This window comes from Orcinus orca, chromosome 1, assembly GCF_937001465.1.
Source record: "Orcinus orca chromosome 1, mOrcOrc1.1, whole genome shotgun sequence".
NCBI classification, from domain to species: Eukaryota; Metazoa; Chordata; class Mammalia; order Artiodactyla; family Delphinidae; genus Orcinus; species Orcinus orca.
The window spans coordinates 104,172,868-104,287,661 of record NC_064559.1 but is presented as its reverse complement, the minus strand read 5'-3'; the positions used below and the strand labels follow the sequence as shown (position 1 = coordinate 104,287,661).

At 37.8% G+C, this 114,794-nt stretch overlaps 4 protein-coding genes across 9 annotated transcripts in view; all 4 read right to left on the bottom strand.

Annotated features, from left to right (window-relative positions):
• Window positions 1-1,092, bottom strand: part of ENSA (endosulfine alpha) — a 6,933-nt gene extending 5,841 nt beyond the window's left edge. The window contains exon 1 of one of the 3 annotated variants that reach the window (XM_004285157.3): window positions 894-1,092. In XM_004285157.3, coding sequence (XP_004285205.1) covers window positions 894-950 — 57 coding nt within the window. In that variant the 5' untranslated portion in view covers window positions 951-1,092. Of the gene's footprint in view, window positions 1-222; window positions 514-893 lie in introns of those variants that run through there. The other 2 variants (XM_033415654.2, XM_033415653.2) reach the window with 2 other exon arrangements.
• Window positions 1,093-14,573: 13,481 nt separating this feature from the next.
• On the bottom strand, window positions 14,574-52,143 carry GOLPH3L (golgi phosphoprotein 3 like). 2 transcript variants are annotated; one of them, XM_033415506.2, is made up of 6 exons: window positions 52,046-52,143; window positions 49,850-50,044; window positions 30,406-30,471; window positions 28,068-28,199; window positions 26,490-26,604; window positions 14,574-16,804 (listed from the first exon to the last, which is right to left on the bottom strand). In XM_033415506.2, exons 2-6 carry the CDS (start codon window positions 50,030-50,032, stop codon window positions 16,377-16,379), a joined length of 924 nt encoding a protein of 307 aa, XP_033271397.1. In that variant the 5' UTR covers window positions 50,033-50,044; window positions 52,046-52,143; the 3' UTR covers window positions 14,574-16,376. The 2 variants fall into 2 exon arrangements, with proteins under 2 accessions (XP_033271397.1, XP_004285206.1); XM_004285158.3 differs by lacking the exon at window positions 30,406-30,471.
• Window positions 52,144-52,349: 206 nt separating this feature from the next.
• Window positions 52,350-81,758, bottom strand: HORMAD1 (HORMA domain containing 1). 3 transcript variants are annotated; one of them, XM_033415515.2, is made up of 15 exons: window positions 81,632-81,758; window positions 70,105-70,167; window positions 69,256-69,400; window positions 67,814-67,877; window positions 67,343-67,379; window positions 65,137-65,157; window positions 64,844-64,870; window positions 63,216-63,283; window positions 62,190-62,341; window positions 60,495-60,754; window positions 58,941-59,007; window positions 58,787-58,863; window positions 57,972-58,055; window positions 55,638-55,709; window positions 52,350-53,968 (listed from the first exon to the last, which is right to left on the bottom strand). In XM_033415515.2, exons 2-15 carry the CDS (start codon window positions 70,135-70,137, stop codon window positions 53,888-53,890), a joined length of 1,188 nt encoding a protein of 395 aa, XP_033271406.1. In that variant the 5' UTR covers window positions 70,138-70,167; window positions 81,632-81,758; the 3' UTR covers window positions 52,350-53,887. The 3 variants fall into 3 exon arrangements, with proteins under 3 accessions (XP_033271406.1, XP_033271405.1, XP_033271407.1); XM_033415514.2 differs by lacking the exon at window positions 81,632-81,758 and having other exon boundaries at window positions 70,105-70,381; XM_033415516.2 differs by lacking the exons at window positions 69,256-69,400; window positions 81,632-81,758 and having other exon boundaries at window positions 70,105-70,381.
• Window positions 81,759-81,830: 72 nt separating this feature from the next.
• Window positions 81,831-110,626, bottom strand: CTSS (cathepsin S). Its single transcript, XM_004285160.4, has 8 exons — window positions 110,526-110,626; window positions 109,440-109,566; window positions 106,480-106,602; window positions 105,492-105,641; window positions 103,720-103,947; window positions 102,691-102,856; window positions 101,706-101,808; window positions 81,831-82,741 (listed from the first exon to the last, which is right to left on the bottom strand). Exons 1-8 carry the CDS (start codon window positions 110,549-110,551, stop codon window positions 82,642-82,644), a joined length of 1,023 nt encoding a protein of 340 aa, XP_004285208.1. The 5' UTR covers window positions 110,552-110,626; the 3' UTR covers window positions 81,831-82,641.
• Between the last annotated feature and the right edge of the window lie 4,168 nt (window positions 110,627-114,794).

Here is a 114,794-nt window from a genome sequence, read left to right as displayed (position 1 = left end):
CTGCACTTTTCTTTACTGACTTTTTAAAAAAGGACATGAAGCCAATTTGTGGCTCTTTTTAGTGGAATTACATTCCCTTCCCTTGAAAACCTGGCACAGACATAACACCGGGTGTATTTCATGAACCCGAATCCAGTACTAAATGTTATAAGTCAAATACAAACCCCCAAAGAGGGTGGCGTGTTTTCATCACAGAATTGCAGGTTAACTAAGTCCCACTACCTTGGAAGTCTGGGGGGAATATGGTGGCGTCTTTCTTGTCACGACTCTGTCGGCGTCTTTTCTAGGTTTAACCTCCATTATTCTGTTTGGAACTCTAGTCCTCTTCAATTTTGTAAGGTCCTCTTTGAAGGTGGGCAACAGACCATCTCCAGCGGTCAAAACAGGTCTCTTTGAGAAAGTTGCCGCCTTAAACTAGCCATGATAATAATTACTCTTCTCCCTTCCCCCAGTGCTGGTCCTTTTTAAACGTCTTTACCTCTACTTGTATCTTTCTGGGGATTTAGAATGCAAGCCCCAGCCTAGCGGTTGGGTCATTTTACCCCTACTAACCAGTAACACACATCTCATCCCGGGACCACCAACCCCTTTCATTCACCCAGTCTTTCTAAACACCCGCCCCGCGCCCAGGCTCGGCCAATTATAGCACAACTTCGATGAGTTGAGCGGTAGGTCTACTGGCCAATCAAGAAGAGAACCGCATTGATTGACAATCCATCCAGCTAACTAGCGCCAAAGCAGCAATCCGTACTGAAGCTCACCCTGCATGACGCAAGAAGTGGCCAACCCCTGCAGAGCCCGAGACCATGGCGACCAATCCGCACTGGTGGGAGACCGTCTCCCGCCCCATCACGGTCGCCCCCAGCTCGCCCACCGCACCCCCTCCATTTCACCTGCTTCTCCTCGCCAGTCTCCTCCGCAGGGTTCTCGTCCTCTTGTTTCTGGGACATGGCGGGACCGGGACTGTGGAGTGTAGGGGACCCAGGAAGTCACCCGGAGAAGGGAAGGGGGAGGGGAAACGGGACAACCTGCGCTGCTTCTTCAGCTCCTGTCACTAGGGTTGCTCAGTCAAAATGGCGGCTCTTGCCTGTGACGTTGCGGCCGCCCCTTCCTATGGGAGCCAATGGGAGCGGGGTAGATAGGGCAATGACGTAACGACCTACCAATAGTTGCTGGCTAAATGTGGGTTCTATGGAGGCGACGGGCAAGCTGGAAGGCCAACCCGGAAAGAGAGTGACCCACAAGGACCAATTGGAAGCCCTTGGGGGATGTGAGGGGGTGGTAGCTCTGGCATTTTTGCTCCTTTGATGGGGTCAGACTTCCTTCGACTCCACCGCCCCGCGCCCAGGAGGCTTTGCTGAGCTTCAAATTGGAGAGCGAAATGATGGAAACCTTTTATTTCCAGGTGAAGAGGATTAAGCTTTGCGCAGTGTTAGCAGAAAATTATCAATCACCAGAAAATAATTAAGAGGTCAGACACACTATTCCAATGTGTCACTTGGGGTCTGGAATGGAGAGACTGAGTCATCTTGCGGAACACAAATGGCTTACGTTTCATGATTTAACTCATGTACAGTTTTTTACTTGTTCACAGTCATCCCATGGAGACTTGATCACTTTGAAACAGTACAGGTCTAGGTACCTGGTAAACATTTAGTAAATACTTGCTAACGTATCCTGAGTCACAGTTCAACAATATTTTTTGAGCGTCTATTTGAAGACGGTACTGTTTTAGTTTTACAGGGGATACATATGTAGTAAGGCAGTCTCTGCCATAGAAAGTTTAGTGGGCTTGTAAAGTTTAGTGGGCTTGTGGGGAGGGTTTTCACAGTGTGCCAGGTGTACCTTAAATCCTCAAGATTAAATAGACACGTCTTCCTAGAGTGTTAGTCAAAAAGCACTACATTTTTATATTAAAACAGTCTAATACTAATAACACTGAAAAATTCATATTAAATTTTAATTTTCCAGGCAGCCTGTTGTGACAGATAGCCTTGGGGCTGTTCATTTTCCTGTATAATTAGGTACACTTCTAATGGAAAAGTTTGAGAAGCATAGAATACACAGATTATTATCATACGAGGCAAAATCTGGTCAGCATTGAAGTAAAAGTGTTAATAAAGTGGTATAGGGGTTCAAATGAAGGTTCATATTCAGTTTAGGGTCCCCCCCACAAAAATAGACTTTGTGATGGAGGTGGGTATTTGAAATCAGCTTTAAAGAATTTAGGAGTTTGCCAGGTAAAGGTGAAGGAAGGGTATTCTAGGTGATGGGGTCAGCATGAAGGCTAGAAAAATAGAACTGAGTCCAGAACATGGAGGACTCTGAATGCCAGGATAAGGAACTAGTGAATAATTTAGTTATCCAGGGGAGACATTTAAGGGTTTTAGGCCAGAGAGTGGCAGATCAGAACTGTTCATTAGGAAGATTAATCTAGTGGTAATGAATAAAAATCATTCAGAATTCCAAGCAGAAAGATAGTGGGGGTGGACAGTCTAGCCAGGAGTCCACTGCAATACTCTGGGTAGGAGATAATTAGGATTTAAACTAGAAACATGATAGTTTAGAATGGAAAACAGTGAATGTAATTGAGTCTGTGGCAATGTAATCTACTAGATTAGCAGCTGACTGAATATAGGGAATGAGGAGACCATGTGCCTCAAGGTGACTACTTGTAGAAACAAATTCAAGAAGAGGAGTTGATTTGGAAATGGAATTGGAAGCAGACAGAAAATGAGGTGTTCAGTTTTGAAATCATTGACTTTTTAAAAGCCAGTGAGCCATTTGGTGGAGATATCCAGGCAATGAAGACTTAGGTTAAATGACCTCTGAGATCTCCATAGCTGAAATTTTAGCGTTCTAGGAAATATAGATCTGGAGTTTGAAATAAAAGTAGTAGCCAAATATGAATGAAATTTGGACTTCTTCACATAATTATAAGTAAAGTTGTGGAATTAGATGGGATCAACAAAGGAGAAAGAAGAAAAAAAAAAGAAGTCCCAAGACAGAAACCTGGGGAAAAGTTGGCAAGGGACACAGAGACAAATGATCAGAGTGATAAGAAGAGAGAAGTAACAGAGAAGTTAAAGTTGAAGGGGGCAAAAGCTAATTGCAAGTGGTTAAAGAGTGAAGAGGTGGTAGCAATATTTAACAATAAAGCAAAGAAAGGAATGAGGACAATGAACAGAAGAGGAAGCAGCAGAGAACTTTCTTTTTTTGGAGAGTAGGAAAGATTTAAGCAAGTTTTAGAAAAGGGGAAGGGCTAATTGAGAGAAAAACTAAAAATATAATTAACTACTTTAAAGAAGAGATAAATAATTAAAGTCTCATAGAAAACAAACTTACGGTTACCAAAGAGGAAAGAGGGGGGAGGGATAAATTAGGAGTTTGGGACTAACATATACACACTACTATGTACAAAATAGATAACCAACAAGGACCTACTGTATAGCACAGGGAACTATACTCAATAGTTTGTAATAACCTATAAGGGAAAAGAATCTGAAAAAGAATATATATATATATACACACACACACACACACACACACACACACACACACACACACACCACACACACATATGCATAACTGAATCACTGCTGTATACCTGAAACTAACACAACATGGTAAATCAACTATACTTCAATTTAAAAAAAAGTTAAAGTCTCAGAGGAGATCATTAGATCAGGAGAGAGAGAGAGGCAGACAGGTTGGCTTTGGCCACTGAAAAGGAAGAATGGGAAGGGAAATGTACAGAGAGATTCTGAGGTGGCTAAACATTTAGAGAAGTCATATTGAATGGCCTTGCTTTTCTGAGGTTAATCTTTTGAGAATAAAAAGGATGATGCGTGGGATAGAGGATCTAGGAAAAATGGGGTAGAAACTGTGCCATAGAAAATGGCAATGATGCAAAACAGCAAGAAAGATCTACCTGAGATTAGATAAGAGTGAATGTGTAGTAGTCCTAATCAGCATGGCTTTGTGACTTTGGTCAGTAATTCCTGGCTGCCTTGGGATGGAGAAAACAGACAGCCTGAGTTAATTAACCAGGACGAAGGACTGGTAAAGAAGGAACAGTGGAGGGAGGACAATGAGGAAGTCTAGAATGGTTTGCCAGTTTGTTGAAATAGCTGACTGTGGCATCTAGGCTCTTTAGGAAAGACAGAATGAGATTGATGAACTGGGAGGAGTAGAAAAGAGTTGAAGAACTGGTTATGAGACAGATGAAGCTCAGATTTGGTGGGAATGACTGAGAGGCAGATGAATAGGAAGTTGCAGTGAGAGGGAAATTTCAGTTTGTATCTGGGAAGGTGGAGACATTGTAGGTTATGGTGAGCTCTAGCCTATAATAATTATAATTGGTGCCAGATATGGCTATAGTAGTCACTGTTGATACAATCAAGCAAATGTGAAGTCACAAAATTTGAAGTTCCAGAGCATGATAGGGAAGGTGGTTAGGACAGGGTGTCTGTGACCCATATGTTGGAATGAGCTATAGGTCACCAACACGTGTATTTAAGTATATAAGGTACCACACTCTGTGGAAGTAACTATAATATTAGGTAATGTATGACACTTACCAAATGAGTTGTATTTATAAGTGTTTCAAAGATAATTTCTGGCTGAGCTGGTCAAGGAATGTTTTAGATGTTAGAGAACCTAAACTGGGACTATGAGGATGAGTAGGAAAATTGGAGATTAGCAGGAGGGAGGAGGAAAGGAAGACAGTTTAGAGGACCACCCTATCTTATAAAAGTTTAGAGGGTGACTGACCCCTGACTGAGGAGAAAGTATCTATAGCAAGAGTTTCTAGAGGGAGTGAGATCCTGCTAGCCCAGCAAGACTCCTCTTTCATCCAACAAATTTCATTGAGCACTCATTACGTGTTATGTATTGTGCTGGGCATGTTACCGAACAAAACTTGGGTCTGCTGTGCTTGGGATGCACAGCAAAGCCTATATACTGACACTGGGTTGTGATGAAGAAAAGTACAGTGTTTATTGCAGGGCACCACACAGGAGAATGTGTAGTTAGTGTTCAAAGGACCCAAACCTCCCTACCCCCCATGGCTTTCAGAGAAGAGTTTTAATGCCAGTGTGAGGGAGAGGGTCATAGGTTGTGTGATCAGCTCCTACACAATTCTCTAATTGGTGATGGTGAGGTAACATGGTGATGTTTTGTGAATCTCAGTCATCAACCTTCTGGTTCCAACTGGTCTGGGGTCTGTGTGCTGGTGGTCAGCATGCGGTTAACTTTCTCTGCCTGGTGGGGATTTTAATATCTGAAAAAGAACTCAAGGATATGGCTCAGGATATTATCTACAGCCCTTGAGGAGGAACTAAAGGTCCTTGACTTTATGGCTAAACTATTATTTTGTCTTGCTTGACTGATTTCCTTTGTTTCTGCATTTCTCACTTTTCTTGATTAAATTTGCTCTTTGGAACTTGGGGAAGGCCTAGGAGGCTAAAGCTTTTCTATAAACAAGAGGTGAGGGACACAGTGAGATCTGTCCCTGAGAAGGCCCTGCAAGTTCCTGCTCGATTTCAGGCACCATGGATGGATGCAAAGATAAAGGTCAGTCCCTGCCTTCAAGCTGTTCACAGATGACTAAGAAGATAAGAGATGAAGACGGTTTACACCGGCAAAGACTATTAAAAGCAGTTTCTTGGAGGAGATGACATTTAAGGAAGTATAGGAATACTCAAGGTAAAAAAAAAGAGAGTGTGGAGAAGACCTTTTCAAGCAGAAGGAGCCTCATGTGAAAGGACATAGAGCCATAAGAAACTCCATGTTCTGGATCCTTGGTTCTCAGACTCGGTTGATTAGAAGTTCCCAGAGAACTTTATAAAAATACAGATTTCCTCAGCCCTCTTTCACCCCAGTTGAATCAGCATCTCTGGGCTGGGGCCTGGAAATCTATACTTTTAAAAAGCTCCCTAAGGAGAGACTGCAAATAAGGCTGATTTGGAACCCCTGTGGAGCAGCAAGACATGACACTGTTCAGGTTGCTGGGGTCCTGGGGAGACTTGTAAGTCATGCTAAAGTGTTGGGGTTTCATGAAGCCAAAGGGGGAACCTCTGATTTCAAGCAGGGAAATGGTATTGTTAGACTTGGGGTTTGGAAAGATATAACTGTGGTAGTGTTGCAGCAAGAAGAGAAATGAGACTTTTCTGATAAACAAAGAAAACAAGAGGGGACTTTCCTGGTGGTCCAGTGGTTGAGAATCTGCCTTCCAGTGCAGGGGACGCGGGTTCGATCCCTGGCCCAGGAACTAAGATCCCACATGCCGCGGAGCAACTAAGCCTGTGTGCCGCAACTACTGAGCCTGCTTGCTCTGGGGCCTGCGTGCCACAACAAAGAGCCCGTGAGCCGTAACTAAGACCCGATGCAGCCAGATTAATTAATTAATTAATTAAAAAAAAGAAAACAAGGGAACAGTGAACAGGCTAGAGAAGAAACAAACTGGCCTGAGTCAATCACTCCTAGTTTTATTTTAACTGTTACTAATCTATAGTGTCTGTAACTAGATTTGTACTTCATGAAGCTAACCTATCACTCCCTAACACTATGTGAATTACACCCTGCACTCCCCTGTAGCAAATCACTCCTTGTAGCAGTTGCATTTCAGAAAGAAGGTTGCAGGCAGATAACCCAGAGACAAACGGACCCAATTACCGGGCTTGCCTGAGCCAGCTGTGACTGTTTTGAACTAACTCAGGAAGAAGTATACAAGAGCTTCATTACTAGAGCCTTATCACCTACCATAGACTATGAGCCCTGCCTATATAACCTCTCTCAGTTCCCCAGGGAGGGGGGCACAGTTCTTGAGGCACTAGCCTGATCTGTCTTCCCTTTGCATGGCAGAGGAATAAAGCCTTCAAAGCCTTATCCTTCAAAATCTCTATCTCCGTATTTCTGTTCAGCATCGGTGCACAGAGAGCCAAGGTTTTTTGACAACAGTAGCCATGTGGAGATTGGACTGAAATGGAGAGGGAGACTCCAGGATTGCAGTAATCCAGGCAAGACTTGAAAGGCCTGATCAAAGGCAGGGCCATGTGAATGAAGAGAAGCTGAAGAGACAAATGATATTGGATGTAGGGAATGAAGGTGACGGAGAATTAAGGATGAATCCCAAATTGCTGAGTAAATGGTGGTGCCATTTACCAAAAAGCAAATACAGGGAGAAGAGCAGATTGGAGGGGGGAAAGTGAGGAGAGAAGAGGACCTGAACTTCTTGTTTATTCCTAGTCTGTTGGTCTTTTTTCTTGTTTATGTTTGAATTTTTCAGGGGAAGACCTAAATCTTTTCAGAGTATGAGAGATGAGATATCTTGGAATAACACTGTAAAATTCATCAGTGCTTAAGCAAGGTTCTACAGAAGAATGGAATATAAAAAGAATATAAAAAGTGAAACTGGGGACTTCCCTGGTGGTCCACTGGATAAGACTCCATGCTTCCAATGCAGGGGCATGGGTTCCATCCCTCGTCGATCCCTGGTTGGGGAACTAAGATCCCACATGCCGCACAGCGTGGCCAGAAAACTGCAGAAATATCTGGGTTTAAGACACATGCCATTAGCACTCTCTGATGGGCCAGACTTAGAATACCAGGGAATTAACCAAGCTCAATCCTCTCCTTGTCTCTTTTAGAAATGTATACTCTTAGGGCTGGCCTTAAGTGTAGCCTAAGAAAAGTAGCTAAATGATCAGAATAACACAGTGTTAAAGATAATTTTCAAAAAAGTAAAATCATAACTCATACAAATGAGGGAACTAGTAAGATGTTAAACTGGTTCAAAAGAGAATCTGAAGACAGACACATATATAGGCAATTAAGAATGCTGAAATTGCTAATAGATATAAAATTGGCCAATATCTACAGGGCATAAAATATTATGTTTGGAGTTATCTTTTTCACAGGGTGGAAATTGTATCTCACTGGCCAAAATTCATTTGTCTCTCTATGTATAAGAATCATTTGCACTGCCATCAGTTTTCTCAATTTACAAATTGTAAAGTAGTTCAAAGACAATGAAAGCCATAGATCGATTATGCCAAAGACTCCTCTAGACAATACCCAATAATGTTTTTTCCCATTTCAAAGTTTTAAAAATGATTTCCCCCCTGAGAACAGAAAAGCCTCTCATCATAAATATCTCACCTCTGCCGTACACTGCATTGAAGTGGAAGCAGCAGCAGGACACCAATTAGGAGAGATGACAGTGGTTTGGACTAGGAGGTAGTAGCTACAGAGAAGGTTGAAAATGGCTGGATGTGGAGTTTTGAAGGTACAACCAACAGAATCTGCTGTTATGAGAATCCAGGATAACTTCAAAGCTTTTGGCCTGAGCAGCTAGATGAATGATGGCACCATTTACTAATATGGGGAAATATGAAAGGAGGAGGTTTAGGAGAAGAAATATAGATTTTGTTTTGGACACATTATATTCTCTAAAGACATCATTTAAAATATGGTATTTCTTTTTTTTTTTTTTTTTTGCGGTATGCGGGCCTCTCACTGTGTGGCCTCTCCCGTTGCGGAGCACAGGCTCTGGACACGCAAGCTCAGCGGCCATGGCTCACGGGCCCAGCCACTCCGCGGCATGTGGGATCTTCCCGGACCGGGGCACGAACCCATGTCCCCTGCATCGGCAGGCGGACTCTCAACCACTACGCCACCAGGGAAGCCCGGTATTTCTTTTTTTTTAAGAGTTTTTTTTTTTTTTTAATATCCACATTGCTTTATTTATTTATTTTTTGACACACTGGTGAGGAGAGCACTTTTGTTTTGGAGGCATCACACGGACTGTGGAACTTCCCCGACCAGGGATTGAACCCATGCCCCCTGCAGTGGAAGCATGGAGTCTCAACCACTGGACCACCAGGGAAGTCCAAAAATGTGGTATTTCTATACAGTGTAATATTATTTGCCAATAAAAATAAATGAAGCACTGATACATACTACAACATGGATGAACCTTGAAAACATTATGCTAAGTGAAAGAAGCAGTCACAAAAGACACATATTGTATGATTCCATTTATATGAAATGTCCAGAATAGGCAAATCTGCAGAGACAGAAAGTACATTAGTGTTTGCCTAGGACTGAGGGAAATGGGGAATGACTGCTAATGGGTATGTGTTTTTTTCTAGGGTGATGACATGTTCTAAAATTGATTGTGGTGATAGCATGATGTTGTGAATATACTAAAAAACCATTAAATTATTCACTTTAAGTAGGTATGTTATATGGTATGTGCATTTTATATCAATAAAGCTGTTATAAAAATAGTTATCAGGGGCTTCCCTGGTGGCACAGTGGTTGAGAGTCCGCCTGCCGACGCAGGGGACACGGGTTCCTGCCCCGGTCCGGGAAGATCCCACATGCCGCGGAGCGACTGGGCCCGTGAGCCATGGCCACTGAGCCTGCGCGTCCGGGGCCTGTGCTCCGCAATGGGAGAGGCCGCAATAGTAAGAGGCCCAAGTACCGCAAAAAAAAAAAAAAAAAAAAAAAAAAAAAAACTTTTCAAAATATGTAGTTATCAAAACATTATGAAGCTATTTTAATAAAGGATTTTAACCTGCTAAAAATAAAAGGAAAATTAAGTGGTCAAGGGTGCTAATCCTTCTCTGTTAACCACAGGAAACCTGCCTATTCAGACTGTCTATGTCAATGCACCATAACCAACGTAGAACAGTTTGCTAATAGCAAGCAAATAGCTGCTTCTTTTTTTTTTTTTGCGGTACGCGGGCCTCTCACTGTTGTGACCTCTCCCGTTGCGGAGCACAGGCTCCGGACGCGCAGGCTCAGCGGCCATGGCTCACGGGCCCAGCCGCTCCACGGCATGTGGGATCTTCCCGGACCGGGGCACGAACCCGTGTCCCCTGCATCGGCAGGCGGACTCTGAACCACTGCGCCACTAGGGAAGCCCGCAAATAGCTTCTTGATTGCTGGGCTCCCATAAAGCAATCATTCTTAACGTGTGTGTGTGTGTGTGTGTGTGTGTGTGTGTGTGTGTGTGTGTGTGTGTGTGTGTGTGTGTGTGTGTGTGTGTGTGTGTGTGTGTGTGTGAAGGACTGGATTATGATTAGCTTTAGTATACACAGCCACCAGTTTTCCAAAGTATGGAAAATCTGATCTTTGAGAATCTAATACAAGCTGTGTTTCTTCTCTCCTCAAAGTGCATGTATAGACACATGCATACATGCAAAAATATTGTACATATTTTCAGGGTGTAGAGACCCACTGAAGCCCACCAGAGAAGTTGTTTCCATAAATTAAAGCATTGTCACAGGAATTTACAGTGACCTTCATTTATTCAGATTTGTGTTCAGTTATGTGCCCCAAATTTATGATTTGACAATTTAAAAGCTCTGTAGTATGGTTGGTGGGAGTGTAAATTGGTACAACCATACTTGGGAAAACTGGTGGCACTATATACTAAAGCTAAATGTAATTGAAACCCTATAGTCCAACAATTCCACTCCTAGGTACATATATCCAACTGAAATGCATTCTCATGTTCACCAAAACAAGTATTCACAGCAGCTCTATTTATAATTGCTCCAAACTAGAACCACCCAAATGTTCAAAATAAAATAATCAACCGTCACAAAAAATACATATTGGATGATTTCATTTATATAACGTTCAAAAGCAAAACCAATCTATTGTATTAAAAGTCAGGATTGTAGTTAGCTTGAAGGAGGGATATAGTGACTGGGAGAGGGCATGAAGGGGGCTTTTGGCGAGCTGGTAATGTTTTGTTTCTTGACTTGGGTGCTAGTTACATAGGAATGCTCACTATTCATTACTGAGTCATTCATACATTTTTATTTATTTTGATTTAAGCAATTTTCTCTGGTTATGATTCCATAAAAAGTTTTAAAAGGTATCTAAATGTGAAGAGTAAGATGGAGGAGAGAAATGAAAGACTGAATTAGGTCATCTAATTTTTAAAACATGAACATTTTAAAATAAAAAGTGTTTGTTCAGTCTTTTAAATGTTCATAATGTTAAGAATATAGTCAACTATTCTGTTACCTTCTCTAGTCTTCCCCTCTTTGATCATAAACATCTCTTCCTCCCTGCTCTCAAATGATAGGAATCCAATTTAGTTTAATATAAATCAGTTTAAACTAAGTTATCTAAGACCCTTCTGGCCTCCACTTAGGAGTTCAAGAAAGGCTGGGGTGACAGAGCTAGGGGAAAAAGTTTTTTTGAAAAATTATTATTAAGGCTAACCCATAAGTATTTTGAGGTGTTGTATTATGGCTTTAAATGGCCAGAAATCTTTGAAGAAGTACTCATCTTTAGATTGGGAGTGGGATCTCAGCATCTCTGAAATATATGAGAAAAACTTTGGCTTTGAATTTTTTCCCATCAAATCAGGAGAATAACATACATCTATTGGGCTTGCATATGGGGCAGAAACATGGCGATTTGGTCAAGCAGTCCTTCTGATGGGGCAGAAGCCTCTAGATTCCTAGCTGAGTTTCTAAAGTAAGTTCAGATAAAATATGCTATTATTCTTGGGAATGTTCACTTAGTTGAGAAAAACAAAGTGGTGGGCAGAGTACTGATATTCAGGGAACAAAAATCTACACAAAACACATCTATTTGAAGAGTTCTTATGGAGTATTTGTTCCCCACCTTCCACCCAAATTGAATCTACTTTTTTACAATCTGGAATGTAAAGAAAAACTAACAGCAGTGAGTGGGGCTGCTAGAAAAAGATTTCTGCCAGGAAGTGACCCTTGCTTTTCTGACTTGCATTCCGTAGAATTTTATTGCTTTCTGGGAGGGATGGCTCCCTTTCTCACTTATCAATAAGAAGTCATGTCTAGTCTGTCTCTTTCCAAATTATGTACACACCTGGAACTCACTGAGGAGAAAAGGAAGGCAGACCAAGGCCTTGAGAAGAACTGGGGACACAGGAACAAAGATTCATGTACACATGTAATAGGTAATAGGAAAATATAAAAAATCCATTCTACTTAACTTATTTCAGCATTAAAGCAATTATTTTTATTCTTTAGGGAGTAAAACACATTCTTAGAAATTATATGAATATATAATCTGTGCATTTTAGCTGTATGGAAAAGGTAAAGAACATTTAAAACATCTTTCAATTAGAATTCTCTTTATAGTTTTGTTAAAAATTTTTAAAATTAATTTATTTTTGGCTGTGTTGGGTCTTCGTTTCTGTGCGAGGGCTTTCTCTAGTTGGGGCAAACGGGGGCCACTCTTCATTGCGGTGTGCGGGCCTCTCACTATCGCAGCCTCTCTTGTTGCAGAGCACAGGCTCCAGAGGCGCAGGCTCAGTAGTTGTTGCTCACAGGCCTAGTTGCTCCGCGGCATGTGGGATCTTCCAAGACCAGGGCTCGAACCCGTGTCCCCTGCATTGGCAGGCAGATTCTCAACCACTGCGCCACCAGGGAAGCCCAGTTTTGTTAAAATTTGATATCAGAAAACACTCATGCAAGAAGTGAGTACAGTGAAATATTTAAAGTGTTGGGGACTTCCCTGGTGGTCCAGTGGTTAAGATTCTGCTCTCCCAATGCAGGAGGCCTGGGTTCGATCCCTGGTCAGGGAACTAGATTCTGCATGCCGCAACTAAAAATCCCTCATCTGGCATGCTACAATGAACACCCGGCAGAGCCAAATAAATAAATACATATTTAAAAAAATAAAATAGTATTGTAAAACAAAAACAAAAAAGCACCCAGCAATCTAGGATTCTATATCCAGTAAAATTATCCTTCAAAAGCGAAGGATAAATACTTTCTCAGATAAAAACTGAGGGAATTTATGTCCAGCACACTTGCCCTGTAAGAAGTGTTAAAAGAAGTTAAGGGAGAAGGAAAATGATATGCCAGAAAAGTTTTATGTAAGAAAAGCATCAGAGAAGGAATAAATGAAGGTAAACAAAAACAGATAATTTGCTAGTTCCAAAAACCCTTCTTTAGTCTACAACTTGAATATACTCTCTTAGAACAATCTCTTTTGAGAGATAGATATGTGAAAAGCACACACATTCATGAAATTCTAGCACATAACAAATTACTTTGTACATTCTGTATTTTGTTTCCCTAGCCCAGCATAGCCTTGGCTCTTCCTTTTCAACCTGAGAAGATTCTTCAAGATTGAGCTTAAATGAAGGCAGGAGAGAGTAGTGGTTAAAAGCCTGTGTTTGAACTCAAGCTCTGCACAGTGTCCTTAGGCAAGCCTCACTACCTCTCTGAATTTTCTTTAAAATAATCTTCTATGGTTTTTTAGTGTTGAGGACTAAATGAGAAAATATATGAAGTGGTTAGAATAGTACCTCACAAGAAAAGTACTCAATACATGAAAGCCACTATAATAAATAACCTCTTCTAAGTCTTTCCTAGTGTTCCCAGGAAGAATGCTACTTCTTTGTGCTTCTAAAAGTTAAGTTTGGGCTTCCCTGGTGGCGCAGTGGTTGAGAGTCCGCCTGCTGATGCAGGGGACACAGGTTCGTGCCCCGGTCTGGGAAGATCCCACATGCCGTGGAGTGGCTGGGCCCGTGAGCCATGGCCGCTGAGCCTGCGCGTCCGGAGCATGTGCTCCGCAACGGAAGAGGCCACAACAGTGAGAGGCCTGCGTACCGCAAAAAAAAAAAAAAAAAAAAAAAAAAATTAAGTTTCTACTTCCACATGAGCATTTATCACAAAGTATCTTATTTGCCCACTTAAATGTGAGTTCTTGGGGGCCGAAATTGTATCCTACACAATTTTTTATTGTCACACCTAGCAAGTGCCATTTAATTTGTAAGTACTCAATATTTTTTTGGATGAATGAATTATAGGCAATAAAATATAAAGCAGTGTTCCCAAATTTTAACGTGTAAGCTTATTTTAACGTGTAAGACTATGTTTAAAATGCAGCTTCCTAAGCCCCCAACCCCAGAGACTGATTTACTAGGAACCTGTATTTTGGCAAAGTACTCACTCCCACAAAGGTTATTTTGATGCACCACATTTTGAGAAACATTGTTACAAAGGATGACTTATGGGAAAACAATATACTTTTTCTGAAATAAAAATAACAAGTATAAACAATCCTAGTAAATACATTTCTTATTGTCCTTTATGCTGTAGACATTATAAAAGTGAAGAACAAGAAGCCAATTACAAGCTCAATTATCTTTCTTTTCACACATTGTTAACTCTGTTATAGTTAGGTATGTTACCTACACTTGCAACCTAAGACTTTCAGCTCTTCAGTAAGTTCACGTGTCACGTGCAAGTAGTTATTAATAGGATAGAATATACTCATTATTTTCATGGTAATAATGGTGTAATTGGGTAACTTATTTTGCTTGAGATGGAGACACTATTCAGACTTTACATTAGCTGGTGTTCGGGTTAGACTTAACATGCCCTGCCCTCCAGTATATATATGTTACAATTGTAATATTTGTGTATGCCTAATTTTCCACACAGGATGAAACAGAGGCTAGTATCCTAGTGTAAACCGGGAGTGTTACTGGCCTTGTGTGAAAAGTTCTCATTTCCAGTTAAAATAACTGAAGTTGTAAAACTGCACAGAGATACCAGAGACAATAATCTTTATTATACAGAAATGTGAAGGCCATATGCATTAAATGAAAAGGTGTTTTGCAATGAACATTATGCAGATTCAAACTGAAGACATCTTCATCTTATCGAGATACAGTATAAAAATAAACACTGACCAAGAGTTGCTAGAAAGAACTCAACTTCTACTCTCCCAATCAAGCTGAAACTTTCCACAGGAAAACCTGGTTTCAATTCATGCTGAATTGTTTTCATATGGAAAGAAAAAACTAAGTCAGGTAGAGGCAACCAGGGACTGGTTTTTATACTTTTAGAGAGCCAGACTGAAGCTCTACTCAGCTTCACATTTAAGAATTTGTTTCACTTTAAAATTTATATCTCCAGTCACCTAAGTGATACCTAAAAGTGAAAAAAGAAAGTTAATTGAGTTGGGAATTTTGTGGAGCTAGACAGGTTTAGGGGAGAAGATGAAAGTTACAATCATTCATTTAATTACTTCTGATCAGGAAGATTTGATGTCAGGTCTGGATCATCTGTATTAGCCCTTTGATAGCCCGTTTCTCTGTAGCTGTCAAGAGGCAAGATCCATTAAAAGTATCAGCATAACAAATGCTTGACATTAGCACAGTTTGGTGCCTGTCCTCTTTATATTCCCAAATACTGGACTTTATATCAGGATGCTTTTAAGAACAAATTGCCCTTCTAAACAGGATTTTTCTTAATAAGCTTCTGTTTGCATTCACTACTGAATTAAAAAATGTTTTAGCGATTTGGTTAGACAGATGGTTGTGTTGAGACAAGACTAATGACTAGAAGGGTATCTGTGGATTAAATATAGATAAAAGTACCTCCAGAACCCTTAAATATAGACAGAATCTATCAATTTATGTAGGAAGCCAAAATAGGGAACAAGAAGATCTAGAGTTTAGATATATTGTCTGGACTCAGGATGCTGCTTTCTGCAATTGAAATTTACAACTCCCTAAATTCAATCAGAGCAGGGACATTTAAAGTAGTCAGGAGGAATCAGGATAGTCATGTGCTAAAGAGAGGAAATTCTGATGCCACCTCCCTTTGCAAATTGTATTGCTGACTGCTTGAAGAAGGTGGTTGAGAGATACATTTTTTTCATTTAGACTTCTGTTCTAATGAATGATGGAGTAGGATAATGCTGAGAGAGAGTAGAGAATATATTTCTGGTTCTAGGACTGTGAGAACCAGGTAATCACATTTGGAATATTCTCATTAGGTTAGAAAAGGAAAAATGAGAAAACCACTAGCGGGACACGCATTTATATCCCAGAGACCATATGCTCCGAAAATTAGTTTTGTTTCCATTGCCCCTTATTCAAAGAGATGGTTACTTCAACAAGCTACATTACTTAGCAGAGCCTGAGAGACAGACTGAAAACATATATTTAAAATGGAAAATAAAATTTTAAATATATGATAAATGGTTTGCTCTACATCTCATTCACATTCTGTGGCTAGAGAAATCCAAATCTCACTTAGATATTCCTGCTAATGCAAAAGCACACTAGATGGAAGTAAACCAAGAAATGAGAGAAAATATTTATTGGGTGTGTGTTGGTTCACCCAGTTTATTCACCTCTGGAGTGGAAGTATAGGGAAAAATAAAGTCTGCTTATAATAGTCAAGGTCTATACAGGAGCCTTGAAGTTGCTCTCCCCAAATAACGAGTTTGATTCAAGAGAAGGAAAAAACATGATGGAAAACATCTCATCACACAAAGCTTGCTGATGGTGTCTCTGACAGTCACTGGCCAGTAAGGGAAAAGGAGAAACCCACCTGCTGGCTTTAGGATTTATTGAAGGCTGCCAGCACAGCCCAGATCATCTCTGTGGCACTGTGCTTTGTCCCCTCTACCTCAGGGTCCAGTTCCACTAGGTCCTTGGCCCGATTCATTGCCACATCATACTTGTCATCTGTCAGAGAGGAGAAGACATTCTCTAGCACGTCAGAGGAGTGGGCTAGCACCAGTAGTGCTAGTGTTCGCTTGTCCATACGCTGAGGGTCATTTACCCACCGCTCTAGGACACTGTCTTGAAGCTTTTTCACTAGTCGCTGCTTCTCTGTTGTATTGGTCACTGGGTGAGTAGTCATGTCAAATAGGAGGAAATTCTGCTTCTCAGTGGTTAGAATACCCTTCTCTACTAGGTTCTTTGCAATTCTCTCTCTTACATTTCTCAGCTGGTACTGTAATTTGAAAGGGTTCCAGGTCTCACCTATGGGAAAAATAAATAGAAGGCTTGAACAACATTATAAACCAACTAGACCTAAGAAGACATCTATAGAATATTCTACCCTATAACAGTAGAATGTACATTCTTCTTAAGTGCACATGAAACATTCTCCAGGATAGACCATATGCCAGGCCATAAAACAAACCTTAATAAATTTAAAAGGACTGAAAACATACAAAGTATGCTATCCAATCACAATGGAATTAAACTAGAAATTAATAACAGAAGGAAATCTGGGAAATTAAAAAATATGTGGAAATTACACAACACAATCTGAAATAACCAATGAGTCAAAGAAGAAATCACAAGGAAAATTTAAAAAATACTTTTGAGTTGAATGAAAGAAACCCCACAACATACCAAAACTTATGGGATGCAGCTTAAAGCAGTACGAAGAGGGAAATTTATGATCCAAATGCTATATTAGAAAAGGAGATGTCAAATCAATAACCTAACATTCTATCTTAAAAAACTAGAAAAAGAAGATCATACTAAACCCAAAGCAAGCAGGAGAAAGGAAATAATAAAGATTAGAGAGGAAACAGAGAAAATCAAATCAAAACTTGGTTCAATGAAAAGATAAAAAAAAGGACAAACCTAGAGTGACCAAGGAAAAAAGAGAGAAGACTCAAAATTACTAAAATTAGGAATGAAAGAGACATCACTACTGACCTTACAAAAATAAAAAGAATTATAAGGAAATACTATGAAAAACAGGATGCCAACAAATTAGACAACCTAGAAGAATGGACAAATTCTTTGAAATACAGAAATTACCTAAACCAACTCAACAAGAAAGAGAGAGTTTGAATATATAACAAGTAAATAGATTGAATAGTAACTTTAAAACTTCCCACAAAGAAAAGTGTGGTCAAGATGGCTTTACTGGTAATTCTACCAAACATTAATGAAGAATTAATGCCAATCCTTCACAAATGCTTAAAAAAAAAGAAGAGGAAGAGGAGGGAACACTTCCTTAGTCTACACAGTATTACTCTGATAAGGAAATCAGAGTAATTTCTGATTACTCTCACTTAGATATTCCTGCTAATGCAAAAGCACACTAGATGGAAGTAAACCAAGAAATGAGAGAAAATGTTTATTTATTGGGTGTGTGTTGGTTCACCCAGTTTATTCACTGGAGACAGACTTCACAAGAAAACTATAGACCAATACCCCTTATGAATATAGGTACAAAAATGCTCAACAAAATACTAGCAAACAAATCTAGCAACATATAATAAACACTATGTAGGGAATTTCCTGGTGTTCCAGTGGTTAGGACTCTGTGCTTTCACTGCCAAGGGTGTGGGTTCAATCCCTGGTTAGGGAACTAAGATCCTGAAAGCTGTGTGGCGAGGCTGAAGGAAAAAACAAACAAAAAACAAAAAAAATGGGACTTCCCTGGTGGTGCAGTGGTTAAGAATCCGCCTGCCAATGCAGGGGACACAGGTTCATGCCCTGGTCTGGGAAAATCCCACATGCTGTGGAGCAACTAAGCCCGTGTGCCGCAACTACTGAGCCTGCACTCTACAGCCTGCGAGCCACAACTACTGAGCCCGTGTGCCACAACTATTGAAGCCCGTGGGCCTAGAGCCCATGCTCCACAAGAGAAGCCACTGCAATGAGAAGCTCGTGTGCCACAACGAAGAGTAGCCCCCACTCCACAACTAAAGAAAGCCTGTGTGCAGCAATGAAGACCAAATGCAGCCAAAAATAAAATAAATAAAAAAATTAATTAAAAAATTTTTTTAATTTAAAAAAGAAAACAAACAGCAAAATGGCAGAATTGACTGTCTCCTTATCAGTAATTACTTTAAATATAAATGGATTAAACTACTTAATAGTACGAAAAAATTGGCAGAATGGGTTAAAAAACATAATCCAATTATATGCTGTCTATGAGAGATTCACTTTAGATCAAAGGACACAGATAGGCTGAAAGTGAATGGATAGAAAAAGATATTCCATTCAAATAGTAACCAAAAGACAGCAGGGGTGGCTATACTAATTTTGGACAAAATAGATTTAAAATTATGTAAGGTAAGACAGACAGAGAAAGACATTATATATTAATAAAACGTTCAGTACAACAAGAAGATATAACAAGTATAAATATTTACACTCCTAAGAACAGGCTCAAAATATATGAAGCAAAATGGGCAGAACAGTCAGAAGTAGACAGTTTTATAACACCCCATTTTCAATGAGACTTAGATCAAGTAGACTGAAAATAATTAAAAAATAGAAGATTCAACAACATAATAAACTCATTAAGCCTAATAGACATATACAGAACACTCCACCTAACAGCAGAATACACATTCTTCTCAAGTGTACATGGCACATTCTCCAGGACAGACCACTTGTTAGGCCATAAAATAAATCTCAACAGATTTCAAAAGATACATACAAAGTACCTTCTCTGACAACAATGGGATGAAATTAGAAATAAGTAAAAGAAGGAAAATGAAAATTTGCCTATATGTGTAAATTAAACAAGCTTAAACAACCAATGGGTCAAAGAAGAAATTACAAGGGAAATTAGAAAATACTTAGAAATGGATGAAAACACAATGCACTAAAATGTATGGGATATAGTGAAAGCAGTGCTCAGAGGGAAATTTATAGCTGTAAATGCCTAAATTAAAAAAGTAAGTCTCAAATCAATCACCTAACTTTACACTTTAATGGACTAGAAAAAGAAGAGCAAAGTAAACCCAAAGCTAACAGAAGGAATGAAATAAAGATTAGAGAAGAGATGAACAAAAAGAGAGATCAGAAAAACAACAAAGAAGACCAAAGAAACAAAGAGTTGGTTTTTTGAAAAGATCAACAAAATTCACAAACTTTTAGGTAGACTGCCAAAGAAAAAGAGAAAAGATACAAACAACTAAAATGAGAAATTAAAGTGGGGACATTACAACTAACCTTGCAAAGATTAAAAAAAGGATTATAAGAGAATACTATGAATAATGGTAAGCCAATAAATTATATAACCTAGAAGAAATGGACAAAGTCCCTGAAACACTCAAATTATCTAAACTGACTGATGAAGAAATAGAAAATTTCAACAGATTTATAGCAAGTAAAAAGATGAAATCAGGGCTTCCCTGGTGGCGCAGTGGTTGAGAGTCCGCCTGCTGATGCAGGGGACATGGGTTCGTGCCCCAGTCCGGGAAGATCCCACGTGCCATGGAGCGGCTAGGCCCATGAGCCATGGCCGCTGAGCCTGCGTGTCCGAAGCCTGTGCTCCGTAACGGGAGAGGCCACAACAGTGAGAGGCCCACGTACCGCAAAAAAAAAAAAAAAAAAAGATGAAATCAGTAATCAAAAACCTCACCAAAAAGAAAAGTCCTGGACCAGATGGCTTCATCAGTGAATTCTACCTAACAATTAAACAAGAATTAACACAAATCCTTCTCAAAGTCTTCCAAAAAACTGAAGAGGGAACGCCTCCTAACTCATTCTGTGAGGCAAGGATTATCCTGATACTAAAGCCAGATAAAGACATCACAAGAGGACTTCACTGGTGGCACAGTGGTTAGGAATCTGCCTGTCAATGCAGGGGGACATGGGTTTGAGTCCTGGTCTGGGAAGATTCCACATGCGGCGGAGCAACTAAGCCTAGCTCGTGAGCCACAACTACCGAGTCTGTGTGCCACAACTACTGAAGCCTGTGCGCCTAGAGCCTGTGCTCCACAACAAGAGAAGCCACCGCAATGAGAAGCCTGTGAATCGTAATGAAGAGTAGCCCCCACTCGACATAACTAGAGAAAGCCCACGCGCAGCAACAAAGACCCAATGCAGCCAAAAAATAATAATAAATTAATAAATTAAAAAAATACATCACAAGAAAAGAAAGTTACAGACTAATAAGTCCTATGAATATAGATGCAAAATTCTTAATAAAATATTAGCAAACTGAATCCAACAGCATAATAAAATGATTATTCACCTTGATCAAGTAAAATTTATCCCAGGAATGTAACAGAAAATCAAATGGGCTGAGGACCTGAATAGACATTTTTCTAAAGAAGACATACAAATGGCCAAAAGACACATGAAAATGCGCTCAACATCACTAATCATCAAGGAAATGCAAATCAAAACCATAGTGTGATATCATTCCACATTTGTTAAGATGGCTAATATTAAAAAGACCAAGAATAACAACTGTTGGTGAGGATATAGAGAAAAGGGAACCCTTGTGTACTGTTAGTGAACATGTAAATTGGCCCAGTCACTACAGAAAACAGTATAGGACTTCCCTGGTGGTGCAGTGGTTGAGAATCCACCTGCCAATGCAGGGGACATGGTTTAATCCCTGGTCTGGGAAAATCCCACATGCCGCGGAGCACCTAAGCCCGTGCGCCACAACTACTGAGCCTGTGCTCTACAGCCCATGAGCCACAATTACTGAGCCCGCATGCCACAACTACCGAAGCCTGCGCGCCTAGAGCCCATGCTCCACAAGAGAAGCCACTGCAATGAGAAGTCCACGCACTGCAATGAAAAGTAGCCCCCACTCACCGCAACTAGAGAAAGCCCACGTGCAGCAATGAAGACCCAATGTAGCCAAAAAAATAAATAAAATTAAAAAAAATTTTTTTAATTACAAAAAAAGAAAACAGTATAGAGGTTTCTCAAAAACTTAAAATTACAACTACCGTATAATCTAGTAATTCTACTTCTGAGTAGAATTGAAAAGATATATGCACCCCATGTTCACTGCAGCATTATTTATAATAGCCAAGACATGGAAGCAACTTAAATATCAATTACGGATGAATGGATAAAGAAAATGTGGTATATGTATATACACACACCACACACATACATATATGAACACATATACATATAACAGAATATTATTCAACCATGAAAAACAGGAAATCTTGCCATTCATGACAACCTGGATGGACCTTGAGGGCATTATGCTAAGTGAAGTAAGTCAGACAGAGGGACTTCCCTGGTGGTACAGTGGTGAAGACTCCGTGCTCCCAATGCAGGGGGCCTGGGTTCAATCCCTGGTCAGGGAACTAGATCCCACATGCATGCCACAACTAAGAGTTACATGCTGCAACTAAGGAGCCCTTGAGCTGCAACTAAGGAGCCTGCCTGCCGCAACTAATGAGCCTGCGAGCCGCAACTAAGGAGTCCTCCTGCTGCAACTAAGGAGGCTGCGAGCTGCAACTAAGGAGCCTGCCTGCTGCAACAAAGACCCAGCACAACCAAATAAATAAATAAATATTTTTTTAAAAATAAAATAAAATAAAATAAATAAGTGAGGCTGAATGCCCACATAAATCTATAAAAAAAAAAAGTCAGAGAAAGACAAATACTATTATGATCTCACTTGTATGTGGAATGTAAAACAAAAACAAAAAATTCCAAAATCATAGATACAGAGAACAGATTGGTAGTTGCTAGGGGCAGGGAGGGGGAGAATGACAGAATGGGTGAAGGAGATCAAAAGATACAAAATTCTAGTTTTAAAATAAATAAATCCTGGGGATGTAATGTACAGCATGGTGATTATAGTTAATAACACTGTATTATATATTTGAAAGTTCCAAGAAAACAGATCTTAAAAGTTCTCAGGACTTCCCTGGTGGTCCAGTGGTTAAGACTCCATGCTTCCAACACAGGGGGCCCACGTTCGATCCCTGGTTGGAGAACTAGATCCCACATGCCACAACGAAGAGCTCACATGCCACAACTAAAGATCCTACTTGCCACAACTAAAAGGTCCCGTATGCCGCAATGAAGATCCTGCATGCAGCAATGAAGATCCCATGTGCTGCAACTAAGACCCAGTGCAGCCAAAGAAATAAATATTTTTTTTAAAAAGTTCTCACACAAGAAAAAAAAACTACCTATGTGTGATGACGGATACTAACTAGAATTATTGTGGTGATCATTTCATAATATGTACAAATATTGAATCAATATGATGTACACCTGAAATTAATATAATGTTTATGCCAATTTTAACTCAATAAAAAGTCAAACAATGTAATACATCATTTAACAGAATGAAAAAAAACCCCACATGATCATCTAACCTGACTCAGAAAAGCAACTTGAGAAAAACAAACACCATTTCATGATAAAAACTTCTAGGAAACTAGGAGTAAAAGAAAAATTCCTCAACATGATAAAGAGTATTTATGAAAACCTCAAAGCTAATTGTAAAAGATCCCCCAAAGGTCAAGGAACAAGAAAGACAAGGATGCCTGCTTTCACCACTGCTATTCAACAATTTACTGGAAGTTCTGGCCAGAGCTAGTAGACAAGAAAGAAAAAATTAAAGGCATCTAAATTGTAAAGGAAAAACTAAAACTATCTCTGTTTGCAGATAGAAAATCCCCCAAAGTACACAAAAAGCTACTAGAGCTAATAAACACAGCTAAGTTGCAGGGTACAAGATGAACACACAAAAAATCAGTTGTTTCTATATATCAGAAATGAATAATCTGAAAATGAAATTAAGAAAGCAATCTCATTTATAATAGTGTCTAAGAAAATTAAATATTTAGCAATAAGTCTAACCAGGGAGGTGGAAGATTTGTACACTGAAAACTATAAAACACTGCTTAAAGAAATTAAAGAACACATAAATAATGGAAAGACAGACTGAGCTTCTTTTAATGGACAGGAAGACTTAACACTGTTAAAATGGCAATACCACCCGAAGAGATCTACAGGTTCAACACAATCCCTATCAAATTCTAACAGCCTTTTCCACAGAAGTGGAAAAGCTGATCCTCAAATTCATATGGAATTGCAAGGGACCCAGAACAGCCAAAATAACTTGAAAAAGAAGAATAAAGTTAGTGGACTCATACTTTCCCAACTTCAAAACTTACTACCAAGCTACAGTAAGTAAAACAGTATGGTACTGGCATAAGGACAAACATACAGATTAATGCAATAGAATAGAGAGCCCAGAAATAAACCCTCACAGATATGGTCAACTGATTTTTCAACAAGGCTGCCAACACCATTCAAGGGGGAAAGAATAGTATTTTTAACAAATGGTTCTGAGAAACTTCATATCCACATGCAAAAGAATGAAGCTGAACCTTTACCTTATATCATATACAAAAATTAAGTAAAAATGGATCAAAGAACCAAATTTAAGAACTAAAACTATAAAACTCTTAGAATAAAGCACTGGGGAAAATCTTTATGACATTAGATTTGGCAAAGATTTCATGGATATGACACCAAAAGTACAGGCAACAAGTAGATAAGTTGGACTTCATCAAAATTAAGAACTTTTGTACATCAAGAGTTATTATCAATAAAATGAAGAAATAACAGAATGAGAGAAAATATTTGCAAATCATATATCTGATAAGGGATTACTATCTAGAATACAGAAAGAGCTTCTAAAACTCAACAACAACAACAGAAGCCAATTCAAAAATGGGCAAAGTACTTGAATAGACATTTCTCCAAAGAAGATATATAAATGGTCCATGAAAAGATGCTCAACATCATTAATCATTAGGGAAATGCAAATCAAAACCACAGTGAAATACCACTTCACACCTACTAGGATGGCTATAATTAAAAACAAAACAAAACAAAACAAAAATTAGAATATAAAAAGTGCTGATGAGGATGTGGAGAAACTGCAACCTTCACACTTGGCTGGTAAGAATGTAAAAGAGTGCAGCCTCTGTAGAAAACAGTTTGGTGGTTTCTCAAAACATTGAACAATCACATACCCAGTAATTCTACTCCAAGATATACATCCAAAAGAATGGAAAGCAGTGACTTGAACAGATATATGTACAAAAATGTTCCCAGGAGCATTATCCACAATAGCCAAAAGATGGAAACACCCAAGTGTACATCAACAGATGAAATGAACAAAATGTGGTATACACATACAGTAGAATATTATTCAACCATAAAAAGGAATGAGATTTTGATGTATGCTACAAAATGAATGGATCTTGAAAACATGCTTAGTGAAATAAGCCAGACATAGAAGGAGAATATTATATGATTCCACTTATATGAGTTACTTAGTACAGGCAAATTCATAGAGACAGAAAGTAGATGGAATGAGGGGAGGGAGGAAGAGGGGTGTTTGCAATGATGTGAGAGCTTTGAGTGTAGAGAGAAGTGATGGTTATATAACACTGTGCCTGTATTTAATGTCACTGAATTGTACACTTATGATTAAGATAATAAATATGTATATTTTACCACAATAAAAAGTTAACTATATACCCCCCCAAAGTTAAAACATGTCCACACAAAAACTTGTCTATGAATGTTCATAGCAGCACTATTCATAATAGCCAAAAAGTGGAAATAACTCAAATGTCCATCAACTGATGAATAAGTAATTAAAGTTGTATAACCATACAATGAAATATTATTTGGCAATAAAAAGGAGTCAAATTAAAACGGGAAATTCTTGGGACTTCCCTGGTGGTCCGGTGGTTAAGACTCTGCACTTCCATTGCAGGGGGCACAAGTTTGATCCTTGGTTGGGGAACTAAGATTCTGCATGCTATGCAGTGTGGCCAAAAAAAAAAAAGCGGGGGAAATTCTAATAAGATTGGTGGATTGTATCAATTTCAGTATCCTGGTTGTCATATTTTAAAATTTTGAGAAATGTTACCAGTGGGGGATTCTGGACAAAGCATATAAAGGGATCTTTCTGTATTATTTCTTGCAACTGCATGTGAATATACAAATGTCTCAATAAAACCTTCAGTTAAAAAAATTGTTCCAGGTCTTCCCTGGTGGTGCAGTGGTTGAGAGTCCGCCTGCTGATGCAGGGGACACGGGTTCGTGCCCCGGTCTGGGAAGATCCCACATGCCGCGGAGCGGCTGGGCCTGTGAGCCATGGCCACTGAGCCTGCGCGTCTGGAGCCTGTGCTCTGCAACGTGAGAGGCCGTGGCAGTGAGAGGCCCGCAAAAAAAAAAAAAAAAAATTGTTCCAGAAGGTGACACTGGCTGGGATCTCAAAGTGCCCTGTGGAATATTCTCCTAAAATATTATGCCTTAGGCTTGATTATTCATATTAAAGTTTTTGAACTTGCCCTTGAGAAAAAAAGGAATGAAGTGCTAATACATGCCACAACATGGATGAACCTTGAAAATATTATCCTCAGAAGTTAGTCACAAAAAACCATAAGTTGTATGATTTCATTTATATGGAATATCCAGAATAGGCAAATCTACAGAGATAGAACGTAGATTAGTGGTTGCCTGTAGCTGGGCAGGAGGGTTGGAGAAATGTGGGGAAAACTGCTAATGAGTATGGGGTTTATTTTGGGGATGATGAAAATGTTCTAAACTTAGGTTGTGATGATGGTTGCACAATTGTGTGAATATACTAAAATCCATTTAATTGTATACTTTAAATGGGTCATCTGTATGGGATGTGAATTATACATCAACATGGTTGTTAAAAAATTTCTTGTGAGCTTATGAGGTGGAAAGAGGTAAGATGAAGCTCTGGAAAACTTTACGTACTGATTAATCATGTCTTTTTTGTCCCTCATTAGTACAGTTAAACAGTGAACCATATATATCTTACGCAGCACCCTGACCTTCTATACTTCTTCTCCCAACCTTAAGAGTAGGATAAAAATTATAAAATGTGGGATTTTTAAATCATTCTGAGTCATCTTACCAGTGAGTAGCTCTATCCATGTTTGGACAGTTTCTGTGGGTTCAGTTGCTTTGATGTGTTTGAGAGTTTCATCCAGTAAAACATCACCCGTTGGGCTGTCTGACTTTAGTAGTACCTTTCAGAAAAGAAGAAACAAGAGACCCTGGTTGATATACTTCATTCAAATTAAAGTTATTCAATATGCTATACATATATTATTGGTTAAGTCAAAGGAAATGCAAAGCAGCATAACATATTTTCTCTGTCCTCAGAAATTTAAAATCTAGTATGGGGTGATAATAGGGAGATAAAAAAACATTTGAAGTGGGCCCCAATGACAAACTGGATATAAATGATAATGGAGAAAAGATTCAATAACTCTTTGAGCCTGGAAAACCAACTTGTGAAACAATTAGTAAAGATAGGAAAGTCAGGAAAAGTTGATGAAGTTTGGTTTTAACTGATATGGGAAAGCCAAGTTGAAATGTCTGGACAATACTTAACTATGTTCCTGGGGGTGGAAAAAGAAGACAGGCCTAGAAATTTGGGAGTTAATATATCATGGGGGTGATAGATGAAGCTGTAAAAGTAAATGATATCTCCAAAAGTTATACAAAGTGATACAAACTGAGACTTAGATGTTAAGGAATGGAAAAGTAAAGGAAATAGGGTACAGCCAGAGAAGCAAGAAGATGTAATATAACAAAGGTCAAAAACAGATGGGACTTTCCTAGCGGTCCAGTGGTTAAGAATCTACCTTCCAATGCAGGGGATGCAGGTTTGATCCCTGGTCGTGGAACTAAGATCCCACATGCTGTGGGGCAATTAAGCCCGTGCACTGCAACTACTGAGCCCACATGCCACAACTAGAGAGAAGCCCATGCGCCACAACTAGAGAAGCCCGCATGGTGCAATGAGGATCCCGCATGCTGCAACTAAGACCCGATGCAGCCAAATAAAAACAAACAAATAAATAAATAAATAATTTTTTAAAAGAACAGAAAGTTTCAAGTAAGAGGTAGTCAAAAGTGTTGAACACCACATATAGGTTAAAAGAGAAAAATAAATTGAAGCCTGAAAATTAGCTGGTGACACCTAAGAATGTAGTTTCAGTAGACTGCTGAGTATGACAGTGAAGTTGTGAGTGGAAAAAATGAGTAGTAAGAAAATGGAGAGAGCGGTATACCTCATAGGCTAGAGAGAACTTGCAAAATACTTGGAAGGAGGGAAACTGAATGGTTATCTGAGGATGATCAGAGTTAAGTAAAGACTGCACTTGACCCACGTTTGCCTCTTCATATACAATACTCTATTTCATAATATTATAGGTACAGATATATAGAGAAAAATAATCAACACCATCCTAATGTGATTTTTCTGCATAAAAATGGAAGACAAAATCATGAATTTCTTATAACTCTTTTGACCATGGATACTTGGATTTCTTTCCCTGCTACAGGATAATTAAACCTGCTAGACAATGGGACAACTGAATAAGTAATATTTATATTGTCTCACTACTCAAATCTTCCTATTCATCCAAAATGGACTGTTGATATCTGCCCTTTCATAAGAGGATGTTCGCAGAGGACGCTCTACCTTTCTGTCTAGTAGTCGCTTCTTACGCATGGTGGGGGGTTCTAGATAGATTCGACCTCGCATGGCCAGCTCTATCAGGATGCCCCCTCGCAGGCCAGATGATATGCAGTCATTCCAGAAAGATGTGTAACCCTAGGAAAGGGGAAAAGAGAAGAGAAAGAATGTTCTGAAAGGGATATGGACTTGCGGTAAGCACCCAAAGAATGGTCCACTTTGTTGTGTGATTCATTTCACTTCACATTACATGAACTCAAGGCAACGTATAAAATAAATGAAAAAAATCTCTTTAAGTCCCTTAATCTAACCCCCCTACCCCAAAGTATGACTTTCTGTCTAACTTCAAGGTCTTCGTGAATTCCTGTGGTTTGGCTGTTAGTTAACAATTGGCATGCCAAATTTTAATTTTTGAGAAGACTTTTGGTTTCTTTGATATCTGTTTCCATGACACTCTAAATTTCAGAGTGGGATACAAATAGGTCAAGTAGAAAAATGTATAAATCATTTGAGCCTTTTACGCCTCCAAGACATGTATTATTTGCAAGCTATTTTGATGGGTGGTGTAGTCAGCTCTGCCACTGACTAGTTAAATGCCGTGGGTATGTTACTTAGCCTTTCTCAAGTGCAATGTCCTCATCTGTAAAATGGGGGCACTGATATCTATCTTCATAAGTTTATTGTGAGGAATAAGTGAGATATATATAAGAAACCATTTAGTATGGTACCTGGCATATCATAGGCACTTAAATGTTAGTTTCTCTTCCCTAGGAACTATAGGGAATACAAAGGTATATAGTTAATAGCCACTGTCTTAAGGAGCTGAAAATGTAGCTGGAAAGACCATGCAAACTCCAGGAAAATTTTCTGTGATAATATAAAATTTAAATAAAAGCTCAACCGAAAATGGAGTAGAAGAGACAGGCATAAATCACTATAGGAAATTTGGCTTGTTTATTTATTTTTAATTAATCAATCTATTTATTTATTTATTGGTGGCATTGGGTCTTCGTTGCTGCGCGCAGGCTTTCTCTAGTTGCAGCAAGCGGGGGCTGCTCTTCGTTGTGGTGTGTGGGCTTCTTATTGCAGTGGCTTCTCTTGCTGTGAAGCACGGGCTCTAGGCATGTGGGCTTCAGTAGTTGCGGCACGCAGGCTCAGTAGTTGTGGCTTGTGGGCTCTAGAATGCAGACTCAGTAGTTGTGGCTTGCAGGCTCTAGAGTGCAGACTCAGTAGTTGTGGCGCATGGGTTTAGTTGCTCCAAAGCATGTGGAATCTTCCCTGACCAGGGCTCGAACCCGTGTCCCCTGCACTGGCAGGTGGATTCTTAACCGCTGCACCACCAGGGAAGTCCCGGAAGTTTGGTTTAGATGATAGTTTTTCAAATTATAAATCACTTTTGGGCTAGAGTAGTCAGAAACTCTTATGGGACTTGAGCTGGGGTTTGAAGAATAGGTTGAATTTAGCAGAGAAGGTGGATTTTCCAGATGAAGGAAGTCATCCAAATTTTACCTATTCTTCAAAAGGGCGTTCCAAGTAAAAGTGTCAAGGAAGGAGACCTCAAATATGTTTACAGATTTAACTCAAGAATTTAAAGAGAACTCATGAGATCAAGTTGGTTGGGCTAGGCTGTGGAAAGCCTTGATGCTCTGAACTTTTTATTGAAAGGCAATATTAAATTCTGAAGGTTCTGAACAAGGAGCTATGATTAACACAAGGAAGACCCATCAGTGTTATCAGAACTGTTTAACACTCTTTAGCTATCTTTGTGTGTAGCGTTCCCTCTCACTGGAGAGAAGGTGGGTGTGATGTTGGCAGATTCTAGCATGGCTTTAAAGCATCACCAAGACTAAGTCACTAGTAATAACAGTAATGTCTAATATTTATTGAACACTTATTATGCAGTAGATTTGTGCTAAGCTTTTTTGCATGCATTATATGATTACATCTTCACAACAATCTTATAAGGGAGGTTATTACTATTATCCACATTTTAAAGATGAGGAAATTAAGGCTTATGGAGGTTATGTAATATGATAGAGGTCACAAAGCTAAGTGGTGGCAAAGAATTAAAAAACATCTTTTAAAAATTCCAGTTTTCCACTTTATTGATTTGGAAGTTGTACATTCACTTTTCTTTAGGAAGTTATTTTTGAAATTTTAACATGCATGATCATTTAAAATTCATACAAGATCGAATTTATTTTTAAAACAAATCAATATATTAATCACTCTCCTAGTTTGCCAATATTTTATCTTTTTTTTAACCTCACAAATTAGACATCATTATTAGCATCATCGTTATTTTATACAGGTAGCCCTTGTTTAGATTTACTCGGTTGCTTACCAAATTCTTTGCTGACCATTCCTTCATGCATCTCAGACCTCCTTTCTGGTACCATTTTCCTTCCTCCTAAAGTAGAATTTCCTTAAATGAAAGTCTGTTGGAGGCAAACTCTATTTTGTTTATATGAAATGTCTTTATTCTACCATTGTTTTTAAAATACTGCTTCTCTGGACATAAAATTCTAGGTTGATAGTTTTCTCTTTATCACATTGAAGATATTATGCCCTCCTAACTTCCACTGTTACAGTGAGAAATCTATCACTCTTACTGATTGTGGTAGGCGATTTGACTTTTTTCTTTGGTCCTTTAAGGTCTTCTCTCTTGGTGTTTTGCAGTTTGACTACAACAAGACTGTGTGTGAACTTACGCATCCTATTTGGTAACATGCTTCCTGTGTCTGTACGTTCATTTTTTTTTTTTTGCGGTACGCGGGCCTCTCACTGTTGTGGCCTCTCCCGTTGCGGAGCACAGGCTCCGGACGCGCAGGCCTAGCGGCCATGGCTCACCGGCCCAGCCGCTCCGCGGCATGTGGGATCCTCCCGGACCGGGGCACAAACCCGTGTCCCCTGCATCGGCAGGCGGACTCTCAACCACTGCGCCACCAGGGAAGCCCTCTACGTTCATTTTTTACTTCTCAAAAATTCTCAATTCTTATCTCTAAGAATTTTGGCTTTCCTTCATTTCCTTTTTTCTTTCTTTCAATCTTTCTTATTCTAACCTCCATGTCTTTTAATCTCTCCTTTATATTTTCCATTTCCTTTGTCTCTAAATTGATTTCACAAGAGTTAGTTCATATCTGGCTTCCAATTTACTCTCTCCATTTATATTTAATATGTTAAACTATCCCTGAGATTTTGATTTCAACTATTTTTCATCTCTAAAAGTTTTATTTAGTTATTTTTCACATTTGCCTGGTCATTTGTGATCATTTCTTCTTGTTCATTTTGTGATTCTTATATTTCTTTAAAAATATCATAGATACTTCATATTGGTTGATCATTTTAATATCTAAGGTCCTTGAATGACCTATTATTTGTTATTTCTGCTGATTCTTTCTCACGTGTATTTTTCTTTGTATGTTTGATGATATTTGATTAAGAGGTCCATATTTAATTTTTTTTGAATCTACGAGATTCTGGAGGCCTAAATTGAGGATATTTTCCTCTAGAGAGGAAGATCTGCACTTGCTTCTGCTGAGAGTAAGGCATGGTGGACTGGGAGACTGCCACACAACAGGGACCACATTTAAACCTAGCTTCTACATTTTATTTCAACCCAAAAGTTTATTCCTGACCACCTAATTCCTGAATCTCTGTACTGATCTGGTAATTTGCCCCAGAGCAATCTGGTTTTCATGTTTGTTTTTTGCTCAAGTCTAGGATTTTAATTTTGGTGTTTGTTTGGGGGCTCTGAAGATTTCCTTTCCATTCCAAAGGCCCAACAATACATTAAAAATTAAGTCTTACCACTATACTGCCAGAAGTAGAGGTCTTCTAATTCCATTTTTCCCACAGCCAGGATGATCTTTAAGCTCAAAGCTAATCATATAACTCCCTTCCCTTCTGCTTAAAAATCTTTCAAATGCTCCTCCCAGTCAAATCCAAATTTTTTAGTAATAGCTCTTAAATCAGGAGGCTGCTTACTAGTCTCTCTCTGGCTTCTTTCCCCTAGAACACTATGCCCCAGCTTTCTGGAACCATTTTAAGTACTCTTAATGCATCATTTTTGCCTACTGGCCTTTGCACACACAGTTCTCTCTGTCTAGAAGAACCAATACTCTTCTTTACTCAACTCCTCCTTGTTCTTAAGGATTGAGTACAAGGGTCACATCTTCCACGTCACCTTCTCCAACATTATCTTTCCCTCCACTCCATCCTTTGGGTTAGATTCCTCACCTGGGTGTATGTGTGTGTGTGTCTACTTCTCCCCTATCATTTATTATATCACACTGCAACCAACTGCTTGTCCTCAGTAGACTATAAATTCCTTAGGGAGAGAGTATATGACTGATATACAGTATTTCTCAATAAATGTTTTTTGAAAGCATAAATTTATGATTGAGAGTAAATATGTTAACCTGGCAAAAGGTCAGCTTGAATCATAAGCATCCCTAGACATATCCAAATTTCCTGAGGGCCTGATCTTAGACTAAAACCTGGGATTAATTCTCTCCACTGCCCGCCTCGTGGCTACTTCAGGAGTAATACTTGTAACTCCTCTTTAAGGAGGGAGTAAGCCTTTTATTTCCCAATTAATACTTGGTTTATACAAGTTAGCTGCCTCATTAAGGTTAAACTATAACTTTACTTTATAATATATAACATACTTAGGCATAACTTTTATATAATCCTGATGACTTTATGAATCTCAACAGGTGTGCAAACATTTCAGCCAGTATTAAAGCAATTAGAGGAAAGTTTTTCTTGTTTTTTCATTTCTGCCTGACCATATAACTTCTGTTTCAGTAACAGTGATGTCAGATTGTCAACAGAACCATAAATGAGAATCCCTGAGCCCGCGTGCCACAACTACTGAAGCCCGCAGGCCTAGAGCCTGTGCTCTGCAACAAGAGAAGCCACCACAATGAGAAGCCCGCACACTGCTAGGAAGAGTAGCCCCCACCTGCGGCAACTAGAGAAAGCCCGTGCGCAGCAATGAAGACCCAAGGCAGCCAAAAATGAATTAAAAAAAAAAAAAAAGCAGCAATGGAGACCAGGATGTATAAACTGTATGTTTTTCAATAACACCCTTTCCCATAATAGTATCTCATATCATATAAAACTCTTCAAATGTTTTTTAACTTTTTATTGAATCATATGCCATAATAGAAAAAGTATAAAAATACACATGAAGAGTTTTAAAAATGATTATAACTGTAAGTCCATTTTGTTCTAAATACATGGAGCTGTCTTGGTAAATTCTCAAACCATCTATAATAAAGATGCTGTGTTAAAGGGCCACTGCTTTAGTATACAGGATGATCTAGCACATGTATACTGAAATTCACCATTCAGTCATTAGATTTAATTACCAAAGGCTATATACATGAGGGAAAAGAGAAAAAGAAAAATTTTAGGATCTACTAAAAATACCAAAATTGCACAGTACTTCATGACCAACAGAGACTATTGGAGGATTGGCAGAATGAGATCTTTGGATAGTAGATTTTTTGTCTTGATTATAAACGTAATAGATGATTGTCAAAAAAAAAAAAAGATCATATTTTAGAAATGTATAATTTAGAAAGTAAAAGTCTCCTATAATCTTATCACCTCCACATAACAGTTTAGTGGATATCTTCTAGATTTTACATACATAGTCTATTATATATTTGTTAATATTACATACAGAAATAAGATCATATTGAGTGGCAACTTTTCCACTTAGCCATTATTTTGGATATCTTTCCACATCACTAAACACAGAGCTACCTCAATCATTGTTATGACTGCACAGTATTGCATTTTAATTTTTATTTTTTTTAACTTAAATTTTTTTTGCGGTACGCGGGCCTCTCACTGTTGTGGCCTCTCCCGCTGCGGAGCACAGGCTCCGGACGCGCAGGCTCAGCGGCCATGGCTCACGGGCCCAGCCGCTCCGCGGCGTGTGGGATCTTCCCAGACCAGGGCACGAACCTATGTCCCCTGCATCGGCAGGCGGACTCTCTCACTAAGCCACCAGGGAAGCCCAGTACTGCATTTTAGATGCACTATAGTTTTTTGTTTTTGTTAGTAAATTTATTTATTTATTTTTGGCTGCGTTGGGTCTTTGTTGCTGCCTCTGGGCTTTCTCTAGTTGCGGTGAGCGGGGGCTACTCTTCGTTGCAGTGCGTGGGCTTCTCATTGTGGTGGCTTCTCCTGTTGCGGAGCACGGGCTCAAGGCGCATGGACTTCAGCAGTTGTGGCCCGCAGGCTCTAGAGCGCAGACTCAGCAGTTGTGGCGCACGGGCTTAGTTGCTCCATGGTATGTGGGATCTTCCTGGACCATGGCTCGAAACTGTGTCCCCTGCATTGGCAGGCAGATTCTCAAAAACTGCTCCACGAGGGAAGCCCCTAAATGCACTATAGTTTATCTACCCAAGTCCTTACTGATGTATGTATCGGTTGTTTACAATTTTTTGCCATTATAAAAAAATGCTATAAAGAAATTCATTTGTATGTATATTTCTGTTGAATAAATTCCTAGAAGAAATTTTTGAGTCAAAGATTATACACATAGAAATTTTTGATAATGCTATTTTATTCTTGTAAAAGGTTGGACAATAAGATTTCAATAAATTCAGACAGTCAACACTTTGCACTGAATTTCTGCCTAGTGAAGTATTCAAACCTCTTTATAGACACACCTTAAAACAACAATGAAGGTTAAAGATCTTAAAATTGCCTGCTTGGGGTAAAAAGAGGAAAGAAAGCAAAGAAACTTAAAGCATCATTAAAAGGAATTTTTAAAAATATAGTTCGAAAATCCTTATGATAAATTTGAATGAAAAACAGGCAAATACATAATTGTATATTCAGGATTATCATAATTATGTAAAATAATGTCTACAAACCAACCAAAAAAGTGGTTTTCTAATTTTTCCAAATTATCTACACTGAAAAAAAACTCTTTCTCCCCGACCAAATCTGAAGATTCAACATAAAAATTGCTTCACTTTCCATGAGAGAAAGAATTTTACTGTGTCTTCTTGAAGCCTTTTCTATATGCCCAGTTCCAAAGCCCAATGTCTGCATGATGATCTCCAGTGTTATCAAAAATTATACACGAAAAAAAAAGTTTTACAAGCAAAACAAATTTTATTTCATTTTTTTCCTCTAAAAATTCCTTTAAGAAGAGTTAATTTACTATTTTCCTTTGAAGTGCTCTATAAAAAGAGTGGCTTCCAGGATTTGATCTAAATTCCTCTTTTATAAATTAATGTGATTCATTCTAACTCCAATTAATATTTCTATGTCCACAGAGCCAAAAGAGACATTTTATTTATTTATTTTTATTGGAGTATAGTTGCTTTGCAATATTGTATTAGCTTATACTGTTCAGCAAAGTGAATCAGCTATACGTATACATATATCCCCTCTTTTTTTTTGGATTTCCTTCTCATTTAGGTCACCACAGAGCACTGAGTAGAGTTCCCTGTGCTACACTATATGTCAATCCCAATCTCCCAATTCATCCCCCCACCTTCCACCTTGGTATCCATACATTTGTTCTCTAGGTCTGTGTCTCTATTTCTGCTTTGTAAATAAGATCATCTATACCAATTTTTTCAGATTCCAAATACATGCATTAATATATGATATTTGTTTTTCTCTTTCTGCCTTACTTCACTGTGTATGACAGTCACTAGGTCCATCCATGTCAAAAGAGACATTTTAGAAAAGAGATTAAGCATTAATAAAAGCTCACTCTGCTTAATCATAATGGGGAATAAGGAACTGTGACCTGGATGTTATTCTGGTTTAACAGATGATTTCAGCATGATTGGGAAGAATGGATTATAAACCTAGACAAATGGATACAATTTCTCAAGCCGCGAAAGCCAGGAATCCTAATCACTAGGCCATCAGGGAACTCTCCCTGCACCCTTTTTAAAATAAAAACCACTATCAAAAGTTCAGAAAATAAAAACAACATGGAAATGCCTTGTCAGTGAAAAGGAAATACAAAATAAAGGAAAGCAACTGGTAATCTTTGAATATTCCTACATAAGCTTTAAATCTCATTTTGGCCAGTAAAACTGTCCTCAATTTTTTATTCTAAAAAATGTTTAAATGATTGTTAGCACCAAAAACAGTAACAGTAACTTACATGCCTTTCTTTTCCCACAATCTGTTACTTATGAGAAAATGGAATTTTCATTGCTACACACCATCCAAAGAAAGTTGAAAAGGGGGAGTAAAAAATCTGAAAATGTGTCTAAGGTGCTAAATCTACTTCCCTACAACTCCTCAAATGATTTAAAATAGATTTAGAAACACATAAAGGCATTTATGGTATGTTCAAACCTCAGAAGAGCCAAGCTAGGTAAATGCAGATATATCTTTTGTCTTCAAATAGATCTTTTCTCCCTGATTAAAAAGTAATATACATATATTTTAGAAAATATGGAAAGAAAAAAAGAATCATAAAAAATAAAATAAAAATTGCTCATAATTCTATCATCCTATTATCATTTTGGTGTATGTAAAACCAGATTTTTCTTTATATATGCAATACACATATCTTCTCTCATACCCACCAATTTTCCCATCTGCTTCTCCCCCCACCCCAGTTGTGGGGCTTCCCTTCATAGAACAGCTTTGTGTAAATTATGGAACAGAACATATACATTATAAATTTTCATAAAATATTGGGAAGTAGAAGTAAAAGAAACTGTGAGAGAGGTAATTTCTTAATCTTTCATAACAGGGAGTCAATAGGATATTGCCTAAATTGGAATCATGTGGTTTAAGAAAACATGACCCCAACACCATTTTCTAAACACATTTTTGGTTTAACATTTCCAAACATACACAAACTATAGAGATTATTAACCTCTATGTATCCATCATCTAGCTTCAATAGCTACCAGTACAATCTTTCATCTATACCTCTCACCCCAACTCCAGATTATTTCAGTGCAAATCCCAGCTGCTGTAACATATCATCCATAAAATATTACAATACTTTCCCCAAGAGATGAAGGAAAAAAAATGCAATACTTCACACCTAAAAAAAATTAATAGGGGCTTCCCTGGTGGCGCAGTGGTTGAGAGTCCGCCTGCCGATGCAGGGGACACGGGTTTGTGCCCCGGTCTGGGAAGATCCCACATGCCGCGGAGCGGCTGGGCCCGTGAGCCATGGCCGCTGAGCCTGCGCATCTGGGGCCTGTGCTCCGCAATGGGAGAGGCCACAACAGTGAGAGGCCCATGTACCGCCAAAAAAAAAAAAAAAAAAAAAAAAAATTCCTTAATATTATCAAGTATTCAGTAAGCATTCAAATTCCATCAATTATTTAATGCATTTTTAGAATACCTGGTTTGTTTGAACTAGGAGCCAAACAAGGTCCACACATAGTCTTATTTTTTTCATAAGCTCTTTTTTAACCTTAGTGGGGCCTTTTAGTAAATGATATCTTGTTTTGAAGAAAAGCAATATTCAGTTTAACCTCAATTTCCCTTTTATGTCAAATTCAAGTAACATTACACTCAACATTTTTTAAAAATGGAGTAAATCACACTACATGTGCTATTTTTTTTTTTTTTTTTTTTTTGCGGTACGCAGGCATCTCACTGTTGTGGCTTCTCCCGTTGCAGAGCACAGGCTCCAGACGCACAGGCTCAGCGGCCATGGCTCACGGGCCCAGCCACTCCGAGGCACGTGGGATCCTCCCGCACCGGGGCACGAACCCGCGTCCCCTGCATCGGCAGGCGGACTCCCTACCACTGCGCCACCAGGGAAGCCCTACATGTGCTATTTTTAAAGTAAAATGTAATAAATATAATTTTACTTAAATTTAACATAAAAAGAAAATGAACTGAAACTGAAGGAATTACTGAACTTCAAACATTTCCTTATTACATGAGATTTTCCTAAAAGACTCATTTCTAAGGTTAACAAAATAGATTTAAGAGGTTGAGTTTTTTGTTTAAAGTAAATGTTTCAATATTAGACAACATCTAATTGACTTCTCACTATAAAAAATAAAAGTTAATATTTCTCCTATGCTTTCTCCCATCTTTATTCCTTTACTTCCCAATTTTTAAATTATAAATTTATATGGCTATTATTATTTTTTATTGATATAATTGACATATAACTTTATATTAGTTTCAGGTGTACAACATGATTCTATATATGTATATATTGTGAAATGATCCTCACAATAAATCTACTTAACATCCATCATCAAACATAGTTAATTACAAATTTTTTCTTGTGATGAGAACATTTAATATCTACTCTCTCAGCAACTTTAATATATACAATACAGTATTATTAACTATAGGTATCATGCCAAAGATTACATCTCCAGGACTTATTTATTTTATAACTGGAAGTTTGTACCTTTTTGATTACCTTCACTCATTTCACCTACCCACCCCCAATCCCTACCTCTGGCAACCATCAATCTGTGCTATGTGTCTATGTGTTTTTTTTTTTAATTCTTCATATAAGTGAGATCATACAGTATCTTTTGACTGACTTATTTCAATTCAGTTTGGTTATTATTTATTGAGTATTTATATGTGTCAGGCTGATTTAAACATTTTATAGAAGTCATTTAATTCTTACAATAGCACTATGAAGTCAATATTATTATCTCTATAAAATGAGTATAAGGAAATAATGTGGAAACCGAGGCCAAGTCAAATATTTAGTAAGTGGTAGACTTTGCATTTTAATGTAGCTATGTCTGCTTCCAAAGCCTGTGTGTTTGTTTTTTTTTTAAATAAATTTATTTATTTATTTTTGGCCACATTGGGTCTTCGTTGCTGCATGCAGGCTTTCTCTAGTTGCAGCGAGTGGGGGCTACTACTCTTCGTTGTGGTGCGTGGGCTTCTCATTGCAGTTGCTTCTCTTGTTGTGGAGCACGGGCTCCAGGCATGCGGGCTCAGTAGTTGTGGTGTATGGGCTCAGTAGTTGTGGCTCGTGGGCTCTAGAGCACAGGCTCAGTAGTTGTAGCGCATGGGTTTAGTTGCCCCACGGCATGTGGGATCTTCCCAGACCAGGGCTCAAACCCATGTCCCCTGCACTGGCAGGCGGATTCTTAACCACTGCACCACCAGGGAAGCCCCCAAAGCCTGTGTCTTTAAACACTGCCTATAAGGAAATTAGAAAATGCAGTAACTAAGCACATTGAGATGTATGATAAATGCAAGGGAATTTAGAGAATGCAAAGATCACTGTTTGATTTGTGATAGGCTTTGAAAGGAAATGTAGAATTTAAATTAAAACAAATTATGGGGACGGTAACATGGTAGGAATATATAAAAAACAAATGTGGGGATTCTGGGAAGTTGCAGAGTAGGAAGCACCAGAAATTTGTCTTCCCACCTAGACAACAACTGTATCAGTAGAATCTGTCTGACATAACTATTTCGGAACTCTGGAGGCTATTGAAGGCTTGCAACTTCCAGGGGAAGACGTGGATCATAAATTACAGTTAATTCCAGTCAATTTCAAATCTTAGTTTAGCAGAGGCTACCCATCTCCCATTCCCTCACCCCATGGCAGGCAGCCATGTATGTGTTCTTAGAGCAGCTTACATGCCCCTTACTAGGAGCTAGGGTGGGCAATAAGGACCCTGTCCTCCAAATATCAGATATCAGGGATCTGCATTCTGATCATGGAGGTGCAGACACAGAGGCCATTATTATAACCTCCCTGGTTTGCTGCAAGCCTTTCCCCTTCTGGTGACTTCCAGGTGATTTAAAGGGCTTATGTCTTTTCCCTCCTCTTCATTTTCCTTTCCCCTCTTTTTGGAGCCAGATACCAAAGACTAGGACATTCAAAAGTAACTACATACACAGGGGAAATTAGAAGGTTATTATAAATGCCCAAGGAAAGGCACAGGCTCAGAAAAGACTTGAGAAGACCTTAATTTTACACTTTAGGCTGATCCTCAGCACAAAAATAGCCTACAACAATTAAAAAAAAAAAAAGCATTACACCATACACAAAAATCAACTCAAAATGGATTAAAGACTTGACCGTAACTTCTGAAACAGTAAAACTACAAGAAGAAAACAGAGGGTAAGCTCCTTGACATTGGTCTTGGCAATGTTTTTTTTGGACTTGACACCAAAAGTACAAGCAACAAAAGCAAAAAAATCAACAAGTAGAACTACATCAAACTAAAAAGCTTCTGCACAGCAAAGGAAACCATCAATAAAATGAAAAAGCAACACATGGAATGGGAGAAAATATTTACAAACCACATATCCAATAAGTGATTAATATCTAAAATACACAAGGAACACACATATTAATAACTCAACAGCAAAAAACCAAATACCCAATTTAAAAATGGGCAAAGGACCGGAACAGACATTTTTCCAAAGAAAACATATAAGTGACCAACAAGTATAGGACAAGGTGCTCAACATCACTAATCATCAGGGAAATACAAATCAAAACCACAATAAGATAATGCTTCATACCTGTTAGGATGGTATTATCAAAAAGATAAGAGATAACAAATGCTAGCAAGAATGTGGATAAAAGGGAATCTTTGTACACTTGGTGGGAATGTAAAGTGGTATAGCCACTATGGAAAACAATATGGAGGTTTCTCAAGAAATTAAAAATAGAACTACCATATGATCTAACAACCCCGTTTCTGGGTGTACATCCAAAGGAAAAAAATCATTATTTCAAAGAGATATCTGTATTGTCATGTTTATTGCAGCATTTTTCACAGTAGCCAAAGTATAGAAACAATATAAGTATCCATCAATAGATAAATGGATCAAGGAAAAAAAATGTTACTCAGTCTTTTTAAGACAGAAATCCTGTCATTTGTGACAACATGGAAGAATCTGGAGGGCATTATGCACTGGAGATATTTCACCTGGAGGTGAAATAAGACAGAAAGAAAGACAAACATTGCATAGTATCACTTAATGTAAAATCTAAAAAAACTGAGCTCCTAGAAACAGAAAGTAGAAAAATGTTTGCCAGGGACTGGGGGGGTGGGGGGAAATAGGGAGAGGTTGGTAAAAGGGTACAAACTTTCAGTTACACGATGAATAAGGTTTGAGGGTCTAATGTACAACGTGGTGACTATAGTTGATAACACTGTATTGCTACCTACTTTTTTTTTTTTAAGTAGAGTTGATTTACAATATTGTGTTAGTTTCAGGTATACAACAAAGTGATTCAGTTAGATAGATAGATTGATATAGATATAGATAGATATATTCTTTTTTTCTGATTCTTTCCTATTATAGGTTATTACAGATGCTGAATATAGTTCCCTGCACTGTTACAGTAAATACTTGTTTATTTTATATATGGTGATGTGTATCTGATAACACTGTATTGTACAATTGAAATCTGCTAAGAGAATAGATCATAAATGTTCTCTCTCACACACACACAAAGGTAAATATATGTTAGGTGATGGATGTGTTAATTAACATGATGGGGGGAATCTTATCGCAGTGTACACATATATCAAATCATCATGTTGTATACTTTAAATATTTTATAATTTTGTCAGTTATACCTAAATAAATCTGAAAAAAAAAAACCCCAGCAAACTCTGGGTAAGGGGCATAATCTGATTTCCAGAGTTACCATATCATTAGATTCAAATGTCTAATTTTCAGTCAAAAAAATCATAAGACGGGCTTCCCTGGTGGCGCAGTGGTTGAGAGCCCCCCTGCCGATGCAGAGGATGCGGGTTTGTGCCCCGGTTCGGGAGGATCCTGCATGCCACGGAGCGGCTGGGCCTGTGAGCCACGGCCACTGGGCCTGCATGTCCGGGGCCTGTGCTCCGCAACAGGAGAGGCCACGGTGGTGAGAGGCCCGTGTACCGCAAAAAAAAAAAAAAATCATAAGACATATAAACAGTTCAGTATGCTGACTCAAAGGAAAAAAAAAAAGACAGAAACTGTCCCAGAAAGACCAGATGGCAGACCTAGTAGACAAAGACTTTAAAACAACTATCTTAAAGATTCCCAAAGAACTAAAGGAATATGTGGAGAAAGTCAGGAAAATGATGTATGAACAAAATGGAAATATCAGTAAAGAGGTTGAAAACTTAAAAAGAAATCAAAAAGGAATTCTAGAGCTGAAAGTATAATAACTGAAATTAAAAAATTTACTAGAGGGATTCAAAGGCAGATTTGAGCAGACAAAAGAATTAACAAACTTGGAGACAGGACAAATTGAAATTATTGAGTCTGAGGAACAGAAAGAAAAAAGATTGAAGAATGATGAACAGATCCTAGGGAACTGTGGGATATCAACAAAAGTGAACCAACGTATACATTTTGGGCCTTCCAGAAGAGAAAGCAAAAGGGGCAGAGAGATTATTTGAAGAAATAATGGCCAAAAACTTCCCAAGTTTGATGAAAGATATACATATAAATATCCAAAAGCTCAATGAACTCCAAATAGGATGAACTCAAAGAGACACACACTGAGTCACATTAAAATCAAACTGTTGAAAGTCAAAGACAAAGAGAGACCTTGAAAGCAACAGAAGATAAGCCACTTGTCCCGTACAAGAGATGCTCAATAAGATTATCAACAAATTTCTCATCAGAAACGTTGGAGGCCAGAAGACAATGAGCTGATATATTCAAAGTGCTAAAAGAAAAAAAAACAACAAACCTGTCAACCAAGAATTCTATATCTGGCAAAACTATCTTTCAAAAGTGAAGGAGAAATTAAGACATTCCCAGATAAACAAAAGCTCAGGGAGTCTTTACCACTAGTCCTGTCCTGCAAGAAATGCTAAAGAGAGTCCTACAGGTAGAAATGAAAGGACACTGGACAGTAACCCAAAGAAGTATGAAGAAATAAAGATGTCAGTAAAGATAAACATATGGGCAATTACAAAAGCTAGTATTATAGTAAAAATGGTTTGTAACTCCATTTTTTGTTTTCTACATGATTTAAGAGACTAATACACTTTATTATTTTTTTCCCAATGAGGTATATACTTTCTTTTTTTTGAGACTAATACACTTTAAAACATTAGTCTAAAAATGAGTATTAGTATAACTTTGGTTTGTTACTCTACATTCTGTTTTGTACATAATTTAAGAGACTAATGCATCATAATTAGTTTAACTTTCGGGGCACAAAATGTATAAAGATATAATTCTGTAACATCAAGAACTAAAAGGGGTGGGATAGAGCTATACAGAAGCAGAGTTCTCCTATTTTATTCAAGTTAAGTTGGTATAAATTCAAATTAAAGTGTTATAACTTTAGGATGTTAAATGTAGTCCCCATGGCAACAACAAAGAAAATAGTTACAGAATATATAGAAAAGGAAATGAGAAGAGAATTAAAACATTTCAGTATATTTATGTTTGGTTTGAACATAAATTCCACAATTTGTTGGCCAGTTTAACTTTGACTCCCATAAAGAGAGGATAATATTTGCCTTACAGGATCAAGCAAGAGAAAGTGCAAAATGTTTTGAAAACTTTGTTATACTAATAAAATATGAAGAGGGAGACAAAAGAGATGAAATGGCTCCCATCAAGTTTACAGAGTCAGTGGTTACTGCCAGAAGTCCAAATTTAAGTGGGTGGGTTTTGTCTTAATATCAATACCACATATTTTAGAAGACAACAGTGTGCCACTGGTGGTTGGGGGAGCATACAGAGAGGCAGGCTCTCAATGAAAACAGCTTAAACTATATTTTCCTACTGTTAAAATAGGACATTGGTCTCCCAGTTTATTTCCTTTTGTACCAATAGTAAATAATTCTTTGTGGTTATATGACTAGATATAATTTTTAAAAAGCAAAACAAAAGTTTTTCTTTTTTAATAACAGCCTGTGTTAATAAAAACCACAAAACCTGACAAACGAGTCTTTCTGATACACTTGCCCTATTCACAATGGCAATACTAGTGACAAGAGATTTATTGTTCATTTTGTGCTATCAGGAAACTAAAAGACCAGGTCGTGACCTAAATTATAAATTACACTTTTAATCTTTTGATTTTAATAAAATGTTTTAGAACTGAGCAACTTTCAAAGAGGAGCAATTTTCTCCCTCTATAGCCATTCATCCACAAGTTGTTTACTGACTTATTGTGACTGATTTTTTTTAACTTACTGATTGTTCACTGAGATTTTTTTACCAGCTTTAAAAATGTTTGCACTTCCAATCTCCCATCGCTAATAAATTACAATGAGTAAATTATAACTGATGAAGGATCATTAGTAAGCTTGAAAAGCTTAGCATTAACATATTTTATAATTTAAAATGAAAGTTTTATTCAGTTTGATTTATCATTTTTATATACGTATGAAGAGTGACATTGTTTGAAAGAACATAATTAGTAAGTACAAGAATATTGTTAGCAGCACTATTCATAATGGACTCCTGAATGTCCATCTACCAGTAGAATGAATGGTCATATATCCATATAATGAAATACTATCTTGCAATAAACTGAATTAAATTATATGCAACAACATGGATGAATTTCAAACATATTGGACAAAAGACTACATGACAGTATTAATCCCAAAACATAAAGTTTAAAAACAGGCAAAACTAAAATATATTGTTTAGGGATATATACACATGTTAAAACTACAGGGAGGTAGGACAGCATGTGATTAGGGAAGGGCACAAGATGATGCCTCCAGGATTCTGATAATGTTCTATTGATGGTGGTTACATGAGTGTTTGCTTTAAAATTGCTTGTTAAATTTTACATATGTATTTTATACACTTTTTTGAATGTGCTATATTTCACAATTTTTGAAAAGTTAAACAATAAAACACACAACTGGATGTCCAGCTCTGGTACTTGTTTCAAAACATCTGAGTTCATTTAAAGGAGATGGGATTTTTTCAAATATTTGTGATTTTTCTAGCTGCAAATCACTGAAATTATTACAAACATCCAGCTCATGTTCTTTTTTCCTAGAAACTGTCTCTCTTCACAGACTAACTCTTGCTTATCTTCAGAATTCAGGTTAAGAGTTATCCCCTCCCAGAAGTCTTTCCCAGTATATCTTCTCCTTCCCTCTCCCACCTATTACTTTCCACACCCATCCAAGTTAGATGTCTTTCTTTGTTCCCTCAGTACTCAGAACATAGTTATGCGTATATCGCACTGTACTCCAACAGTCCACTGACTTTCCTGACCCCCTCCTAACTTCTCCAGCCATTCCCAGGCCACTAGACTATAAGTAATCTCAAAAGCAGGGACTATTGTTTTTGTTCTCTTCTAATATTCAGCACTTGACATATATGAGGCATTCAATAAATTTTTGGTGACTAAACAAATGAATGAAAATATATTTCCCTAATACCAATGAACAATACTTCTTGTCGATTTTTACTCCAGTGACATGAGAAATATGGTGAAAAGCTTTTATGTCACAGTGCTTAGTAAGCACTCAATAAATGGCATTATTAAGCAAGAGCTTTGCAAGGAAGGGAAGAGGGCTAAAAAACACTATCCAAATTTAAAAGATTATGGCCAAAAGTCAAAAGCATTAGTAGGTTCACTCCTCTTACAGGTAACTTAATTATAAAGATTTTCATAAAGAAGTTTTAAATATATTAGTAATTTAATGAAAGCATTAACTGTCCATGAATCAATACAAATATCTATATCAAAACTCTTAACAAAGGCAATAATGACAAATAAACAGGATCTTGATTTCAACAGGAAATAAATCTATTTTATTTTGGTCAGGCTGGTGCTCAAGTTTAATTTTCTCAGTTGAGGTCAGTGTTACTGAACTGAGGTAACATCTAATTTTAAACATATTTGAAAGGTTAGACTCTTCAACATAAAAAGTTCTTGATTATTTCACAAGACAATGAAGCTTAATATTTTAAACTAGTCTGTGGCAGCTACTACTCAGAAGACTCTTAAGAAAGGATGACAGTAATATTTCACAAGCAATCTGACTATATGACCTGCTGTCATTTTTTTCTAGGCCTACAATTCTTTATTTATTTATTTTTTTTGCAGTACGCGGGCCTCTCACCGTTGCGGCCTCTCCCGCTGTGGAGCACAGGCTCCGGACGCGCAGGCCCAGCGGCCATGGCTCACGGGCCCAGCCGCTCCGCGGCATGTGGGATCCTCCCGGACCGGGGCACGAACCCATGTCCCCTGCATCGGCAGGCAGACTCCCAACCACTGCGCCACCAGGGAAGCCCTACAATTCTTGAAATATTAGTCTCATTACGTTATTTTCTACATATAGGCTTTTTAAAACATAATTTAAAAAATTATAGCATTAGGTTCTATACTTTAAACTTTATGAAACTCTTCAGCAAAAGTTAACTTTGAGACATTGGGATGCAAAGTTTAACATTTGGCAATTTTTTTTTGACATGTCACAAATAAACCATGAAAAAACAAGAAATTACATATATACCAAAACATATACTCACAAAGAACACAGAGCAAAAACATCCTTCAATTGTATACAAAAATGAAATGGATGTTGCTGTTTTCATCAGGCTGATCCTCTTTTACTTAAAGGAAAGAGTCTAAGTCTCGCCTGGCACTTAAAATCATTCCTACTCTGATCTGAGTCTAATTTGTCAATTCTGAATCTCATGGTTTTCTAAAAACACCATCTACTTCAGTCATACTGGTACTCAATTATCTCCCAAATTCATCAAGCTCATGAAACCTCTGCTCACTCATCCAGAATGTGTTCCCTTCCCTTCTTCCATTTATGTAAATCCTATCCATTCTTACAGGCCCAGCTGGTTTTACTGCCTTCTGTTCTTCCCCAGATTATTTCCACTTATGATGATCTCTCCTTCCTCCAACTTCCTCTGCTCTTACTGTTCTAACTTGGAAACACTTGCTGTTTTTTAGTTGTCGTTTACTTCTTTAAAAATCTTTTGAATTGTGAAATATAATGCACACACAGAAGAGTACACAAAAGTGAAAAGCTCAATGATTTATCCCCAAGTGCATATCCATGAAACGTTCCCCAAGTAGAGAAATAGAAAACTGCTAGCACCCAGAAACCCCTTCATGCTCTTGTCTAACCACTAAAACTCCCCTCCTCCCCTGCTCCTCACTACCCTAACAACTATGGTAATCCCCTTCTTGCTTTTCTGTATGTTTTACCACCTAAATATGCAATCCCAGATACCATAGTTTAGTTTTTTGAATTTTATATACACATAATCATACAATATGTATTCTTTTGTGTCTGGCTTCCTTTGTTGAACATATATGAGAATCATACATGTTTTGTAACAATGTTCATTTTCATTCTATATAAAAATATATTTATACTCATTTAAATAAATGAACGATTCATTTTTATCCACTCTTCTGTTGATGGAGCTTTGGGTTACTTAATTTTTTTTTTTTTGGGTTACTTAATTTTTAAAAAGACGTATTATTTGTTTTATAGTATATATAGACGTATTATTTGTTTTATAGTATAAAATATTATACTATTTTATATTTACCTTAGTATTTGTATAATGCTAAGCACATTAAACATTGATTAAATAAATCAACAAGTGGTTTGAGAGATAAGAAGAAAATAAGTTGAGTTGGAAATCAATGTAGTATTTTTTAGAGAAAGTTATGTAACTGGCATTTTGGAACAACTATTACTACTTTAATAAATCAGAAGGTTTGACCTCTCCTATTTATGTACACCTAAGGATTTATCATTTCTCATTCTTTCTGAGCCAACTGAAAGCTAAAAACTTAATTTATCAGCTATCTCCAAAAATAAAATTCAAACAATTCAAAAGGTGGATATTATCTGCCCATCTTTATACAGTATTTCACCAATATGTTGAATATGCACTACGATCATAGCTCTAAACAAGCTCCTTTATTTTTTTATCCTATTTCCTTAAGTTTATATTAACTATTATAAATTTAGGAACACAAAGACAAGTCCAAAGGCAGTTTTGCTACAGAACAGAAGCAAAAATTCTAGTACCTAGGTTCAGCAGGAAATTAATCATTCCTATTCAAAACTGAAACAAACAAAACAGCATTTTAGATCTAATATGCTCTTCTGTTTTAGTGATTGAATGTTTCCTAGGCACCATGTAAACATCTCAAAATAGTATTTATACCACCTAATCTTCAGACCTACTCTGACTTTCTCTTAGAGAGTCAGTTTTGCTTTTTCATTTATTTGACTTTTATAAAACTAGACCCTCACCAACTTTCTCAGCAAACAGGAATATATTCTTCCGGGTAAGATTTTATGATATATTTGCATCTTGGCCAAGTACACATGGGAATGTCTCTAACATTAGTTTTAATAATACACAGGCTATAACAAGTCTTTTAATTTCTGTTCAAGTTGGTAATTTAACATGACAAAAATCAGAGAAGGGAAAAATGGTAAAGAAAAACTAAACTAAACTAAAATAAGGGTATTCTCAAGTTGAGGAGTCAATGTAGAAAAGAACAGATATTACTGGATGTATTTAACCAATTCATTTCTAAGAACAACAATCAAAGCCACATTTAGTATTTTTTTAATATAAAGTAACATTTTAATTTGATAAGTTTTCAAAACTGAGGCCAATAATAAATATGCCTCTTTTTGTACTCACCAAAGTCTTCTTAACAAGGAAGTAGATTATTTAAAATATTATTTGTATATCCTTTTTTTTTTGGCTGCACTGCACAGCATGTGAGATCTTAGTTCCCCAACCAGGGATCAAACCTTCGCCCCCTACTTTGGAAGCGTGGAGTCTTAACCACTGGACCACCAGGGAAGCCCCTATTTGTATATTTTTATAACCTCTTCATTAGCGAAGAAAGTGATGGGAAAACACAATAAAAAGTTAAATTACAAGTGAAGGATAATGTATACTACTAATAGAAAAGCCAAGAAAATATTTGGTTGTATCACAAGATTTGCTATCTCGACTAATTTTATTATAAAATAGATGTTCTGTTAATAAGGGAAAAATTAGAAAAAAGGGAAAGCTGTAATTAATTTTAAAACATTTTCTAAAATAATCCTCATCAATTGTTGATATTTAACTTCTAAAAATCCACAGAACAGAGGGACTTCCCTGGTGGTCCAGTGGTTAAGACTCCTCGCTCCCAGTGCAAGGGGTCCAGGTTCCTGGTCAGGGAACTAGATCCCACAGGCCACAACTAAGGTTTTCATGCTGCAATTAAAGATCCCACGTGCCATCAACTAAAGATCCTGCACGCGGCAACAAAGATCCCACATGCTGCAGCTAAGACCCGGCGCAGCCAAATAAATAAATAAATATTTTTTTAAAAAAATAGCTGCTCTGCTTGTCCAAAACCACTAATAAAAATAAAGATACACAGAATAGAATAAAAGTTATTCTTCTGTATTATAAGAAACCAACCCCTGTTTATTTTTGTAAGACAGCTAATCATACATGTTCCTTGTCTTCTCATTTAAAAGACTTTTCTCCCCAAAGCTCAAGAAGACTTCAATGTGTGAGCCCTCTTTCTTAGTTTAATAAGAGGTTATTTCACCATCAATCTCACTTGGGAAACTACAAGTACAAACACTTTATACTGTGTTACATCTTCTAAAATTCTGGAGTAATTTTGTAATTAAATTATACTTCAAGAATTATACTTCTGGATTTTACCCTCCAAGTATCAACCATCCTCCCAAACTCCCCCATCCCCCAGATGGCTGAAGCACAATTCTAAGGCCAATTTAGTATTAATGAAAATATTTTATCAGATTACTTCCTAAAAACATTCCAATATTTAAGTCTTTGAGACAGCATAGCAAATCCAATTGCATTACCTCTTTATCTTTTAGTCCCAGGAGCAATACTTCTTCCATAAGCGTGAGGCGGATATCCTTAGAGTCTTCAGTGTCCTCATTGTCTTGACTTCTGTCTTGATTAGTGTCTTCCTCACTTTCCACCTTCTTTTCAGAGTTCTTCCCTCCTTCTGTACGACGGGCCCGGTGAGTTAAAGTGGTCATTCTTACCTGTCTCTGGAGGGGGTGATGAAAAAATATCTATATGTGTGCTTATGTAAATAAACATCTAGATATTCATAAATGCATACTAAAAATATATACAGGTAAGAAATATTTACAAACTTAAATAAAGAAAGGAAAGAGTAATGACCAGAAAAAATTAGGTGGATAACAATATCTTTTCCAAAGTAAAATAGGTTGAACTCCACTGGAGGCATTGACAAGAAATCAAATCATTAATTCTAAAGACCAGTAGAAAGGACCGACTTTTTTTTTTCTTTTTTTGTGGTACGCGGGCCTCTCACTGTTGTGGCCTCTCCCGTTGCGGAGCACAGGCTCCGGACGCACAGGCTCAGCGGCCATGGCTCACGGGCCCAGCCGCTCCGCGGCATGTGGGATCTTCCCGGACCGGGGCACGAACCCGTGTCCCCTGCATCGGCAGGCGGACTCTCAACCACTGCGCCACCAAGGAAGCCCAGGACCGACTTTTAAGCCTGCTGATTTCTTGTGCATAACCTAATCACATAATCATTGTGATTCCTTTCACAAAATGGATTCTCCCCAAGTTAAATAATATGGAACAGCAAAAAATTGTGAGCATCCAGCTCCGAAGAGCATACAGTAATTTATGTGCAATTTCTATAAATATTCAACAGTTCATTATAAAACATACAAAAAAATAGTGAAAAAAATTAAGAAAAACTAAATAGAAATATATGTTCTAATATTTCCTTCCCAAACCCTAATGACTCATTTCATGCATTCACTTTGGAGATTACCAGTCTACAGAATAACACTCAGAAGATCATGTGTAGTAACTTTCATCTCTATCCCTAGGCTAGCCACCTTGCAAACACACAAACAGCTGACAACAAAAAGCACTGGCAAGAGAATGTTAAAAGATTAGCAGATTCTTTCTCAAGTACAAAAAAAATCAGAGCACAAGCCCTTTTATACCATGCACTATAGTTTTTTTAAAATCTACAGTCAAGAGAAATTGCACTACCATGTGTGATAAAGTTTAAAGTTAGCATACTTTAGATATATCTAAATGTCATTTTTAAGATTAAATACAATAAATATTTTAAATCAGCAATTACTGAAAATAGCTTTTTCAAGATCAAAAGAATGCATTCAAGAGACTGGATCCCATTCTATCTTCTAGTAATATCTTCCATTACTTCCAATTATGTACTGTTAAACCATTTCTCAAACATGTCCATGCCTTCCACCTCTCTCCTTTGTACAGGCTGGAGTTCTCTCCCTTTTCCCTTCCTTTCTAAATTCTACACATTCTTCAAAGTCCTATTGAGGACCCACTGTAAAGCCTTCAGTGAATCTGCTTCTCCATTACCCCTATGTCCCATAGCCAGAATAGGTCTCTCCTCAGCTGTACGTTCACACAACTTTATTTATACTTACTTCCTTTAAAGTATTTATTATAGTCTTTCTTTTGGTATGGCTGTCTCTCAACTGTAAACTTCTTGAGGGCAGGGATATTGTCTTCTTGGGTTTTTATATTCTCCATAGCAACTAGCACAATGTCGTTAACGTTGTAACTGCTCGATAAATATATACTGATTAAAATGAATACTCAGAAATGCATGTAAACGTTTAAAAAAGAAATACAAATGAAGTGACTTACAAAAGATTCTTTGTAAGGCTATATTTCAAATAATTCTTGGCGGGAGGTGGGAAGAAGAGTGAAAGAGGAAGAGAAGCATGAAATAAATGCTTAAAGGCACTAACCCTATCTGGCACGGTGAATAGAGCTCATATCCTAACCCAATCCAAGAAACTTTAAATCTTCAGGGCAAAAAAATAATGGGGCATTTTCTTTGAAAAATTAATCGCCCTTGGACATTTACTAGTTAAAGACCCTATTTGAAAAAAAAAAACCCAAGGGCCCCAAAATTAAATAAATAAAAACCTCCCTCTCCCCACAAAATGAAAAATTTGGAGGTTTTTTTTTTTTTCGACGTTAGAAAATGTATTGATATTTCCCCCGTTGCTTACCTGACGTTATTTCCTGGGTTACGGCCAAACTCAGGCTGCAGCTTGCGCTCTATTTCAGGGGGACACCTGTCCCCACCCCCACCCCCCCACCCCCGACCGAGTAGGTGAAAAACTTCTCAGCCACGCAGAGAGAACAAACTTCCTGATCCTTCGATGCACAGAAGGAATAACACATCAGCTTCCTCAGGATCACTAAGCAACCTACCTTGGTTTCTTCATTGGACCAATCAGAAACCTCCAAGGTTGAGTTCAGCCAATCGGAGCTTACGAGGGGAGGCTCTCCCCCCGCCCGGCTACTGCGTTGCGATCCAGACAAACACCACCAAAAGGAGGCAGGTTTGGGCTCAACCTGACAGCTGGTCAATCCAATGAAGGAACCTTGGTAGAGAAAGGAAAGAGGGCTGCGCTCCCCACCCTCCATTAAACCGGCCAATCAAAGCGTTCGGTGAGCTATCACCAGCTGCCGATCTACAAAGGTTTCTGTTGGTCAACCTCAGTGTAGCAGGTGTGTTACTGTAGCAGTGTATACTGTACTGTTACAATTAGGTGAGATGGGTTGGGATCCAATAAAGCTAAGAATACATAAACATTTAAAAATTGGTTGTTTTCGACAGTTAGCTTATCCCTAACTTTCCTGTTCCAGAAAAAACCGATCTGAGTCAGTTTGTGGACGTTTACTTGGTTTACATTAAACAGAATAGGCACATTTCTACCATAGCATTCATTCTAACATTCGCTATTAGTGCTTGTTACTGGCAAGCCCACGGATAATAATATGTTTTTAGAATATGGCTGCTGAAAATGCAAGAGGCAAACAGACCAAGTTTTAAGCTTTTCTTTTCTAGAGCACAGAAAACAGTCAAGTCTGGAACCGGGTCCCAGGTTTCTCACTAAAAGCACAGTATCTTTCACTACCACTCAAAAGTTCTAGAAAGCGTGCTCAACTCTTGCAAAGTAACATCTACTGAAATGATCTCAAAATTAGTGCCTAAAAATTTTCTGCTATTTAAATAAAAATTAGAAGCCATGAAAGAGTCTAGATGCTGAACATTTTATTTATGCTGCCAAAAATGGCAGACTTTAAAATCATTTTCTCTTGTAGTAAAAAATGTTAAAAGTTAAAGCACCGATTTTTAATTGTACATTATATATTATCATGTTAATACACTATATCAAAGTACTGAAGAACATTGTTTTAATAACATGACAGACATAGCCAGTTAAATTGTATAGTTTTAACACAAGTAAAAAGTGAATTACTATCAAAATTTAATACCAAAATAAACATTATTTACTTCAAAAAATGGCTTTAGAGGACCTTAAACGTTAATATATGTTAAAAGAAAGTGTCCACCAAAATGGAAGATAGATCAATATTGAGTAGATAATTAACACAACAAATTATGACACTGGTACTTTTAATTCAAAAGTTCTCCTGAGTTTGTCTCAGATAAGATTAAGGATCACAATATGATAGTCAGCTAAGGATTAATTTTAGTGTACTAACTTCTTAAGACTACATGCAAGTTTTCAGAGGTAGGGCAAACACACCTTAAAACAGTAATATAATGTCCTTTAAATGTTGTGAAGAACTTTGCAAACATGCAGAAATAAATTTTTTTTTTTTTTTTTTTTCGCTGTGCGTGGGCCTCTCACTGCCGTGGCCTCTCCCGTTGCGGAGCACAGGCTCCGGACGCGCAGGCTCAGCGGCCATGGCTCACGGGCCCAGCCGCTCCGCGGCATGTGGGATCCTCCAGGACCGGGGCACGAACTCGTGTCCCCTGCATCGGCAGGCGGACTCTCAACCACTGTGCCCCCAGGGAAGCCCAGAAATAAATTTTTTTATGTATTTTTCTTTGGTTCACTAAGCTTTCTTCTTTTTGGCACTGACTCTTGACTAGAAGAATCAAGGTGATGAAGGACCTGTCAAAAGAAAACAACTACTAAGAATAGATACTTTCCAGTTTAAATGTCTTTAAGTTTTGAGCTTTTTCATGTCTCTGAGGTCCCTTCCTTCCTTCCTTCTTTCCTTTCTTCTTTTAAAAAATTGTAACTAACATACCATTTCCTAAGATAGGATAGCTGGGTTCTCTAAAAGTAGGTAAATTTTATTATTGACATATTTATATATCCTGATGGCTGCTGAAAGTATAGCCTTACAAAGTATAAGGTTTTCATTAGGGATGTTGGAGTAGTTAGAAAGATAGATTTGACATTATGTTCTCAAAATAGTAAAATATTTTGAGGGGAATGAGGGGGGAGAGATTAAAAAATGAGCTGCAAATAGAGAAACATTCCACTTTGGCATCATGTAAGATTTAAATCATGTTTTGTTTTTGTATATGGTGCTTAGCAGTGCCTGATAGATTTTAGAAATTCATTGCACCCTTGAATGAATGGGAGGGTGAATTAGGAAAATTGCTAACAAGATTCTGAGTTATCAAACTTTTATTTTTCTGGTAAAACTCACTAATGATACAAATTGGATTATGATTTTGCAGAAAAAATCAAGGCTTAATACACTGGGGAAAAAATTAAAGAACCTAATATATCAGGTTATTCCATTCCCTTCTTAAGATATATAAATTGAAAACAGTATTAACCAACTAGTATATTTTTGAGATTACCCCTTTAACACTTGATTTCTAAAAAGAATCTTAAGTTTTCAGTTATCTAATTTTAACCTACTACTAATAATAAAAATTCTGGTTGAAAAAGTATAAATATTTATCTCAGAAATGACAAATACATTATCTGATTTGGTAAAATAAGGTTCCAAATATAAGACAACTGTTACAAGATTTAGGTCAGGAAAATTTTCTTTCTTCTAAGGTACTAGGAGGAGATGCTATATTTTTAGAGAACATGTGGATTTGATAACTTACCTTGTTTCTACTTTCTCTAGAAAGCTCAGATCAAACCTGTGGCCCAATTCTAATTCTATATAAATAAAATGGCCTGAATATTCTTGTACTCTCATTTTCTCATTCTATTCATATTTTTCCTGACATAGATCTTTTAAATTTTTATTTTATTTTTATTTATTTTTGGCTGCATTGGGTCTTTGTTGCTGCGCGTAGGCTTTCTCTAGTTGCGGTGTGCGGGCTTCTCACTGCAGTGGCTTCTCTTGTTGCAGAGCATGGGCTCTAGGCGCGCGGGCTTCAGTAGTTGTGGCACGCGGGCTCTAGGGTGCAGGCTCAGTAGTTGTGGTGCACGGACCTAGTTGGTCCGCGGCATGTGGGATCTTCCTGGACCAGGGATCAAACCTGTGTCCCCTGCATTGGCAGGTGGATTCTTAACCACTGCACACCAGGGAAGTTCCCTGATGTTGATTTTTATTTTATAAATTCCTCCAACTATTTCAGATCATTCATGGAATAAGACAGTAAATGTTTACATGGAAAAATTAATAAACCACATAGCATATTTTATTTTAAAATCACCCCATTTTTTAGAATCAAATATATTTAAACAAGATTTAGATACCAGAGCTCTGAGGTATATCCAGGAATATAATCATATTTATCATTAAATTTAATCTATAGTAATGATATTCTGATACTTGCTATTTTATTCAGCCTATAAGACTTACTGTTTTCGCAGATTCAAGCTGACTTCTCTTCCGATTTTCCTTAGAAGATTTTACTTGTTGATTTCCATTAGCCTCCACAAAGATAGAATAATTACTAATTGGTTATTTCTCAAAGAACAACAAACATGCTTTTTCAACCGCAGGCAGCTATATGCGGTTTTTAAAAGAACAACTTTACTGCGATATAATTCAGATACCATACAATTCATCCATTTAAAAGTGTACAAAATTAAGTGATTTTAAGTATATTCACAGAGTTGTGCAACCATCACCACAGTCAATTTTACAGCACTTTCATCCTCCAAAAAGAAATCCTGTACCCTTATAGCTATAACTCCCCTATTCCCCCATCCTCCCGCCAGCATTAAGACTTTCTGTTTCTATACAAATCCCTATTCTGGGCTTTCATATAAAGGGAACCATATTATATATATATATATATATATATATATATTGTGTGTGTGTGTGTGTGTGTGTGTGTGTGTGTGTGTGTGTGAGACTGGGTTCTTTCACTTAAAGAAACGTACTGGTACTTCATTCCTTTTTATGGCTGAATAATAATAGTCTACTGTATGAATACCACATTTTGGGGCTTCCCTGGTGGCGCAGTGGTTGAGAGTCCGCCTGCCGATGCAGGGGACACGGGTTCGTGCCCCGGTCTGGGAAGATCCCACATGCCACGGAGCGGCTGGGCCCGTGAGCCATGGTCACAGAGCCTGTGCGTCTGGAGCCTGTGCTCCGCAACGGGAGAGGCCACAACAGTGAGAGGCCCGCGTACAGAAAAAAAAAAAAAAAAAGAATACCACATTTTGTTTATCCATTCATCTGTTACATTTAGGTTTTTTTCCCCACCTTTTGCCTATTGTGAATAATGCTACATATGCGGTTTTTAAAATGAATATTGGATGGTGACAAATTATTAGCTGCTATAGTATTATTCTCTAAAAGTACATACTTATTTTCTGATGCTTGCAATGTCCTTTTCAATGATAACTTCCTTAGTATATATATTATTAAATATTTTCATTTCCTGCCCTTTTCTAACCATAATTCAGTCATTATTCTCAAATACAGGAGTACTTTGGTGGAGTAAAGGATAGTAAAGGATACTCATCCTAAACAGAAGCTGCCTAGAAGAACATTTTGCTGCTAGAGGTAGTAATTTTTGAAATTCTTTTATCTCTTGCTTTTCTCAGCACACTAGTTTGAACGCTGCCTTCTACCAGTTCTTAACTTCCCATCGAGAATGTGGAAAAAAAGGATACCTAAAAATGGCACTATCATCAATGGTGTTCTGGTAAATGTTTAACAACCAGTTCTCTGGGAGAAAGAAATCCTGAGTTGAGGCATTTGCTGATTTCCATGCTATGAATACTCTCATCATGTCCAGTTTCAAGCTGTCAACATGATGTCACTGAATAAAGAGTTGGAAACAAATGCTCCAGCGTACCACTGTTAGAGTGTGCTATTTGTTTCCTTACATTTTACAGAATGCTTTTTCTTCACCTCTGAACCTTTGAGAGTAACTTAAGGGTCTAAATAAAATACAAATTTCTATTCAGTACAACTTATAAAACAGTCATTTTTAATGTCTTATTAACACGATAGTCCATTTACAAGATAGAACATGGGAACAGTTTGGGAGTCTGGATGATAGCATCACTTCTCAAAGCCTTTCCTGGATTCCCCTTTCTATTTTTTTAAAATAAATTTATTTATTTTTGGCTGTGTTGGGTCTTCATTGCTGCACGCGGGCTTTCTCTAGTTGGGGCAAGAGGGGGCTACTCTTCATTGCGACACGCAGGCTTTTCATTAGGGTGGCTTCTCTTGTTGCAGAGCACGGGTTCTAGGCGCGCGGGCTTCAGTAGTTGTGGCACGTAGGCTCTGTAGTTGTGGCTCGCGGGCTGTAGAGCATAGGCTCAGTAGTTGTGGTGCACGGGCTTAGCTGCTCCAGGGCATGTGGGATCTTCCTGGACCAGGGCTTGAACCTGTGTCCCCTGCATTGGCAGGCGGATTCTTAGCCACTGCACCACCAGGGAAGTCCCTCCCCTCTCTACTGTACCTTCAGTAAAATTAACCATTCTTTCCTTTGTGCCTCTATGTAGCCTATTCAGACTGTTATTATGGCCCTGTATCACTGCTTGTTGACCTCCAATTACTACATTTTCATCTAAGAACAAGTTATACCTCCAGCACCTAGTAAAGTACCTGAAACATAGTATGTGCTTACCAAACGTTGGTCCAATAAATGAAGTATTAAAAGCAAAATAAACTCAAATATGGGGGGAAATTACAAGGTTAGAATGGAAAACAAATCTAAAGAGATGCTTTTACCATTTTATTCTGAAAGATTTTTCCACTTCTTGTTTTGCTTTGAGACACATCAAGTTCAGATGTTTTACTGACTAACTGCTCAACCTAGAAAAGAAAATAATTACACAAAACCACATAAAATAATATAATAAAAGTTTTTCGTAACAATAATGGGGGTCAAAAATTCAATCACATAAAATTTAGGGTCTTGCTATGTTGGGTTAATGAAAACCAATAATTTTGTGTTGGTTCTGTCATAAAAAGTGCAAAGGTAAAGATAGTGAAACTGACACTGTATACAATTGACCATTCACTGAATTCAGAAAGTCCCAAATTATCACTAGGCACCACTCTTCCAGAAGATAAGAACTTCAGTCCACCCCCATTGAAGAAAGGCTGCGCAAAGGAAGGCAGACAATCATCAGTCCCATTATTTTCATGTTGATTTTATCTAAATGTTATTTCAGGATTTTACTGTGTGTAGAAAACAAAATTAAACATGTTCTGCTCCAAGGCAACAAAAATGTATTATATAGTCCATTTGTAAATACAAAGGGTTGTGGAGTTAATAATTGCTTAAGATTTTATTTAGCTCTGAAATTCTGAGATTCTCTGAACAGTATTTAGGTTCATTACTAAACAAATCAACCAATAAAATACTTAAAACTTTTCAACGTATAATTCTCGAATTTTATTAATAAGCATTCTTAATACCTAATTTTCTTCTAAAAGACCTAGAATATAAGAAAATCTGAGAAATAACTAAATAAGCATATAAGCACCTGTCTTTTGAAAAAAATAAAATTAGAAGTGAGATAGAACTGTCAAATTTATACCTGAGAATGAGAAATTGAAAGATCTGGACTTTCTTTAGACCTCATAGCTTCATCTTCTTCACAAACTACACCTGGTTCTGTTAAAAAAAAATAGTTAAAATGGTATAAAATTGAATTGGAAGTGAATTAATTTACATTTTCATTAACTCCTTACCTCCAAGTTCAGAAGATCCAGGGTTTTTTTTCTGCTCTTCCATTTTAGTTTCAATGTCAAAATCATTCTACATAATTACATGAAGGAAAAAATGGACATATTTCAAAAAGAAACTAAAACAACTGGGTAGAATATTTATGAACAAATTTGTTTTATGTGAAGGTTAAATATAACATAACACTACAATGACCTTACACTTGCTAGAAATAAAGTGGCCCTATAATTACTATAATAAGGCAACTTATTTATCCAAAGTATAAAATCCTATTTTTTTTTTTTTTACTTTGCAGGGTTGCTTTAAGGCAGATGATAAAAATATACAACTTTCTCAAAAATGTATGATGGTTCTAAGAACACTTAGATCTTACTATTGTTTGAGAACACTGAATTAGACATGGTCACACAACAAGCTACTGCTTCTGTAGCTCTGGAATTTCTGTATAGATATTAGCATAAACTCTGAATATGACCCAACCCTCTTCAGGGAGTTGGGGAAGGATAAGCACAGTTATGGTATGGTAGAAATAGCAAAGGTTTAATGTCTATAATTATTATTCCTTTTGTGACATTTGTCAAAGAGCTTTAAATATTTTAAAGAACGCTTCATAAATCCCAGCCATATTTGTTTATAAGGCAAGACTGGGATTTAGGTTTTAGGAAGAAAATTCCTTATTCTTTGACTGAAATGGTTAAAAACTGAATTTTCTACTTGTAAGGATGTGGCCACAGAACCTAAATCAGAATAGTCAATCTCTATACATAAGAACTGTGGTCATAATTTAGAATAAAATGAGACAAGAGAAGACAACAAAGATGAGATTAAAGAACAATTATATTAATGATGAAAGATTTTCTGGGAGTGAGGCTATAACAAAAAAAGCTTTTTTTATACTTCAATTCATCCATTCATTCAACCAATACTGAGAATGCATTCCGTAAATCTAAGTGTTAGGGACAGGAGGATTAAAAAGATAAGACACTTTTCCTGCCTTCCAGGAACTTCCAGGCTGCTTCAGGACACTGAATTTCCAGGCCCTGAAGAAATTCAAGCATGAGCACTTAGTAGGGGTGTTGTATGGTAGAAAAGATTCCAGCATTCGTTGGGGGATTAGAGTAGTTCAGTGGACTTCTTTTCTTTTTTTTTTGGCCGCTCCGCAGGATCTTAGCTCCCCAACCAGGGACTGAACCCAGGCCCTGGCAGTGAAAGCGCTGAGTCCTAAACACTGCAGCACTAGGGAATTCCGTGATTTTCAAATTACACTCCAGACCAAGGGGTTTCCTCAGAGTCCACCATGAGGGTAGGTGAGGTGGTGAGTGGCTCGGCCTCCAGGACCATTCCCTACTTCATTCACAGTAGTTGTGCTTTTAAATTTCTGAGAATAATGTTGTTTGCATCCAGGTAAAAAGTTTTAAAACCACAAACCTTAACCTTCTTTAAGGTCCCTTCCAAACTTGAGTTTATAATTGTAATAAATATTTATAGCTATTAAAGTCCTCAGAATTGAATCAAACATTCATTACTCTTGTTCTTCATAACTCTTTGAATATACTTACACTTATGTAATGCTCCTGTTCATCTTTGAAATCATCTTTGTCCATAAGAATTTTTTGAAGTGGTGTTCTTAATTGTTTTGGTGTTAATACAGATGAATCAATATTTTCTATTCGTTCTTTGTCAGTGGTCACTTTTACTTTGAAGGTGTGAAAAGGTGTTGGGATTTCTCCCACATTTAAGTACATAGGCTCCCCTTCAAATATCACTCCTTCACAATTACCATCCTTAAAACCAGGAGGCTGGTAACCTGGGGGTGTAACTGCAGAAAAGTAAGTATAAACTGTGCTGTTCATGAAACTGAAGAAAATACATTAATTTTTATTATTATAAAATATATGCAGATTAAAGAAATTTCAAACAGTATAGAAGAACATATAATAAAAAGTAAAAATCACTCTCCTACTATCTCCAAGTTCCTATTTTATTCCTTAAAGGTAAACTTTTTTCCCTACACTTGACTGACTATGTGACCTTGAGGAAACTACTTGTCATCCTTGATTTGGTTTCCTCATCCGTCAAGTGGGGTAAATACTAGTACCTACCTCATAGGGTCACTGTGGTATTAAAGTCTGTAAAATGCTCAGAACAGAACTGGCACAGAGTTAAGTATTCAATAAATGTTAGTTATTATTGTTGATGCTTTATGTTCTTCTAGAAGACACGATGCATGTAAAGTATATATTTTATATATTTATATAATAAATATAATATATAATATTTAAATTATATAATAAATACATGTATATCTCTTTAAAAAACACAAATGAGGTCATACTCTTCTGTACCTAGCTGTTTTTAACATCACCTTTTTTTAAAAAAATTTATTTAATTTATTTTTATTTTTGGCTGCGTTGGGTCTTCGTTGCAGTGCGTGGGCTTCTCATTGCAGTGGCTTCTCTTATTGTGGAGCACGGCACGTGGGCTTCAGTAGTTGTAGCGCATGGGCTTAGTTGCTCCGCGGCATGTGGGCCAGGGCTCAAACCCGTGTCCCCTGCATTGGCAGGCGGATTCTTAACCACTGCGCCACCAGGGAAGCCCTTTAACATCACCTTTTAATCTGTTTTTAATATTTTTTGGATAACAATTTATCAGCACATTCTTTTAAATAGCTTGCACAGCACTACTATATAGATGCACCATAATTTATTTACTCAGTCCTCCAATAAACAACTCAAGGTTGTTTCCAGTTTGTTCCTGGTTTAACCAATACATTATGAAAATCCTCATAAACCTATAACCTTGCAAGGTTGTCTAAGTATATTCGCAAGATACTCTTCTAGCTACAGAATTTCTGGATTAAAGAGAATGTGCCAAATTTTGATACTGCCAAACTGTCCTCTTAAAATGTTACATGGCACCTAATACACATTCCCTCAAGAGTATACAAAAGTACCTGTTTACTCCCACACCCTTGCCAACAATGATTTTACAAGTTTTACTGATCTGATAACTGAAAAATGGTATCTCATTGCTTCACTTCCTTAGTTATGAATGAGGTTGAACTTCACATGGACATGTTCAGACCACTGGAGAAGTTGTGTATATTTTTTCAAATACTGATATTAAATATAAATTTTATAATTTCAAAAAATATATAACAATTTAGGTGCTTACAAACATTTGGGATGGAAACTGTTTCGATGACAAGAAAATATACAGATATCAACTGAAACAGGATGAACTGGAAATAGTACCTTCATCGTAGTAAAAAAGTTTCATGGTCAAACAAACATCATTAGGTAAAGGTCCCAGATTTTGCATTAGAACATAAATCTTGCGAATGAGAAGAATACTTGCTTTCTTGGTGTCAGCAGATGACATACTAGATTCACTGCTTTGGTTTTTACTGGAAGAGAATCACACATTAATTTCTTTTATAGCACCCATAGCTTCTAATAACATAACTTCACATTTTACTACTTGAGATTCTTATTCCCATTAAAGCATTAAGTTGTTAAGTTAAAAATTGTGATATAATGTGTTTTAATGCCACTATTATAAAAATTAATATCACTGTTAATATTATTATAAACTAATTTACATATATTAAATTAATATGCATTTTATACAAGATGTTTAAAGAAAACGAATGATGGACTTTTATTGTATTTCTTTTATTTTAATTTTAAAAATTTATTTTATTTTATTTATTTTATTTTTGGCTGCACTGGGTCTTCATTGCTGTGCATGGGCTTTTCTCTGGTTGCAGCGAGCAGGGGGCTACTCTTCGTTGCGGTGTGTGGGCTTCTCATTGCGGTGGGTTCTCTTGTGGAACACGGGCTCTAGGCATGCAGGCTTCAGTAGTTGTGGCACGCGGGCTCAGCAGTTGTTGCCCACAGGCTCTAGAAAGCAGGCTCAGTAGTGTGGCGCACGGGCTTAGTTGCTCCGTGGCACGTGGGATCTTCCTGGACCAGGGATCGAACCTGTGTCCCCTGCATTGTCAGGCGGATTCTTAAGCACTGCGCCACCAGGGAAGCCCTTTACTGTATTTCTAATAACTTAAGCATACAGTGGCTTTCCTACTCTTTGGCTCTGTTTCACAATCAAAACAGTATATAATTAGCCACAGAATTCTGGCTTGCAGCCACTCCAAGAATATTTTGTATCCTTGATGGTTAATTGGGGATGTTTGAGAAGTTTCAGAATTATTCCTGAAGTTTAGCTATATAGTATTAATAAGTGGTAATCTGTAATACAAAAAGAAAACTATAGAACAATACCTTATGAAGTCCATGATTGGTCCATTACTGGTGTACTTGAATTTAAACTGGTAACATTCTGAAATTGTCTTAAATAGAAAATACTGCAGTTATGAATCTGATATACAGTACTGGTGGCCAAGTAGCTATATATAGCTTTTGTATGACTCACCATTTATTTAATAATTTCTTCTGCATGTTAATCCCTATTCGTCCATTGAAACTTTCCAGTCCTAATAGTCAATTCCCAGGGTCTGGGATTCGGGGCTTCAGTGTTGGAGAGATAGTTATTCCCTCGGTCATTGCAATGTATGTTTTACATACCAGAGGGAAGGAACTCCTTAGCAGGCAGGTGAGGGAGGCAGCACATCTCTTCCTCTAACAGAATGACTAAGCACAGGGCTTCAATCCTTGGTAACCACAAGCAAGTCATTTAAGCCCACTAAGTCTCAGTTTCCCCAGCTAATAAAAGGGGTTGAAAATAGTACCTATCTCATTGGTGCCTATGAATATTTATCAAATGGGATAATTTATATAGAGCCCTTAATAAAGTATCTGGCACACTAAGCATTCAATAAATATTAGTGCATCAGCAATGTTGCTCTTTTACTGAAAGAAAAAATGTGCAACTATAAAACATCTTCAGATGTACATTTTCTGTACATTTTCTGAACAGTTAGTTTCTGAGCAATCAAATAATTCATAGCCTTTGCCCATATGATTTCGTCACCATGGGCATATATTAAGCATTAATTGTAGGCTTAATTTGTAGTATCAAAGAAAAGACATTCCTAGCTCTCTTGAAGCTCTAATACTTTTATTGCTTTCTTTATATTCCATTGCTCACTTAGGGATGGGGTTAGCTTTCTCTTTCTTTTTTAAAAATCTGCTTCTCCATGAGTGAAGGAAACACGATATTGTAACAGCTATAGTGTAATGGGTAAGCACTCAGATCATGAACTGGCCTTCTTAGGTCCAAATTCTGGTTCTGCCACTGTGACCTTACACAAGAAACCTTGTGTCTAGGTTTCCTCATCTATAGAGTGGAGATGGTAATGATATATTACCTCATAATGGTTATAATGAATAAATGAGATAATGCACATGAAACCCCAAAGAACAGAGCCTAGGAATAGTAAGCACTCAGTAGATCTTTCCCCTTTGTTTCTTGTCTTCTGGTTTTCCCTTTCATTTATTATAACCCTTTCTTTCCTTTAACTGTCAGATGAACAGGTAGATGTGACTGGATTGGAGTGAATATTCAAAGATTAAGGATGAGTATCTTATTTTTCTCAAACTCAAACATTTTATAATTCTAAAACAAGAATATAATTAAAAAATATTGCAAAGAACCAGAAGTCAGGAGATTTAGGTTATTTCTAGTGGTTTGTCTTTGTGGCCTAGGCTCAGTCACGTAATCTCTCTTGTAGTAAGTGTATTAATCTGTTTAAATATAACAATACAAGCCCTGTCTTACCTCAAAAAAGTCTTTATGAGGTTCAAATTTTGAAAATATATGTGAAAGTGCATTGATAAAAGCACAGTTAAAAGCACTGGATATTATTATATTTTTATGTTACTTATAGATATTAGAAGCATTATGGGGGTTTTTTGGCATTATTTTTTTTTAATAACTTAAGCATACTTACCTGAGGGTCTTCTGGATTACTATATACCTATTTAAAAATAATTTACAATTTAGTAAATTGTAGAGGCTAAGTATTCAAGGAGAACTAAATTGGATGTTTAGACTAAAATATTAAATGAATTCAGTAAAACAAAATACAAAACAACCCCCTCAAAATATTAGCTACTTTTCCATTGAATAGATCAGTAGTTTGTATCAAGTGACATGATCAATAGGTGGTTTTAATGTTATTTAATTAAGCAAGGCTGAATTTGACAGTCTTTAAAAAAGAATATACAATTTAAAAATACTTACAGCTAGAACAACCAACCTTAGCTGAAACAAAACAAAGAACAAAAATCTTACTTTTTTTTAATTAATTAAATTTTTATTATCATAGTTTAAATATTATATGTTTCAGGTGTACAACATAGTGACTCACAATTTTTAAAGGTTATACTCCATTTATAGTTATTATAAAATATTGGCTATATTCCCTGTGCTGTACAATATATCCTTACAGCTTATTTATTTTATACATAGTAGTTTATAAAAATCTTATTTTTATTCTATGAAATATTTGTGCATGATGGACCATAAGAATTCTTTGTCCTTTTTCAACATTTATTCCTAATAAAAATAATCTTACATTAAATAGACTTCATATGATGCATGTAAAGCAATACCTCAGATATCTTTCTCTATTCCCCAAAATATCTATTTCTAGTTGACTTACTGAAAGTTGAAATTCATATCGCTAACTTAAGCAAACGGGCATTACTGCCAGTTACAAGGAAAATATGTATTGTGAAATAACACATTAAATATTACCAATATGAGAACTGATTCTGAAAAGAGAAAAAGAGAGTTCAGAGCCCTGCTCATTTAGTAAAGGGAAGAGGCTTTGGAGACTATAGGAAAAGAGAATCACAGGAAATCATTCACTCAAGTAATCTGCCAAAATCTGAGTCATCCTTGATTTGGATCTTTTCCTTATATTCCAGAACCAATCGTCAACAAGTCCACTCAGTTCTGCCAGATATATCCTGAATCTTCTCATTTTTCTCCTTTGCCATCCTGGTCTAAGCCACCATTATTTTTTATCAGTACTGTAGTAATGGATTAAGTGTCATTCTCCTTAATTCCAATCTTATTCTCCTTCTACAGTACATTCTCTAAATAGCAGTTCAGAGTGATTTTTCTTTTAATTTAGAATATAAATCAAATGATGTTACATTTCTACTCAAAACCTTCAAATGGCTTTTATTTACACCTAAAATAAAATCCAAACTCTTTTTTTTTTAAAGACTTTTTTTTTCTTTTTTTGATGTGGACCATTTTTAAACTCTTTATTGAATTTGTTACAATATTGCTTCTGTTTTATGTTTTGGTTTTTTGGCCCTGAGGCACGTGGGATCTTAGCTCCCTGATCAGGGATTGAACCCGCACCCGCTGCATTGGAAAGCGAAGTCTTAACCACAACCACTGGACCTCCAGGGAAGTCCCAAAATCCAAACTCTTTACCTACACAGCTCTGAATGCTCTGGCCCTGTCCATCTCCACAGGTTCATCTCCTGCTGCTCTCTTGCACTGCTCACCACACTCTAATCATTCTGGCCTTCTGTTTGTTCCTTGAACTCTCCAAACTCCCCTCCAACTCTTTGCATTTGCTGCTCTGTCAGGAATATTCTCCCAAAATCAGTGCCTAGCTGGTTTCTTCTAATTCAAGTCTCAGCTTAAATATCACCCCCTCAGAGAAGCTCCTCAGACTACCCTATCTAAAGTTACCCCATCTCTCCATTTGCCACATACTTTTTCTTAAAATGTTAATGGCAGTTAACACTATTGGATGTTATCTAATTTCCTTGTTTTATTGACTATTTTCCCATTATAGAAGGGACCCTCTTCGTCTTGTTGACCACTGTTAGCTTACCCAGCTCCTACCTAGAATACGTGCCTAGCACAGAGGAGGCACTCAATATTTAATGAATATTAAATACATTATGTCTTAATGAGGGAGGTTGGTGACCATGGATAAAATTTTATCTTTTTCATAATTTTTTTTAGAGTTGGACTTCTTTGTATATATTGATACAAACATAAGCTAAGTAACTATACAAAAAGGCTTGTCACAATTTAACCTAGACTACATGTAAATTTATTTCTGAACTCTCATGAAGAAATAACTTATTAAATTATTAGTATAAACATGATAATAGAAGGCATGTGAAACTAATGAATAAACTATTTTAAAAGACTTTTTAATTCATTAAGTTTTTGTAAGTTAATATGTGTTATTAATACAAATGAGTGTTAACAACCAAAACTTGGCAAAATTCGTTAAGTACTAATTCTGTTTGCTTTAAATGAGTTGAAAATCAGTCTTTAAAATATTCAAATTTTCAGCTTTGGACTGGCCTATGCCCAAGTTAGTTTAAGTTAATCTTTTACTACATGTAACGGCTGTTACATTTGTAGAATATAAACTGTAGAAAAAAAGGATAAAGAGATACCGACTTACATATTTTTTCTCTAAAGCATCATAGCATCCGGACATCCTAAAAAATAATCAAGGATTCATTTTTAGACTGAATGCACTTCCAGAAAACAGTTCTTTTAATGTCTCCATATTATCTCATTACTAAATAATACATGGTTTTATTATTAAAGCTTCCTTCTTATTAACTAGCTTAAAATAATAAAACAAAACAATGTGGCAGAAATATAAAATGTCAATAGTGGATGGAAGGAAAGGAAGATAGAAAATATCTGGCAGCTATTTGTGAGGAACAATAATAGGAAAGTGAAGCCTGCTCACATGGAGCATGAAATAAAGTAAAATTTTAATGCAAAAATCCAAAGACCTGCAAAAATGGTATACAGAGTTAAAGAGGGAATCACTAAAACTGGGTTAAACACTTAAAGGTATCCAAGGCACAAAAAAATGTGATTTAAGAAAAAATAATTTTCTTTCATTAGGTATTTCACTTACCACTTCAATAACTGTGTAGATCCTGGACAATCCTTCTGTTCTCTCAGAATTCTGACACACATATCTAAATGCAAAAATAATGATATAAATATAGAGCTACTTAAGATTAGCAAACAAATAGAAATTTAAATGAAGATTATTTTCTTCAGCTGTGTATTACAGGTTTATTATTAATGGTAATTAACTTCCAGATGATTGATGTTAATATAATTAAAGGAAGAAAGTTTACATGGAAACAAATAATCTTTTTATCCTTTTTATAAAATTGCATCATAATGATTAGGATGTATGTTGATGGGTAGAAAAATTTTTCCATTTTCAAAGCTATAGAAACTTAGATATAACACTTGCATGCCATTGTCATCCAAGAGTCTTAGCATATTTGCTATGGACTCTTATCCCAGTAAAATACTTGTAAAAGGCCAAGAAGTTAACAGGCTATCAGATAGAGCCCTGTAAGGAAGCAATAAGTAATATAGTGGAAAGGATGAGGTCTCTCAGTCTCAGGTTCCTTATCAGAAAAATAGGAGTAATATCTAACTCATAGGTCTGTAATGTGAACTAACAAGATATCATACATAACATGGTGCTTAACATATTGCCCACAGAGTTGGTGTACAATGTTAGGTATACATTATGTGCTAGGCAATAAGTTATTATTATAGTATAAACTGGCTCTATTTTACTTCTTTAAAATAACACAAGAACATACACTACCACTGTAGGAGGCTATAAATAGGATGTTTTTGCTATTTACTTCATCATTATAAGAATAATGTCAGGTGATATTATACTTGAGAGATTAAGGGAAATTTTTATGATTAAGTGCTTTCAAAGGTATTGAATATACTTTAAAAAAAATCACTTAGATGTCCACACAAAAACTTGTACAGGAATGTGGCATTATTTATAATAGCCAAAAAGTGGAAACAACCCAATGTTCATCAACTGATGAGTGGATAAATAAAATGTGGTATATTCATATAATGGAATATTATTTGGCCATAAAAAATGAAGTACTAATCCATGCTACAAAATGGATGAACCTTAAAAACATTATGCCAAGTGAAAGAAGCCAGTCACAAGGGACCACATATTGTATGATTTCATTTATTTGAAATGGCTAGAATAGGCAAATCCATAAAGACAGAAAGCAGATCAGTGGTTGCCTAGGACTGGGAAGTGGGGGAAGTGGAGAGTGACTTAATGGGTATGGGGTTTCCTTTTAAGGTGATGAAATGTTCTATAACTGACTGTGGTGAATATACCCAAAATCAATGAATTGTGCACTTTAAATGAGTGAATTGTTAGATATGCAAATCATATCTCAATAAAGCTGTCATTATAAAAACAAAATCTCTAAGTCAAAAATTATCATTTTAGAGCAAGCCAAAATAAAAATAACATCTTTAAAGAAAGTCTTTAAATAAACATTATATTACCATATAGATATCTTGTTCCATAAGCACATTCTGGGAATATTCCTCTCAAATACGTGATGCAGGATATTGAAACTGCTAGAAGCCTCTTCACTAACACTAAAGACTGCTGCTCAGTTGATATCTTACTGGGAAGTACAAACGTACTCTAAATTCAAGGGAAATTAAAACATTTTATTTAGATTTACTAAAAATACAGTCTTCCTGAACTTAAAAGTAGATCTAATTTTTTGCACAAGCATGGTACTTTCCCAAAGAATTCTTAACCATAGCAGTTAGTAATCCCCCCCAAATCAGAGTGGCTTCTAAAATGTGAGGGTGTTTGCAGGGTAGCAGCCTAAAGGTAACATGCAAAAAGTGCTTAAGAATCGTGTTAGAAATCCCTTGCACATTGACTGTCTGTAACTGCATAATACATGGATAGATAACACTGATTTTTCTCTTTAGTCACTGACTGGGTTTAACACAGGTAACTGTAATGCAAGATCTGTGAAGGGAAGACAATTTTATCTTTGTGGGGCATAAAAATTCATTTTCTAGAAGCGGACTGCTATTAGTGATAATTTCATCAAAGGAACCTAATAGCATTCATTGATACCTAATGTGAACTGAATTTGAACCAGCAATTTAATACAATGCATCAAGCATCCAATAGAATTCTCCATTAATTCAACTTAGTTTAGCAAATATCTTCATTCTTAAAACATTGAGTTTACTGATATCACTAAACCCTCAAAGAGGTGACTCTAACTTTCTGACATAAAAATAGGTGAGACTTCAAGAAACAATAAAATTAGCTAAATTAAAATATATTAAAATACAAGATCATAAAAAAAATACAAGAAATCATACCATGGAGGTTCTGTGCAATTGTGCAGTGGCCATCCTCTGATAAAGTATTTTCTTTCATTCAACCTTGTGACACAAATACAAGCTTTAACTTCAGATCTTATTTTTATCACTAATTTGGTTTACTATATGTAAAGTCAGAAAGAATTTTATGTGACTAAATGACAGGATTTTTTTTAACTTAAAATAGAATCTTCGAAAACATATTCATTTTTCTATAGAACTCTTTTGAGTAAAGTGCTAAGTTTAAACCATTTGACTAGCAACCCTCACATAAAAGAGTTATTAATAAAGCTCTTTAGAGCTTCCCTGGTGGCACAGTGGTTGAGAGTCCGCCTGTCAATGCAAGGGACACGGGTTCGGGTCCCGGCCCGCGAAGATCCCACATGCCGTGGAGCGGCTAGGCCCGTGAGCCATGACCACTAAGCCTGCACGTCCGGAGCCTGTGCTCCGCAACGGAGAGGCCACAACAGTGAAATGCCCGCGTACTGCAAAAATAAAAAAAGAAAGCTCTTTAAGAGACCTCTTTTGTGTGTGTGTGGTACGCGGGCCTCTCACCGTTGTGGCCTCTCCCGTGGGAGGTGGGAGGTGGGAGGTGGGAGGTAACAGGAAAAGACATTAAAAAGTAAAAGAATAAAAGAAAAGGGAAAGAAAGGAAACAAAGAAAACAAAAACGAAACAAACATGTATTACGTAAGGTCTGAGGGTCCGGCGGCAGAGACCAGGAGAGAGGCACGACGTGGCATGCGCTTTGCCCGATGCGCTTGCGCCTTCCTTCTACGGTAGCCGGCAGAGGCGACTCAGTAGGCTTTTGACCTTTGGTCGGGGTCACCTTTCCCGCCAAGAGCAGCGCAAGGTGCGCTGGGAACACCAAGAGCCTGAAGGACTCCTCTCAGCCAGAAAAGCCGCACGTCAGCGGGGGAAGGTTAACAGCATGTGCGAAGAATTCCCGATATACATAGCCGTCTTACAGTGACCAAGGTGTTCTCAACGGCCATTTAATTAGTCAAATTAATTTCTGATTGTTTTCTAACTTTTGATTTTGTTATTGGATCTACCACATACTGCATTCACGCTTTACAGTTCCTGTGTCTTCAGGAAACCAGCTGCCCTAGCAGTCTCCTACCTAGATGTTTCCACTGTGCTATATCTGTGGGGACAGTGTTAGCTTTACTGTAATTAATGTCTCATTTAGAAGCAAAATAAAACTCAGAGCTGGTAGGTAGTTGGAGAATGTTTAGTAATACAAACTTCTTAGTTTGCAGATTGTTATACATGCAAATAAGTTGTGTTAGTAGTGTAGATATATATTAATTTCTCATAAACTTTGGTATGTCTGCATTACCAGTTAGAAAACAGCCACCCCAGATATGAAAAGATTTTCCCAGAGTCAATTAGGAGAGGAATGAAGACCAGAACCCTGTTTTCAGGGTCAAAAATAGTGAAAATCCCCTGGTCTATTTATTTTGCTTCATATTTCCCTTACACTTAAAGTTTTGTAAATAATTAAACAGAAACCTCAATTAAATAGAGTTGGGAGATCAGAATGGGGAGTTCTCATGCCCTGAGAGGGAGCAGAGTCCAATAGGAAGGACTCCAAAGAGTACTTCCCAGGACTTCTGCTGCCAGTGTCCTTGTCCCCATGGTGAGCCACAGCCACCCTCTGCCTCTGCAGGACAACCCCCAACACTAGCAGGTAGGTATGGTTCAGTCTCCTATGGGGTCACTGCTCCTTCCCCCTGGGTCCTGATGCACACACTACTTTGTGTGTGCCCTCCAAGAGTGGAGTCTCTGTTTCCCCCAGTCTTGTCCAAGTCCTGCAGTCAAATCCCACTAGGCTTCAAAGTCTGATTCTTTAGGAATTCCTCCTCCCGTTGCCGGACCCCCAGGTTGGGAAGCCTGACGTGGGGCTCAGAACCTTCACTCCAGTGGGTGGGCTTCTCTGGTATAATTGTTCTCCAGTTAGTGAGTCACCCACCCAGTGGTTATGGGATTTGATTTTATTGTGATTGCGTCCCTCCTACCGTTTCATTGTGGCTTCTCCTTTGTCTTTGGATGTGGGGATCTTTTTTGGTGAGTTCCAGTGTCTTCCTGTGGATGACTGTTCAGCAGTTAGTTGTGATTCTGGTGTTCTCGCAAGAGGGAGTCTCATATGTTTGGTTTTTTTTTTTAATTTCATTTTATTTTTTTATACAGCAGGTTTTTTAAAATTTTAATTTTATTTATTTTTTTTGTACAGCAGGTCCCTATTAGTCATCAATTTTATACACATCAGTGTATACATGTCAATCCCAATCTCCCAATTTATCACACCCCCACCCCCACGCCCCACGGCTTTCCCCCCCTTGGAGTCCATACATTTGTTCTCTACATCTGTGTCTCAATTTCTGCCCTGCAAACCGGTTATCTGTACCATTTTTCTAGGTTCCACATATATGTGTTAATATATGATATTTGTTTTTCTCTTTCTGATTTACTTCACTCTGCATGACAGTCTCTACAAATGACCCAATTTCATTCCTTTTTATGGCTGAGTAATATTCTATTGTATATATGTACCACATCTTCTTTATCCATTCGTCTGTTGATGGGCATTTATGTTGCTTCCATGACCTGGCTATTGTAAATAGTGCTGCAATGAACATTGGGGTGCATGTGTCTTTTTGAATTATGGTTTTCTCTGGGCATATGCCCAGTAGTGGGATTGCTGGGTCACATGGTAGTTCTGTTTTTAGTTTTTTAAGGGACCTCCATACTGTTCTCCACAGTGGCTGTATCAATTTACATTCCCACCAACAGTGCAAGAGGGTTCCCTTTTCTCCACACCCTCTCCAGCATTTGTTGTTTGTAGATTTTCTGATGATGCCCATTCTAACTGGTGTGAGGTGATACCTCATTTAGTTCTGATTTGCATTTCTCTAATAATTACTGATGTTGAGCAGTTTTTCATGTGCTTACTGGACATCTGTATGTCTTCTTTGGAGAAATGTCTATTTAACTCTTCTGCCCATTTTTGGACTGGGTTGTCTGTTTTTTTAATATTGAGCTGCACGAACTGTTTATATATTTTGGAGATTAATCCTTTGTTTATTCGTTTGCAAATATTTTCTCCCATTCTGAGGGTTGTCTTTTCCTCTTGTTTGTAGTTTCCTTTGCTTTGCAAAAGCTTTTAAGTTTCATTAGGTCCCATTTGTTTATTTTTGTTTTTATTTCCATTATTCTAGGAGGTGGATCAAAAAAGATCTTGCTGTGATTTATGTCAAAGAGTGTTCTTCCTATGTTTTCCTCTAAGAGTTTTATAGTGTCTGGTCTTATATTTACATCTTAATCCATTTTGAGTTTATTTTTGTGTATGGTGTTAGGGAGTGTCCTAATTTCATTCTTTTACATGTAGCTGTCCAGTTTCCCCAGCACCACTTATTGAAGAGACTGTCTTTTCTCCATTGTATATCCTTGCCTCCTTTGTCATAGATTAGTTGACCATAGGTGCATGGGTTTATCTCTGGGCTTTCTATCCTGTTCCATTGATCTATATTTCTGTTTTTGTGCCAGTACCATATTGCCTTGGTTACTGTAGCTTTGTAGTATAGTCTGAAGTGAGGGGGTCTGATTCCTCCAGCTCCTTTTTTTTCCCTCGAGACTGCTTTGGCTATTCGGGGTCTGAATAGCCCCCAAAGAGTCGTATATATTTTTAATGGCATTGTCCAGTGGACTCCTAGTTCTGGAATGTTTAAGTCCTCTTGTTTCTTTACCTTTTTTTTTATCCAGTTAAAAGTTTTGTCAACTTCTATGGTGTCTCCCAGACTTGCTCTTTGTTTTTGATTTGTTTGTAATTTTTTTCCTTTATTCACAGTTACAAATTTTGTCCAGAGTTTTAGCGCCACATATATACTTGCTGTAGTACCTTCAAGCTAGTATTCTTTTTATTTTCTTCAAATCATCCTATATGCAGTTTCCAGAGTAAGACTTTTTTAAATTTCTTTTTTGATTTAACATTTTAATTTTATTTTTTGTGTAAACTATTTTATTTTTAAAAAAAGGCTTTTTATTTCTGTAAGTTTGAAATTACTTACGGCTAAAAATTTCTCCTTATATTACACATACAATAAAGATTTTTGTTAAATATTTCATTATTCTACTTACTAGTTCAGAGGTTCTTCACCTGGGATCCACAGATTCCTAAAGGATCCATGGATAGAATTCAGAAAATCTGTGGATTTTTATGGGGAAAACAATAACATCTTTATTTTCATCAACCTCTAACTGAAAGCATTTCCTTCAATTCTGAACATAGTTCATAAAACACAGTAATATTAGCAATACTTGTAATTCTATCACCCAAAGAAAACTCAGATATTTTTGTATCACATTACAGTTTTTTCAGGTATCTTCAAATATCATTTATACTTGTCACTCTTTTAAATTTAAGATAGTTATTAACTCTTGTTATTTAATGCATTTTTAAAGAAGCATGTTTATGGTGAACTTCCTAGGATCCTTCTCAGTGATGTAAGTTGCTGAGCCAAGTGTTATTTTAGCCATGGTTGTGCCTCCGGTTTATGTAAAACACACACACGTCACTTAACCCTGTTTGTATGAAATGTCTATATCTTGAGTATATCAAGAAAAATCAAGGTGAAAGCATTCTTGAAAAAAAAAAGAAACATGTCTATTACTATAGCACAAAGTTATATTTAAAATTTTTAATAACTGTATTTCAATATAATCAGCATCCTTTGTAATTCTATGTATTTTATTTTATGGATTTAAAAACATTATTCTGAGAAGGTGTCCATAGGCTTAATGAGACTGACAAAGGTTAAGAACCTATGTTTTTGTTCCATTTACAGTGCTTGAAAAATTGTGGGCAAAATAAAAATTAAAGAATAATCAACTAAACACTTTTTATTTTAATTTTATTTATTTATTTTGTCTGCATTGGGTCTTCGCTGCAGTGCACGGGCTTTCTCTAGTTGTGGCTAGTGGGGGCTACTCTTCGTTGTGGTGTGTGGGCTTCTCATTGCAGTGGCTTCTCTTGTTGCGGGGCATGGGCTGTAGGTGCACGAGCTTCAGTAGTTGCGGCACATGGCCTCAGTAGTTGTGGCACACAGGCTTGGTTGCTCTGCGGCATGTGGGATCTTCCCAGACCAGGGATCAAACCTGTGTGCTCTGTGTTGGCAGGCAGATTCTAAACCACTGTGCCACCAGGGAAGTCCAACTAAATACTTTTTAACTACAATATTTCTCTACACTTTTGATAATATTCATATATTATTACCATGTTTTTATAGTGAGCAATTCTTGTTCTTTAAAATGTACTTTGTGGAAAGGGAACCAAAGATAGTAAAATTAGTTTAAGTTCAGTTTAATATATATTAATGACATCATCCCATACATTTTTCATGTCATAGACATGAACTTATAAAATTTAAAATTCCTGCTACCTCTTCAGAACCTGTCTACTAATCTAGAGCAGCAATCTAATTACTCATAAAAATGTGAGTAATGGAATTTTTTTTTTTTTAATTTATTTATTTGGTTGTGCTGGGTCTTAGTTGCGGCAGGTGGGCTCCTTAGTTGTGGCATGCATGTGGGATCTAGTTCCCTGACCAGGGATCAAACCCGGGCCCCCTACATTGGGAGTGTGGAGCCTTATCCACTGCGCCACCAGGGAAGTCCCAATAATGGAATATTTTTAAAGAAATGCAGTTTGGTTATTTTTTCAGGATGACTAATAATTTGTCCCCAAAAGATACCGGCCCATTGCTAATGACTAGGTAAAAATAATTTGAATTAGTATAATTACTGTTGATCATTAAAATAATTATTACAAAACGCTTGAAAATAGATTGTCTCTTTAGCATGTGTCTACTTTGACATTATTTATATAAAAACATTTACTGAATCCTTTTATGTGAAAAGATACAATCTCAGGACATGAAGAACCTAATAGTTTCTTCCATTAAACTTGCCATAGTGCGCAGTGGTTAAGAATCCACCTGCCAATGCAGGGGACATGGGTTCAAGCCCTGGGATGGGAAGATCCCACGTGCCACGGAGCAACTAAGCCCGTGTGCCACAACTACTGAGCCTATGTGCCTACAGCCCATGCTCCGCAACAAAGAGAAGCCACCGCAATGGGAAGCCCACGCACCGCAATGAAGAGTAGCCCCCGCTTGCCAAAACTAGAGAAAGCCCGCGTGCAGCAACGAAGACCCAATGCAGTCAAAAATAAATAAATAAATGTATTTTTTTAAAAAAGTTGCCATAGCATGTGATGTATCGCATTGATTGATTTGTGTATATTGAAGAATCCTTGCATCCCTGGGATAAATCTCACTTGATCATGGTATATGATCCTTTTAATGTGTTCTTGGATTCTGTTTGCTAGTATTTTGTTCAGGATTTTTGCATCTGTGTTCATCAGTTATACTGGTCTATAATTTTCTTTTTTTGTGACGTCTTTTTCTGGTTTTGGTATCAGGGTGATGGTGGCTTTGTAGAATGACTTTGGGAGTGTTTCTCCCTCTGCAATTTTTTGGAAGAGTTTGAGAAGGATCAGTGTTAGCTCTTCTCTAAATGTTTGGTAGAATTCGCCTGTGAAGCCATCTGGTCCTGGAATTTTGTTTGTTGGAAGATTTTTAATCACAGTTTCAATTTCGTTACTTGTGATAGGTCTGTTTATATATATATATATATTTTAAGATATATGTATATTTTTAATGCTTTTCTATTTTTAAAAAATTTCTTTTATTTATTTATTTGGCTGCATTGGCTCTTTGTTGTTGCGCGCAGGCCCTCCCCAGTTGTGGCGAGCGGGGGCCATTCCTCCCTGCGGTGGGTGGGCCCCCCATTGCAGTGGCCTCCCCCTTTGCGGAGCACAGGCTCCAGGCACATGGGCCTCAGTAGTTGTGTCACGCAGGCTCAGTAGTTGTGGTGCACAGGCCTAGCCGCTCCGCGGCATGTGGGATCTTCCCGGACCAGGGCTCAAACCTGTGTCCCCTGCATTAGCAGGCGGACTCTTAACTACTGCACCACCAGGGAAGCCCTGTTTATATTTTCTAATTTTTCCTGGTTCAGTCTTGGAAAACTGTACCTTTCCGAGAATCTGTCCATTTCTTCATGGTTGTCCATTTTATTGGCATATAGTTGTTTGTAGTAGTCTCTTATAATCCTTCGTATTTCTGCAGTGTCAGCTGTGATTTCTTTTCTTTTTTTTTTTGCGGGGAGAGGGGTACATGGGCCTCTCACTGTTGTGGCCTCTCCCGTTGCGGAGCACAGGCTCCGGACACGCAGGCTCAGCGGCCATGGCTCACGGGCCTAGCTGCTCCGCGGCATGTGGGATCTTCCCGGACTGGGACACGAACCCATGTCCCCTGCATTGGCAGGTGGACTCTCACTGCGCCACCAGGGAAGCCCCTATCCTTGCTGCTTTTAATATTTTTTTTTGAATTTAATTTTTATTAGTTTGATTAATGTGTGTCTTGGTGTGTTTTTCCTAGGGTTTATCCTGTATGGGATTCTCTGTGCTTCCTGGACTTGGGTAACTATTTCCTTTCCCAGGTTAGGGAAGTTTTTGCCTATAATCTCTTGAAATATTTTTCAGACCCTTTCTTTTTCTCTTCTTCTTCTGGGACCTCTATAATTCAAATGTTGGTGCATTTAGTATTGTCCCAGAGGTCTCTGAGATTGTCTTCAATTCTTTTCATTATTTTTCTTTATTTTGCTCCTCAGCAGTTATTTCCTCCATTTTGTCTTTCAGCTCACTTATTCATTCTTCTGCCTCAGTTATTCTATTATTGATTCCTTCTAGTGTATTTTTTGTTTCAGTTATTGTGTTGTTCATCTCAGTTTGTTTGTTCTTTAGTTCTTCTAGATGTTTGTTAAACATTTCTTGTATTTTCTCAATCTGTGCCTCCATTTTATTTCCGAGATTCTGGGTCATCTTTACTATCATTACTCTGAATTCTTTTTCAGGTAGATTGCCTATTTCCTCTTCATTTATTTGGTCTTGTAGGTTTTTACCTTGCTCCTTCATCTGTAACATATATTTTTTTTTGCTCTCTCATTTTTCTTTCTTTCTTTTTTTTTTCTTTTATAGTGGGATTGTGTTCCTTTCTTCCTGGTTGTTTGGCCTGAGGCTTCCAACATTGGAGTTTGTAAGCTGTTGGGTAGAGCTGGGTCTTGGTGCTGAGGTGAGGACCTCCATGAGACCTCACTCTGATGAATAGTCCCTGGGATCTGAAGTTCTCTGTTAGTCCAGTGTTTCGGACACAGAGCTCCCACCACAGGAGCTTCGGCCCCACCCCCAGCTCATGAACCAAGATCCTGCAAGCCATGTGGGGCAGCAAAAAAAAAAAAAAGAGAACAGTACCAAAGTAAAAAAAAAATTAGACTAGGAAACTAACAGATATGTTAGAAACAATATAAAAATAAAAATATAGATGAATCAAAAACCAGAAGGTAAAACAGTACCACAATAGTAAAAAAGAGGAGGAGGGGAAAAAAAAAAAAAAAGTGGGGGGAAGGCTTGGCTGTGGAGGGCAGGGCCTAAGCAAGGGTGAGGTTTGGGTGGTGGGTGGGGCCTATGCTTGGGATCCACAAGGCTGGAAAAGGCGCTGGGGGCTGTGGGGGATAGGGCATAGGCTCAACAGGAACAGAAGGGGCCCAGGTATACCCCCCACCCCTGGTCTCAGAGGGTGGAGGAACCTCACCTGGGAGCCCAGCAGCCTTCCTGGGCTCGAGTGGGCGGGGCAAACACCATCTACTCCTCTCCTGCTCCTCCCAAAGGGCCCCTTCTGCCTGCCTCTCCTGATCTCCTCAGCCTCCCTCTTATGCCCCTAAGACCCATGCGGCCTGGAGGAGGCTGTGGAGGGAAGACCGATATCACTCATGAATATAGATGCAAAAATCCTCAACAAAATACTAACAAACAGAATCCAACAACACATTAAAAGGATCATACACCATGATCAAGTGGGATTTATCCCAGGGATGCAAGGATTCTTCAGTATATGCAAATCAATCAATATGATACACCACACTAACAAATTAAGGAATAGAAACCATATGATCATCCCAATAGAGGCAGAAAAAGCTTGTGACAAAATTCAACACGCATTTATGATAAAAACTCTCCAGAAAATGGGCATAGAGGGAACCTACCTCAACATAATAAAGGCCATATATGACAAACCCACAGCAAGCATCATACTCAATGGTGAAAAACTGAAAGCATTTCCACTAAGATCAGGAACAAGACAAGGATGTCCACTCTCGCCACTCTTATTCAGCAGAGTTTTGGAAGTCCTAGCCACGGCAATCAGAGAAGAAAAAGAAATAAAAGGAATACAAATTGGAAAAGAAATAAAACTGTCACTGGTTGCAGATGACATGCTACTATACGTAGAAAATCCTAAAGATGCCACCAGAAAACTACTAGAGCTAATCAATGAATTTGGTAAGGTTTCATGATACGAAATTAATGCACAGAAATCTCTTGTATTCCTATACACTAATGATGAAAAATCTGAAAGAGAAATTAAGGAAACAATCCCATTTACCATCGCAACAAAAAGAATAAAATACCTAGGAATAAACCCACCTAAGGAAGTGAAAGACTTGTTCTCAGAAAACTATAAAACACTGATGAAAGAAATCAAAGATGACCTAAACGGATGGAGAAATATACCATGTTCTTGGATTAGAAGAGTCAGTATTGTGAAAATGACTATACTACCCAATGCAATCCCTATCAAACCATGGCATGCTTCACAGAATTCTTTAGTATTCTTCATAGAATTCGAACAAAAAATTTTACAATTTGTATGGAAACACAAAAGACCCCGAATAGCCAAAGCAATCTTGAGAAAGAAAAACAGAATTGGAGGAATCAGGCTCCCCAACTTCAAACTAGACCACAAAGCTACAGTAATCAAGACAGTATGGTACTGGTACAGAAACAGAAATATAGATCAATGGTACAGGATAGAATGTCCAGAGATAAACCCATGCACATATGGTCACCTAATTTACGACAAAGGAGGCACGAACATACAATGGAGAAAAGATAGCCTCTTCAATAAGTGGTGCTGGGAAAACGGGACAGCTACATGTAAAAGAATGAAATTAGAACACTTCCTAACACCATACACAAAAATAAACTCAAAATGGATTAAAGGCCTAAATGTAAGACTGGACACTATAAAACTTAGAGGAAAACATAGAAAAAACACTCTTTGACATAAATCACAGCAAGATCTTTTTTGACCCACCTCCTAGAGTAATGGAAATAAAAACAAAAAATAAACGAATGGGACCTCATGAAACTTAAAAGCTTTTGCACAGCAAAGGAAACCATAAACAAGACAAAAGACAACCCTCAGAATGGGAGAAAATATTTGCAAATGAAACAACAGACAAAGGATTAATCTCCAAAATATACAAACAGCTCATGGAGCTCAATATCAAAAAAACAAACAATCCAATTAAAAAATGGGTGGAAGTCCTAAATAGACATTTCACCAAGGAAGACATACAGATGGCCAAGAGGCACATGAAAAGATGCTCAGCATCACTAATTATTAGAGAAATGCAATTCAAACCTGCAATGAGGTATCACCTCACGCCGGTCAGATGGCCATTATAAAAAAATCTAGAAACAATAAATGCTGGAAAGGGTGTGGTGAAAAGGGAATCCTCCTGCACTGTTTGTGAGAATGTAAATTGATACAACTGCTATGGAAAACAGTATGGAGCTTCCTTTAAAAACTAAAAATAGAACTACCATATGACCCAGCAATCCCACTACTGGGCATATACCCAGAGAAAACCATAATTCAAAAAGAGACATGCACCCCGATGTTCATTGCAGCACTATTTACAATAGCCAGGACATGGAACTAACCTAAATGTCCATCAACAGATGAATGGATAAAGAAGATGTGGCGCATATATACAATGGAATATTACTCAGCCATAAAAAGAAATGAAATTGAGTTATTTGTAGTGAGGTGGATGGACCTAGAGTCTGTCATACAGAGTGAAGTAAGTCAGAAAGAGAAAAACAAATACCATATGCTAATGCATATATATGGAATATAAAAAAAAAAGGTACTGATGAACCTAGTTGCAGGGCAGGAATAAAGATGTAGACATTGATAATGGACTTGAGGACACGGGGTGGGAGGGGGAAGCTGGGGCGAAGTGAGAGTAGCATTGACATATATGCACTACCAAATGTAAAATAGTTAGCTAGTGGGAAGAAGCAGCATAGCACAGGGAGATCAGCTCAGTGCTTTGCAATGTCCTAGAGGAGTGGGATAGAGAGGGTGGGAGGGAGGTTCAACAGAGTGGGAATATGGGGACATATGTATGCATATGGCTGATTCATTTTGGTGTACAACAGAAACTAACACAGTATTGTGAAGCAATTATACTCCGTTAAAGATCTATTAAAAGAAAAAAAGTTGTCATAGCATATCACCAGCATACTACAATTTATATTCTCATGATAGATTATAATAGTTACCTACGAATAAGAAAAGAATGGTATGTGGTTGATCTTGGGTGGCCTCGGCCTGCAGCAGCTTGATGCAGGGTTTTGGTTCCAGGCCTGTGATTGAGGTCGGGTCGCGGTGGTGAGAGCACTGAATCCTAGGCACTAGATCAGTGGTCAGTGAAAGGCCCGGGCCCTGCGCCGTTGCAGAAAAGGAATTCCCACAAAGATGGAAAGTAGTGAAACAAGTATTTATTTGCAGAAAAAAGTGCAGTACGTGTGGATAGACACACGAGCGGGCTCAGAAAGAGTCGTGCCCTGGTGGCAGTTTAAATCACTTATATGGGGCATTTTTTCCAGGTTTCCTTAGGCCAATCATTTTGATTTGCCTGATTCAAAGTCTGAATTTGGTATAGCTCAGGATTTTCCCATGTGTGCATGCACATCTCTTAGCCAAGATGGATTCTACCGAAGAGGCCTATGGGTAGATTTGGCCACTTGGCATCACTCTCCTTTTGACCTCCAAGGAGCCTTTCTGCGCATGTGTAGTGGGGGGGGGGTTCTCCTGACTTCAGGAATGAGAAATATGTGGTCTCTTATCTTCTATGTGGGCAGGGCCCAGACTCCTCTCTCAATTGTCCTGTTATTCCCATGCCCTGGGGGCCCATCTGTCTCCTGCCTCATGGTAATGATACAAAGTTGAAAAGGCAGTTATTTATTAAGCATCTATATGCCATCGAGGTTCAGCAGGATATCAGGGGACTTAAAAGGACAAATAAAATAAGACAATGAAAAACATGACAGATTATCTCAGGTTGACCAATTTTCATACAGTTATATCTATAGTACATTATTAATTTACTTAGCAAACTTTTCCCCAAGATCTGCAAAGTTAAAAAAGTAGATGAATCAAACTATATTTTCTGTTAGTACAGTAAATATACATTGATCATGACACACATTTCTACTGGTTACAGCAGGTAAAATTAAATTGTGAGAAAGTGTTTCTTCTTTCTCGAATTGTTATAAAACAAAGAGGTCCTCTAGATTTCCGGGTAAGAGGGAAAACTAGCAATCCCACAGTGATTTCCACTATTTCTTGCCATCCGTATATATCCTTGGTCACCAAAGTTGAGGCCCCAGCTTTAGAAAAAGAAGTAACACAAAATTACAAATGAATATAATCAAATCACATTATCAACTTTTTATCTCTTAGATTGCTTTTCTCCTAAAGAGATTATATATGAAAAGCTGTAAAACAAAGTTAGAACAAAATAATATAATAATTTCCCCAGGGCTTTTAGGCAATTTTCAAAGGATGGTTTGGTAGGTTTTAATGCTATATTAATGAATAGATTTAATACCTAAGGAAAACAATATAAGCTCCATCCTAAACCTTTAAATCCTCCTACTTCTGCAGGGAAAGAGTTTTATTATCCTTTCCAAGACCCCATCTTTAAGTGTTTTTGCATAATAGGATCATAGGTGATGATTCCCTGTCAAACTTCAATTTCTTTAGAGAGTGTCAATTAAGAAAGATTTTTGAGAGACCACTATGGAAAAGGCACAGGGCAGGGGATTCTCAAAAAGAGAGCTCTCAAACACCTTTTTTTTTTTTTTTTTTTTGCGGTACGCGGGCCTCTCCCTGTTGTGGCCTCTCCCACAGGCTCCGGACGCGCAAGGTCAGCGGCCGGGCCCAGCCGCTCTGCAGCATGTGGGATCTTCCCGGACGAGGGCACGAACCCATGTCCCCTGCATCTGCAGGCGGATTCTCAACCACTGCGCCACCAGGGAAGCCCTCAAACACCTTTTTGACCTGGAAGTGGAGCTGAGATAAGGTAAGACTTGCTCATAGTTAAAGCTGTAAAAAATGGAATATGCTACCTTGGGAAAAGATGAGCTCCGTGGCACTGGAAGTGTTCAATTAGAGATGTACATAATTTGTCAGAGATGTTGCAGGGGGAATTCATGGGTCAGATAAGGGTTAGAGGAGATCAGTGGTTCCTCACTTTTTCATTTCATGGACTTTGAGAATTTCAAAAAATTTTGCAGATTGACATAAAGTTACCAGTTTTTAAGTTAGCAAGTACAGACATTAAAAAAACCAAAACCCTTTATTATCACCATCAAATTGTAAAAGAAAGGACATGTTAACACCAAAAACAAAACTTAAGAGGACATAGCCTCTAATTTAAGTATAGTCCTTTGAGACAAATAAATTTAGATTTATGAAAGATTTACCAAAATATTCTTTTTTCTCCCTTTTTCACATACTAGTGAAAAAATTGACAAAATTCTTGTAAGAGAAATGACTTGTGAAGTTTTTTATGATTCTGAGATTTTATAATTGTAGGTGTACAAATAATTATAATATGAGGCAGAATTCATATTCTGTATGAATTGTGCTATAACTAGTATACAAATAAAAGCATGAAATACTGTGTTGGTATTTGGAGAGCAACAGGAAATTTAGTTGAAGGGAAAACAACATCTTTAGGGGAGTAGTGTGAAAAGAAGATAGAAAGTTGGTTTGGGGCCGTATTGTGCGGAGCTTAGAACAGCAGACTGAGGAACTTGTTTAAGTCCATAGGCAGAGGGAAGCCATTGCAAACTTTTGCTCAGGACTCAAAGGAAGGTTGTGTTTTTGCATGCAGTGGAGAAACTAAGAAATGCTGGACTATTGGAAGAAGATAAGTGGCATAATTTAAAATAACTGTGCTTCAATAGGCCTTAAATGTTCTATGTATCAGCCATTCACTGGACTCTTCTGGTCTTATTTGTCTCTCTCTTGTACCATTTAACACAGTTGTCTACTCTCACCTCACTTCTCTCTTGGCTTTAAGATACTACTGTGTCCTGATTTTCTCTTCTCTCTATGGTCACTCTTTCTTAAACTCTCTTATGGGCTCCCTTCTTTTTCTTTTTTTGGCCACACCAAGCGTCTTATGGGATTGACCAGCAATTGAACCAGGGCCCTCAGCAGTGAAAGTGCCAAGTCCTAACCACTGGACCTCCAGGGAATTCCCTGGGCTCCTTTTTTTGATTCCTTTCATTTATTGCCACTCCCCTGCTCAAAATCCTTTAATGCCTCACCAACACCTTGAGAATCAAATCCAAACTCCGCTGTCACCTCTCATCAATGGATGTGCAGTGCTTTTTTAGTATCCAGTTTGATAAGCAAAAGCAATAATAAATTCTGGCTAAGCTATTATTATTAATATCAATAGCCACCACTTATTGAGCACTTACTCTGTGCTAAGCAGCTTAACATATATTATCTCATTTAATCATCATCCTGTGAGGTAGGTATTATCTTCTTTTTACTAAAGAGAAAAACCGGCAGAGGTAAGGTGGCTTGCCCAAAGTCACACAGATGGTTAATTGTGAATCAAGGGTTCAAATCTAGGGTTGTTTTATTCCAAAGCCTACTCTAACTTTTATACTCTCTTCCTGTGAGAGAGGTAGTATGGGGAATGAAATTCAAACTAGAACATCCAGGATCTTATATAATTAGTATATTGCTATATCTTACTATATAGTTATTTCACTGCCTAAAAACAAGGTAAAAAATTTTAGATAAGCTGAGTTTAGACTTAAGTTCTGGTAATGAAAGTTGAATTGAGGCTCTTAGGAGTAGTAATATGAACTCAGTCAGTGAGAGCTAGGAGTCCTAGATCCCACTCTGTATCTGGACAAGATCAACTGTCCCAAACTTTGTAGATCCCAGACTTCTTTTTTGGCGGAGTACTGCTAACCCTCCTTTTAAAAATACAGCTGCTTAAAAATCTCAAGCTAAAAAAATATTTGAGGACAAATTCTTGTCTTCAGAACTGTTCAAGGTCAGTTCCAAATGCTCATTCCAGTCCTTACCAAGTTGTTTATTTTTATCAACTCTATAGCCCTTTCACTCAAACTGTTCAATTCTGGGCAAGTTTCTTAACTCTCTCAGTATCAGGAGTTTCCTATTCTGTGTTATGGGGATAAAATGCTATCTCATAGATTACCTTAAAAATTAAATGAGAAAATGTATTTAAAGTGCTTGCACAGTGTCTGTAGTAAATGCTCAACAAGTAGAGGTAGCTATTTTTGTTCTTATCCGAGTATAAGTCCATCTGATTTGACTCAAGTAGAGTCCATCCCCTTTAAAAGTATGTAGTGTTTTTCTAGGGTGACCAACAGTTCCACTTTCCCTAGGATTGTCCTGGTTTTAAAAATAAAGTCCTATGGCCTGGGAAACCCCTTAGTCAGTGACAAAGCAAGACGGTTTGTCCCCCTACCTTCTCCCTGCATATTATAGACTACTAACTTATTAGATATTCCTTCTAAAATATATGCCAATTTCCTTTGTAATAAATTGCAGCCTTGAACTTCTTAGGCTGTGCCAGACACTATTCTAGGCGTTAGGATTATGGAAGTAAACAAGGTAGACAAAGTCTTTTTGAAGCCTATGCATTCTATATGGGAAACATATAATAAACAAAGAAATAGGTAATATGATATGATATGATATGATATGATAAGTACTATAAAGAAAAATAAAGAGTAAGGGATACAGAGTGTTGGGAATCCGGGCTACATTTTAAAAAATTTATTTATTTATTTTATTTTATTTTATTATTTGGCCAATGCCGTGTGGCTTGCAGGATCTTAGTTCCCCAACCAGGGATTGAACCAGGGCCCAGCAGTGAAAGCGCAGAGTTCAAACCACTGGACCACCAGGGAAGTCCCCAGGGCTACATTTTAGATGATGTAGTCAGGGGATGCTTATCTGAGGAAATACTTGAGCAAAGACCTAAGTAAACTGAAGATGCAAGTGATGCAAAAATCTGGGAAAAGAGTTGGGAATCAGCTTGGTGTGTCTGGGAAACAACAACAAGGCTAGTGTACCTAGATATCAGTGAGAGAGGGGAAAGCAATTGGAGAGGTGGTTGGAGAGGCAGGCTGAAACCAGATAATGTCCCACTTTTAACACATGTGGGTCTTATTCTGAGTGTGAAGGAAAGCCATTAGAGGGTTTGGAGTAGGAGAGTAATAACATCTGCTTTCTGATTTAAAAAAGCTCATTCTGGCTACAGTGTAGAGGATTGACTACAGGCAAACAAGAGGGAAAGTGATTATCAGTTGGGAGATATACTGCAATAGACAGAGATGGACAGTGGCCTGAACTAGAGTGGTAACAGTAGAGATACTGAGAAGTGATAAGGTTTGGGATAATTTAATGATGGTAGAAATGACAGGATTTGCTGATGGTTTAGATGTAGGGTATCATATGAAGAAAGAAGAGATGGCTCCAATGTTTTTTGGCCTGGGGTAAGTGCTGTTGGCATTTACTAAGATGGGGAAAATTGGGGCAGTAGCAGGGAGTCAAGAGTTCTATTTTGAACATGTTAAGTTAAAGAGACCTATAGACACACAGCTGGTAGACTGCTGGACATGGAATCTGGAGCTCAGGGGAGAGATTAGGGCTAAAGATACAAAGGTGAGAGTCATCAGCACATACCTGGTGTTTAAAACCATGAGACTAAATGAGATTACTTAAGGAGTGAGCCTAGAGAGAGGGGGAACTGAGGCCTGGGGAAGTCTAATATTTATAAGCAAGAAGTAATAAAAGGAACTAAGGAACTCAGGAGACTGAGAAGTAAGTAGAGCAGGAAGAAAACCAGGAAAATGTGGTCCCCTGAAAGTCGAATAAAGAGTGTTTCCGAAAGGAGAGAGTAATTATATATCAAATGTTAAGAGGACAGGTAAGGTGAGACTTTGAAAACTGTTTAATGAGGCAAGATGGAAGTGAGTGGCAATCTAGGCAAGAGTGATTTCAGTGAAGTGGTGTAATAAATACCTGTTCTGAGTTATAAACCAATATGCACATTCTTAATCTCTTTATAGAGAAATCTCTAAGGAAAACCACTAGGCTATAACTTTTTTCTTTTTACATCATTTTTTCAGCCTTAGATTCCATGGAGAAGAGGCAGTATGTATTAATTTAATATAAATTCCTACAATGTTTAGTATAAAACATTTACCCTAACTCTACTTTAGGATCAGGCTCAGGCTTCCCTGGTGGCACAGTGGTTAAGAATCCACCTGCCAGACTCTGGGAGGGCTCACGCCAAGGAGTACTTCCCAGAACTTCTGCTGCCAGTGTCCTTGTCCCTGCAGTGAGCCACAGCCACCCCCTGCCTCTGCAGGAGACCCTCCAACACTAGTAGGCTACAGGGTGAGAAGAAGCAAGAAGAACTACAATCCTGCAGCCTGTGGAACAAAAACCACATTCACAGAAAGATAGGCAAGATGAAAAGGCAGAAGGCTATATACCAGATGAAGGAACAAGATAAAACCCCAGAAAAACAACTAAATGAAATGGAGATAGGAAACCTTCCAGAAAAAGAATTCAGAACAATGATAGTAAACATGATCCAGGACCTTGGAAACAGAATGGAGGCAAAGATCGAGAAGATGCAAGAAATGTTTAACAAAGACCTAGAAGAATTAAAGAACAAACAAACAGAGATGAACAATACAATAACTGAAATGAAAACTACACTAGAAGGTATCAATAGCAGAATAACTGAGGCAGAAGAACGGATAAGTGACCTAGAAGACAGAATGGTGGAATTCACTGCTGCGGAACAGAATAAAGAAAAAAGAATGAAAAGAAATGAAGACAGCCTAAGAGACCTCTGGGACAACATTAAATGCAACAACATTCACATTATAGGGGTCCCAGAAGGAGAAGAGAGAGAGAAAGGACCCAAGAAAATATTTGAAGAGATTATAGTCGAAAACTTCCCTAACATGGAAGGAAATAGCCACCCAAGTCCAGGAAGCGCAGTGAGTCCCATACAGGATAAACCCAAGGTGAAACACACTGAGACACATAGTAATCAAATTGGCAAAAATTAAAGACAAAGAAAAATTATTGAAAGCAGCAAGGGAAAAATGACAAATAACATACAAGGGAACTCACATAAGGTTAACAGCTGATTTCTCAGCAGAAACTCTACAAGCCAGAAGGGAGTGGCATGACATATTTAAAGTGATGAAAGGAAAGAAACTACAACCAAGATTACTCTACCTGGCAAGGATCTTATTCAGATTCGATGGAGAAATCAAAATCTTCACAGACAAGCAAAAGCTAAGAGAATTCAGCGCCACCAAACCAGCTCTATAACAAATGCTAAAGGAACTTCTCTAAGTGGGAAACACAAGAAAAGAAAAGGACCTACAAAAACAAACCCAAAACAATTAAGAAAATGGTCATAGGAACATACCTATCAATAATTACCTTAAACGTAAATGGATTAAATGCTCCAACCAAAAGACACAGCCTTGCTGAATGGATACAAAAACAGGACCCATCTAAATGCTGTCTACAAGAGACCCACTTCAGACCTAGGGACACATACAGACTGAAAGTGAAGGGATGGAAAAAGATATTCCATGCAAATGGAAATCAAAAGAAAGCTAGAGTAGCAATACTCATATCAGATAAAATAGACTTTAAAATAATGAATGTTACAAGAGACAAGGAAGGACACTACATAATGATCAAGGGATCAATCCAAGAACAAGATATACCAATTATAAATATATATGCACCCAACATAGGAGCACCTCAATACATAAGGCAACTGCTAACAGCTCTAAAAGAGGAAATCAACAGTAACACAATAATAGTGGGGGACTTTAACACCTCACTTACACCAATGGACAGATCATCCAAAATGAAAATAAATAAGGAAACAGAAGCTTTAAATGACACAATAGACCAGGTAGATTTAATTGATATTTATAGGACATTCCATTCAAAAACAGCAGATTACACTTTCTTCTCAAGTGTGCATGGAACATTCTCCAGGATAGATCACATCTTGGGTCACAAATCAAGCCTCAGTAAATTTAAGAAAATTGAAATCATATCAAGCATCTTTTCTGACCACAACGCTATGAGATTAGAAATGAATTACAGGGAGAAAAATGTAAAAAAACACAAACACATGGAGGCTAAACAATACGTTACTAAATAACCAAGAGATCACTGAAGAAATCAAGGAGGAAATCAAAAAATACCTAGAGACAACTGACAATGAAAACACGATGATCCAAAACCTATGGGATGTGGCAAGAGCAGTTCTAAGAGGAAAATTTATAGCTATACAAGCCTACCTCAAGAAACAAGAAAAACCTCACATAAACAATCTAACCTTACACCTAAAGGAACTAGAGAGAGAAGAACAAACAAAACCCAAAGTTAGCAGAAGGAAAGAAATCATAAAGATCAGAGCAGAAATAAATGAAATAGAAACAAAGAAAGCAATAGCAAAGATCAATAAAACTAAAAGCTGGTTCTTTGAAAAGATAAACAAAATTGATAAACTATTAGCCAGACTCATCAAGAAAAGAGGGAGAGGACTCAAATCAATAAAATTAGAAATGAAAAAGGAGAAATTACAACAGACACCACAGAAATACAAAGCATCCTAAGAGACTACTACAAGCAACTCTATGCCAATAAAATGGACAAGCTGAAAGAAATGGACAAATTCTTAGAAAGGTATAGCCTTCCTAGACTGAACCAGAAGAAACAGAAAATATGAACAGACCAATCACAAGTAATGAAATTGAAACTGTGATTAAAAATCTTCCAACAGGGGCTTCCATGGTGGTGCGGTGGTTGGGAGTCCGCCTGCCGATGCAGGGGGCGCGGGTTCGTGCCCCGGTCCGGGAGGATCCCGCGTGCCGCGGAGCGGCTGGGCCCGTGAGCCGTGGCCGCTGGGCCTGCGCGTCCGGAGCCTGTGCTCCGCAGCGGGAGAGGCCACAACAGTGAGGCCCGCATACCGCAAAAAAAAAAAAAAAAAAAAAAAATCTTCCAACAAAGAAAAGTCCAGGACTAGATGGTTTCGCAGGTGAATTCTATCAAACATTTAGAGAAGAGCTAACACCCATCCTTCTCAAACTCTTCCAAAAAATTGCAGAGGAAGGCACACTCCCAAACACATTCTATGAGGCCACCATCACCCTGATACCAAAAGCAGACAAAGATACTACAAAAAAAGAAAATTACAGACCAATATCACTGATGAATATAGATGCAAAAATCCTCAACAAAATACTAGCAAACAGAATCCAACAACACATTAAAAGGATCATACACCATGATCAAGTGGGATTTATCCCAGGGAGGCAAGGATTCTTCAATATACACAAATCAATCAATGTGATACCCCATATTAACAAATTGAAGAATAAAAACCATATGATCGGGCTTCCCTGGTGGTGCAGTGGTTGAGAGTCCGCCTGCTCATGCTGGGGACACGGGTTCTGCCCCGGTCCGGGAAGATCCCACATGCCGCAGAGCGGCTGGGCCCGTGAGCCATGGCCACTGAGCCTGCGCGTCCGGAGCCTGTGCTCCACAACAGGAGAGGCCGCAACAGTGAGAGGCCCGTGTACCGCAAAAAAAAACAACAACATATGATCATCTCAATAGATGCAGAAAAGGCTTTTGACAAAATTCAACACTGATTTATGAAGAAAACTCTCCAGAAAGTGGGCATAGAGGGAACCTACCCCAACATAATAAAGGGCATATACGACAAACACACAGCAAACATCATTCTCAATGGTAAAAAACTGAAAGCATTTCCTCTAAGATCAGGAACGAGACAAGGATGTCCACTCTCACCACTATTATTCAACATGGTTTTGGAAGTCCTAGCCACGGCAATCAGAGAAGAAAAAGAAACAAAAGGAATACAAGTTGGAAAAGAAGAAATAAAACTGTCACTGTTAGCAGATGATATGATACTATACATAGAGAATCCTTAAGATGCCACCAGAAAACTACTAGAGCTAATCAATGAATTTGGTAAAGTTGCAGGATACAAAATTAATGCACAGAAATCTCTTGCATTCCTATACACTAATGATGAAAAATCTGAAAGAGAAATTAAGGAAACACTCCCATTTACCATTGCAACAATAAGAATAAAATACCTAGGAATAAACCTACCTAGGGAGACAAAAGACCTCTATGCAGAAAACTATAAGACACTGACGAAAGAAATTAAAGATGATACCAAAGATGGAGAGATATATACCATGTTCTTGGATTGGAAGAATCAATATTGTGAAAATGACTATACTATCCAAAGCAATCTACAGATTCAATGCAATCCCTATCAAATTACCAATGGCATTTTTTACGGAACTAGAACAAAAAATCTTAAAATTTGTATGGAGACACAAAAGACCCCGAATAGCCAAAGCAATCTTGAGAAAGAAAAATGGAGCTGGAGGAATCAGACTCCCTGACTTCAGACTATACTACAAAGCTACAGTAATCAAGACAATATGGTATTGGCACAAAAACAGAAACATATATCAATGGAACAAGATAAAAAGCCCAGAGATAAACCCATGCACCTATGGTCAATTAATCTATGACAAAGGAGGCAAGGATATACAATGGAGAAAAGACAGTCTCTTCAATAAGTGGTGCTGGGAAAACTGGACAGCTACATGTAAAGAATGAAATTAGGACACTCCATAACACCATACACAAAAATAAACTCAAAATGGATTAGAGACCTAAATGTAAGACTGGACACTATAAAACTCTTAGAGGAAAACATAGGAAGAACATTCTTTGACATAAATCACAGCAAGATCTTTTTTTGGTCCACCTCCTAGAGTAATGGAAATAAAAACAAAAATAAACAAATGGGACCTAATGAAACTTAAAAGCTTTTGCACTGGGGCTTCCCTCGTGGCGCAGTGGTTAAGAGTCTGCCTGCTAATGCAGGGGACACGGGTTCGAGCCCTGGTCTGCAGGGCTGCAACAAGAGAGGCTGCAATAGTGAGAGACCCGCGCACCGTGATGAAGAGTGGCCCCCACTTGCCACAACTAGAGAAAGCCCTCGCACAGAAATGAAGACTGAACACAGCAAATATAAATAAATAAATTAATAAACTCCTACCCACAACATCTTCTTAAAAAAAACAACAACAAAAGAAACAAAAAAACCCTGCTGTGTCCATACAGCGTGATTCACTTTAAAAAAAAAAAAGAAAAAAGCTTTTGCACAGCAAAGGAAACCATAAACAAGACGAAAAGACAACCCTCAGAATGGGAGAAAATATTTGCAAACGAATCAACGGACAAAGCATTTATCTCCAAAATATATAAACAGTTTGTGCAGCTCAATATTAAAAAACAAACAACCCGATCCAAAAATGGGCAGAAGACCTAAATAGACATTTCACCAAAGAAGACATACAGATGGCCAAGAAGCACATGAAAAGCTGCTCAACATCACTAATTATTAGAGAAATGCAAATCAAAACTACAATGAGGTATCACCTCACACCAGTTAGAATGGGCATCATCAGAAAATCTACAAACAACAAATGCTGGAGAGGGTGTGGAGAAAAGGGAACCCTCTTGCACTGTTGGTGGGAATGTAAATTGATACAGCCACTCTGGAGAACAGCATGGAGGTTCCTTAAAAAACTAAAAATAGAATTATCATATGATCCAGCAATCCCACTACTGGGCATATACCCTGAGAAAACCATAATTCAAAAAGACACATGCACCCCAATGTTCATTGCAGCACTGTTTACAATAGCCAGGTCATGGAAGCAACCTAGATGTCCATCGACAGATGAATGGATACAGAAGATGTGATACATATATACAATGGAATACTACTCAGCCATAAAAAGGAACGAAATTGAGTCATCCACATAGACGTGGATGGATCTAGAGACTGTCATACAGAGTGAAGTAAGTCAGAAAGAGAAAAACAAATACCGTATATTAACGCATGTATGTGTAACCTAGGAAAATGGTACAGATGAACTGGTTTGCAGGGCAGAAGCTGAGACACAGATGTAGAGAACAAACGTATGGACACCAAAGGGGGAAAGCGGCGGGGGGGTGGGGATGGTGGTGTGATGAATTGGGCGATTCGGATTGACATGTATACACTGATGTGTATAAAACTGATGACTAATAAGAACCTGCTGTATAAAAAAATAAATACAATTAAATTTAAAAATTAAGAAAAAAAAAGAATCCACCTGCCAATGCAGGGGACACAGGTTCCAGCCCTGGTCCGGGAAGATCCCACATGCCGCCGAGCAACTAGGCCCGTGTGCCACAACTACTGAGCCTGCGCTCTAGAGCCTGTGAACCACAACTACTGAGCCCACGTGCCGCAACTACTGAAGCCCGCGCACCTAGAGCCCGTGCTCCGCAACAAGAGAAGCCACTGCAATGAGAAGCCCGCTCACCCCAGCGAAGAGTAGCCCCCGCTCGCCACAACTAGAGAAAAGGCCGCGTGCAGCAACAAAGACCCAACACAGCCAAAAAAAAAAAAAAAAAAATCAGGCTCTCTTGAAAGATCATTCAACAGTTTTCAGTGAAGGAAAATGGAATATGTTCTTTCTTCTAACTTATATTTTAATAACTTAATGCCACTTATGGATGAAGAAGAGTCATTCCTGTACCCATCCCCAACTCAACCCATCAACTTACTGCATGACCTAGAGGCCCATCTATTTTGCAACTGTTTATTTTAGAGAGTTCACCAGATATTGCTTAAAGGTGTCCTGGGTGCTTACTTAGTTTTTTGGTGTGTGTGTTTGCATGCATGAATGTGTATTTGTGTTTGCATGCATGCGTGTGTGTGTGTGTGTGTCTGTGTGTGTTTAAGGTTCTAATGGGCACATAGTTAATACCTTTAATATTTTTTCCTCAGGCCAAAGTTGTCTCATGCCCAGTAACTGTGGAGCCTTCATTACTCATTGATCTGTATGTTAAATTAAACTCCTCCCTTTTTTTTGCAAAGACAATCTTGGCCCATCTTGTGGGCAGTCCCTTAGACTGGGGTGGCCTTCTGACCAAGTTTAGGCTGCTAAACTTTTCTAAGTACATAGCAGTTGTATCTCTAGCTCAGCTAGCTTTCTAAATTTATAGATCTGCCCATCAGTGAAACATAGACTATCCAAATACTTAAGGATCTTCTCAGATAGTTTAACCTCAAAATCTCTACTGCCTAATATTTAGGGAGATGTCCCTGAAAAATATGTAGTTCATCATTCCTCACTTAGATGCTCTAGTTTTATTCCTGAATTAAGTCAAACCATCAGAGGGTTGTATAATAAGGTATTTTGCATTATTTTGGTCCCCATAAAATAATTTTTACTCAGTTATGCTTGGTATTAAATCATTTGCCTATGTGCTAGACATTCTGAAAGCATTCTGTAAAACTTCTAGCTGCACTTATTGTTGGGATATTACTAAGGGCATAGTTTTCTGCATTAGATTGTATTCTCTTTATACAGCTTCAAAGGAGGAATAATAATAAAAATAATAACTATGATTTATTGGACATATTATGTGCCAGACACTATGTGCTAAGTGTTTTACATACATTATCTTGTTAAATCCTTATAGTAATATTGAAACTATTATTCCCATTTTACAAATGGGAAAATTGAAAGTTAAAGATATTAAATAACCTGCCTAAGGTCACGTGGACAGTAAAGGAGCTAGGATTCTAAGCAAGTTCTGCCTGGCTTCAAAGTAAATGCTTTTACTTGCTATGCTATACTGTATTATAAAAAGAAGCTAAATACCCATGTCCAGAAAGGGAGAAAAATTCAGGGACATTGGATCATTGTTATATATATACCAAAAAGATTAAGTGTAAACAAAAGGAAGATAAAAAGGAAGAGGCCAAATAGAGGAAGACTCCACATTCTTTTACTTAAGGTTAACTTGGTAGCACTGGAATGACATAGAATCTAACCTTTTAAGAGATCATTAAGAACAAGTTTGATAATATAAGAGGGTTTTGCTTGAGTCAGCCTCTGTGGAGCCTGGAATTCATGACCATATCCAATCTGTCCTTGCTGGGATTTAGTGCCAGGATCGCTGTGGTCGTTCATAATTTGTTCCCTTCCTAACCCACATCTCTCTCTAACAGGCTTCTTATACTACTACCTTTATAAAAGAACATGCAGTTCCCTTAACTCATTTACTTTCTCTCAGTTCTAGACTTTGTCACATTTACCTTCCTCTGTTCTGATTGCCCTTTTTCGTCTGGTTATTTCTTTCTCATCCTTCAAGATTCAATCAAATAATCTGGCTAAAAGGCCCTCCCAGACTCCCCAGGCTATGCCAGGTACTCTTATTCTGTGCTTCCACTGCAATGGATGCATACCTCCATCTTAGCATTTATTACATTCTATTGCAATGGTCTGTACATGCACACACCTGTTTCCTTGACTCTACGTACTAAACTGTGAGTATCTTGAAGGATGATAGGAAGGCTGTATTTTTCATTGCCTAGCACTGTGCTTGGCACATGGTAGGTACTAATATATGTTTGTTGAATCAATGTATGAACAAAGATACAAAAGAGACTGTTCTACCTTTGAGGAGTTTATATTTTAGTGAATGGAACATGATTTATAGAAATAGCTATAACAGAAGGTACAATTTGTTAAATGCTATAATAGAATTTATAAAGCATTGCTAAAGCTTAGAAGTTAGAGAAACAATTCTGAGTAAATGAATGGGGTATGGAAGAGACAGCATTTGAGGTAGGTATTTTTTTGAAGAATGAATAGGATTTTAATAATATTTTAAGGATTTTTAAGGGTTTTTTTCATTTTAAAAGTAATAAGTGGTTTGTTAAAGACAATTTTGAAAATACGTATAGGCAGACAAAGACAACCTTTTTTTGTTTTGTTTTGTTTTTTCTTGCTGTGCCGCAGGGCAGGTGGGATCCTAGATTTTTTTTTTTGGCCAAGCTGTGGCATGTGGGATCTTAGTTCCCTGACCAGGGATCAAACCCATTCCCCCTGCAGTGGAAGTGCGGAGTCTTAACCACTGGACTAACAGGGAGGTCCCAAAGACAACCATTATTAACATTTGGTATAATTCCTTCTGGTCCTTTAGTATAACATATATCAGAGAAATGATGTATACTATTTTAAACTTAATACTTATACTGTATATAAATGTTGTATTTATATGTATTTTTTCATTTAAACATATATTCCAAGTATTTTATTAGGTTATTAATAATGGTCTGAATAAATATAATTTCTAACACATGGAATGATTATGTCATAATTTATTTAACACTATTTCTATTGTTAGGCATTTTTGGTTGCTTACTAGTTTTCACTATTAAAGGAGAAGAATGCTATACAATTTACATAAGTCAGGTGTGAAGTTTGCCCCAGATTAGGATTATTTTCTTCATATAGATTCCAAGAAATGGAAATAATTGGATGAAGAATATGAACACTTAAAAAGTTCTTGATTCATATTATCAAACTGCTTTCAAGAAAGATTGTAAAACTTTACTCTTCCACCAGAATATATAAGGGTGCCCATTTCATCACAGACAGTGGGGTTTCTGTAGGCAGCAATGGGCTTTAAGGGCATTTCAGAAAGATGAAACGGCACAAGTAACAAATTAGAAATAGCTAAGTAGGGCTTTCCTGGTGGTGAAATGCCTGTCAATGCAGGGGACACGGGTTCGAGCCCTGGTCTGGGAAGATCCCACATGCCTTGGAGCAACTAAGCCCGTGCGCCACAATTACTGAACCTGTGCTCTAGAGCCCACGAGCCACAACTACTGAGCCCTTGTGCCACAACTACTGAAGCCTGCACCTAGAGTCCATGCTCCACAACAAGAGAAGCCACCACAGTGAGAAGCCCGTGCACCACAACGAAGAGTAGCCCCCGCTCGCCGCAACTAGAGAAAGCCCATGCACAGCAACGAAGACCCAATGCAGCCAAAAATTAATTAATTAAATAAATAAAATATCATTAGAAAAAAATAGAAGAAAAAAGAAATAGCTAAGTGTCTCTAAACTTAAAGAACGATGAGAAAGTAGTTTGCTGTGGCCAGAGTGTGAGTATGGGTACATGAGAATATAGTGGAAGAAAAGTGTAAAAGGCTACGTTGGAAGCTACCTAGTGGAGACCCTTGAATGCCTGGCCAGGAGTTTGGACTTTATGTTGATGAAAATGGTAGACTGTTTAGAATTTTGACCTTGGGTTTGGATGATACATATTTTAAGAAGATACTTCCATAGCTGGGTGAGAAGAGAATCTGAATTAATGTCATTAGGAATGGAAAAGAGAAAATACATATAAAGTATGATTCAGAGGACTAAAGGACAGGGCTGTGTGGGTTTAGCGAGAGAAGGAAGAGCCCAAGATGATACCAAGGCTTTGATGATCTGAAGATGATGATGTATTACTCAAAATAGAGAATAATTTTTCCTTGAACTTACTCTGAAATCATTTTCGTGGATGGGGGATTTAGGGCAAGTTGGAATACGGAGAGGGGGAATTTGATTTTAGATTTGTTGAGTGAGACAGAGAGAGAATGTGTGTGTGTGTGTGTGAGTGTGTGTGTGTTGTAAGTGGAAGTAGGGCAGGTAGGTGGGGAATTTTGATTTTTAAAGAAGAGCTAAAGTTGGAAGTTGGACATAGAAGTCTGTTGCTTAGTAGAAAGGTAATTTTTAGAAATTGTGAACTGGGTATAATGCACATAATGGTGATAGATGAAGCTCAAGGATCAGAGGAGTTTGCTTTGGCATGGCTAGAGCTAGAGTGTAAGGGACAGGTGGAAGAAAATAACCTAAGAAATGAGGCTAAAGCTGATATAGCAAAACAAGCCAGGAAAGTGATATGTCATAGATATCATAGAACTAAATGCAGTAGAGAGTTTATAAAGCAGAGAAGTCTCTCACATTTCTGTGCCATTGCATATCCTTTTTGGGTCATTGGGCAACTTACTTCCCTCCTCCAACACATGAGCAGTTCCATTCATCTGAAAACTTGGTGCAAGTAGTGCCTTCTCTCTGGAGCTTTAGGCAGTTAGGCATCTCCTCTATGGCCCCATAGCCATTTAGACATATTATACCATGATGTGTTGTATTTTATTGCTTAAAGATATCTAATTCCCAAGTGGACTGTGAGCCCTTACAGGATAGGATGATTTCTCATTAATTTTTGTATTTCCAAGGCCTAGATAATGTCTGTCACATTGTAGATGCCTAGAAAATGCTTGTTAAATTAGTAAGTACTAAGAAGAGGTTTTGAATTAAAACCCTAAAGGATATATAATCTTCAAGAAGAAACTTCAATAGAGAAGAGGATTTACAATACCTACTGTAGGGAGTAAACAAGATATATATATATAAGTGAAAGTATTGCTCCATTTTAAAAAGTTATCACCGGTCTAGACCCAAGCTGATCAGTACTGTGAATGGGTTATAAATGAACCAAGATATTAATCACCTCAACTACGTTCCCAGTGGGCCATGCAAATATTATCATCTTTGTGGGCCACAACATGAAAAAGATAGGAAAGTACCTTTTTGTTTGTTTATTTATGATTTGTAAACTAGGTACTTCCAGTAAAGATTTGAGGGGGGTTATGGGTTGAATTATGTCCCTTCCAAATTAATATGTTGGAACCCTAACCCCCAGTACTTCAGAATGTGACCTTATTTGGAAATAGAAGCATTGCAGATATAATTAGCCAAGAACAGGTCATTAGGGTGGGCCCTAATCCAATATGACCAGTCTTATAAAAAGAGGACATTGGACAGAAATACACATGCACCAGGGAGAATGTCATGTGGAAATGAAGGCAGAGATCAGGTGATGCTTCTACAAGCCAAGGAAAGCCAAAGATTGCCAGCAAAACTTCAGAAGCTAGAGGAAAGTCACAGCCCTTCTGACTTCTAGCCTCTAGAACTGTGAGACAATAAATTTCTGTTGCTTAAGCCACTCAGTTTGTGATATTTTGTTATGGGAGCCCTGGAAAACTAATACAAGGAGAAACTTGGAAACTAATACAAGGAGACACGTTTAAGTCTCAACTCTTCACATTTCCTCTTTTTTTCCCTCTGAAAGCTACATTACTTTTGTTTGTGGGTTTTATGGATGTCAGCTAATTCATGTATTGAGGGGCTGTTAGGTGCCACATACTGTGCTGAGGATTCAAAGACAAGACATAATCTCTGCCCCAAAGGCACATACAGAATAGTGGAGTGACAGTTAGGTGAACATACAATTTAAATATAATGTGTAAAATATTCCAGTATGCATAGGATATTTTAGGAGCATAGAAAAAAAGACATTTTGCCTAGCCCAAGAATTTAGGGAAAACTTTCTGGTATAGATAATGCCTGAGCTGGTTTTGAAGGGAAAGGAGGAATAAACCAAGTGAAGAGAAAGGATGTTTCAGGCAGAGGGGCCAGCATAACCAAGATATGAAGATATTAAAGGTAAAATGATATGTATGGGAACTATAACTGTGTATGTTTCAATATAACTAGAATGAAAAATGTGAGACAAGTGCCAGGAATTGAGGCTGGCAAGACAAGTAGGGACCAGACATAGGCGACTCATCTTTTCTACTAGGGAACATTCATCTCACAATGAATGGTACTAAGTAAAAGAGGTATAAGCCCAGACTTATATTTTAGACAAACCAGATTGGAAGCAGTATAAAAGACAGATTTAAGAGTAAAGGAGGGCTTCCCTGGTGGCGCAGTGGTTGAGAGACCGCCTGCCGATGCAGGGGACACGGGTTTGTGCCCCGGTCCGGGAAGATCCCATATGCCACGGAGCAGCTGGGCCCGTGAACCATGGCCACTGAGCCTGTGCGTCCGGAGCCTGTGCTCCACAACAGGAGAGGCTACAACAGTGAGAGGCCCGCGTACCATAAAAAAAAAAACAAACAAAGAGTAAAGGAGACCTGGGTATATATCCAAAACAAAAACAAAAACACTAATTCAAAAAGATACATGCACCCGAATGTTCATAGCAGCATTATTTATAACAGCCAAGATATGGAAACAACCTAAGTGTCCATCAACAGATGAATGGATAAAGAAGATGTGGTATATATATAATGGAATACCACTCAGCCATAAAAAAGAATGAAAATTATGCCATTTGCAGCAACGTGGATGGACTTGGAGGACATTATGCTAAATGAAATAAGGCAGACAGAAAAATAAATACTGTATGATATGGCTTATATGTAGAATCTAAAAAATACAATAAACTAGTGAGTATAACATAAAAGAAGCAGACTCATAGATATAGAGAACAAAGTAGTGGTTACCAGTGGCAGGGTGGGGGAGTGGGCAGTACTAAGTATTGGGTGTAAGATAGGCTCAAGGGTGTATTGTACAAGCCAGGGAATATAGCCAATATTTTGTAATAACTGTAAATGGAAAGTAACCTTTAAAAATTGTGTAAAATAATGAAATATTTTTTTAATTAAAAAGAAAAAGAAAGAGTAAAGGAGACCAGTTAGATGGCTACAGGGAGAGTCCAGGCAAGAGATGTCTCAACTAGAGCAATAATAGAAGAAATGGAGAGGGGGCAGAATCAAGGACAGATATGAGGTAAAATTAGTTTGACTTGTTGCTTGATTGGATCTGGAGGATCTAAGACAAATCCATAGTACCTAATTGGGTAACTATGTTGTGTGGTGTTGCCTTTTAGTGAGATGGGAAGTTCTGAGAAGGAACGAAATGGTAGGGAGGGCACTGGGTTCCCTGGACATGCTGAGTTTGGAGAAACTAAGATACGTGGAAGTGCATGTGTCCAGATAAATAAGTCTGAAGTTCAGGGCAGAGGTCAGAGCTAGAGCTAGAGATTTGAAAGCCATCAGCATATAGTTATAGCTGAAATCATAAGAATGGAATGATTGTATCCAAGAAAGATGTAGAATAAGAAGAGTAATGGGCAGAGGATGGAGCCCTGGAGGAAAGACCAACAACTGGGGGCTAAGCAGAGGAATGGGTATTCATAAAGGAGACCAACAAGGAATGATCAGAGAAGTATTGTAGAAGATAAATCATGAAAACCAAGAGCTGACTGCAGAATAGGAAGTGAAGAATTCTGAGTAATTTAAAATGTCACTTTATAAGAAGCTATAAATATTCACCATTTTCAATATCATGATGATCATCATCATAATCACAAGAAAGCATTGGTTGAGGTTCCCTCAAATTCCTGATTTTACTTAAATATACATTAAAGTGTGAGTACCTGTTTTTCACAAGCCAGTAGTCTTTCCCATTAAGGTTACCATATCCAATCACCAGTACACCATGATTCACAGTCTGAGTACACAAGGGGTCATAGTAGACACCTGAGAATAAAATATGGGTAGAGAACAAGAGTAAGTGATGTGTGGCAATGAAGGACATTTGAAAATGCTAATTTATTAGACTGTTTTGGGTATATGTCAGGAATATATACTCTCACATTTAAACTATTTAGAGTTCATGATTCTTTGCCATCAATGCTGTATTTGTCAGGGTTATTTTGTTGTTGTTGCTTTGTTTGTCTGTTTGTTTGTTTAGCCAAGTTTGGCATCAGTCTAATCACAGCTCCCTCAGAAATCTTCTTTGATGAACTGCCACCTTTTCCTGATTATTTTTTAACTTATATTGTTGTATTTCTATGTATATATTCCTAAATTGTTTGTTCTATACATTGTCATCCTTTACTAAATTAAATGATCTTTAAGGTGAGGTTTAAAAAAAAAAAAAGATGATAACCTTCTAGTTTGTCTAATACAATGCTCTACCCTTAGTGGGCGCCCTCCTTGTACACTACTGTGTTGTACCTACACTCCACAGCGGCTACAGCAGCTAGGAGCTCAGGCTCTGGAGTCAGGCAGCACGGTTTCTAATTCCAGCTGACCGCTTGCAGACTGTATGACTTTAGGCAAGTTAACCTAAGACTTAATTTTTTCATCTGTAAAATAGGGCTATTGTAAGGATTAAATGAGATAATGCACAGAAAGAATTTAGCATAGTACCTGGCCTGTACTCTTAGTAAATTTTGACAACTGTTACTTTACTAATTAGAACTGGGTATAAAACTATGTATATGAAATGATATGAGGTTGAGGATTCCATTTAACCTAATCTAAGCATCCAGAGACATAGTGATGGGGAAGAAGAATATTCTTTCTTATGGTGCAAGGGCAGTATAGAGCATGAGGATAACATGTCTGGATTTTTACCACTTCTGTAGAGGAAGAAAGAAGAATGGCGTGCATCTACAGCAACAGACACAGGTCCTTTGTTGGCCACAGCTTCTTTTAAGGCATCTTCACTGCCAAAGGGAAGTTCAATATACCTTGAACATGTGGCAGCTCGATTTTTTGCATTATACTGGCACTTTTCATCCTGTGGGAAAAGGATAAATCAGATAAAGAAGTATACTTCAACTTCCTTTATAAATCGACAGTATCCTAAGTCTGGATTTCAAATATGCTTTCTTTCCTCATTTAGTCTTTTCAAGTGTCTAAGGCTCCTTCTTCCTTTTAAAGAAAGAAACATAAAATCTTCCAAACCCTAATAGTTCTGTGTTTCACCAATAAAAGAGGAAATACAGAACCGTTCTATTGCTTTAAATTGTATACATCTTCATATGTGCAAATTTGCCAGGGTAATGTCTCTCAGACTCTAAGGTGGATTGTTAGGGGCATACTACATCAAGACTCGAGACTAGAGCTTTAAGATCTTTTTTTAAAAATTTTTTTTGGGGGGTACGCGGGCCTCTCACTGTTGTGGTCTCTCCCATTGTGGAGCACAGGCTCTGGACGCGCAGGCTCAGCGGCCATGGCTCACGGGCCTAGCCGCTCCGCGGCATGTGGGATCTTCCTGGACCGGGGCACGAACCCGTGTCCCCTGCATCGGCAGGCGGATTCTCAACCACTGGACCATGGAAGTCCCTGAAAATCTATTTTTAATCATGAACTCTGCTTGCTTGTTTAAAAATCATTGTGCCACTGATAAATTAAGTAGGCTGCTGCATAAGAAAGAGAACTCTTGAGAATTTAGGAATTCTTGATGGAGGTTCAGTCTCTCTCTCTCTCTCTCTCTCTCTCTCTCTCTCTCTCTCATACACACACACACACACACACACACACACACACACCAAGCAGCACTGCTTCTCAAGCAATTGGCTTGGTGATAAGTTTAGTACAGTGAGTTGGAGGGATAGCGTGAGGTCAAGGTGCGGCACAAAAAGTTTGTTTGTGGCACACCATGGCTTTGTAGGGATAGGAAGCTTCTGAATCGATGCCATTGTTATCAATGATATATTGGAAAGCCTCTGTCATGAAGCCACCATTGCAGCCTTTATTCCCATATTTTTCAGTTGAGCAATCCACCAGGTTCTGTGCACTCAGGGACACCAGCTTTCCTGTTTTCAGCTTCACTTGTGCTTCCAGGGCTCCCACAGCACTGAAAGCCCAACAAGCACCACAAGCGCCCTAAAACAGAGACAAAGTCACAAGGGCAATCACAGAGTCAGTAAGGATGACCTCCATAACACAAACTGGGCAACTCCCAACATGTCAGCACTTTCAGCAGATCCAGGAAGAGCTCCCCCCACTACAGTTTCCTCTTCCCTTAGGCCATGGCAATGAAGACCAAATACTTGATTGTTCTCTGGGCAAGGTCTAACCTTAATAAATATTTACGAATGGCTGAGCTCAGAGCATAATTGCCATATTCAAATATATTAAGAAACAGTACTTACTGAGCATGTACCAAATCCCAGCTATTTTCACCCCATAGTAAGGGAGATAAATGCTAATAGTAAAGTGATTTTTGAGAGGAACTGGGATGATTCCCTTGACCTAAAATACTCTTCCTTCTGCCAAATAATGCCTGAAACATAAGGTTAGCATTTTCCAGACATTTTTAGCTATAGAATTTTTTTGGTCATAAGCTATTTTACAGGGAAGCATAAACAAACAGAAAAACACAAAGTTGCTTTAGTTTAAAAAGGTGCAGAGTGTTCTAAGCCACATCATAATTGTTCTCTCTCTCTCCACCTCATCCCACTCTGCTCTCTAGTGGAAGGAAGCAAATTCAATTTGCCTTTGGTCAAAGCAAAATCACCCCCTAAAATGCAAGCACCCAGAGAAAGGATCTCATTAAATTATTTATAGTTAACACTTAGATATGTAGTTTATTGGGTCTTCTTATACTTTTGTTTTAGGGAAGCTCCAGTAAGAAACCCAAAACTAGTTGAAAGAAAAATATCTAGGTGGAAAAGAATAAGAGATTAGCAGTATCATTCACTTCTTAATTTTTCTATTCTTCTTTGGTCACAAGCTGGGGCAGCTGCTCAGGACACTGATTCTTTTCCCTTATCCTGACCTCTAAGGTGATACATGTGTTTTATCCTTAGATATCCCTAACTAATTTAGGATTTTGTAGCTTTCTTTCTTTTTTTTTTTTTTACAAGCAAATTAAAGGAAATACAAAAACATAGGAACAAATTTATAAAGTCCATATTTCTTATTCTAACAACATAAGCCTAGTCATGAATTAACTTGACCACTACAATTTACAGGCCACCCTTAGCTCTAGTTTTTCCTCTCCTTCAACCCTGAAATTCGTAAGTGAGTTGGAGGAGTAAACTTCCTGATTGAAATTCTCTCACACACATGATACTATTTCTCAAGTAATCGGCTTGGTGGAGGGTCCAGTGCAGTTGATGGATAGCATGAACGCTAAAGGTCTGTCTTAAAGACCTACTTGCTTAATTCACAGTTTTTTGCTTAGTCTAATATTGATGGCTCTAACCTTTGATGTTCTCAGCACTGTGGGGAATACAAAAAGTATCATATGTGGTCCTGGCCCTTCAGGAGCTCACAATGTAGTTGGGAAGACAAGAATAGCAAACATACTTAGAAAGGAACCTAAGGGACTATGAGATTCACTGCCAGATTATGTAGCTAGACTCAGTATTTAAGGAAGAGAGATCTCTATCTGGGGTACAGAGGCCTGGGATGACAATACTCACCTGGTATTTCACTTCAGTAACACACCCCTTCTCTCTCCAGTCCAGAGAATCAGGCAATTTCTGATTAGGGTTTGACTTGAAAGTGACATTTCTCTGCCATTGGCTGGGAACTCTCAGGGAACTCATCAAAGATATCACTTCTTCACTGGTCTACAAAGATATATACATAGCTCCTTTCACTTATACCCTTCTTTTCAATATCCTGATAACTGTAACTGTGAATATATTTAACAACTGAGAGAAACAAGTGGTAGCTGTGACTAACATAGGTAACTATCTGGTAGGTGAATTATCTGGGTCTCTTTAGTCTTACACTTTGCCATTGGCATCACAGTTAGGCATTGGGAAGGAGAAGAAGAAAATGATAAAAACTAGGTTACAGAGAGGGAGATTTTTGGTTCAAAGCAAGGCAGAATTTTATAAAAGCGTTGTCTAAAAAGTGGACTAAACTGGTTTTCCTTGTGAGAAAGAATTATAAAAGAGATTCCTGCATTTAATCTACTTAGGGTGTTCCTTTCCAAGGGGTACTATGATTCTTAATTTTGGCCACAGTGAAAAAGTTTTGTAGGGTAGAACAGAATCTAATAACTAATGGGAGATGATTTGTGATATTAAATACCCACACTCCCCCATTAAGAAAGCAAGTGGACCATATTAAATTATAAATTTAGACTTACATAACTATGTTAACTTATTCTAAAATATTTTGAGTAGCCTTTAGGCAATGCTTTCTAGAATTACTAAAAATAAAAGTAACAGTGGTCTGCGAGTTAAAAATACTCCTTTAAAGAAGGGATTTGTTAAGGAAAGTGATCACAGTAGGACCAAAGAAGCAATCTGTACAAATTCTTATGTCCTTGAATTCTGTTTTCTAATTTTATACACATACAGAAAACACTCCTTTGTTGTTTGCCTTCAAATTGCCTTTGGGGAGACAGAAATCCTGTTTATCCAGAGATGAAAATAGGATTATTTATAATTTACCTACCATGTCTCCCAGGTGGTTCATGCCTAGATCATATGAATGCATTCCCATTGAATGCTCTAGATTGTGAAGCATCACAGTTTTTAGATTCTTTTCCCAGATGAGACGCCGTGCTACTTCCTCATTCTAAAATATAAGGAAGAAGAACATAGTTATACTGAATCCTTCAAAAATGTGTTCAATAATGAAAATAAACATATTATGAACCATTCTATTAAGTGTGGATCTGTTTGGGAGCATACAAATAAATGAATATATCCAATATAACTGGTAAAATTGCACAGTAATCTTAACTCTTCCTCTTAATTGCTCTGATGGTGATTAATATCATTTTAGATATACACAATGAACTTCCTCAATTTGCTAAAAAGTTTTTTTTAGAAGTTGCAGTTTGTTGGAGTATATCCTTTGTAAGTGGTAAACTCACTTAATGATTATAGGTTTTTTAAAAACATTTTCTTGGGCTTCCCTGGTGGCACAGTGGTTGAGAGTCCGCCTGTCGATGCAGGGGACACGGGTTCGCGCCCCAGTCCGGGAAGATCCCACATGCTGCGGAGCGGCTGGGCCCGTGAGCCATGGCCGCTGAGCCTGCGCATCCGGAGCCTGTTGCTCCGCAACGGGAGAGGCCACAACAGTGAGAGGCCTGCATACCGCAAAAAAAATAAAAATAAAAAAAATATATATATATTTTCTCTTTTACCCTCACTCTTGAAAAATAGTTTAGCTGATTATAAATTCCTAGCTTTTTTTTTTTTTTTTGCAGTACGCAGGCCTCTCACTGTTGCGGGCCTTGTGGAGCACAGGCTCCGGACGCGCAGGCTCAGCGGTCATGGCTCACGGGCCCAGCTGCTCCGTGGCATGTCGGATCTTCCCAGTCCAGGGCACGAACCCGTGTCCCCTGCATCGGCAGGCGGACTCTCAACCACTGTGCCACCAGGGATGCCCAGAAAGCACTTTTGACTGGAGGACTCAGGAACATGTTTTTTCATATCTGGAAAATTCTCAACCAGTATCTCTTCAAATATTGCTTCTCCACCATTCCATCAGATGGAGCCACAAACTCTCTTTCATCTCTTTACCTGCATTTTCATAGTTTTTCGTTTTTATTTTTGTGTGCTGCCTTCTTGATGAATGCCTCAGTACTATCTTTCAGATTGATGATTCTATCCAGCTCTTTCCAGTTGGAGTTTATCCCTTTAATTGAGTTCTTATTTCAATGACTATATTTTTTTCATTTCTGAGATTTCTAATTGGATTTCTAATACATTTCACAATTTCTTGTTCATTCATGCAGATGTTATTCCATTATACATAGTTTTAAAAATAATTTTGGTCCTATTATCCTAATTTTATCCAGAGTGAATTCATATTCAGACTGTTGATTTTTTGCCCTCCAGGAGCTTCATTTACATAGAATGCAATGTACATGGTGCCTCCTAGAATCCCCGACCCTCACCTCCACCCCCAAGGCCGGAGTTTACGACAAGCCGTAGCCCAATGAGCAGTCAGCAATAACTCTTTTCTGCCTCATTTCATTGAGTATTAGGACCCAGGCCTAGGCCCTGGCTCTAGGTAGTAAGTCTGGATGCAGTCACTCTGTCTTGGAGCAAGATTTTACTGTTACAGATATACTTGGACATGTACAGATATACTTCCAAACCACTAGAGGGAAAAAATGAAATAAAGAAAAAATAAATCTAATGAAGTATAGGAAAGAAAAAAAAGAAGAGAACTTTGAGATACATTTTAATGGTAGGATACTAATCAAAAGTCATTTTCATTCCTCCTGATGGACTAGAATCATTAAAAAGTGAGATAATATTCATTTAACCAAATAGTAGTGCTAACTGCACATCTAACTCTAGTCAACGCTGAAATTAGAGGTCTGGTCCTAAAGGGGAGTGGGTGAGGGTGAAATTCATCAGTACTAAGAAAACAACTCAGACCATTTTTATACAAAAACCATACATCAAATAAGTAAATATATAATCCTTGCTTACAAACTCAGAAATATTATACAGTTATAGGACTTAGTTATTTGAAGCACCAGGGTTAAAATCTTAAAATCAATCAAGAAGTATGTTTTGAAATAAAAATAAAAGTAAAAACTGGGAAGTGAGAGTCAAGAAATAATATCTGCCAGTGCTTCTCTATGCCAGGGACTGAAAGAGGCCTTTTTTGCTCCTCAGACATGCACTCCTTCCCTCTTGGCCTGGGACTCTCACTCCAGTTTTCTACTTTGCTTGCTCCCTGGCTTCTATCCATTCTCTGCTCAAATGTCACCTTATATGTGAAGCCTTCCCTGACCATTCTATCATATGTATAAAATAATCACTCCCAACCCCTCACAGCCATCACACAGGACCCTTCCAACTCCCCCATGCCTTGCTTTATTTTTCTCTACTTCTTTCCTGTCTCTCCTTTTAGGATATAAGCTCCATAAAAACAGGAACTTTGGGACTTCCCTGGTGGCGCAGTGGTTAAGAATCCGCCTGCCAATGCAGGGGTCACGGGTTCGAGCACTGGTCCAGAGAGATCCCACATGCTGCGGAGCAACTAAGCCCGTGCGCCACAACTACTGAGCCTGAGCTCTAGAGCCTGTGAGGCACAACTACTGACCCCACATGCCACAACTACTGAAGCCTGCGCACCTAGAAGCCGTGCTCTGCAACAAGAGAAGCCACCGCAATGAGAAGCCCACGCAACGCAACAAAGAGTAGCCCCCACTCACCACAACTAGAGAAAGCCCGTGCACAGCAACAAAGCCCCAACGCAGCCAAAAAGAAATAAACTTACTTTTTAAAAAAAACAATAGGAACTTTATTTTGTTTCCTGTTGTATCTCTAGTACCAAGAACAGAATCTGGCAAGAGAGGAGTGTGTAACATTTATTGAAAACACTGCTTGTCACAATATGTAGGGTACTTGAGTAAAAGCAAATTGCTCAAGTGGCAGCCCATCTACCTGTTCCTTGTATTGTTTCCCATAGGTTTTCTTCCAGAGATCCCAGTGATGATCCAGAGTGGAATCTCTGTGCTGTTGTGCCATCACAGAGGAGCACAGCAGGAGCACCCACACCAGCCATTTCATTCTGTTAAAGGAAAGGTAACATAGGAAGAGTAGCTGTTAGCTGCATCTATTGTGACCATATTTTTTTCACAACAAAAAGTAGGAATGCAGAGTCTGTCAAGGGGACAGAATATTACAAAGCAGAATTATGCAGGAAACTTTCTGGATTATACAGTGACAGGGAGTAATGCAGATTTTTGTCTGAAATACCACTTCCAATTCTTAGTAGCACTTTAAAAGTGATTTTCAAAAAGTTTCCTGATATCTGGTAAGCCAAATTTACATCTAAGTTTGGGGGGATGTGGAGATGAGGAAGCAGGGACTTGACAGGATTTGACAACAAATCTAACCAAGGGAAATCCTCTTTCCTCCTTTCCAGAAAAAAAAAAAATCCTTAAGAAGAAGGCATACCTTTGAAAAATCAGTTTATCTTCATAATTTTTGAATACACAAGCTTCTCTTAACTGGTCTATCCACAACCTTCAGAGATAGTTAAAAGACAACTCCTGTGTATTGCTTTCCCATACTTGGATCATTTTTACCTTTTAACCTTTCTTTTCCCCTAAAAATCAAAATATCTATTTCAAAAGAAGAGGTTAACTGCTTTTGAAAACACCACTTGTATATTTAATACAAAGAAACTTCAACAGAAATTCAGTGACTAACTCCCTCAAACTGGATTCTACTTTCTTTTCCACTTTTTAAAATTCAAAACAGCTGGATTTTTAACCATGTAACTCTTCAAATTATATTCCAAAGAAAGCTATGTGTCCGCCTCAGGCTTTAGATGTTTAAGCAGACATTAACTTTTCAAAAATAGACTCTTTTTAGTCAAAAAAAGAAGAGGCAAATTGAGCAACAATGATTTTTGTAATTTACTTCCTGTAACAAACGATGTAAAACCTGGCAAGCAGAGTAAGCTAAAAACACAAATGAAGGATTTAAGGACCAAGTAGGAGAAAAAGAACAGACAGTACGTACATGATAGAACCAGCAGGTGCTCCCATACTAAGAATGCTTGATGGTGGGCTCTCTCCAAAGATTTCAAAGGCAGCAAGAGACTTCAGTTAAAGTGACTTTAAAAAGAAATTGGAACTTGTCACATGAGGTATCCACAATGAGGAAGTGAACTTTCATTTCAGTTTCATTTAAAATCTAACTAGATTTGCTACATCTGGCTCTCTTGCTGCAGTTTTGGAGATAAAGCAGGTGCAGTAAACCATCAAAAAGAGCCCCCAGTAGAGGAGATCAGTAGAAAAAGCTCAGCAAAATAACACCAGTACATGTTTACCCTTTAATTTTTCATCATTTTGATTATTCACTTTACCTAGAAACAACAATTTTCAGATGGAAAACTTTAGCTATGAAGAGATTAGGATTAAGTTCCTGAAATCCCAGCTTCCTCCATGATTTCCTAGGAAAATCCACCTTATTCTTTTTAACACAACTCATCCATGATCTACTGTTGTCTAATTCTCACCCAGGTGAGAATTCCCATTTATACATGGGTCAGTTTCTGAGCCCACCGATCTGTTTTTTTAATCTATTGTCCCTTCAATACAGTTTTAATTAAAATAGCTTTGAATATGTCTCGATGTCTAATAGGGTAAGTTACCCCTGCCACTCCTATGTTTGTTCTTCTTTTTCAAAGTTGTCTTAACATTTTGTGCCTGTTAACTTTTCCATATGAGTTTTAAAAATCAGTTTATCAAGCTTCCTGAAAAATTCTGAGTTTTTATTTAAATTGATATATTTATATTAAATTACTATATGTATTATAAATAAAGTTTAATACACATACATATAGATAAATTTGTGGAGACTCAGTATCATTACAATGTTGAATATTCTTACCTGTAGCAGACATTTTCATGTTTGTAGCCATCTAGCTTTTTAAATTTTTATTTATTCATTTATTTTTTAAAAAGATTTTTATTTATTTATTTATTTATTTTGGCTGCACTGGGTCTTAGTTGCGGCGCGCGGGATCTTCATTGCGGCATGTGGACTCTTAGTTGAGGCATGCGGACTCTTAGTTGCAACATGCGAACTAAGTTGTGGCATGCATGTGGGATCTAGTTCCCTGACCAAGGATTAAACCCAGGTCCCCTGCATTGGGAGCATGGAGTCTTACCCACTGGACCACCAGGGAAGTCCCCCATCTAGTTTTTTTTTTAAAAAGATTTTTATTATGGAAAACAATTTTTTTAACATCTTTATTGCAGTATAATTACTTTACAATGTTGTGTTAGCTTCTGCTGTATAACAAAGTGAATCAGCTATATGTATACATATATCCCCATATCCCCTCCCTCTTGCGTCTCCCTCCCACCCCTCTAGGTGGTCACAAAGCACCGAGCTGATCTCCTGGTGCTCTGCGGCTGCTTCCAAGTAGCTATCTATTTTACATTTGGTAGTGTATATATGTCCATGCCACGCTCTCACTTTATCCCAGCTTACCCTTCCCCCTCCCCGTGTCCTCAAGTCCATTCTCTACATCTACGTCTTTATTCCTGTCCTGCCCCTAGGTTTAGCAGAACCATTTTTTTTTTAGATTCCATATATATGTGTTAGCATACGGTATTTGTTTTTCTCTTTCTGACTTACTTCACTCTGTATGACAGACTCTAGGTCCATCCACCTCACTACAAATAACTCAATTTCATTTCTTCTTATGGCTGAGTAAAATTCCATTGTATATATGTGCCACATCTTCTATATCCATTCATCTGTCGATGGACATTTAGGTTGGCACCATGTCCTGGCTATTGTAAATAGTGCTGCAATGAACACTGGGGTACATGTCTCTTTTTGAATTATGGTTTTCTCAGGGTGTATGCCCAGTAGTGGGATTGCTGGGTCATATGGTAGTTCTATTTTTCGTTCTTTAAGGAATCTCCATACTGTTCTCCATAGTGGCTGTATCAATTTACATTCCCACCAACAGCGCAAGAAGGTTCCCTTTTCTCCATACCCTCTCCAGCATTTATTGTTTGTAGATTTTTTGATGATGGCCATTCTGACTGGTGTGAGGTGATACCTCATTGTGGTTTTGATTTGCATTTCTCTAATGATTAGTGATGTTGAGCATCTTTTCATGTGTTTGTTGGCAATCCGTATATTTCTTTGGAGAAAAGTCTACTTAGGTCTTGCACCAATTTTTTGATTGAGTTGTTTGTTTTTTTAGATATTGAGCTCCATGAGCTGCTTGTATATTTTGGAGATTAATCCTTTGTCAGTTGCTTCATTTGCAAATATTTTCTCCCATTCTGAGGGTTGCTTTTTCATCTTGTTTATGGTTTCCTTTGCTGTGCAAAAGCTTTGAAGTTTCATTAGGTCCCATTTGTTTATTTTTGGTTTTATTTCCATTTCTCTAGGAGGTGGGTCAAAAAGGATCTTGCTGTGATTTATGTCATAGAGTGTTCTACCTATGTTTTCCTCTAATAGTTTTATAGTGTCTGGCCTTACATTTAGGTCTTTAATCCATTTTGAGTTTATTTTTGTGTATGGTGTTAGGAAGTGTTCTAATTTCTACATGTAGCTGTCCAGTTTTCCCAGCACCACTTATTGAAGAGGTTGTCTTTTCTCCATTGTATATTCTTGCCTCCTTTCAAAGATAAGGTGACCATATGTGCGTGGGTTTATCTCTGGGCTTTCTATCCTGTTCCATTGATCTATATTTCTGTTTTTGTGCCAGTACCATATTGTCTTGATTACTGTGGCTTTGTAGTATAGTCTGAAGTCAGGGAGTCTGATTCCTCCAGCTCCGTTTTTCTTTCTCAAGATTGCTTTGGCTATTCGGGGTCTTTTGTGTTTCCATACAAATTGTAAAAATTTTTGTTCTAGTTCTGTGAAAAGTGCCATTGGTAGTTTGACAGGGATTGCATTGAATCTTTAGATTGCTTTGGTAGTATAGTCATTTTCACAATGTTGATTCTTCCAATCCAGGAACATGGTATATCTCTCCACCTGTTGGTATCATCTTTAATTTCTTTCATCAGTGTCTTATAGTTTTCTGCATACAGGTCTTTTGTCTTCTTAGGTAGGTTTATTCCTAGGTATTTTATTCTTTTTGTTGTGATGGTAAATGGGAGCAGTAATAGCAAAATGAACACCCGTGAGACCATTATCCTGTTTCAAAAATTATCAATACGTGGCCAGTCTTGCTTTATTTACCCTCCCACTACCCAGATTATTTTGAACCAAATACTAGATATCAGATTCTTTCAGATGTAAATATTCCAGTGTGTATCTCTAAAACATAAAGACTCTGAAATAAATGAAACCCCAATACCATGATTACATCTAAAATAAATTAACAATAATTTCTTAATGTCCTCAAACATGCCAGTATTTACATTTCCCTATCTTATACATTTTAAAAAATGGTTTGTTTGAATTGCGATCCAAATAAGGTCCATACATTGCAAAACCATTGAGTTTTTCTTGTATCATTATGAATTCATGGATTTAACCAAATTTTATGTGCTTCAATTCAATGCAGTTTTATCCTTATTGATATTCATATTGTCCCATCTTTGGTCAGTGAAAACATTCAAATTGGCTTCTGAATCCTGAGTCTCTGTGTTTGGCATGAGATTAGTGCTCTTTAATAGATTCTTTTCTTTCTAACATGACAACCCATTGCAGGCTTATGTTGAACAGTTCCGGCCTAGAGAGCTCCCTTTGCCTTTCCATCATGTGAGGACACAGCGAAAAGACAGCCATCTGTGAACCGGGAAGAGGGCCTCACCAGACACTGAATCTGCCAGTGTCTTGATCTTAGACTTCCCAGCCTCCACAACTGTGAGAAATAAATTTCTGTCATTTATAAGCCACCCAGTTTACGGTATTTTGTTATAGAAGTCCAAACAGACCAAGACAACTATCCTCACATAAATCTTACACTCAAAGCAGGTAGTTTTCTTCATGTTTCCAGGACATTTATGCTTATTATCCTCTGCACTCCTTACTCACTTTATTATTATAACAGTCCTAGCTAACATTTGTTGGATGCGCCAATTATATGCCAGTGAGCATGCTATACTCTTCATATATTATTATTTAATCTTTACAACACTGTGAGGTAGGACAAATATTATCCTCATTTTATAGAGGGGAAATTAAAGTTCTGAGAGGCTGTATAGTTTGTTCAAGAGGACAGAACTGGTTGCTGACCTGGGATTGAACCCAGTTTTAAAGTAGTACTTTCCCAACAGAATCATTTTGCTTCCCACTGTCTGGAATTTC

Coding starts and splice junctions, on each gene's coding strand:
- GOLPH3L (XM_033415506.2), bottom strand. CDS start 50,032: ATGACCACTTTAACTCACCGGGCCCGTCGTACAGAAGGAGGGAAGAAC. Junction 30,472..49,849: donor TGGGACTAAAAGATAAAGAG/GTAATGCAATTG, acceptor ATTCTACTTTAG/GAGGAAGGAAAATGGTACCA. Junction 28,200..30,405: donor AATGGTCAGCAAAGAATTTG/GTAAGCAACCGA, acceptor CCCCTTTCCTAG/GGTTACACATCTTTCTGGAA.
- HORMAD1 (XM_033415515.2), bottom strand. CDS start 70,137: ATGGCCACTGCACAATTGCACAGAACCTCCATG. Junction 67,878..69,255: donor TGGAACAAGATATCTATATG/GTAATATAATGT, acceptor TTTTGCATTTAG/ATATGTGTGTCAGAATTCTG. Junction 62,342..63,215: donor CCAATCATGGACTTCATAAG/GTATTGTTCTAT, acceptor ATTCTCTTCCAG/TAAAAACCAAAGCAGTGAAT.
- CTSS (XM_004285160.4), bottom strand. CDS start 110,551: ATGGGAGCACCTGCTGGTTCTATCAT. Junction 109,567..110,525: donor GCACCTGCTGGTTCTATCAT/GTACGTACTGTC, acceptor TTCCTTTAACAG/AATGAAATGGCTGGTGTGGG. Junction 82,742..101,705: donor TACTGGCTTGTGAAAAACAG/GTACTCACACTT, acceptor CTTTTTCTAAAG/CTGGGGCCTCAACTTTGGTG.